Below are 144,179 nucleotides of genomic sequence, written 5' to 3' on the forward strand. Positions count from 1 at the left end.
GCGGATGATCTCACGGTAGAACTTATGTTTAGTTTCAGGTTTTTTGCCCTAGAAGGCAACCCCTCTCTTTGTATGAGGGTATTGTATTTGAGGCTGTGAAATAGATGTGTATTCGGTGAGCGAGAAACAGAGAGGTGAGAGTGTGAGAGAAAACAGAGGATATTACAGCGGACGTGCTGTAAGTTGTGTTTCTTCATTTTGCTGGATAATAGAAAGGAAGGGCTGGCTGTTCGGGGCGGACGTAGCCAAAACTGGGTGAACCACGTATATCTCTATCTCTCTTGTTTTGTGTGTTTTCTGTGTTTATATTTCTGCAATATTTTATGTGTTCCATTGCTTCGTAATATATAATTTTCTAACACGCTACACAATCGATGCAACAAAGGGGGCGCTCCGCCCCCCCTCTAAACCCCGAATTAACTATGTGGGAGTCATGGAAAGAATATAACACAACCCAACAATAAGCAATCAAAAAATGATAGTTTTTTTCTTGAAGCTTGATAAACAACTATAAATATTGAAAATCCACTACAACTAGTGGTCTTGTTCAAAGACCAATAATACCTAGAGAAATCATCTTCCAAATTCTTTTATCTTTCCTTGAAGCTTTTTTCTATCCTCTAAACATAATTCACATTCAATATTTTAGGTTTATGAAGCTTCCCAAAGGCCTTTCCAAATGAAACATTGAATTCCATTGATTCTCATAAAATGTTTCTTGTACTGAAAAATAAAAGTTTGACCTTGTGATATACAATTCAAGAAAGTAAAAAATTGTGTACAATTTTTCTTAGAAGACTTCATGTTAAAAGGAAAATTTTCATATTTAGGATAGAAGAAATAACTTAATAGAGATGGTGAATATTACAAATAAATAGACTAGATATAAAACTATAGGTAGAACTAACAAAATCTTAATTGTAATACAGTCGATTGATTATTTTAGGTGAACCCAACTAGATACATACAAGTTTTCATTTTCAGCTTTTTTTTCACATATTGGAGGTGGAAGCTAATTTGCATGCATCTAGCAAAGTTATTTTATGGAGAGTACATGTTGCATTCTCATATTCCACACTTTCGTTTCCATGAATAATCGGAGGAGGTATTGGAGGAATTAGTTTCTTCATGAGCTAAGTTGTCAACTTTCACCTTCTCGTTACTCGAGGTACTCACCCTTCCACTTCTTCTTGGTTACCAATCTCATCTTACTCTTGTAGTCAACATAGGAATAATTTTGGTTTAGGAAGAATAAAGGTATTGATATGATGTCTCCAAATTTCAAATGATGCATTTTTTTATTTAACTACTAGTAAAAAAGTGATAATAAAACCTTAAATATAACTAGACCTTTTCTTATAAGAGGTTTCTGTTAAGAGGTTTGTTGCAGATGCCCATGCTAGCACAAAATAATTGAAAATAAATGGTCAACAATAATTAAAGATTTCCCCCAGCATGAAAATTTGGTTAGTCTTCATAAAGAAACAAACCATTTCAAACTACAAGACATAAACAAAAAGAACACCATTAATATATAAGAAATAAGTGAATTTTCTAGGTAGTAGCTCAAAACCTTGTAGTGGGAAGATGCCCTCAAACTTGAGTAATATATACATGCCAAGGAATGAGTTGTGACACATGTTTCTTTCTAAAATTTGTAGATAACACATCAGATTCCAACAATCCCTATCCCTAAGAATTAAGCACAAATTTATGTAAATCACAATCAACATTTACAAAATTAAGTTTACCTTTAGAAAATATTCTAGTCTTCAAGATCCCAACAATACCTTTCCATTTAACATTGGACAAAAAAAAATGTTGAATGGCTATCAACATTGCCATTGAGTTTGGGAATATTAATGTTGAAGATTATTGCTTAATTGGGAACTTTGCTAAAAATAAAAGTACAAGTAAATCTAAAAGTGAGTGATAATTTTAGGGACAAAACATTTTTTTTCTTCACATGGAAATAACAAAGGACATGGAAACAAATATCCAACATGACACATTGACCTCAGAAACAGGACATATGGGACATGTTATGTGTGTGTGTGTGTGTGTCTCCGAAAATTATAAATTACAAATTACTTATACACAAAATAAATATGAGCATAAAGATCTAGTTTAAAAGCACATTGAACATTTACGAAATATCGATAAAACTACTTACTGCATTAATGTTATCAAACACACACTAAATTACAATATTCAATGCACATATGTTATAAGATAAAAGTTTGGAAGTTAGAACCGTAATCTAAAATTTCCCATTAGGTCATTTCATCTCATCTCATCAAAATTATGTCATAGATATTTCATATTGAGTCATTCATACTACAGGTCCAAATGCCAATGGAAAATACATAATAGGGTAGACACTAGAACTGTACATGGATGAAACTCATAGCTTATCATTGCAAGAATCATTAAAATCAGCACCACTAGAGTCTAGCACAACTCTCTTCTCCATCCTCCTCTATATCCAATGCAAGATCTGAATTTGGTGCACAACTCTCTTCTCCATCCTCCTCTATATCCAATGCAAGATCTGAATTTGGTGGTGTGTAAGATGACCCATTAAGAGTATCAACTTCATCAAAAGAGACTATTTTAGCACTAGTTCATTAAGAACCAAATTAGCTAAACATTGTTTTCCAAGTCCATATTAGGAAACACATCCTTTTTATGCCTTTATGACTTACAAATCTAAGGCACATGTGGGGAAAATGTTTGGCATGTGACATGTTTTAGGACAAGCATAGGGCCCTGAGTGATGTGTCGTATTATTTAGGTTTTGGGTAGCCCCATTTTGGTTAGACATAATTTTTGTCCTCGATTGTTTGATTTTGCAACAAATTTTGTACTATTAAAATTTAAACATATATTTCTACGCATATATAAAATGAATAAAATATAATGGGAAATTTTCAAAATCATCCCTTCTACTCATGCATTCATAATCTGAAAAAACATGAAAAGAAAGTAAAAGTGCTTTCGAAAAGCTGAGAAGAGAGGAAAGTTGTGAATTGAAACTCGGAAGGAACCCAACCTTGGAGATTTACACTAAGGAAAATATCGTTGATTGTTTAGGAAAAATGACTATTCAGACATCAAAGTTAAAAACCTTCCAAGAAATGAGACTTTCCAATAGGAAAAGAATTTAAGACACTTTGAGCAGTCGACTTCTAAACAAGATGTGCAATCTTGTTAATTTGAAGGTGTAATCATGTTACATTGCACATCTTGTTAATTTGAAGGTGTAATCATGTTACATTTTTACCTGGTGTAGCTCCAACACTCTTATCCATAGTATTATCGTACACTCAGCCAACCGGTACAAGTGCACGTCAGTACAATAGCAATAGAGGTCCATTTATTAGGTCCCTACAACATCAGTACGAAAATAGTTTGTTAAGATCCATGGTTCCTGTGCACAACAAATTGGGAGGGAGGTGCAGTTATGTAGGGATACCTGAATGTCATCCATATGCAAGTGTCAATTTTAGTTTATTTCCAAGTTTAGTTAACTTCAATTAAATTCAATTTCTAGTTGTTCCAAAAATTTTCTCTAGTTCATCATTTAGTGCAATTCAGTTCATAGATTTTAGGATAGTGACAGGTTTTCAGCTTTAAAGTTAACTATGGTTTTTAGAATTAGTGCATAATATTCTTACCATGCTCTCAAAAATAACAAATAGTAATTTCTATTTGACAAGGATGGCCAATTCATTGGCTTATTTGTTACTCAAAAAGACCATAAACACTGACAAATACACTTCTTCTACCACTCCCAAGAAAGTGGTTATGAGAAAAATAGAAACATCATTGGTACAATAGCCATTAACATTTGGATAATTGGCCACCACTAACATTGCCTCTTAAAGTGCCCTTAACTCACAATAAAAAAAAATTTCTATGACATTATGCTAGTGTTGACCTTTGTTTTGGAGCCTAGTTCATACACAATCCTAACACATAATTTCCAAAAAATATTTTATCTAGCAAAGTCCCAGTGTATGAGTGGGAACCTTTGAAAATTCTTGTGCCTTCATTTGCAATAGAGTCTTCTAAAAACTTAGCTACATATACATACCTCATTTCAACTATTCCAAGAAGAAGTGACAAAATGACATGAATATGAGAGACCAACAAAGGCACAAATGCCTAAATCATCTGAGTGCTCTATGTTCAAGTTTCACTAGCACAACACATGATAAGAACACAAGATAAGATCATCACGTGGATATTTTCCCAAAAACCACATATGCAAATATTTGGGCCCACAACAAGCCTAGGGAATGATGGGCGCATGCTGAAATAAAAGCCTTTCCAAATCACAAGTAGTCCAGACACTTCCACTTAGGAGTAGAGTGAGGGAAATTTATTAAGGTGTTATTAAAATGATCCAGTTTCCTCTACAAATCCTTAGCATCACATGTAAGGAAAAGAGTTCAACATCATATTTGTCATAAGCTATTGAATATTTCAAGAATATATATAAGTGATTTACTCGAGTTTTCAAAGAGATACTTTATAAGAAAAAACTTCAGGTATTAAACCCAATACAAATGGAATGCAGTAACATGCCACCTAGCATCCCTAAATACAATCACATAGGGAAAATCAACAAAAGTGATTTACACCACATCTTCAATTAAATTATGAGTTTTCAAGTTGGAAGCCCAAAAATGGCCAACAAGTCCCCTCTTAACCAAATTTTCATTTATCTCTTGCGTTCTTGAATGTAGAAAAATTCATAAGCAAGACTCACACTCCCAAAGGAAGCTCCAAATTGTATAAAGAAATGCACCTAAAACCCTAATTTTAAATAATACTTATCCATCAACCACTATTGGATCTCAGGACCTGTGTTAGGAATTCATCAAAAAGAAGTTGAATATCCTACAAAAAGAAAAACAATGGACCTTTGGGCTTGGTTCAAGTTGTTTCTAACCAATCATGTTCAACAGGACATCAGCCAGAAAATTGCAATTCTAGATACCCAAAAGTAGTTTTTCTCTACAAAAGACTTCCAACTAACTTCAGTAAACTAAAACTAAAAGAGATGTTATGAATTACCATGTAAACTCAATCCTATCTCCATCTTCCTGCAGATCATAGGTCCACAATGAGAGATTATTCCTCAATAGTTGCATGATTAAAGTGCTATGTTTATATGACTCTTAACTCAAGGTGTCAAGTTCTGCAATAAATTCATAAAAATCATTCTCAGCCATACTACAAGCCCTACAACACACATAATAATATGAAAAAATGTCATGCCAAATTTTGTATATAATCACTTCTCAAATTTTCTAAATGCACTAGGTTACTTAAGAATACTTTGTATATAGTGCAAATGGGAAACATGCATACCTTTTAGGTGAATTCATTATTTCATAGTAGATAATAGAAACTTTCAAGGCCAATCCAAATTGATTGGATGAGTTGATGATAAATATAACTGTGCAGTACTTGAAGTTGTTTGCAGTAACACATTGTAAATTGAATAAATGACTATTCTAGCCAAACTCTTTAGACCCAAGTACTTTAATTAAAAGGACCATCAATATTATAGCAAGGCAACAGTAAAGGCTTAGTAGGAAGAAAAATCACACTAGCTTTCACCCAACAAAGTCATTGACACACATACCAGAAACAAACACAGTAAAGTAGATAAATTGTAAATAAACTAATAAGGTAAGTTGAAATTTGAAACCTGAAATAGGAAAAATATAAATTTTCTATGAAGGGCTTATGCCAGCTAAAAATGCCAACAATAGTATATCAAGGCCACAAAATAATTTTTAGGAAGGACAACAAGATTTTCTTTCATTGAGTCTATAGTATATCTTATAATTTCTATGTAAACACCTTCAGGGAAACCTATAAGAGTGACTTTATGTTTTACTTCATTTAAACCTCATGGAATAGTGAAAAGGGAAATTCAAAAATCAGAAAGCCAGAAATACACTACAACACCACCATCTAGGTCAGATTAGTCAACCCTAGAAATCATTGGAAGAAAATAATAGAGAGCCAACACATTAACCTTCAGATTTACCTAGGTATAATATAATCTTCAAGAAGAGCCATTGTGTTAGTTTCACTCTTCAAATATCTAACAAAGGTATCATCAAAACACATGGAAAACATTGCATTCAAACCACCAACATTCATAGAGGACTCATACAACTTCAAGAAAACTAAAATACGATTTTGACACACTTCTTACCCAGATATCAATTATCTTTAGAAGGCAACAAAATCCCATTTTACCATTTGTACAAATTTCTATAGCTAGGCCTGTGACCTAATATAATTGTTGAGTGCTCTAAGCAAACCCTTTAGCCATTTTCATTATAAATTAAGGAAAAGTGACCTAGTTTCCCTCATATAAATACAGGGAAGTCACTTTCCTTTGGATCATCACGAGAGACACTCATTTCTCTTTTCTTGAGAGAGTGTACATTAATCTTTTATTGTTCTCTTGGATACAATGGCCAAGTAGAGTATGAATCATCTTGGGGAGGATATTTATTGCATGGAGAGACTACCTTGTGGATTGATGAAGTGATTCTTTCTTGAATGGTGTAAGTTTAATGCTATTTTTTTCCATTTTTCATGTAATATCTAACCTTTTCCATGTTAGTTTAATGATGGTGTTTTACATTTTTCATGTAATTTTTCTATTGTTTTAAACTTTGCATGTCATGTCCCAATGATCCCTCATGACACATTAGTTTGGATACATGAGATACATATATACTTATTGCAACCCCAGGTCTACAAAACATTTCCTGCCACATAAACCTTAGACCTTGTATGTGCCCATGCTTTCAATGTTTATCAAATCTACTAAGAAATTATTATTTTTCTTTTGAAATGTTTCTATTGCTTTCCTTCTCTATTCATCTTCTCCAATGCTTCTTCTCTCTGGGAAAATATTTTGATAATAAGAGGAAAAGAAAAATATACATTATAGTACCTCTCTATTTCTTGAACTTTTAAATCACATTTCTCAAAATTCTTTGTGGGTCATGCATTCTAGTTTTCTGCCAATGACTTTTGACATATACAATCAAATCCATCTAGCACAAATGTATTTTCCTTCCACATTCTTCTTGCCTACTAACAAGAGCTTGTTACTCTTTCAAGTTTTTTGCATGCTTGCAATTTGATAGAATCTACAAATGTACAAATATTTCACTACTCCAACCCAATTTGATTTTATTTTATAGGATAGTTGGATCCAACAAAATCATTTCTCCTTCATGGATTTTTGTATTCAATATCATTGTCACCATAATACTGAAATCTCTATTGGGTCTACCCCTATCATCTATCTATGGTTCACATTTGGTAGGCAAGGTATTCAATTCTTTCAAGGATTTTAATCTTTTTATTTTTTTTATTATTGGTTTTTCCTCATGTTAAAAAAAATTGTGCCTTTCATAATTGTATAACCTACATTTTAAAATAAAACACTTGGACTTCAAATTTTCTTTAATATTTCCTTGTGGCTTTGTATGTTGCCTTCTTTCTCATGACACAAGATTTTTGTTTCATAGCCTTGCATGATTTTTAGTATTTTACTCTCCTTTATGGTCCTTAACCTCCAACTTGAATCTTGATCTCAATCCTAGCCTTCAATTCTGATCCAACACAATTTCTAACATCATAGACTCTAGACCCTTATTTCCCCTGAGACCATGATAAGCAAATAAATTAAGTAAAATAAAATATTGTGCATAATGAGACAATTATTATAATTTTTGACGGGAGAACCCACAGTAAACACACAGATCTCTGAAATCCAATTATTATAATAATCACTTTGTGCACCTTTGATCTATAGGAAGATGGAGGTAAGATTGAGTTTGTCGCCCAAGGGTTTCATGATTAAAGTGTTATCTTTGTATGACTCCACTCAAGTTATCAAGTTCTGCAATAGCTTCATCAAAATATTGCTTGGCTTGATGACAAGCCCTACAACACACATAATATATATGAAATCATGTCATTGAAAATTTGGTATACACTCACCTCTAAAAATTTCTAAATGCATTAGGCTATTTAAGAATACTTTGTATATCACTGAAAAAATGGAAACATGCATACCTTTTAGGTGAATTCATTATTTCATAGTAGATAATATAAAAGTTAAAGGACAATCCAAGAGTGATTGGATGAGTTGGGGATAAATCTGACCCTGCAGTACTTAAACTTGTTTGGAGTAACACATTGTGAATTCTAATAATTGATTGTTCTAGCCAAACTCTTTGGACCCAAGTACTTTAATTAAAAGGACCATCAATATTATAGCAAGGTAACAAAAGACTTCTTAGAAAGGAAAAGTACATTAGTTTTTACCCACTAGACCAATGCACACATATGAGCAACAAACACAGTAAATTATTTAGATAAATTGTAAATAAACTAATAGAGTAAATTGAAATTTGAATCCTCAAATAGGAACAATATAATTTTTCTATAAAGCACTTATACCAGCTAAAAATGGCATCAATAGTATAGCAAGGCAGCAAAAGACATTTCAAGAAGGACACAAATATTGGATTTCATTGAGTCTATAGGCTATATTCTAAGTTCTATGTAAGCACCTTCAAGAAAACCTATGAGAGTGACTTTATTTTCTACTCGATTTAACCCTCAAGGAATAGTGAAAAAGGAAATTGAAATATCAGAAGACCAGAAATACATTGTAGCACCATCTAAGCCAGATTAGTCAACCCCAGAAATCATTGGAAGTAAACAACAGAGAGCCAACACATTAACCATCATATTTACCAAGGTATCTATAATCATCAAGAAGAACCATTGTGTTAGTTTCAGTCTTCAAATATTTAATAAAGGTATAATCAAAACTAATGAAACCCGCTGGATTCAAACCACCACCATTCATAGATAATTGATAGAGCTTCATGAAAATTAAAATACCATTTTCGCACAGTTCTTACCTAGATATCAGTTAGCTTTAGAAGGTATAAAAATCCCATTTTACCATTTGTAAACCTATCTTTAGGTCGGATTGCGACCTAATATACTTGTTGAGTGATCTGAGCAAACCTTTTGGGGATTTTCATTATAAATTAAGGAGAAGTGACTTGGTTTCCCTGATATAAATATAGGGAAGTCACTTTCCTTTGGGTTATCACCAGACACACTTATTTCTGTTGGGTCTCTGTTTTGTCTTATCTTTTACCTGAAATATCTCATGTTGTTATTTGGTTAAATGATTATCGTCACAATTATTTGTTACTTCCTTGTTTTAGAAAGACTAAAACATCATTAATAGAGGTTTGTAGGTTGTAGATTTAAAATTGATTTGATCATGCTTTTATATAGGCCTTGGATCTACGTTTACCTTCCTGGACTATGCAGCGATTCCTGTACCATGCAACAGATTCTTGCACCATTTTATGATGGCTTCCTACACTTTGAAGAATTCTTGCACCATTGCCACAATCTACTTCCAAAGATAATGATCCTCTTTTCCCCAAAAACATTACAAAAGTACCATGGATTCTACTCTTCTGAATTATTTGAAATCGATTTATGCATAGTGAAGACCGGAGGTGAGGTAAAAGTGATGATTGTAGGAGGAAAGGAAAAAGGACCCACAATACTTCACAATGCCAAGAGGCATTCAGATTCTCTTCTGGTTTACGGCAGCCCAAGCCACCATTACTGCACAAATTGTAATCTCTATGGTCAGATGGAAAGTCTGAGGGTAAATCAGAGGATTCAACGGCAACAGCAGTAGTGGTGGAGTATTGTATTCAAAATTCACAATACGTGTGTGTTGTAGTGTGAAAGAAGATCCACGTCCACCTTAGTTCTTGCAAATGTTTTGCGCTTCAGTTCTCAGTGTGAAGTTGTTACGATGAGGCAGTGAGAAGATAGTTGTAATATCTCCTAGTGCATTGATTTTTTTAGAGAAATAAGATTCTTATGTTGGATTTAGAGACGTCTAATTGCAATAATTAAGTTGGACATATAGTGCATCATGATTATAATGTCAATTACTGTCAATAAGATTACATTCATATGCCAAATAATGTGATTAATTAAGTCATGGCATTAAACGTATTTAAAAATAAGGATTTGGATTCAAATACATGTAGATTAATGTTAATCAATTATGATTGTTAATGTACCGATTATAGTTGATTAAAATAAATAGCAATATTAAATTTGAGCTGAATAAGGAAATCAAAATCTGATTGATTGATTGATTGATTTCAATCAATCTGAAATTTCAGACTGACTTGTTTCAGCTAAATTTTAGGCTGCCCTAGGATTGGGGTTTTGCAGTGCTATAAAAGGGCTGAGTCTCCAAGGCTTGCAATCAACTCATAAAGATTGTCTGCTCCGATACCAATTGTTAGATTTAACTTGAGAGTTTTCCTAATTACTTTAAACTCTTAACCAAGATCTACTCCTTTGTAAGAAATTAAAAAAAAAATAATGCACAGCGGAACTTACTTTCCATGTTCAAATGCTCCTGGTCTTTGCTTGAGTTGTTGGCTCTTGAATCCTTCCAAGAGCTTGCAATCCTTCCAGTCTTCAATGGAGCCAAGTTGTAAATGAACCTCAAGAAAATCTAGAGCCTGTGCCAATTAGGAGATCTACTAGAGAGAAAAGATCTACACAATCAAAGGATTATGCATATCTTCAAGAACATGAGTTTGACATTGGCATGTTTGAAAATGATCCTGTTAATATCAAACAAGCTGTGGAAAGCTCTAACTCTCAAATGTGGATTAATGCCATGAATTAAGAGATGAAATCTATGTATGACAATGACGTTTGGGATATCGTTCCGTTGCCTAAAGACAAGAAACCCGTTGGTTGCAAATGGATATTTAAGACTAAGCGGGATTCTAAAGGCAATGTTGAAAAATACAAGGCACGTCTTGTTGCGAAAGGTTTCACACAGAAAGAAGGCATTGATTATAAAGAGACTTTCTCTCCAGTTTCATCGAAAGACTCTTTAAGGATTATATTGGCGCTTGTAGCACACTATGATTTAGAACTTCATCAGATGGATGTAAAGACGGCGTTTCTCAATGGTGATATTGATGAAACGATCTATATGAAGCAGCCAGAAAACTTTGTATCAGGTGATGCAGGGTCTATGGTTTGCAGACTTAAGAAATCTATCTATGGGCTAAAACAAGCATCTCGACAATGGTATTATAAATTTCACCAAGTTATTAGCTCATTTGGTTTTGAGTCTAACATAGTAGATGAATGTATATACCTTAAGTTCTGTGGGAGTAAATTTATTTTCTTGGTTTTATATGTAGATGACATATTGCTTGCCAGTAACGATAAAGACATGTTGCATCAAACTAAGAATTTTTTATTTAAGAACTTTGAAATGAAAGATCTTGGTGATGCATCATTTGTTCTAGGGATTGAAATACTTAGAGATAGATCTCAAGGTATTCTGAGGTTATCCCAGAGGAACTATATCGATAAGATTCTAACAAGATTTGGCATGCAAAACAGCAAACCAGGAGATACCCCTATATCAAAAGGAGATAAGTTTAGTCTGAAACAATGTCCCCAAACTGACTTAGATAAAAACCTCATGAAAGATATTCCCTATGCCTCAGCCGTGGGTAGCATCATGTATGCACAAGTATGCACGCGTCCGGATATTGCGTTCATTACCGGAATGCTAGGGAGATATTTGAGTAACCCAGGTATGGAACACTCGAAGGCAGCCAAGCGAGTGTTGAGATACCTAAAGAGAACAAGGGACTATATGCTCACGTATCGGAGATCGGAACAGCTCGAGGTCATTGGATACACCGATTCTGATTTTGGAGGATGTGTCGACAGCATGAAATCAACATCAGGATACATCTTCATGATGGCAGGTGGTGCTGTGTCATGGAAGAGCGCTAAACAGTCATTGGTAGCCTCCTCCACTATGGCAGCTGAATTTGTTGCATGTTTTGAAGCATCTAATCATGGCGTATGGCTGAAGAACTTCGTCACAAGTCTGAAAATTGTGGATTCTATTCAGAAACCACTCAAATTATTATGTGACAACAATTCAGCAGTGTTATACGCATCCAACAACCGAAGTTCGTCAAAGTCGAAGTACATTGACATTAAGTTTTTGGTTGTAAAAGAGAGAGTGCAGAATAATGAATTATGTATAAAACACATAGGTACAGACTCCATGATTGCGGATCCTCTTACTAAAGGATTACCACCCAAGAAATTTCACCAACATGTTGCTTGTATGGGTGTAATATCTGTTTAGGATAATTAGAAAAATGTGGGAGTCTGAATATGTTTTAAGTTCTGTTTTTGATGTTCTATGTAATGCAATTGTAAACAATTTTGATGATATATACAAGTTGCATTCAGTTTCAGTTTCATTATTTCTTTCTTTAAAGTTTAAGTTTTTGGCCTCATACAGTAAAGTAAAGGTGACTCAATTAGAAATAGGCACGTCTAATCACACTTGCGTGTAATTTCTAAACTATATGTCCAAATCAGATTCATGTCATTCAGTTATGTTGGCAGCGTGATTTATGTCAGTTTAGTTGCGAATAAATGTAACAAATGCCGCTTAAGTCCTTTGTTAGCATAATTGATGGACGGAATTGTTTAAGAAATACGATAAGTAAAGACAGAAAAGTTGCATGCAATAAAGTTAAGGACATATAATCAAAAGGTTGCACTTGTCCATGTGGGAGATTGTTGGATTTAGAGACGTCTAATTGCAATAATTAAGTTGGACATATAGTGCATCATGATTATAATGTCAATTACTGTCAATAAGATTACATTCATATGCCAAATAATGTGATTAATTAAGTCATGGCATTAAACGTATTTAAAAATAAGGATTTGGATTCAAATACATGTAGATTAATGTTAATCAATTATGATTGTTAATGGACCGATTATAGTTGATTAAAATAAATAGCAATATTAAATTTGAGCTGAATAAGGAAATCAAAATCTGATTGATTGATTGATTGATTTCAATCAATCTGAAATTTCAGACTGACTTGTTTCAGCTAAATTTTAGGCTGCCCTAGGATTGGGGTTTTGCAGTGCTATAAAAGGGCTGAGTCTCCAAGGCTTGCAATCAACTCATAAAGATTGTCTACTCCATTGAAGACTGGAAGGATTGCAAGCTCTTGGAAGGATTCAAGAGCCAACAACTCAAGCAAAGACCAGGAGCATTTGAACATGGAAAGTAAGTTCCGCTGTGCATTATTTTTTTTTTTAATTTCTTACAAAGGAGTAGATCTTGGTTAAGAGTTTAAAGTAATTAGGAAAACTCTCAAGTTAAATCTAACATCTTACACTGTGTTTCAAGTTCTTACACCATACTTACGTGCCTGAGATGGAGTGAATTTATGTTATGTGAACTATTTGATTGACCCAAGCATGTATAGAATGAGTGAACTTGATGAAGATGGAGATGGTTTCTTGCAACTAAATGAAATGGAAGCCTACATAAGATGACTCATTCCAAATTTGGCACAGCTTGACGACATACCTTCAGCATTGTTGCAAATGTATTACAGTTTTGAAACCCACAAGTTATTTTTCTTTTGTGATACCTATCGACGAGGGAAGTTGTGCATAAAGAAGGTTTTGTTGAGTAATTGTCTTGCAGAACTAATGGAGCTACACCAAAAAAATGCGAAGTTGCTTATAGTGAGCAGAGTGAGGACTGGTTGTCTCGTACAACAGTGCATAGGATCTGTGACATGTTTCTTGGATTGGATAGAAACATGAATGGGACATTGAGAAAGCAAGAGCTTCTAGAGTATGCTAATGGAACCCTTACAGATATTTTTATCGAATGAGTCTTTGATGAGAATATTCGTTGAGATGCGGATGATCTAGACAACATGTGTGTTTCCATACGGGAAAATTGTGTCATTCACGATTCAACTGGTGCTGAAAAGTGTTGGGTATTTTTAAATGGAGAAATACCAAAACCATCAAAATAAAATTCACCACAGAGACAATGCTCTGTTTACTCTGTCCAGGATCTTTTGACAGGGATCCTTTTAAAAAACAAAATGACTCATAAGACAGCATTACACAGTCACAAAGAACATTTCCATTAAAACAAATTTTCTGTTACATATTTCTTCCTCTGTGCAAAGAGGGAATCAAAAACAAAACTCTGCTGCTCTCACAGATTTTCCACTGCTGTGGAGATTACTTAAACAGTCCTCTGGTCTTCAATAGCTGAAACAAAGCATTACATTCTAATTTTTTATATAGCACTGCTGTGCATTTACAAAAGATAAAAATCGCACTGTCGTGCGTAGCCACACCACTCACAACAAAAAACAAAAAAAAACACAACCCACGGGCACGATACAATGTTTTATATAAAACATACATACAAAAAAAATTACTCTAAACTACCACACGTAGTCTATTTACTACATCATAAAAAATATATAATATGCCCATGACTATATTAAAGGCATTTGACGTATGCCCATAACATATTAAAAGCCTTACCAAAAAAAACTACGAACAAACATTAAATTCATTAACTCCACTATGGCGGTCAACGGAAAAGTCATTCACTCCACGTAAAAATTGATTTGACGCGGGCAGTGCACCTTCGGGAAGTCAACGGCTATGATTGAGCGCCCAGATGATCCGACGTGGTTCGCACACCCTCCTCCGGCAAACCAAACGACTTTTACCGTCCGGGGAAAGTGGTTTTGGGCATTCGTACATGGGACGCGTGGCAGAGTGTGAATGTGTTCGGAGCCTCCTCCTGCTCGTACAGTCTTTGCCAAGAGCGGTGCGGGGAGACCGGGATGGTTTTCAAAAACCACCGTGCGGCGTAAAATTACAATTTTAACACTCCCCTTTAATTTTAACAGCCGCACGTTCGGTCATTCCCAAACACTTCCTCAAAAATTCGAAACTCTTCTGAACTAGTGGCTTTGTCAAGATGTCTGCAATCTGTTCCTGGGTCCTGCAATGTTCTAGGACAATTTCTCCATTGTTCACTAATTCTCTAATGTAGTGAAACCTTGTATCAATGTGTTTCGTTCTCTTATGAAACACTGAATTCTTTGACAAAGCAATAGCAGAGCTATTGTCACAAAAGACCACTGTTGCTTTTGCCTGCTCTTGGCCTAAGCTTCTCAACATTCTTCTCATCCATACTGCCTGACATGCTGCTGCTGTAGCTGCCACATATTCTGCCTCTGCTGTAGATAATGCTACAATGGACTGCTTCTTAGAAGCCCATGAAATGGCTCCTGAACCCATGTTAAAAACATAACCGGAAGTGCTCTTCCGATCATCTACACTTCCAGCCCAATCGCTATCTGTGTACCCAAACAAATCTGAATGTTCTGAGGCATGATATAAAATTCCAAACATTTTGGTACCTTTGACATACCTCAAAATTCTCTTTGCTGCCTGCCAATGTGCCTCCTTTGGCCTCTCCATGAATCTGGAAATTAAACTAACAGCATACATTAAATCAGGCCTACTTGCTGTTAAATACATAAGGCTACCCACAATGCTTTTATACAAGCTAGGATCAAAATCCTTGCTGTTGTCCTCTCTGCTGAGCTTTAATCCCATCACTGTGGGAGTGATGGCTGCCTTGCACTCTTGCATGTTAAATCTGCCCAAAACTTGATTTACATATCTTGCTTGAGATATAAAAATTCCTTTTTCATTTTGATCTACTTCTATGCCTAAGAAGTATCTCAACAAACCCATGTCAGTCATTTCAAATTCATTCTTCATGACTGATTTAAAATTCTCAATAAAATAAATATCATTTCCAGTGAAAATAACATCATCTACATACAAGACAACAATTAAAATTTTACCATCCTTTTCCTTGATGTAGACTGTGGGTTCTACTTCACATTTGTCAAATTCATTATCCAATAGATATGAATCTATCCTGCTGTACCATGCTCTTGGCGCTTGCTTCAGCCCATAAAGTGCTTTCTTCAATTTGCACACTTTGTGCTCTTCTCCTTTCTTCTCATAGCCGAGAGGCTGTTCCACATAAACCTCTTCCATTAACACTCCATTTAGGAATGCTGATTTCACATCCATTTGGTAGACTTTCCATTTGTTTTGTGCTGCTATGGACAGCACTGCTCTCACGGTTTCCATTCTTGCAACCAGGGCGAAAGTCTCCTCATAATCTCTCCCATACTGCTGCTTGTAGCCTTTGACAACCAGCCTTGCTTTATGCCTTTCAATCTTGCCTTCAGCATTGCTCTTGGTCTTGTAGACCCATTTCACACCAATGACTTCTTTTCCTTTTGGTAATTCAACCAAATCCCATGTTTTGTTTCTTTCTATGGCATTCATCTCCTCATCCATAGCTTCTATCCATTTTCTATCTTTAATAGCTTCTTCAAAATGAATAGGATCATCAACATGACAAAACAAGGCAAATAAAGCATTCATTCCTTCTTCATAAATCTCACTTAGATTTCTAAACTTCTTACCTCTTTCACTTGGTGTGCAAGTGCTTGAAGATGCACTTGAATTTCCTCCTTGTGGTGTGCTTGGAGAAGCACTTTCATTGATCCTCAATGGTGTACCTTGCTGTTCTTGTGTTGGCGCTGCTGTTTGGGGATTCATTTCAGCCACTTCCTCTTCATCTTCATCATGAGGCAAACAACTTTTAATGTTCACTGTTTTATCTATGCTTCCATCCCAAGCTTCCTCCTCAATGAATTGAACATCCCTGCTGACAAAGAACTTCTTGGTAGATGGAATGTACAGCCTGTAGGCTTTGGATTCCTCACTGTATCCAATGAAGATGCATTTCTCCCCTTTGTTGTCCAACTTCCTCCTTAGCTGATCTGGAATGTGTGCATAGGCCACACACCCAAAAACTCTCATGTGGGTGACTACTTGCTTTCTCCCACTCCATGCCTCTTCTGGCACTTTGTTCATGACTGCTTTTGTAGGACACATGTTCAGTATATAAACTGCACAATGTACAGCTTCAGCCCAATACTCATTTGGCAAATGCTTTGCCTTCAACATGCTCCTTGCCATCTCCATGATGGTTCTGTTCTTCCTTTCAGCAACTCCATTTTGCTGCGGAGTGTACCGAGTTGTGAACTGTTTATGTATTCCATTTTCTCTACAAAACTTTAGGAATTCATTTGAGATATACTCACCTCCTCTATCAGTTCTCAATACTTTTATGTGCAGCCCGCTTTGGTTCTCCACAAGTGCTTTGAAATTTTGGAATTTCTCAAAGACTTCACTTTTGTTCTTGAGGAAATATATCCAAGTCTTTCTTGTAAAATCATCAATGAATGTCAAGAAATATAGGCTGCCAGCTAATGATGGAGCTTGCATTGGTCCACACAAATCTGAGTGGATAATCTCTAAGGGTGTCTTTGCCCTTATGCTTTTCCCTGATGGAAAACACTCTCTATGTTGTTTGCCCAATATACAACCTTCACAAAGGCTGTCCGGCTTCTCTATCAATGGTAATCCCTTTACCATTCCTTTTCTGCTCAATAAGTTTAGACCTCCAAAGTTTAGATGCCCGAATCTCAAGTGCCATAACCAGTTCTCATCCTTTGGCACGCTTTGGAAGGCCTCTTGGGTGACTGCTGCCATTTCCTTCTTGTTCTTCAAGTCTGCCCGGATCCGGAGAGGGAACATCCTGTTCCTTGTCATCTTCACTTCAGCAATGCATCTTTTGCTGGGTGGTATGTCCATGATGGTGCACACATCATTTACAAAATAAACATTGTAACCCTTTTGGATAAGCTGTCCAACACTCAATAGGTTACATCTCATTCCGGGGACATAGTAGACATCTGCTATGGTTTTCCTTTCTCCTTGCTTTGTAAATATTTTTACCTCCCATTTTCCCATAACAGACACTTTACTATCAGTTCCGAGTGTGACCTCTGATTTCAAATTCTGATTTAAGGCTGAAAAGAGAGCTATATTCCCTGTCATATGGTTGCTGCAACCTGAGTCTAAAAACCATATGTCCTCACTATGTGTTTCAGCCATGTTACAAGCTAACAGGACATTTTCTTGACTGTTGTTTTCTCTTGTAACATTTGCATTTTGTCTGCTGTTCATATCATGCTGTTTCTTTCTACAATCACTAGCATAATGTCCATACTTTTTGCAATAATAGCATTGAACATTAGATTTATCATACCTTTGTCCTTGAGCATGATACTGTTCTCTTTGTTGGCTGCTGCCTTGACCTTGGTTCTGATTTGGATTGCTGCCTCTTCCTTGTGCATTTGATGGGTTGTTCCTTCCACCTCTGTTCTGGCTTCTGCCTCTTCCTCTTTTGTTTCCTTTGCCTTGACCTCTTCCTCTTCCAAAAGACATCTGGGTCTTGAAGGCTTGCTCAAGGGATGAGTTTTCATTCCTACTCAACCTCTGCTCATGAGTCATCAGTGATGCATGTAGCTCATCAACTGAACAGCTTGAGAGATCCTTTGTCTCTTCAATGGTGGTGACTATGGCATCGAACCTTGAGGGTAAGACCCTCAATATTTTCTCCACTATTCTTCTATCTTCAATGGTTTCTCCATGAGTTCTCATTTGTGTGATTACACCAATCACATGAGTGAAGAATGATTCAATGTTGTTTGACTCCTTCATCTTCAAGTTTTCAAATTCCTTTCTCAGCATTTGCAATTTTGCTGTCTTCACTCTCTCCATGCCTTGATAGGCTGTCTTAAGGGTTTCCCATGCATTGTGTGATGTTTTAGCTGCTGCTATCCTTGGAAATATACTCTGGTCTACTGCTAGATGCAACAATAAAATGGCCTTTGCATCCTTCTTCCTATTGCTCTTTAGGAGATCTTTCTCTCCCTGAGTTAATGCATTGAACTCAGTTTCATCTGCTGGTTCTTCAAAACCATCTTCAACTATTTCCCATAAATCTTGAGAGGCAAACAGGGCTCTCATAGTTATTGACCAGTAGTCATAGTTCTTCCCATTAAATTGTGGGAGCTGGGTGTTGAACATACCCATGCTTGTGCTAGCCATTCCTTGACTGTGTATTTAAAACAACTGACTGCTTCAACAGTAACAAACAAGAAAGCTTTGAAGAATACCTGAATCCTTCGTTGTCTGAGTCTTCTGTCTGCCTGAGAGGTTTTGCTGCAGCAACAACCTTCTCCCTTTAGCTTCTTTGTCTCCTACAAAGAGCCTAAGCCTTGCTCTGATACCACTGTTGGGTATTTTTAAATGGAGAAATACCAAAACCAGCAAAATAAAATTCACCACAGAGACAATGCTCTGTTTACTCTGTCCAGGATCTTTTGACAGGGATCCTTTTAAAAAACAAAATGACTCATAAGACAGCATTACACAGTCACAAAGAACATTTCCATTAAAACAAATTTTCTGTTACATATTTCTTCCTCTGTGCAAAGAGGGAATCAAAAACAAAACTCTGCTGCTCTCACAGATTTTCCACTGCTGTGGAGATTACTTAAACAGTCCTCTGTTCTTCAATAGCTGAAACAAGGCATTACATTCTAATTTTTTATATAGCACTGCTATGCATTTACAAAAGATAAAAATCGCACTGTCGTGCGTAGCCACACCACTCACAACAAAAAACAAAAAAAAACACAACCCACGGGCACGATACAATGTTTTATATAAAACATACATACAAAAAAAATTACTCTAAACTACCACACGTAGTCTATTTACTACATCATAAAAAATATATAATATGCCCATGACTATATTAAAGGCATTTGACGTATGCCCATAACATATTAAAAGCCTTACCAAAAAAAACTACGAACAAACATTAAATTCATTAACTCCACTACGGCGGTCAACGGAAAAGTCATTCACTCCACGTAAAAATTGATTTGACGCGGGCAGTGCACCTTCGGGAAGTCAACGGCTGTGATTGAGCGCCCAGATGATCCGACGTGGTTCGCACACCCTCCTCCGGCAAACCAAACGACTTTTACCGTCTGGGGAAAGTGGTTTTGGGCGTTCGTACATGGGACGCGTGGCGGAGTGTGAATGTGTTCGGAGCCTCCTCCTGCTCGTACAGTCTTTGCCAAGAGCGGTGCGGGGAGACCGGGATGGTTTTCAAAAACCACCGTGCGGCGTAAAATTACAATTTTAACAAAAAGATGAAATATTAATATTTTTTCTGAATAACATATATTTGTGCAGAGAAAATTGGTCCGAAATGCAAACGGTTTTTCTGTCCATCAAACTTTATGGAGTGCGTAGACTTATCAAATCCAGACATCACTCAGCCGACAATCGACTAGAAATTTGAGGAAGAAATTGATTAGTCAAATGGCACTCTCTACCAATAGCATCATCCCAGGAAAAGAGGAACAATTTACCAGAATTAGTCCCTATTCGACATTTAGTTGGAAAACCAATTTTATTCCTGGAAAATTGTTAAGATTGATAATCCTCCCTCCTGTATTTTAATTGACTGTTAAAAGCCCCAAATTGTATTTCGATGCCTATAGAAGTTTAGAGATTTAGTAGATCAAAATTAATTAATACATTGATGGATAAATATACACACATAGACACGCGCAGGCACAAAAGGAGTAATTAGAAGGGAGGAGGAGACCGTCCCAATGTAGCATCAATCAGTTATGGCCTCATGATCACTCCCCCTATTTGCTGGAGCTAAGTGTTTGTCTGCACAATGTAAAGACTACTAATTGGAACATTTCTTTCCATGCTCTATTTATTTATTTCATGCATCTCATGGCTTTAATTCTTGTGTGAACCAGGTTTATCATAGAGTGTTCGAGCTGGTTGAGTTGGCTGCTAGTTGAACTAAACACTGCTCTCCATCTTTTAGATTAAATTTTATTTAAATTATTATTTTTTGTGTGTGAAATTCATATCATAGGATTTAATTATTTCCAGTGTCTTTCCATCTTCAAATTGATGTTATTTAATCAGTTGCGATGTTTCGATTTCAACATCAAAATTGATTTGATTTGCTGCATTAAGAATTATTTTTGCACTCGAAATATTTATTTATGTCGAATGAGATTGAGTCCCTCCAGATTATCTAAATTTACAGGATCAACTTACGCATTGATAGTCTTCCTTTAAGAGTTGTAATGTGCAACTTGAATCGTTTGAAGCAGTCTAGATCAATTTAATTTATATTCCAGAGTATGAGATCAATTTAAGTGTTTATGGTTCTAAGGGCTTAAGGTATTCATTCACTCATGTTACAGAACCCGTGCAACACTCAGGAAGAAGCAATCACATATAATTTTATGTTATCTAAAGCAATGATTTTTATACAGCAGAGCTGATATCGATAAAAAGGAAATTTCACTATGTTTGAAAACGATGATGCCTATTTCCGATTGTATTTGCCTTTAAACATGTGGACAATTTTACAAGATTTATCTTTAGAGACAAGGAAGGGGAGAGAATCTATATTAAATCAATTTATTTCATAAGTTTATTCACACAGTAAATTTACTTGTTATGTTTGTTAATGCTTTTAGTTTGATTTTGTTACACAGAGGTAGATGCAACAGAATTAGTGCAAACTTAGAATGGTTTTTGAATTTCTTTTGAATTTAGTACAGCATTTACAGTCTTTTTTGATGTTTTTCCAGCATCGCTTGGTTTCCATTTCGGATTTACCTTTTGTTTGCCCATAATGAAGATTTATTTGGGATTACCTTTTGTTTGCCCATAATTAAGATTTATTTTCAGTGTAGGATTGCTTTTATTTCTAGCATTATTTAAATTGTGAGGATTGGTGTTTTCTCAAATTCCTTTTTAAGTGCAAGATTTCATTTATTTGTAAGAATAACTTCAGCATAAATCACATGTAGACAGACTTTTGTCAACTCCTTTCAAACCAACCAGTGTGGCTCATACAAGTTAAAGACACAGATCCAGCTTTGCATGTTAAATAGTTTGAGCAGAGCCTCCAACTGCTCTCTTGACCAACTGCTAAGTCAAGATTAGCAGTTGGTCAAGATAGGGGTTGGAGGCTCTGCTTAGACTATTTAACATGCAAAGCTAGAGTGTCTTTAACTTGTCGTGATGATGAACCAACTTGTTGGTTCAAAATGGTTAGACAAAAGTCTGTGGAAGTTATTCTTACAACTATTATGGAAGCCTCAATTCAACATTTCATTTATTGTTGAGATTAATGTGCAAGATAGACTAGAATTTATTTTCTCTCTATCATTTCAAGTGCTGCACCTCGAAGTTCATCTAGATTGACAATTAAATGTTGGTACATTTATATGCCCTATACTGCACCCATCAATTTCTATTTTCTTGAGAGAGTGTGCATTAGTGTTTTGCTTGTTCTCTTGGATACAATGGTGTCGTGGCGGAAAAAGTCGTTTGTGCGGACACAACTGACCTCCCTAGGAGTCTAAACTCTCTAGCGACAAACAAGACAAAATGGAGCGATCCTTCTCTAAATACACATTTTAAAACATGAAAACTACAAGTGTTTAGGCTTACCTTATTCCAAAACGCTGTTGTTGTAGTCCGTCCTTGCCGATCCGGATGAGCTCCTCCTTCACATCAATTCCTGCAACCACAAACAATCAAACAATTACCAAGCACTTGTATCTCATATAATAAAACATATATTCAACATGCAGACCAAGGAACACATGAAATAACTCATTAACACAAGCTATTGAGAAAAATGAACCAGTTTGTATTAATAACGAAACAAAGAAACTCTTACAACCTGGCCTTGGTGTTGTGCAAGTTCCTCCCAGGGTCCATCAAGGGTTTTCCTCTACTTTGACAAAGCTCACCCACTTCCAAGTAGAATCAAGCAAAGACAATCTCTCCTCACAAGGTTCTAAATGGGAGTCCTAATTCCTGCAGCATTTACCCAAAGAAAATGTATAGCTCCAACCTCTCCTCCCTCTGGCTCAATGTCTTTATTTATAGTGCTGTAAAGAGGTTATTCAGGTCCACCATCAATGGGATAATCCCCCTCTTTGGGTGGGATAGCTCCCTTATTGATGGGATAAGTTCCCCCTTAATAGAGATACATGAACCAACTGGAGGCGCATCCATTTCATCAAACCGACCTCTAGAAGGTTCTAGAAGTAACCACAAGTAACTTTTTTAAGATGAAACTCGCGCATTTTGCCTTTTACAGAAGGACGCACCTGTCCCTTAACATACAGAGCGTCCATGGACGCAACTTTTGTGAACATGGTGAGCGTCCCCGCAGGTAAGGCTAGAGAGAACCTGCGACCCCAGAGATAAACATATTTTTTACAAGACTTTCTCTCTTCTTTGAGTTTGAGATGGATAGCAGAGGCATAAGACTTGCCTAAGAGGGTAGCATGACTGTTGATTTGAGCCATACTGACTGTAAGTAGTCATGGTGACATTTTTTAGTGTAACAGATTGCCCCCTAAAGTGCGAAGCCTGGAATAGATTAGGGTTTTGTAATTCTAGGAAGGGTGAAGCGCTTTATCATTTCAAGGATTGTCTTGTGGATGACCTGGTTGGAACCTGCAATTTTCGACACAAAATACATGTATAAGATTATATCATCACTGAGGTAGGCATTCCCATACTCAGATTCAAAACTTTAACTAATGGACTAACTATTCTGATACAGGAATGATCTTGCAGTACATCATTTTTTATAGACTTTTGTAGACACAGTATGGACGCAGCCATCTGTTTATGATTAGTCTACATAGATAATGAATACAAAACTCCTCGCAGCCTGGATGATAGAAACTAGATCCAGGGTCTTCACTTCTACTTCCCGAATTGGTACGATTCTAACCATGTGATTAAATGATTTGATGTCGAACATGTTAGAAACCACTTGATTACCAGTCGATGATGTAAACTGTTAACAAGTGTGAGAGAGACCACCAGTAATGTCAATGGTTCTCAAAGTACCAAGCACAACCCGTGAAATGTGAATAGATGTTTTGATGTCGAACACTTCACGGAATCCTTTGATCGAAAGTCAATGATGTAAACTGACGTCAAAGGCGAGAAACCTGCCATTGATGCATGCAGACTTCAAGGTACTATCGATTCCTAAGTCATCTTTCTAGATAATGTGTCGATGTCGATAGAAAGCGACTCGTTGCAGGCAAGCCTGCAACACGAAATCATTGTTCAAGTTGAAGAAATGTTGCTGTAAGGACTGACTCAGGGATGGTCAAATGGATGACAAGTATTTTGCAGATGAAAGTTTTGCTCGCAGACCTCTTGAACACATAACGACACGACAGATGGCTTGGTGACGAATAACTTAAAGTTAATTCCCGGAACCTGGTTAAAGACTTTCAAAGTGGTTTGGTCAACTGTGAGGTAAAAGATTTCCCAACCCAGGTGAATGAAAAAGTGTCATGTTCAAGAGTGGTAATAAAGTTTCTTTTGAGACAAAAGGTAACAAACAGGTTCATTCTTCTCTCTTTTCCCCCACCATTTCTGGCAAGTACCTCTTTATTTTTAACAAGCTTGAGGAGGATAACATATGCTTGATTATAAGCTCATCCTTCGGACGAGTCCAACCTAGTTTAAATTCGAACCCTAGGAAGGAGTGGTTCGTTCCTGTTTGTAATTGAACAGGTCCTCTACTATAAAAGTTTAACGAGCCCAGTATAGGAGAAACTCGGCGTTTTTCAATTTTAGAGAGTCTGAAAAAACTAAAGGAGACTCCACGTTGAACTTTTTCGTACATTTGTGTCCCTCAAGCCCGTAAAAGTATAAAATAATACCTGGGGGAGCCGCTTGATCTTGCGACCAAGGAGTACTTTCATAATAGTGTCGTTGACCTGAAAAGTAAAAAGCAATCAAGGACACATCGTTTTATTTCCTTATCGAGTTTGAAACGACAAAAACCCGGCAATCTTTTCCTGTTTTTACGGTCAGAAAAGAGCTATAAGGGGACCGTCTTTTAGTTCCGTTTTAACGAGTGTAAAAGAAACGCTCGGCAATCTTTTCATATTTTAGGAGTCTGAAAAGGGCTTAAAAGAGAACTCCAAGGTTTCACTTTTTCGTAAATTTTAACGAGTTCGAAAAAATGATAAAAATGTACTCATGGTTTTCACTTTTTCGTAAGTTTTAATGAGTTTGAAAAAATGATAAAAATATACTCATATGGCCGACTTTCAATTTAATTTACGAGCAGGAAAAGACGGAAAGAACTCGGCGTTTTCATTTGTTTTACGAGAATGAAAAATAGCAAAATAATCTCGAGATTTTCATGAGTTTAACGAGTCTTGAAAATAACTGAAATTGACTCGAGCTAGGTTTCATTTTTACAAAAGCTTGAAAAAGAGTAAAACTATGCTTCATAGTAGTTTCATTTTTACACAAGCTTGAAACAGAAAGAAAACTGTGCTTGATGCCCCCTAAGCGTAACTGCTAGAGCGCATGACCCCCAGCTTCATTTCATTCAACTAAGTACAAGCAGGATGGAATGAAGGTTCATGAACGAGATCATTTGAAAGACTTGACCTAAAACTGTAAGAAAATTATGCAAAAAACTGAAATAACTAACCTAAATACTTAATATCTATAAGATCTAGTCAATCTCTCGACTCAAGTAGAGGAGGATTTGTTTCATTTTTTAATGAGCTTGACACAGGAAAAGAACTATGCTCGGATTCGGTTTCATGTTTACACAAGCTTGAAACGAAAAACTATGCTTGTTATAAGTTCACATGCCCCCAGCATAATGATGCAAAACTAGGTACATGCCCCCCAAGCTCCATTGCATTCAATGAGGTGGATGGAATGAAGCTTTACTTTCAAGATCGTGGAAAGACTTGTGGGAGCTGTTTCATTTTGTAGTGAGGTTGACACAGGAAAAGAACTATCCTCAAACCCTTGTTTCATTTTTTAAACGAGCTTGACACAAGATAAGGAACTATGCTCATAACTACTCTACAAACTACCTAACAAAAACTCTACTCTAAAAACCTTGATTCATTTTTTAACGAGCTTGACACAAGACAAGGAACTATGCTCTAAAAACCTTGATTCATTTTTTAACGAGCTTGACACAAGACAAGGAACTATGCTCATGACTACTCTCTACAATCTACCTACTTAACCTACCCTTGTTTCATTTTTTAACGAGCTTGACGCAAGACAAGGAACTATGCTCAAAAAGTTCGCATGCCCCCAGCATAATGATGCAAAGCGAGGTACATGCCCCCCAGGCTTCATTGCATTCAACCGGCTGGATGAAATGAAGGTTTACTTTCAATATTTAACTTGAAAATGGAGTTGTTTCATTTTTAAGGAGGTTGACACAAGAAAAGAACTATCCTCATACCTGATTCATTTTTTAACGAGGTTGACTCAGTAACAGGAACTATCCTCATACCTGATTCATTTTTTAACGAGGTTGACTCAGTAACAGGAACTATCCTCAAAATCCTACTTTCTACATCTATCTACGTATCCTAAAATCTAGCTGATTCATTTTTTAATGAGGTTGACTCAGTAAAAGAACTATCCTCATACTAGCCTGTTTCATTTTTTAACGAGGTTGGCATAGGAAAAGGAACTGTCCTCGAACAGACTGATTCATTTTTTAACGAGGTTGACACAGTAAAAGGAACTTTCCTCGCAACATTGATCATGGCTTCCAACTGGAGGAAAGACATGTCAATGGACACACCTTGATCATGGCTTCCAAGAGGTCTTCATCCGAAGGAAGAATACTTCTTGGGAAGGAACACATGTCAAGGGACTCAAAGGGGATAAGAACATCGTGTTCAAGTAATCCCATAGAGTTTTCCATGTCAATTACCAGATCTAAATCAAGAGGCTCACTTACATCAGTAACTGAAAACATGGGATCAGTTGCCACATAATTAACCCATGGCAGGGTAGATACCACTTTAGAATCAGGAACATTTAGGGGTGTCATATTACTGGTAGTTGAAACAAGACTAGGGAACGAAAGCTGGTCTACAGTCACAATACTGCCATTGTGAGGGAAAGACATCACGCGAAAGAGTGTCGATACGACAGCTTTCATTGCATAAACATAGTCTCGCCCAAGGAGTAAATTGAAATCCAAGGGACCTCGAACCACCATAAGATCAATACAGACAGTTTTACCTTCCAAGGTAATAGAAAACTTAGGAAGGATCCCTAAAGGTTCACTAATGGTTCTGTTAAAAGCTTTCAGATTCTGCGTAATAGGCGCAAGCTGAGGGGAACCCAAAGCTTTCCAAACAGTTGAGGATAAAATATTAACAGAAGCACCTTCATCTACCTGAGTACGATGTATGTCCCTACCACCAGCCTTGACAATGATTTGGAAAGGGATGGAGGAAGGAAGACGAGGTTCTGTCAGTCTATTCCAATCAAAGGAAAAGACCTCAGTGCTTGGAGGGGGTTCTGTAGAAACAGGTGAAATGCCCCCCGGCATAGAAGAATCTGATGTAACAAGAAGAACATCAGCGGTATGAAATTTACTCTCGAAAAGGAGAGTGTGATCGACCGAATGTGAAATTGAATCGACCACTTGATCAACTAATGGATCATCAACCTGAGTGACATGAGTTTCACTCTCCAATGGGAGAGTGTGACTGACTGTATTTGAATTTGAATCAATCACTCCGTCAGTTGACGGTAGGTTGGGAGAAAGTTTACGGTAACCAGTTGGAAATTCTTGCTATGGAACAATAAGGTTTTCCAATAATGTTGAGGCTTCATCCATGTGAGGGCAAATGTGAGTTTGATGACTCCCTTTGCATAACTTACAAGGAAACCTAACTTTACCTTTTTTCCTAGGAACCTGACTATCACTGGTTGATGGATCAACGGAAAGTTGATGGGATTTTTCTGACCATACTTCCAAGACCTTTGGAATACCAGGACAATTGACAAGGAAGTGGTCACCCTTACAAAGCCTGCAAGGGTATTTGGGTTTACGATGCATGTCGGAATTTTCCTCAACACAACTAACACTTACAGCCATGGTTGGTTGGTTGACTTCTTTCTTATCTTGCTTCTTCTTCTTCTTCTTCTTCTTCCCTTTCTTCTTCTTCTTAGCCTCCTGGTTACTAGCATCAAGGCTTTTACCAGGCGAAGAGGAAGAAATGGAGGAAGAAAAATTAGGCGAAGAAGGTAAAGGGTCAACAGAAGGTTGGTGATGTTGAGATGGTGAACTCTGTTGAGGTGAAGCATCCGGTTGAGATGGAACAATTGGAGTATTTTGGGCCAACGAAGTTGAAAATAACCATATCGGTAAACCTATTGTAAATCCAGGTAATGACAAAGTAGCCATATAAGGAGGACCAACATTTCCAAAGTAAGGAAAAGTACTAGGATTCTCATTAGGAGGGGTTCCTAGGTTGATAAATTCCGGAACATTTGCCATTATATTCAACTTCAGTGAATTTTATTAACAATTTAAAACTAAAATTAACAATTCCCAATTCACACTTAACAACTAAAATTCACAATTCACACCTATGGTCTCTAAAAGTAAAAACAAACAAATTAACACGCGCTATCAAATCTAGGAGTCAAACCACACACAAACAGTAAGCTCTCCGGACCGAAAACACTAGTTGGTGATGAAGCCCAACCTCGCAGAATTCAGTACAGAAATGGCGGGTGGAACAGTTACCCCGGCAACCTGCTTAATGAATAGACCGGCACAAGTTCCTCCACTTTAACCGTCTCGAAGTGAAGCGAACCCCCCGGAAAATCCAAGTGAGTATAACCGACGTCTGCTCCAGGTACAGTGGGATCTTCCCTCCACCGTCACCTTGGGTAGAATCCTAAAGATTATGGTCACTAAGGTTACCAACGGCCACAAGTACCCCTGGGGGAACAGTCTAAACTCTGACAGCACGCAAGGGCAGAGTAGCAAGCTCAATCCCCTTACCGGCTCCTTGACAGTAATCCAAGGTTTACCGATAAGCGACCCCTGGCTCCTCGACAATGGTTAATCCGAGGTTTACCGTTTGTAATACGTACTGTCTGGCATCGTTCCCAACGAGGGGGGAATGATCCCCTCACTGGTTCGGACACGAGCTTGTGCTTCTCCTTTAAGAGGAGCTTTCCTAGAGTGCAATTGAAACAATTGGATTTATTCTACTCAAGATAAACTATCTGTTTGGTTTTGTAGTCTTGGAGAGTTAAGTACTCACCTACTCCAAGACCCTAGCCTAAGCTATGTTGGTGTTTCAGAGCCCTAGAAATGTAAAATTTACTAGATGAATTTTAATTAAGCGCTGTGTTATTAAGGCTGTTATTACTCAAATGGGTAAATGGAGATGAAACCAATGGTGTTATGACCCGACTCAAATGAATGCAATCGAATATGATAATGCAATCCTTTCAATTCGATGAATCCTAACTAGAGTAAGGAGAGAGTTTCCATTCACTTCCAACAAAGCAAAAAATTGATCATTAAGAGAAAATTTAACAAATTCTCTAATGCACTAATTTCATCAAGAAAAACTAATGCAAATCAATTCCAAACCATTTTTTTTATTTTTATTTTTGTGTAAATTCAAATCAAAGAAAACTGATCTAAATCTACGATTGATTTTTCAGAATGTAAACTATGCAATTGTAATCTAAGCACAATTCACTTGAAAAGTATGCAAAGGTAATCTATGCACATTTTTCATTCATATTCCGAAAATGAGAATTCTAATTATGCAAATGTGATCTATGCAAGAGAATTCTCAAACACAAGACGATTCTAATGTGATCTAAGAACCAATCAAGTGCAAGTCGAGAAAATTGGGTGAGAGTTCCAAAGATCAAAACATAAAAACACTCAAAGGCGATTAACACTCATACACAAAAGCAAAAAGATGCAAAATTGTGAAAAGACTGAGAGAAACCTCCAAGTAATGACCAAAGGAAATCAAATTAAGAATTTCTCAAAAAAGAGACTCAAAACACCCAATTGATGAAAGCTAAAAGCAGGAATGCTAATGAAACAAGTTCAGGTGAAAATTTTTGACAGGGTACTAAAGGATCTGGGCAGAAAACACTAAGAAAAAACAAAATCTAAAAGCAATTAAAGCAAAAATGGAGTTTTCCTAAATTTTTACAGGAAGACGCAGGCAACCCGTTAGAACAGGCGCGGGCCCGCTCTGTGCAAACGGCAACAGCGCGTCCAAAGACGCACTGTGCAGTACTCAGAGGGTGCGTCCTTATGGAAAAGTTAAGAAAAACCAAATCTAACTAAATCTAAAGCTAAGCCACCCAAATACTAATTCTCACAGTCAAAAACTAGAAAATAAAAATGATTTTCTCAGAGCAAAGTTCAGACAAAGGAAAAGACTTTCACATTAATGGATTCCCCAGCGGAGTCGCCAATTTGTCGTGGCGGAAAAAGTCGTTTGTGCGGACACAACTGACCTCCCTAGGAGTCTAAACTCTCTAGCGACAAACAAGACAAAATGGAGCGATCTTTCTCTAAATACACATTTTAAAACATGAAAACTACAAGTGTTTAGGCTTACCTTATTCCAAAACGCTGTTGTTGTAGTCCGTCCTTGCCGATCCGGATGAGCTCCTCCTTGACATCAATTCCTGCAACCACAAACAATCAAACAATTACCAAGCACTTGCATCTCATATAATAAAACATATATTCAACATGCAGACCAAGGAACACATGAAATAACTCATTAACACAAGCTATTGAGAAAAATGAACCAGTTTGTATTAATAACGAAACAAAGAAACTCTTACAACCTGGCCTTGGTGTTGTGCAAGTTCCTCCTAGGGTCCATCAAGGGTTTTCCTCTACTTTGACAAAGCTCACCCACTTCCAAGTAGAATCAAGCAAAGACAATCTCTCCTCACAAGGTTCTAAATGGGAGTCCTAATTCCTGCAGCATTTACCCAAAGAAAATGTATAGCTCCAACCTCTCCTCCCTCTGGCTCAATGTCTTTATTTATAGTGCTGTAAAGAGGTTATTCAGGTCCACCATCAATGGGATAATCCCCCTCTTTGGGTGGGATAGCTCCCTTATTGATGGGATAAGTTCCCCCTTAATAGAGATACATGAACCAACTGGAGGCGCATCCATTTCATCAAACCGACCTCTAGAAGGTTCTAGAAGTAACCACAAGTAACTTTTTTAAGATGAAACTCGCGCATTTTGCCTTTTACAGAAGGACGCACCTGTCCCTTAACATACAGAGCGTCCATGGACGCAACTTTTGTGAACATGGTGAGCGTCCCCGCAGGTAAGGCTAGAGAGAACCTGCGACCCCAGAGATAAACATATTTTTTACAAGACTTTCTCTCTTCTTTGAGTTTGAGATGGATAGCAGAGGCATAAGACTTGCCTAAGAGGGTAGCATGACTGTTGATTTGAGCCATACTGACTGTAAGTAGTCATGGTGACATTTTTTAGTGTAACAAATGGCCAGCTAGAGTTTGAATTGTCTTGTGGAGGATATTTATTGCTTGGAGAGGCTATATTATGGATTGATGAAGTGATTATTTCTTGAATTGTGTAAGTTTAATGCCATTGTTTTCCATTTTTCATGTAATATCTAAATTTTTCCATATTAAATTAATGTTGGTGTTTCCATTTTGCATGTAATTTTGCTATTATTTTAAAATTTGCATGTCATGTGCCGATCTTGCCACATGACATAATGGTTTGGATACATGAGATACATATATGCTTGGTGCAACCTGAGGTCTACAAGACATTTCCTTCCACATAAACCTTGAACCTTGTATGTGCCCATGCTTTGAATGTTTATCAAATCTTCTAATAAATTATCATTTTTTCTTACAGAATGTTTTTGTTGCTTTCGTGATCTAGGCATCTTCTGCACTATTTCTTCTCTCTGGGAAAAGTTTTTCTAACAAGTGGAAAAGAAATATCTACATTATAGTACCTATCTATTGCTTGAACTTTTAAATAACATTTATCAAACTTCTTTATGGGTCATGCATTTTAGTTTATGCCAATGACTTTCTACATATACAATCGAATCCATCTATCACAAATGGATTTCATTCCACCTTCTTGCCTACTAACAAGAGCTTGTTACTCTTTCATGTTTGTTTCCTACTCGCAATTTGATCGCATCTACAAATGTACAAATGCAAATTGATTTTATTTTACAGGGCTCCAAGAAAATCATTTCTACTTCATGGATTCTTGTATTCAATATCATTATCACCATAATACGCAAATATCTATCGGGTCTACCCCTACCATTTATATAAGGTTCATATTTGGTAGGAAAGGTCTTTAATTCATTGAGGGAGTTTAATCTTTATAGCTTTTATTATAATTTGTTATTAATTTTTCCTCATGTTCAAAACTTTTGTGCCTTTCATAATTGTATAACTTGCATTTTAAATAAAACACTTGGAAACTTTTGTGCCTTTCATAGTTGTATAACTTGCATTTTAAATAAAACACTTGGACTTCAACTTTCCGTTAACAATTCCTTGTTCCTTTGTATGTTGCCTTCTTTCTCTTAACAAAATATTTTTGTTTCATAGCTTTGCATGATTTTTAGTATTTTACTCTCATCTAGGGTCCTTAGTCTCAAAAGTGAATCTTTATCTCAATCATAGTCTTCAATTTTTATCCAACATGGCTGCTAACATAATAGAATCTAGACCACTATTTCCTGTGAGACCATGATAAGAAAGGATATGAGGTAAGATTGATTTTATCCCACAAGATTTGCATGATTAAAGTGTTACCTTTGTATCACTCCACTCAAGGTGTCAAGTTCTACAATAGTTTCATAAAGCAATCCCTACAACACACATAATATATATGAGAAAATGTCATGGAAAATTTGGTATATACTCACTTCTAAAACTTTCTAAATGCACTAGTCTACTTAAGAATACTTTGTATATGAATGTAAAAAGGGAAACATGCATACCTTTTAGGTGAATTCATTATGTCAAGTAGCTAATATAAAAGTTCAAGGCCAATCCAAGACTGATTAGATGAGTTGGTGATAAATCTAACTCTGGAGTTGTTACATAGTATTTTGTCACACCTCGTGCATTTCCTTGTGACATGCCCCGAGGTTCCCAAAACATGGCTATCATGTCGTGTACTAATTTAGATATGAAGCTTAGATCCTTGGTGGGCTCCAGTATTGTAGCAATAATGCTACAACTCCTAGAACTCCCTTCTTTAAGTTTATCACCTTGTAGTTCGTAACAAACTTGGAAGCAACGGTGCTGTATGCACAAGTACTAGCTCTTGCCGCAGCTGTCACTTGGTCAGCTGGCACAAGTCCACTACGAGCTTAAGCCAACTTCTATGAGCTCTTAGAAGAAGCTTTTTAATTGATGGATGAAAGGTAACTCGAAGGAAGCTAATCTAATTGCAAAAAGAAACTGAAAGCCAAAAAGAAACGCAAACCCTAGCAAACCCTAATTCTACCAGCTAGTCCTACTGACGCAAAGGAGAGCATGCAAACTACTGAAAGAGATGCCATTACTTCCATGAAGGTAAAATGCAAATTTCTAAGCTATCACTATCTGAAGAAAACATCTTTTTGTATTTTTGATTAAGTTGTTGGAATTATCATGCATGTGCTTCTAACTATTTTTTTACTGTGCAGAGGTGGATCAAGGAGGAGAAATTCTTGGGAAAGGTTGGGAAGGTTCGGAGAGGGTCTAAGGGGTCCCTAACACCCTTCCAGAGAGTCTCACAAAGTTTGGTTGCCAAGAAACCGTGTTTATGAGCTTCTACAAGAAGTCTGCATGGGTTTCTATAGGAAGTTCTGTAATTCTTCTACAGGATGTTTCGTGATTGGGTTTTTGACTTATAGGTGAGTGGGAGAGAATGCACGAATGGGTAGGGAGGTAGGGTAGGGGCCTCGAATGACCCAATGACTGAGGGATGAGGTGATGAGAGGGTGTGGAAGTCTAGCTTGCATCAAAGAAGGTTTAGGCAATGGAAAGGCAAGAAGGTAGGGTTACGTGGCAAAAGAGCAGATGGGAGATGAGGAAACAGACTTGGTGATGGAGGAGCTGATTTGGACGAGGCTCAGATGAATGAGGAGGTGATGAAGGTGCCCCGCATAGTGTTTACCTGATCAAACCAACTACGTCTTGCATACAATCAAAATATTAGATGATCTATCTAACAGTTTAACGAGATCAGTGAACAGCAACCTTATTCATGACAAGAATCACGTACAGCATGTGAACAAAACATTTTCAAAGAGATATAAACGCATGACTAACTCCTACCAATCCATCCTAAACATAAAAAGCTACTTCAACCATCAAAAGCAACCTAAGTAACAAAGCACGAATTAAATCTAAAGAGGAGACTTTATTTTAAGAATGCAGCGAACACACATAAAGATAAACAAGGGAGGTACTCGGTGCTTGAGATGGGCCCAACCCCAAGAGCTACAGCCTCCCAAGAGAGATTTAGAGCTGGTGCAAAGCTGGATTCATCTTTATTAATCAAGAATGAAGAGTTACATCAAAACTGTCCACAAGGAGAGCTTGAGAATGAGCTGAAAGCAAAGCTAATCTATTGCCTACAAATCGAATTACAAAATGACTACAACAAGGCTATGAAATGACTAACTACTAGCTACTATCTACTGGCTAACTAGCTAACATCCACTGGCTAACCCCAAAATGAGGCCCTAAGCCCTCTTATTTATACAAATTGAGGACCCAACAGTCCTCCTAAATTTTAGGGACTCATCTGCCCAAAACTTGGAGTTAACAGCAGTCCTACTTGACTTGCTTGGCTGCCCTTGTGTTGATTGATTCGGTGGCCCTTGAACTCCGAGCTGACGGTGGAGAATTCGAGGTAAGGGCCCATAAATGAAGGGGACACCTTCCTACAAATCCTCTCCCTTGTCTTCCTACGAATTTGGCTGCCAAGTGCTCATTAAGACCTTCAATTTTGTTTCCAAATTGACCAAAAAGGCTACACAAAGCACCCATTAGACTTGTTGGCATAATGACTAACCAAATTCACTCTATTAACATAAATATAATAAAAAACATGCAATAAACTAATGAGAATGGCGGATTAAGTCAAATTAGGAGGTTGAATGAGCCCAAATAATTGTCCATTTTTGGGGCTCATCAATCCTCCCTAAAACCCTTATTGGAAAATGCTTTGAGCTTCCCTTGAAGGAAATGGATATAAAACCCTAATTTTAGAATCATCTCTTGTATGATACTAAAAATCGTGATGGTTGCTAGTTGCACTATACTAGCCCCGTGATGCCATCGCTCTATTTACTTGAGTACTCGTGATGATCCCTAAAAGAAAATTTTCCCAAATAGGATGAGAAGCTTCATGATCTAGAAGATCTGAGAACGGCGATGTGGAGGTTGTTCGATGTGGATGAGGTTGAGTTCTCTCAACTTGGCCTTTTGGTCTTATCCCTATGAGTTACCTCCTTGATATTAGGGCCTTCTCCTATATTTTCAGAGATCCTAACTCGCTTTCCCTGGCTATATATTAATATTTGTCCATTCTCAAATGGTTGGTCGTTGGCTATTTTCACCCATACGCTGAGATTGTGCCTACTTGCTACTCATTTGGCTTGGAGAAGGAGTGCTTGGAGACCTTAAGCTTTGACTTGGACATTCATTCAAGGAGAGCATATTGACATCAAGGCTTGGTTGTATTTTTCCTCCTTTATTCTATTAGTATACAATTGTTGGTTCATTTTCCATAAATGTGTATGTTTATATATTATTTATCTTAACGCTCCTTGATTTGTTAAGTAGGTTACTTTTGATTGTGTTATTTTTATTTGCATGCATTTTTTTGTGTTGATCTCTTGTTTAGGTGTTTAAATGTTGTGGGCAGTAGGACCGAGCACATGACACAAGTTGTTAAAGGTCTTCAACAAAGGAGGACGTGATAACATCAGAACGAGGTGGGTCATTGTCTTCGTCTCTTATTTCAATTGTAACTTAGAAAAGTGTCGAGTAGATTGTCACGTAGGTTGCTAGTCACACTCATTGCGCTAAAGGGATCATCTCTATCCGCAGAGAGGATTTCTGAGAAAAAAATTGTTGACTCCACTAGGGAAGCTATAACCCTTTCCATCCAATCCTTCTCCCTGATTTTTTGATGAGTTTGTCCAATTGTCGGTTTTATGGCTTGTTTGCTTCTCTATAACTATTTTCGCTTGTTGGTGATTGCTCAAGGACACTCAATTTTTATTTTCCCTCATTTTTCTCACCCATCGTGGGATTACCCTTGACAATCATGATGCCATTGTTGATGTTTTAATTACACTCATGATTATTACTCCTTCATCGATGTTTTTCCTATAACAGGTGCGATGATCCAAGAGGATAAGAGAAATTAGGGTTTTTCCTCTCATTCTCAATCCTTTTTCCCTCTGTCAGTGATTTTCCTGTGTGCATATGGTGTATTTGTCGTGATTGTCATGCTTGAATCACTGCAATTGTCTCTTCATTTGGTTTATGTGTGTCTGAAGCTTGTTTTCTAATTTGTAGGGTTTCTATGTCACTTTCCACTGTTGATTGGTCTACTTCTTAGACATTGATTACTCTTGTTCAAGAGTCTTCTGCATCAGGACATCTTTTACAAGTTACTTTTGGTTCTTCAATGTGAAGTTGTTTTCATTAGCGTCAAATCATGTTGATGCTTTGAAGATCACTTTAGTTCCATTGTGAAGCATAGATCACAAATTGTTTTCTTTTGTTGAACTGAAAGAACGTTCTTGTTTTCATTCTTATGTTTTGGAAAGTGAAAGTGTGTCTCATTTCAGTATTTTCGAGACATTTTTTGCATTCAAAATCATAAAGTGAAATAGATTTTCATGTTGAGTGAGTTGTTTGCATTTCCCTTTACTTTTTTAATTCATTTTCTTTGATTGAATCAAAGTGAAAGGAAAATCATTATTGCATCTTAGTGAAAGGAAAGTGATTTTCATTTCTATAATATTGCATTTTGTTGTTGCATTTGTTAGTGGAATGAAATACATTTAATTTTTACATATTGCATTGGAAAGAATTGTATTGATGCATTTTGTTTGTTTGATGCATTGCCTGATTTTTTATCTTCCTTTGTTAGCTTAGCTTTCATCGAATGAAAAGATTTTAATTTCATCGTTTAGTTTCATTTTAGGAACAGGCGACATCGTTGAGCCATCGAAATTGAAACTTAATTCAAGATTAACTTAAAATTTACCTCAATTAACCTAAGGAGAATTTGTCACTTAACGCAAATATCTAGAGGTCTAGGCTAGAGACGTGTTCTGACGTCTTTAAACATATAAGTTGTCATTAAATGCCTGCAGTGTATCCCAGGGGTGAAATCCCATCCCAATATGGAATTATATAGAAGGTTCTCGAGTACTTTCATGTATATCATAGGCACTTTAGTATGAAAAGTATATAGGGACACTCTCATCGAATGGTTCTGCATTAGACAATTATAACATTGACTTGTGCTCCCTGTACCATCATGTATATATTGGGAGACCCCATTAGGTTGCTATCCTTTAGCCACAGGTCACTGAGTTAGCCACCTTGTAAACGTGATACACCAAACACAGCATTCAGGGAGATTGGCCATTGTACGTTAAGTCCTTGGCTTCAGCTTGGGTGTATATTGCAGTTCACAGATACTTGGTAAACCCTCTTTACTAGTTTTTACCCATTTTGATTTATTTCTTGTTTTGTGTCAATAAAATTAACTGCCAAATGATAACATGTCAAACCCGTGCAGTTGCTTCTTGGCCTAATATTGAGTAAATCCTTATAAATAGTCAATTTTAATCAACCCTCAACGAATAATCTCTCCTTCCTCTACTCTTGAGAGAAATTCATCATGGTTGAACCATTGAGTTCACCCCAAAGTTCCCCTTTGTTGTCTCATACTAAAGGGTCTTCACAAGGAGGTCATACGAAACTTCCTCGGTCACTTGAAGCTCAATGCTTTGAACTTGGCATTGTCCCAAGCATCCAACCACTTTTTTATCATCCACCACCTTTGAATTCCTTGTCACCTCAATAATCTGATCTAGAAACCCCTCAGAGTCCGCAAATGTTTGTCTTATATTCACTGAATCTACTATTTGATCCCACTATGATATCTCCTCAGCGTCCTTACAGTCGTTACGATTGACCTGGTGTTTGATGAGCACCTACTTTTGGACTGTTGGTCCCACTATCAGTCCATCATTCCATCATTCCATCTTACCTCGTAATTATCTCCCACTCATATCCTTCATAATTTAACCATTTTTGGCTTTATTCCCTTTTCCTTTTGATTTGACTTTTGCCACGTGTGGAGTGGTCCAACTCTTTTCTTCTCATTGATAGGTCAAAGTTGGCCAAGTTAACTCACCACCTTTACTTATAAAACCAACTATCACATATTCCTACAGTTTGATCATATCGTACTAATGAGAGAGCATGAGTAAGATGACATACCTATGGGTAAGGTGCCTCGTTGATGATGCATGCTAGAGAGTGGTGCATCTTTGTTGTGCTCTTCAATCTGCATATTTCTCTATGTATTTTCATCTTTTGATGCTTGTTCCTTTTGATGTGCAGGTGCTGGACCTTGTTGTTGGTGATCTTCTTGATGTTGTTGGGCTCTAGAGGAGCTTCTTCATCCTTGTAGTCATAGTTCTGAAGATGGATGCAATCTCTGTGGTTTCCTTTGTGGGATAGGCTAGTACAAGATTTCCTACAGGATACCTACAGGATGTCCTATAGCCTTCTGTCAATTAAACTTTCATATTTATTCCCAACTCTGAAGCATAATGGATGTTGAAATGAGTGGAGAAGGGTGGTAGGGAATGGTAGGTGAGAGATGTTGCCTCTGGGTATGGTTCCTCTTTCCCTCTTCTCTCTCTCTTTTATTTTTTTATCCTCCTTCTTTCCTTTTTGTAATCTATATTTTTTATTCTTTTTGAATTGATTTCTTTAATAGATTCAGTGGTGACATGGTGATAAAAGGAATGTGTAGTGAAGTAAAATTATAAGTGCATACATGAACGAATTCCTCTACCCCGATGGTGGGTCTAGCAACAATAGATACATCCTATGAAATATTTCCTTATGTTAGAATCAATCAAGAGGTCCTACCTCTTGGTCTCGTATCCTACTTGATGATGTCCTCGCTTTCTCATTCCAACAATCTCTTGCTTCCTTCTTCAAGCTCCTTAAACAAGTAAACAACAACAGCACACAAACATAATAATAGACAAATTGCAATTCAAACTACTTAATAATTCAAGAAGCATTAAGACACGAATATGTAATATTAAAAAACATGTAGGAAATCAATCGATAGTTGCATATATTAATATTCAAAGAGAGATTACAACCATTCGTCTTGACGTCTCAATCTTACTCTGACAAGACTATGTTCCCACACACTTCTGCTAGCACTTCATGATGGCTTCAAACAAAAATAGTTTAAAGACTCTTCCCTTTAGGCTTCACTCCAAACCAAACACACTTCTCCCTCACACAAATAGATGGATACAACTAGTAATAGCTTGCTTGTATAAAATAGTATATTCACACTGAGCCAAAACTCACTTTGAAACAGTGATTTTCACCCTAGTCTGTGCTTGGGAAGAAGGGACGTTTATATTGGAAAGATGGATTGGAGATGGATCCTCTTATCATCGGAGAAGGAATTATCCCTAGAGGTAGTTCCATCATTATAAGGGAAAGGAGCCCAAACTGTCGTCCTTGACCCCATCCAGTAAACCATTTACTAGACTTCCGTTACAGAGCTTCTAGAGATGGAAGCTTTGACTCTAATTTATAAAACTTTCCATAAGAGGACCAACGCAACTGGAACACAGCTCACTCGCACCAATCGGCGCAGGAAATAGTGCTAATATTTTCACATTGGTGTGGCGGAGACAAAAGTCATTACCGTCGGTCTTGTAAATTGGGGAAAGTAGAAGTTTCAGGGGAAATGATGCAAAAGGGAAATGATCTGCTCATGAAGAGGGACATAATAGGAGTTTCTCCATGAAGGAAAAGCATGTAGGGTTCATTGTAAAGGTACTCCAGGATCAAAGAATGGGGAGTACAGGGACAGTGACAAAATGTTTTGTAACAGATTCCCCCTAAAGAGTGAAGGTCGAGTGAAATGAGGGATGAAATACTTTATAAATCAGTGTGGGGAACCGATCTACCGTCAGAAAACTTGAAAGAAAGTAAAGATACATATACATAAATTGAGATCTCTGTCAAATGATATATGAGTCGTGGCATGGACGTAGCCATCTAGAGAATGATCATGTAAATGGATCTATTCATGGGTGCAACCATCCATCAAAGAGGATCATAATGAAACCAAGGCATGATTGTAGCCATCCAATAATGAGAAAGATCACATATGATAATTCGTGGTTTGGGCGAAGCGAGCCACCTGAAAGAGACATGCATATCATCATAAACCATGTCACACCACTTCGCAACCTAAACTTTTGTGATATGAGTCCACGGTCTTGCGCTCCAACACAACCTGATCGAAGTACATATTCTAACATGCGAATAGATGTGTTGGTGTCAAGCATGATAGAAGGTTGCTTGATTAGCAGTCCATGATGTAAATTGTTAACAAGGGCAAGAGAAACCACCAATAATGACAATGGCCCTCAAGGTACTATCAGTACAATCCATGGGATGTGAATATAGGAATTGAAGTCAAACATCTGTGAAATCACTCTATCAAATGCCAATGATGTGAACTTCTTGTCGAGTGCAAAGAACTTGCCATTAGGGCATGCAAGCTCTAAGGTAATAGAAGGGAGTCTCTTGGTTAACTTCTCGGATAATAAGTTGAAGTCGACAGAAAGCGACCGTGTCAAGGAGGGCCATAATGAATCCCACATCATCAACATGAGATGAGAGGATGCAAAATGATTTTGGATGATACAGAGAATCAAAGGTAAGTGTAACTACAAAAGGGAAACTCTTGAACATATTGGCAACACAAATTGGAAGTTTGGCAGCTTTTGGATCCATAGGATCGGTGGTCATGATGATGTGGCAGAGATCAAATGGAAGGAAAAAATGAATGGCCCAAACCCAGGAAGGTCAATGATACAAAGGAGGATATCCCAACCTGACACGAAGCAAAGAGTGTCATATTCAAGAGTGAGCTCCTGACACAACTGATAGATTTCCAAATTTTCCCCCACCATTTCTGATGAGTACCCCAATTATTTTTTAATTGCAAGCTTGAAGGGGATAACATATTATTGCACTGTAAGTTCATCCTTTGGGTGATCCTAGTAAGTTTAACAAGCCCTAGGAAGGAGAAGCTCTTGTTTGTCATGATGATGAATCTGATGTCGTTTAATAGTTTAACGAGTTTGACAAAGGTGTAACTTGGTATCTTTTTCAAGTTTAGAGAGTTTTAAAAAGACACGTAAAATGAAACTTCACATGGTCCCTTTTTGTACATTTGCATCTCTCGAGTCCGAAAAGGTAGAAAAAAATACTTAATAGAACCGCTTGACCATTTTAGTTAAGTAGTACCTTTATCGTAAATAGTGCCTCCTAGCTCGAAAAGGGGTAAACTTCTATTGGGCGTATGACGTTTCGCATCCATTAATGAGTTCGAAATGACAAGGGCTTGACCATATTTTTGTTTTTAAAGGGTCGGAAAAGAGCTAAAAGTAGACCCCCCCATTTTTATTCTCTTTAGCGAGTCAAAAAGGGAAAAATACTCGGCAATCTTTTCATATGAGTTTAATGAGTCGAGAAAAGAGTAGAAATATGACTCATCGCCATCGTCGAACATCCATAACCTGTCATTGCACAAGTAAGGAAAAGTGTATTATCGAGTCCTTGAGGAAAAATAGGTCAGAAATATTTACAAAACCTGATATTTTCATGAAAAATGAATAAAAAGGGAAAAAATAAATATATTTTTACCATTTACAATTTTACCTTTGCAATGAAGAATTTTTACACACTTTTTCCCTAGTTTTTCTAAAGCAGATTGCAGGAGATACGGGAGGTCAATCGATGAATCGTAAGTTCCAGGTAACAGCCGAAGCCCCGAGCTCCATTTTCAAGCTATTCATTTATGTTTTTAGCCATTTCTTCAGATTTTTAGGGAGGTTTTTGAGAAAACAAATTGTCATGGGCCGGTGCGATATTCGGGCACGAGACCTCATCGGCTGAGGGTGATTTGCACACCTGGCCACGATGACCAGTGCGACTGTTTCTAAAATAGGCACATCGGCACCGTGAAAGGGGAAAAATCAATTTTCCTCAAGAACGGACCTTTGAAATTTGGATTTTATGTGCCAAAATTGATCACTAGCTTAAATAAATGGCTTTTGTAGGAGAGAAATTATCAAAAATGGTGGATAATACGAAGATGTGGGCACCCAGGAAATGAATGAACCAAATTTCCTGGAGGCTTTAAGAGCTTGCAGGCTCCTCAAATTCTTCCTTACACCAGGTATGTGGGCCCGACCAGAATTGCTTTGATACTTGATAAGATTTTGGGACATCAATCATGATATTTTTGTCATTAGGGACCAAGAGCTGGAGTTTACAACTCTAGACATCTACTTCATCATTGGGCTATCCCACAGTGGTGAGAAAATGAACTTATATGGGTCACGTCTGATCGAGGAAAGCATATATTCCTTGCTTGTCGAGCATTGTCCTAATACCCTAAAATCTAAAAGTGGGAAGATCAATATTTCTAGTGTGCGGGATTTAACACTGAGTGTTCTTCTGTTGACCATCAACAAAGTGGTGGGGTCCCAAGCAGAACATGAGACTAACAAGTCGAATTTCCTTTATGCTATTGACTACACAACTCCTATGATCTTCAACTGGGCGAAGGCCATGAAGATGAACATCAAGTGCCAGTTGTCCAAGGCCAAGGTGGGAAATCTGAAGCAATTTGGCTTCGGTTTAGTACTCGTGACCTTTTTCCTGGAACGAGTGCCATTGTTCCAGTATCAGTTGACTGATGTTGATCCTCCCATGCCACGGGATCTGCGGATGGCCCGTTGGAGTCGTTTTATGCCCAGGATCACTGGGGTCGGTAGTTGTCCTACCGACCAACATTCTTTTCATGGCTACAACGTCAAAAAATCTTCGTGGAGGACTAGTCGTACAACGGCTCTAATTTCCGTACAGCGGCTGTAATTGGTTTTGACGATGAAGGTAAAAACCAATTTTTTGATTTTTATGTTTTTAAATCTTTTATATATATATATATATATATATATATATATATATATATATATATATATATATATATGCATTATATAACATTTCACTTATGTATGCAGATGTTGGACCAGAGCAGCCAGCCGGGATGTCCCCGATAGCCAGGCACTACCCCCATCCTATTGATGTTGTCGCCCCTTATCAGGCAATCTCCTACTCATTATCAGGAAGGGAGCGATAATGAGTAGGAGATTGCGAGGAACCTGGAGGGGTTGACTCATGGTATCCCAGAGTATGCTCGGATAGGAGACATGCCTCGGTGGTACCAGAGGCATAGAGTGGGAGTCTCAGGTCGAATCGATCGATTGCTGAGTCATTTCATATGAGTTGTCTTGTGTTATCATGACCACCATGCTCAGTAGTTCCTAGGTCCAGCACTTACATATTTTTTTAGGCTTGCATGCCACGGACGTTCGAGGCCTACGAGCCGTCAATGTTATTATAGACATACATATTATTTTTTGGGGTTTTGATGTATCAAACATTCTCATACATATATCTATATATATATGTGTGTGTGTGTGTGTGTGTGTGTGTTGTATTTTCCTATTTCTTATGGTACAAATGGTTTGTCTTATCTTTTATACATTTGGCAAATGTATTTCCAACAGATGGATATGAAGATGCATTCATAAAATTTGAGGGTTCTTGATGGAATATTTCCCGTTGAGTTGAAGGAAAACAAGCTGTGAATCCAGGTTGAAAACCAATTCTCTGATACCCAGAGTGATGGCTTCTGATAATAGTTCGATGACCACACTGTACTCAGTAATGTTTTTGGTTGTACAACCTAGGTAGATGCCTTGAAGGTCAATCAACTCACTGTTATGGTTATAGATAGCCCATGTCATGGATGATAGGTTTCGGGTACCACGACAAGCACCATTAGTGAAACCAACGTAAGGAGACGCAGACATCTACAAAGCAAGAAAAGCATAGTAAACAGGAGGGTAGTTTGAAAACTTATCACACAAAACCATGCTATATAGAAATGAATTAGACACTAATGTACATAACTAATCATGAAAGATGACCTAAACATAATGCTTTTTGAGGTAAAGCCCGTTGCAGGGCTTATAGAGAGGATTTCCTTCATAATCAATAAGTTCATAGGCTCCTTTTTGCAAAACGTGTTTTACAATATAGGGCTTGTGCCACATAGGTTCAAACTTGCCTGCCCCCAGCTTATCATTAGCATGGTCATATAGCAAGACCAAATCACCCTCGAAGAAGGTGCGAGCAGAGACCGACTAGTCAAAATGGGTTTTGACCCATTTCTTTTCCACTTCAATGACCGTGGCACCGAGATGGCGAGTCTCGTCTAGTCATTCGAAACATAAGAGGTGTTCCTCTTCAGGTGATGTTTTAGGGAGGAGTTCAACAACTAACTTGAGTGAAGGAATCTCACATTCGATTGGTAATCTTGCTTTCAGACTATAGACTAGCTGGAATGGTGTGAAACCAATGGTGTCTTTGGTTGAAGTTCGGTAGGCCCACAAAGCTAAAAAAAGCATGAGATGCCAATTTGACTTGTGCATCTGAATAGTACACTGAAGCATAGTGACCAAAACTTTGTTCACGGCTTCAACTTGGCCGTTGGCTTGAGGGTCATATGGGGTCGAGCCATCATGGCGCAAGCCCAATGTAGATGTTAGTTCTACCATCATGCAATCTCTGAAATGGGAGACGTGATCTATGACAATGGCTTGGGGTACACCGAACTTGGAAATAACATGGTTAAAAATGAATTGAGCTATGTTAGACTTTAAGCTTCTGTGGTATTTTTTTGAAAATTTTGGTGTTATTGATATTAATATTGAAACAATAGAAGACAGTGTTGATGCCATAATAAACGACAACACTCATAATAATACAACACAATTTGATAAGGCAAATATTGTTGGTAATTACGTTGGAAATGTTGATGCTATCGGTGATCACGTTGGGATTAATGATGATAAGAGATGCGGGGGTGAAAGGATTGCTGCAGGTAACAACACTGTTGGAAAACAAATTGAAATAGCAACAGTGAACACAATAACAGATCTGGTTAATAACGAGATCCTAGTGGACGTGGTGAGCAAATCAGGCTCTTGCGTTGTTTCCAACACCCTCAGGAATGAAAATTTCAGTGTTATTAATATTGAAACAGTAAAAGACAGCATTGATGCCATAATAAATGACAGTGCTGAGAACATTACAACGCAATTTGACAATAATAATGGGGAAAATATTTCAACAGAATTTGACAATAAGGATAAGGATAGCAGAAGTGTAGAAGGTGAGAACCGCAAGTTGGACATTAATATAGGATGTAGAATTAATTCCCTAGGCATTCAAAGTGACAACGCTGAGTGGAAATGCATAGATAATCAATTTAGGGAAAAACATAATAATTGCGGTAATGATAGTTCTGTTATTAAGAATCCCAATGTTCAGAGTAAACCTGATAAGGGAGTTGTTAATCTCTCATCCCTAATGCTCACTCCTGAAGAAATTAATACCCTCGGCAAAGGCTTAGGGTTTGCGGTCTCTCGCAGGAACATTCCATTTGAAAGCATCATCTGTAACATTGAGAATGGGACTCAAGGCCATTCATTGGATGACAAAGAGGTATTAAGACACGAATGTTCCCTAGTTATGCCGAAATCTAACCAGCCAAAGAGTAATTTAAATAAAGAGGGAGAAGATGCTCTTAGATCTCTTCGTAATAATGATAAAATAGTTGTACTTAAAGTGGATAAAGGAGGGGAAACTATTGTGTTAGACAAAGATGATTACATTCATAAGATGAATGAGCATTTAAATTGTGGGAGTTATAGAAGAATCAACTCCAACCCCATTCCTAGGGTTATGAAACAGGTCAAGAAAGCCATCATGGGAACAAACCTTGAAGATAAAATGAAAAAGAGGTTGATCCCATCCTGTGAGGTTATACCTCGAATCTATGGATTACCAAAAATCCATAAGGAGGGGGTCCCTCTTAGACCAATAGTTAACACCATTGGCTCCCCTACCTATGAATTAGCTAAGTATGTGGCTAAGATTCTGAAACCTCTAGTTGGTAACACTCACTCTTTTATAAAAGACTCAAATGATTTTATAAAACTTATTAAGAATGAAAAGGTGGATAAGGATGATATTCTAGTAACTTTTGACGTGGTTTATTTGTTTAAAAAGATTCCTCTAGATGAAGTTGTTCATGTTATAAAGATAGCCACCGATCCTGAAACAACAAAACTTGCAGAAATTTGTTTACGATCCATCCTTTTCAACATTCAAGACCATTATTATGAACAAATATCAAGAGTAGCCATGGGTTCCCCACTCTCACATATTTTCGCCAACTTATACATGGAGTAATTTGAAAGAAAAGCCCTTGGCTCATACCCTTTGAAACCAACTTGGTGGAAAAGAATTGTTGATGACACTAACTTAAAATGGACTCATGGCAAGGCTGAACTGGAGAAGTGAAGGAAATAGACACTTAGTTTACAAAATGTGGAACAATCAGGAAAATGATGAGGTCAATCAAGGATAACATAGATCATCAACAACTCAAGGGTGTGTACAAGATTGATTGCTCATGTGGCAAGAGTTATATTAGGGAAACACGACGATCTCTGAAAATAAGACTCAAAGAGCACAGAGTTGATATTAATAATGGGAGATCCTGTACATCAGCCCTTGCAGAACACTCATCCAAGACCAAACATCATGTATGTTTAGAGGACACCAGAATCATTGCAAGAGAGGAGCATTATCAAAAGATAAAAATTAGAGAGGCTATTGACATTATGAAATTTCCTTAGAACCTCAACAGGGTCAATGGGAGTGAGTTAGTGGAAATTGGCTCCCCTTGATTAGAGAGATAAATCCCTCCAAACCTTTAGAAGCATAGTTTAACCCCCCAAAATTAATTATAAATTTTAAATTAATCAATTAATTAATATTAAAATTAATTAATTAATAATAACCAAGATAACCAAATTAAAAATTTATTCGAGTTTATCGTAACAAATTAAATAAAATTAATTAATTGATTAATCAAATAAATTAAATAATTTACTTATTAGATACTTAGGGTCAAATAAAATTAACATAAAATAGAAATAAGAAATTATTAAGCAAAAATTATAAATTAATTAAATTAAATTATTTGAATTAACTAAATTAAATTAATTAATTATTAAATAAAATTATATTAATTAATTAATTAAATCAATTAAATAATTAAACAATACTTCTATATTAATTAATTAGATACTTAGGATTTAATTAACTAATTTTTTATTTATTAAATTAACAACTTAAGAAAAAGATAGATTATTGAATTATTAAAACAAAGAATTATAAATTAATTAGATTAACTAATTAATTAAATTAATTTACTAATTAATTATATTAATTAAAAATTAATTAAATTTACTTCTTCGATAATTAGGTTAAAAAGAAATAATAAAATTAATTAAAAACAATAAAAGTAATGTATAATCAATGGGATAAAACACATTAGAACATTACATAAACTTATCTCGTTGTTTTAATTAGTTATTAAGCATTATTAATTAATTAATTTAACATATAATTAAATTAAATAATTGAGCCCCAAGAGTTAGTTTAATCGGTCAAATCAAGTGCCTCGCCAATGGGAGGTCAAAGGGTCGAATCCCGAAAGCTCTTGGGGTTAGGTCAGTAAATAGGCCGAGGGGTGTTGATTCCCTTCGGGTGGCGTCCACTCAGTGTTTAAAACCCTGGACGTAGCGGCTACCCACTGACCCGGGTATCCGTGAACCAGTAAGTGAAAAAAAATTAAATTAAATAATTAGAATAAATATTAAAATAATTAAAATAATTAAAATTAGAATTAAAAATTTATATATGTAAGGGTTGTCTTCTATATAAAAATTTATCATTTTCTAGGTTTTTGGTATATATACTCTGGTCGGAAGATTCTTCTCTCAAAAAAATATCATTCATATTCTATCAATTTTTGGTCCTGATGATGGACCCCCTTTGGGGTTCAAAATGTTGACATAAGGAACTTAATACAGTGGATAATCCAGAGCATGCTACTCTAAGGAATTGAGCTGACATCTTAAGCAAACTGAACAAGAGATCTTATCACCAGCAATTCCAGTGAAGGGTGAACAAGAGGATCAAGCAATAGGATCCTTAGGCAAATCTAAAAAACCGTCTCAATGGCCATTTCAAGCGCCTTCTATCACCGTTTACACTTGACTTGGGCTCATTTTATCATAATGGCTTATCAATATAGAATGAATATAAATATAGATTTCTTCAGTCTCTATCTACAGAGTTTACCTGACTGCAACCTACCTTACCTGAGGTTGCCCAAGATATCTTGTGCTTCACCTTTCTCTCATCTCACCAGCAAAGTCAACCACACCACCTCTTATGCTCTCCAGCCTATTGGATGGGATGACATCTGCAGAATATGTAGGCATCTCTTCAGTCCATTTGGTGAAGTAATCCACAACAACGATAATGTAGCCATGCCCCCAGGCCGAACGAGAGTTACATGTCATATAATCGATGCCCCATTTGGCAAGGGACTAATGGTAATGATGGGGTGTAGGTGAGCGGGCGGGGTGTGCATCTTGCATTGGTAGATTTTGCATTCATGACGCTTGTGGACAGCAAGAATGCAATATTTGAAGATGTACAGCTAGAAATAACCAACGCGAAGGATTTTCTGTGTTGTAGCATAACTAGACATATGACCACCACATGCCCCGGAGTGGCAATCATTGAGAGCTCTTTTAGCTTCTAGATGAAGCCATTGGTGAACAAGTTTCGCATTCGGATATGTTGGTATTTCATGCACCACAATTTTGGAATTAATTCCAGGCATTTCTTCGTAAGACCATGCAAACACATCACATAATTCCCCTATATGAACGAGTATATGTCTTGATCTCATCTGGACAACAAGATACCCTGATATGAATGTGTTCAACGACACCCGATTTGATAGAAATGTCAATCGGCATCGTTTGGGTAATACTAAACAAATTTCCTTCTAACCATACTTCATCAGTAACAGTTGGTTGTGGAAATGGCGAAGAGGACTCTTTGAAAGAGGTAGACACAACCGTTGGGCAAGGCAAGAATGAGGAGCGTTGATGGGTATCGATCCATGGTGGTTCCTCGAGAGACATTATTTCCATGATACCTTCATCAGTGAGGAAGGTCTCGGCTAAGGAATCAGATGATTCCAAAGTGCCAAGCGAGGGGGATTGAGAATAAATATCGAGAGAGGTCTTCGAGAAATGAGAATCAAAGGATGCATAGTTCACAGCCGAAACAATTTCCACGTAATTGACTTCGGTAGGACTAAGCAGCATGATTTCATCCCAAGCATCAACTAGATCTAGCGCAGGTATTACCCAAGGATCAGATCAAGTAGAGATCATGTTGACAGAGGCAACATGAGGAGGTGGGAGTGGAAAAATCCCCATTAAGGCAAAATATTTGAAGAGACCTGCCCTCACACTCTCAAAGGGAGCACGAGAGTGCTTGACATATGTAACATTGCCATCAAATGAGGAAGAGGCAAAGAAAGATCGTTGATCAACGGTGACAATCCTCCCTTGATGGGGAAAATGGATCGCACGAAACAAATAGGAGGCCATGGCATGCATGGCATGAGTCCATATTCGGCCGATTAGAAGATTATAATTGATATTGGTGTCAATAATCACTACTTCAACTTACACTATCTTGCCTTCCAAGGTGATGGCAAGGTTGGGTAAGACACTGAAGGGTCACAAATTGCACCCATCGAAAGCTTCCAATGTAGAGACTGGTTCACTATAGAACCAAGAGCCTTCCATCACGGAGTTCACATGATGGAGGTAGAAGCACCTTCATCGATGATAGTGCGGGGGATGGTCTTTTCATTAATAATTAGTTGAATAAGAAAGGCAATCTGATGAGGGAGTCTCTGAACATGGTTCCCTAGATCGAAATAGATCAAATTAGAATCAGTGGGATCAATGCCCATGATAGCTAATAGCAAAATTTTCTACTGTGATGGGCAACTTTGGAGTACCTCGAGAGCCAACATAATGGATGGCACCTGAGCTAAATCTTAAAAAATATTGTAATGCTAAGTGGCTCGGGCGTTGGGATTATATGAGGATTACCATAGCACACCTCGAGAGGGTGGTCGTGTAGCGGAATAAGGGTTAGGGTGCTTGATTTACAGAGGGCCAGAACTCGGGGTAGAAGGAGAAGGTGGAGCTTCTTTTTCTTTCCCTTCTGTGGGAGCTAGAGTTTGATAATCCTTTGATCGGGTAGCCACATTAATGGGCATGCTCATTATGAACACTTGAGATCCAGAGGAAGCGGATTAGGGTTGGTCTACCATCTAAGCCTGCTGAGACGGAAAAGGATTTTTGATGACATTAGGTGTCCCTTTGAGAAAACGACTAACTTCCGATCATCGTGGACAATCCTTAATATAGTGATCCTCCTCACAGATGAGACAGGGATACTTGGGTTTCCATTGCGAGGATTTACCAGCAAATGATTTTGGAAGACCCTATTTTGGGGCATCGGCTTTAGCTTTAGCTTTGCCTTTCTTTTTTCCTTTTGAGGATTTATCGCTACAATGGACTAGACAGCGTGGACCTCCAAGATTTTACCAGGGCTTGGAGTGTTTTGAATGAACTTTTGGGAGCAGTATTCGAGACTGACTTCTGTTTGGAAGAAATTTTGGCAGGGGCCTGGGATACTGAACCAATAACTCCATTAACAAGAGGAACAACGAGTGACTTCGATGTCGCAGGATCGGATGATGGCCACGAAGAATTGGATAATAATTCGTATAAGGTGCCATACTGATAGTAGACTAGGTCCAAGTACTTGGCATGAGAAATGGCTTGCTCTTTAGTGATGCATCCACCCATGGCTATATTGCGAGAAATTGGGGTTACGAATGATTTGGTAAACCATTCGGCGAGCAACTAATCAGATATCTTGAACTTGATCAGTCGATGTCTACGTCCCATTCATGGATATGATCATAGATGTGCATCGCAGTGTCTTGCTTAAGTGATGTGAGTAGATAGGTTCCCGTTTCATAATGAACCAATGGCTAAAAATGTGTGAGAAAGGCCATGGCTAAATAATTCATGTCATGAAAGGTACTTTGAGGTAGCTCGATGTACCATTTTTCTACAGCACCAGTGAGGGTCCATTAGAAAAGATGAAAATGAATTGAGTCATCTATGTATGAGTTCGATGAGCACCAAAGGTGATATGTCATCACGTGGGCATGAGGATCTTCTTTATCTTTTCCATCGAACTTTGGGCAATATGATGGTATCTTGGATGGCACCAGAGGCCAATATGGTGAATGGAGGATCGGGTCATTTCTAATACATGATACATCTGGCTACTCAAGTGTATCCAAGAAAGGTAACTATGTGTTAAAAGTCATGGGCAGTCGATAAGCGGGCCCATAAGGAGGAGCCCATCCTTGTTTGTAAGTATTTTGGCCCCACAGTGGGGGATTTGAGCCATATAGGATTTCAGGGTACCCCTATTGTAGATTAGCTTGACCAAAGGGAGGGTCCGGATCTTGAACACCTTTAAATTGTCCAAGCACAAGCCGCTAGTAGGAAACATATGGGTTAAAAGGCTGCTAAGCCTATTGGCCCTAAACGTACTAATATGAGACCTGTTGTCTTAGAACATAAGGTTGTTGAGCTTGTTTCCCTAAACAAGAGGGTTCTGGACCTGCAATCCTTGGGCATAATGTTGATATGCTTGTTGCCCTTGGACATAGGAATTTTGTACTTGGTGCCCTTGGCTAGCAGGATTCTGAACCTGTTGGCCTTGGACAAGAGGATTCTACACCTGCTGCTGCAGAACTTGACCTTGAACCTGTCCCTGCAAGGGTTTCCCTTATCGATAGGTATACAAGGGTTGCTTCTACCTAGGTTGGTTTTGGTGACCTTGCGGTTGCAAAATTTGTCTCGGGGTTTGCATAGGTTGGCCCTACGAGGGTATGGGTTGAGAGGTATGCAGAACATATTGCATTTTCTGTTGCACAACCTACTACAACTGTTGTAAGGATTGACCTTGTGGTTGTTGCAGATGACCTTGCTACGAGATAATCTGCCTTTGATGTTGCACGGAAAGCCCTTGTTGCAACAAGGGTTTCCCTTGCGGTAACAAAGGCTACCCAGGTTGTTGTAAAGGTTGTCCTTGTTGTTGCAAGGGTATTTGAACGGTGCCTGGGAAATTACTCAACTAAATCTAGCCGTAGCAAGGTTGGATGTACTGCCCAGATGGGATGGTGTAACATTGATTAACCAATCCTTGAGAACTGTATGGAACATAAGGATTGTGGTATTGGACCTAAGCCCCATAGGGCTACTGATACTGGATGTTGCTTGATCCAGACAGACCACCAGGATTTTGAACTTGTTGGTACTAGACGTTGCTTGATCCAGTAGGGTTAGCTGGGTTATAGAAAATACCAGAAGAGGGCTGGTTTATACCAAGTGTGTGAGCTTGTGAATTGCTCACAGTAGTGGCACCCGACACCATGGAAACGTTCTGGTTCCACCCCCGAGTGGTGGTACTATCTGACAACTAAATAATGGGACAGAGGGACTGATGGAAACAATCTTTGAAACCACCAGTTGTGACTGATGTGTAACTAGGATTGATGATACAAGAGTATTTGGGACGGTGGGTTGCACCAAGACTGAAATAACAGCTGGTTGGGAGGTCATGTTTGTGAAAAACAAACATAATGTGGGCTTGATGCCTGACGCCAAAATAGGATTATGGTAGAGGGATGAGGCACTAGGTGTGCCTAAAACTAAGTGCCCTAAAGACACATAGCCAAGTGGTAAGCTGGTGGAAATACCTTCTAAATAATGGAAACCCTCGGGAGAGAACTACAACTGCAATTCTCCCCCCTCAACAGTGTGTGGAGTTGAGACTTTGGACTCATCACGAGACGTGACTGGAGCATTACCTTTGGGTTCCATGTCTGAAAACAAACAGCGATGAGTAGTTGAACGTGTTGGATACCTATACCAATAGGTTTCATATTTCATGATTGGCAAGAGAAAGGCCAAATATGCTCTGCTTTGAGTTCACAAAGATCCCATATTTCCTAGAGAACAAGAGGTGTGTAATCTCTTTCAAATATTGAAGACCTTTATTTCAATTTTGTGGATGATTCAACAGTCTAATCTGGATCATGCCATGTGTTCAATTTTGAGTTATAGAATAGAGAAAGAAGTCTGTCCAAACTGTTTAATCTTGGCAGACAAGTAGTTTAGGTAGAGAAGCAAAGGTTCCCAACAGCTTAAACTGGGACCTTGGAAGAGATAAGGGTAGAAGTAGATAGAAAAGAAAGAAGAAAAAGCCAAAGAAAAGAAAAGGCAAGTAAGGGTTTGCAAGCCTAAATGCACCCTCCAATGGAGAAACAAAAAATGCTAGGAAAATAGCTGGGTAGGCAGTTGTGGTTGCAGAAAGGATATTTTCACCACTACTCATATGTCAAGAGGTGTTTTGCCAAGGCAAAAATCTGTCGGTGGACAAAATGGTTAATTCCATCAAATTACAGCAAGGAGCATAACTAACCTCCCTCTTCCCCTCTATTCCATTACTAACACTCCCTTTCTTTAGCTGAGATTTATGAAGAGAGATCATGGTTTTATGGTGGTTCTAGTTCATTCAGAATCCACATTTCTTGTCTAAGATCTTTTCATTTTGATCTACTCTCAAAACCAAGTCAATTTCAGATAAACTCAGTAAAATCCCCTGCATTTGCTCCCTTCATTCATATTAACCTCTAATTCTACTATATAGCTCCCCTATTCTACCCCTTCCCCTAATAATACTAACACTATGGTGTATAAAGCCCCAAATCTTATAAATACTCCCTCCCCTTGGCATTATAGCCATATATTCTTCAAAAGGGACCAAAATGACATCTGGTCACTTTGGTGAACCTGTTCCATCCCATTCCCCCTTGCTGCAAGTCAAATTGCTCCTTAAACCATCATTTGCATTGGAAAACCCTTATAAAACCCTCTTCCGCCTTTAAATCCTTTGCAAAAGTTACCAAAGCCAAAAAACCCGCCTCTGGCGCATTTCCAAAGGTTAGCGCATTGTTTGTTTTAAATACAAAAACATTGAAAACCCAATGAAAAACCAATAAAAAACCCTCTACCCAAAGTTTTCCGCCTGCATATAACCCGAGCATCTTCGCACTCCGCCCACCGTCGGATCAAGTCTCTGAGATCCGACGACCCACAGCAATATCGGAGCGGCCCCCACTGCTGTCCTTTACCGCCCGAGAAGGTGACGTTGCGTCACGTCAGGGCCTCTCCACGCGTCAAGCGCTAAGGTATCTCGGAGCCGGGCCTGACAACTTCGGCGCCGTACCCAAACCGCCCCGAGAAACCGTAGCGGTTAGCCTTAACCGTAACCGCTACGGTCCTAACCGCCACCTGTTTTCCGCCAACGCATCGCCACGTCACGCCCGCCTGTACTCGCCCCGCTATTCGTCCACCTGGCCGCTGACATGGCCGCCACCTCATCGCCCCTTGGACCAATAATCTACCGCCACGTCACCCGATGACGTCAGCTGACGTCACCTCACCTTGACCCACCAATGACATCATGCTGACGTCATCACTAAAAAGCGCCAAAATGGTAAAAAAGTCTATATTTACCCAAAAAACCGTGTTTTTCCCACTTTTCTCTCCTGTCGCTATTGTTCTTTCTGCATGACCGTTTACGTTCGAATTTCCGCCAACCTGCTGAGTTAACCCGGGCGACCTCCTCAGCATCAACCGTGCACACCTGCGCAACCTCTGTTCATCAATTAACAGGTATTTACCATTGTTCTGCCCTCCATACGACTGTTATTGAAATTTAAGTTGCTCAGAAGGCTTAAGACACCTTGAAACTACATTTACACCGCCCATTTCCCTCTGCACGTCCACCATTGTAACTGTGAAGTCCAAAAAGCACCGGCCGAGCCTTAATACTTGTAATTTCGCTCAAAACCACTGTCCCTCTGCATTTCCCGGCAGATTTCTTGATAAATACAATTCACCCGCTGGAAGGGGACAGTTAGACCTTAGAGAAGCTCTGCTCCTAAAAACAAACAGTATTTCAATTGCTGTTGAGTAAATTCCCCTCCGGTATCCAAAATACAAACTGTTTTCACAGAGAATCACCTCTATTCTGTGTTGCTTCCATTTTGACTATTCACCTACAATTGTTGCACTTTGAAGAACTATGGAGACTCCTATTGCTCTAAATATCAAGCCCCTCAATGCTCCTCACCAGGAATTAGCATGGAAAGCCCTGGGAGACATGGATTACCAAATGCTGGACTGGTTCCCTATGGGAACCAAATACAATATCCAGATGATGAATGAGTTAAAAGCCCAACACCTGAGTGGGGCAGACATCTTGGGAATTTGGGACTCAAATTTGCCCATCTACAACCTTCCCCAAGTAAATCCTATGCCAGAACTGATCTACAGCTGCCAGGAATGTTATGACCCAAACCAAAGAGCTGTCATCAGCCCCACAGGCTCAATCCTGTTCCAGATTACCCCAGAGAGTATAAATGGAATGCTGCACTTCCAATATGCCAAGCAATTGACCCCCCTCTTTATGCAGAATTTGATAAACAAAGGGACCAAGCTGTCAAATGACCAAATCATTAAAATCAATCAGTTGTTTGTAAGACCAGGCTCTGAATCAGTCAGAACCCCTCCTATTGGGTATCACTATTTGAATGAATTGGGCAGGATGTTAGTGGATTTAACCAGTTATGTCCTAGGATTCAGGGGGATGGAGGATGTGGATGATAGCCTAATGGCAATGCTGTCTATATTCTCTCCTGGTAAACCCCCAGCTGTACATTATGACTATGCAACCTACATTGCAGATAAAATCCATGAGCAGTTTATGAACTTGAAGAGGGAAAGACTATTCAGGTATACTTCATATATATACCATCTATTCTTGTTCTATCAGCCAGCCACCTTCTCTTTTCCTTTGAAGCAACTCAATGCCCAGGGAAATCCAAGATCAGTTGTGTTCTGGACTTCTGTTTTTCATCATACCTCTGTATCACCTTACACATACACTGAGTTCATTGACTTATTCATCTATCCAGTCATGACAGTATTGCATGGTACTCCTCCTCCTAGACTAACTGATGACATGAGGAGAATTCTCCATTTGAATAAGTCCTACAGCATTGGTAATTGGTACTTCTACCAAAACCACACAGTCATCAGGATATATGGCTGTGAGTTGAACCCATTTAGGTTGCCAAGGTATGTCCCCATGAGGCTTTTTGCCTTGGAATATTTCAGACAGTTTGGGAACTCAGACTATCTTCATTTTCAGAGCAACAACAAGAAGTCACAGTTGAAGGTAAGGAACCAGCTGGGTCCTTTCCTATATAACAGAAAAGAAGAGGGATGGAAAGAGGCAAACACTATCCTGGAAGGCCTCAGACTGCAAACCAGCTTTGAATGGATACCCTATGACCCCAATCATGCTATCTCCCTCAGGAGGATTAGATACAAATTGGGTAGCTATGCACACAAGAGACAACCCGAGATTGAACAGTATGCCAACGCATCAAATTGGGAAGAGGGTACCCTAGAGGAGGAAATTACTAATGAAGAGTTACTTGAGAGAGAGGCTAGAAATATGCAAAAGGAAGCTGACTTGGAAACTTGTGCACAGGTGCCCCTCTCCTACAAAAAGCAACTTGGAGCAGCTGCTACATCATCAACAGTACAACAGCAAACTGCCGAGAAAGCATCACAGACAGCAAGCAAGGATAAAGGGAAGCAGGTGGAACAGCCACCTCCATTGACAGAAGAACAAGTGGACACACTGCTACAGCAGCAAGAAGAGATGGAGCAGCAGGAACTTGGGCAGCAACAAGAAGAAGAACAGTTTAGTGAACAACAGCCCTTGCAGCAAGAAAAAGTGATGAATGCTCCAAGCTCCACGGAGCAACAGGCTCAGTCAGTAGTGCCTCCTAGGGCAGAAACTACTGTTGATACCTCAGTCCTCCAAACCCCACAAAAGGAGGACTTGACCAGGAAAAGGGATAGAGAGACTCCCCTGACCTCGTCTTTTAATCGGGGAGAGAAAAGACAAAGACTAAATGACTCTCAAGAGGATGACATAGCAGTGAGGCAAGCAATGGGCATGGGCCCACCCAGTGGAGAAGTTTCAGCCAGTTCATTTCAGCATGAACATGATAGAGCCGTGGGAGGAGAGGTCAGCTCCTCCAGCCAGCATAGAGAAGGACAGTCAAGCATCAAACAGCAATTTATTGACATTAAGAGGAGGAGTGATCCTATTAAAGTACAGCTGTACAATCATTTGCTGAACCTGGCTCCTACCAATCAGCAAAGACTCATGTCTGCCTTTGATGTAAGTGAAGGCAAGATGATCATGAGTCACTTCATGCCCACAACGCTGCATCCTCAAACTACCTCGGATTACCTAAGAATCAACATGGAGGTTCTGGCCAAAGACATACACCCTATGGATAAGATTGAATTACATAAACAAACTGGTGAAATGGTGTATGCCTCCTTGGCAGATGAAACGTTGGAGAACTACAAATTGAAGAGCAGCCTTGATAATACAGCCTCTCAGCTGGAATTGGAGAGAGCATCATCACAAGCCAAGGACAACAGGATCAAGTCCTTGGAAGAGGTAATTATAGAAATAGGACATGATCCTAAAGATGTCAAAGGTATCCAAGAACTCCTGAAGCTAAGGGATGCAGACATGGCGGCCTTAAGAAAGAAAATCAAGCTTCCAGCTACCATCCATCCGCAAACAGACGAGGTTGCCCAGCAAAGGCAGGAAAAGGATGCTACAGACCTACTGATATCCCTGTACAAGGAGCTGGTTCGAACTCAAGACCAGCTAGGACAATCAGAAGCTGCAAAGGCAGCACTACAAAAAGCAATGAAGCAAAGAGAAGAGGGCCAACCCTCCCAGCCTCCTCCTGTGATAATTAATCTTGAGGAAGTCCCTCCAACAACTACTCCTCCTCCTCAGCAAACGGGAACTACAGCACCATCTACAGCAACAACTACACCAACACCAGGACAGACTCCCAGTCTGGATATGCAGAAGCTGCAAGCTGAGATCCAAGTTCTTGAATCTCAAATGAAAGAGCTTGATGAAGTCAAGAAATCTTTGGCCAAGGTAAATGAAAAATTTGACAAAAGCAAGCAGAATGAAGCAGCAAAGGAGAAAGAGATAAAAGCTCTAAAAAAGAGAATAGCTGAACTAGAAAAAGAGCTTGCACTAGAAAAAGTAACAGCAGAATTGAAAGCAGTCCTCTGGGGCAACATTGGGCGGTCCATCACCAATCAATGGCAGTATATTGAGACTATGGATGAGCAAATAGTACTCATCACCAAGGCAAACAAGGAAATACACAGAGCCAGAGCAAGCCTTGGCCACATGCCAGATGCTGCCAGCAGAATGATCAATGTTTTAAATAACAAAACTAGCTCTCAACTAGCTACCATGGGAATTACTAACAGGACTGAAACAATCTCAGTAGTTAAAAGAGTCCTGACACTAAGAAGTCTAGTTGGAACGCTGGAGAGGAGGACACAGGATATGCAGACCGAGATCAACAAGTTCCTGGACAGATTTGTGGCATTACAGAACAGAGGCCTCCCCAGCATTTTAAGCAGTGTAGGAAGACTGCTCACCCTAGAAAATTACAACAAAAGGATTGATGCCCATGCAGTAGCACAGATTGCAAAACAGCCCAGTACCTCAACAGACACAGGGCCAGCATCAGGGCAGAATCTGTATGATAGGGTGGATAATCTGTTTTTTATTATGAATGAAATTGATCATCTGTTTGATACACCACCAAATTTCTTTAAGTATACTGAGGCAGATGAGACTATGGGGGCAATCATAAATCATCAATTGCCCACACAGGAAGTATGGAGGAATTTGACACAGATAATTTTATCAGGCCAGAACCTGTAGCGGTAGTTTTCTCCAGTACATAAGCAGTCATGCGCAGGCACAATTTTGATGAATAAAATCTACAAGGAAGAGGCAGATGCTGAGCCAACTCAGCAGAGCTATTTACTCACCACAGCAGCAGTCACAATCACAGGTGACAACCCAAAATACAGCGTACAAGCCATAAAGTCGGGTTCTCCAGCATTTAATCAAAGTATCTCAACCGACTCAGCAGATCCCAAAGGCCAAAATATCTTCTGACAGAACATTAAGGCGCCTTTATTTTGTATTCAATGCTGTAATAAATTTCTGATAATAATATCTCAAAGTTGGTGAGAATATTAAGTCTGAGATAACTCAGGACTCAGATATTTTTGTAAAAATCGCAAGTATATATTCACCCCTGGCAGAAGCTCAGGGGGTTGTTGTTATTTTCCTTTTAGAAGTCTCACTTGCTGTAAGATTCTGAGAGAAGTAATACAAAGGGAGAATGGAATTTCCAAAAGCTTGGTGTATGTGATGCGTTATGATGAATGGTGAATGTTGCAGGATTCCAGAGTGTTTCATAAAACAATAAGTTTTCTTAAATCTCTGTATTACATGTTTTCGAGTCTTTTGTTCTCTTTTGTTGTTTAACTGTTTTACACTTAATAGCCAAGTAGAAGAATAGTTACAGGATTTAATCACTGATTACCCTGAACTCAATCTGAGCTATTATCCATGTTTTCTTCAGATACAGTGAATGAAGTGTAATTCTTAATTGCTGCACTTTAAAAACTATATCTTTTACAGTGATAGACATCCCCAGGGATTCAAGTTTTGCTCCTGAGGCATCTATCTGTTTCTCATACCTAGTTTGGTGGAAATACTCGAATACTTTAGTGAAAATTCTTAATTGCTTTCACTGGTTTTTTTTCACCTGTTTGTGTTATAAATCAAAAGTTTGTTCTATGAAGTATCCAAATGGCCCTGTAAGTTTCACCAGTTCACCTCAAGGTTTCTAGACACCTATACAGCCATAGACTCCATTGCCCAATGATATTTGACTCTTTGAAAATTACATCATAAGACCTAAAAGAAACTCTTCAACCAAAGCATAAACAAAACCAGTGCATAATAGCTAGCCTAAAACCCTATCATAAACAGTTACAAATCATAAAGAGAGAGCCCTCTCTGATCACAATTTGGCTAGAAACAGTGATCCAAAGATTGGTTAGTGGTTACCCCGGCCGTATTCCCTTGGGAGTCATAGGGAACAACCTGGGTGTTAACATAATTGGCGACTCCACTGGGGAATTCTTAAAGATTTTTCAATTACTATCTATCTTCCAAAGCTACCATCAAGCCTGAACTAGCCAAGAGGCCTTAGGACTGTTTCTGTGCCACAGGAACAGCTTTAGGGAAGAGCTGATTAGGGAATCTTCATCCTAGCTTTGAAACATATATAGCCATTCCAAAATTTTCATCCAGTCCTTGCATATATAAACTTCTTGTACAAATTCAAAAGAATATTTAGAAGCTGGCTCCCAAGAGAAATCCAAGGCACACTAGGGCAAACCCTGACCCTAATCAACCTATCATTGTTGATAATCCAAATATCATTCCAAAGAACATTAGGAGACAGCAAAAGCAGGAGAAGCCTGCCGATTCAGATATAATTTCAGAACAGCCTATCTGCATTCCCACACCCTGCAAAGTTCTGTTCCGGTCCACCCCTAATTCCCCTAGTTCATCATCAACCCCTCAAAGTCCTCCTCTTCCATCTTCACCATCTGCACATACTCTTTCAACCAGTTCCCCGCTTGTTACCCATACCATTAACCCTGTCACACCTATAATCCCTGTTGTCCCATTTATTCCGGTCAACCCCATAAATCCCATAAACATGGCCAACAGGTATGCACCTCTGCAGATACCAGCTAATGCTCCAGCTCTACCCCAAGATTACCAAACCAAAATCTCATTTTTTGACTCCCATGGCCCTTTGACAGCTGTCCAGCATGCTAAGAAGATGCAAGACCACTTTGAGACCTATGAAATAGATGATGACAGTGTCAGGATGAGAATTTTTGTTCAAAGCTTAACTGGGGATGTCAGAACTTGGTTTAGATCCCTGAATGCAAATTCCATTGCAACCCCTGAGGTCCTGTACCAAGAATTTACCAACAGATGGGAGAAGAAGAAAGATCCTCTACACATACTCGGTGAATATAACACTATTAAAAGAGGTCCCCAAGAAACAGTTTTGGAATATTGTGCTAGGTTTAACAATGCATATAATGCTATCCCCCAAAACTTAAGACCCCCTCCTGATTTGGCCCTGTATAACTTCCCTGACGGTTTTGACTCTGATATGGCCTATCAGCTGAAAGAAAGAGATCCCCCAACCCTTGCAGAAGCTCAAAGAGTTGCAGTCACTGTAGAGGCCAACCTAATTGCCAAGAGAAACAGGGCAAAGCTGGAAAAGAAGGCTGGCTTCAGAGAAGAGCCCTCAGTTTTTGATCAAAAGTTGGATGCAATACTAAACAGCATGAAGAGACTGGGTGAAAGGGTGGAATCAGTTGAAAGAAAATCATCATGGGAGACATCACAAAGCAACCCTCCTAGAAACCCAAATTTTAGGAGAAATCAGAACCCAAACATAGGAAAAACAAGTGCTGACCAAGATATCAGACCCCCTTTTCAAGAAAACTATGCAGAAACTTCCTCAGCCAATCAGCTCAATGAAGATCCCGAAATTAACTTAATGGGTCTGGATGGTAAAAGCCATGTATTCTTAACACAAGAAGACCATGAGGAGGATGAAAGCAAAACATTCCAAACTAAATCAGGAGAATCCTTTGACTTTAAACAAGGATATGACACTGCTGTCTATGAAGTCCATAAACAATATAAACTAAGGAGTAGGACTGTAAATGTAAATCAGCCTGAAAAGGTAAAGGAGAAACAACAGTCCAAAGAAACCATGGTCACTGAACCTAATGACAACACAAACGTGCCTACAAAAGAAGTAGTGGTTGAGGAGGTTACTGAACTACTGTCCCCACTACAACAGCCCATGGCAACCTCGTCCTCCCACCCAAATCCGAACATTACCCCTCAAGACATGAGTATGAGGGGCAGGTTTCAAAATCAAGATGAAATCCAACAAGAAGATTTAGTGAACAAAGAAAAGACTGCTATCCGTGACTCTAAAATCCAAGTTGACAAACCTTTTGACCTAGGTACAGAGATTGGCAAGTTAAAGATAGCCATCCCCCTCTCAGAGCTAGCCAAGCATGACATATATAAGCAACAGATAAAGAAATCCCTACAGCTCACCAATAGCAAAGATGATGTAAATGTGCTAGATGACACTCCAGAATTACTGTTTGGCCCAGAGGTAGATGGAAAATCAGAAGTCACAGGGGTTTTACCGTTTTATGTCAGCCTGCATGTTCATGATAAAATACTGCATAATGCTATGTTTGACTCAGGCGCCTCTCACAACCTTATGCCAAAAGCAGTCATGGAAAGATTGAACTTGGATATAACAAGACCATACAAAGACCTGTTTTCTTTTGATTCCAGCCAAGTCAAATGTTTAGGCCTAATAAAAGATTTATGTGTGTCTCTGGTTCAATATCCCAACAAGACTATTCTAATGGATGTTGTAGTTGCTGATATCCCACCCAAATATGGGATGCTGTTATCAAGATCATGGGGAGCCAAGCTCCAAGGATCCCTGCAATTAGACATGTCATATGCAACTATCTCTGTCTTTGGGCAACCAAAAAGACTATACAGGGAAACACTCATGAAGTATATGGTCAGCAGTGAAGAAAAGCCTCAAAGTTTTCCAATATATGCTGTCCATTCGGACATAGACTCCTTCATCCTTTTCAATGATAGCGCAGACCTTTCAAACAATGAGATTAGGACCGAAACACTCATACAAGAACAAAACATTGATCAGACAAGTAGCACCTGCCAAACATCAATCAGCCCAACAATACACATTAACCCTCCTCTAGTTGTTAAAGATTGTCAAACAAGTGATAAAGCTGTCCTAGAAAACAAATGGGGGAAGAAACCCCAACTCCTGCTCACATTGCCATCTCATGAACAGAACTTTAAATCTTCTGTTCAACAAGATATCCTGTGGATCCTAGAATTTGATGGGTCAGTCAACAAGTTAGGGGCAGGAGCTGGAGTGTGGATATATAACAAAGAGAAAGGCTATGCAGAAGGCAGGGCTTACAGATTGAATTTTAGGTGCACTAACAACATGGCAGAATATGAAGCCCTCTTGCTGGGCCTAAAGCTAGCAAAATCACTACAAGCTCCTAAACTCTCCATTATGGGAGACTCTGATCTAGTAATTCAGCAAGTGAAAGGACATTTTGTCACCAATGACAAAAGATTGAGGTCCTACAGATCTGCTGTAATTGAAATATTAGAAACCTTCTCTGAGTTTGTTATCACAAAAATTCCAAGGGGCCACAATCTCCATGCACACAGCTTGGCAACATTTGCCAGCACCTTCAAATTCCCATTAGAACCCAATAATTGTTTCACAGCCGAGGTCAAATACAGACCCTCTATTCCAAACAATGTTAAAGAATGGCAAGTATTTGAGGATGACATGCAAATAAACAATTTCTTGACCTTGCAACAAGAGTTCATAGGATTAAGTATTGATCTTGATGGAGCATGTCAATCACAAATATTTGATGGAGCATGTCAATCACAAATATTTGATGGAGCATGTTCATCACAAATACAGTTTCAACAGTCTGCTCACCCAATGTCACCTAGGACAGCAAAACAACTACTCAGTCCAACCATTTTCAACAATGAAAACATTCAGCAAATCAACCAAATTGACTGCGAAGAGGTGAGCAACGCTGAAGATGAAATCATACAACTCAAAGACAATTTCCTTCCAGCAGGCCTTACCCCACTAGAGGACATTTTTGACTCAAATGATGTCCCCAGGAAACCAAAGATGCAGCCATTAGATGCAGCAATTGAAGAATGCAACATTGGTACCACTGACAAGCCTAAAATAATAAAGCTATCTGCTGCTTTGCCCCCTGATCAAAAACCCAAATATATTGATCTCTTTAAAGAGTTTCAAGATGTCTTTGCTTGGGGTTATCAGGATCTAAAGTCATATGATACCTCTGTTATCCAGCATACCATTCCCCTCAAGCCTAATCAAAAACCATTCAAACAAAAATTGAGAAGAATCAATCCTGTGCTCCTTCCTTCCATTGAAAAAGAATTACAGAAAATGTTCAAAGCTGGTATCATAGCACCAATCAGATTCTCTGAATGGATTTCAAATTTGGTCCCTACAAGAAAGAAAACTGGTGAGATTAGACTTTGTGTAGACTTAAGGAATTTGAATCAAGTATCACTCAAAGATAACTACCCTCTACCCAAAATGGATCACATTCTTCAAAGAGTAGTAGGGGCTTCAAGGATATCATTGCTTGATGGATTCTCAGGCTTTAACCAAATCCTAGTACACCCTGATGATCAAGACAAAACTGCATTTACAACCCCATGGGGAACTTTCAAGTATGTGAAAATGCCCTTTGGATTGAAAAACGCAGGGGCAACATTTCAGAGAGCAATGGATATTGCTTTCGCTAAGGAAATTCATGATTTCCTTGTCATTTATTTGGATGACCTTACACCCTTTTCAAAATCTGACCAAGAACACTTGAAACATTTGAGACAGATTTTCATAACATGCAGGAAATATGGCATTTCCTTAAACCCCAAGAAGTCATTATTTGGCTTGGAAGAAGGGAAACTTCTAGGACATATTATTTCAAAAGATGGCATAAGAATTGATCCAGATAGGATACAAGCTATCCTACAAATGCCTCATCCAAGGAATGTCAAGGAATTGCAAGGATTCTTAGGGAAAATCAACTTTTTAAGAAGGTTTATCCCGAATTTAGCAGAATTAATCAGATTACTAAACAATATGCTAAAGAAAGATTCAAAGGTCAAATGGACTGTTGAAGCAAAACAAGCTTTTGAAAGCATAAAATTGGCCTTGACTCAAACCCCAGTGTTAACTAATCCACAGTTTGACAGAGACTTTATCATTTTCTCCTTTGCCTCCCAACATACTATTGCTGCTGTTTTATTACAGAAAGATGACCACGGGAGTGAGAAACCTATTGCCTTCTTCAGCAGAGCTCTTAGAGATGCCCCCCTAAAGTATCAAATAATGGAAAAACAAGCCTATGCTTTGATCAAAGCTATTAAAGACTTTAGGATTTACATCCTTTACTCCCATGTTGTGGCCTATGTACCAAGTCCTATTGTCAAAGACATTCTCACCCAAGAAAACTTAGAAGGCAGGAGAGGAAAATGGATTGCCAATATACTAGAATTTGACATTGAAATAAAACCCACAAAGCTAATAAAAGGGCAAGGTTTGGCCAAATTAATGACAGAAGCAAATTTCCAAGCCTTAGATATCAACCAACTGGACAGTGGAACAGAGCTGGCGACTCCAAAGATCAATGTAGCCTTTGAACAATCTCCTTGGTACTCTGATATCTGTTATGTGTTACAAAACCTGTGTGCTCCCCCAAGACTGTCCAGAACTAAGTGTAGGTTCCTAAAAATGAAAACATCTAGATTTTGTGTGATGGATGGAAACTTACTTTGGAAAAACCATGAAGGTATATTACTGCACTGTCTAATAGAGAATGAAACTAACAATATCATGCAAGACTTCCATGCTGGAGATTGTGGTGGACATTTGTACTGGAAGTCCACTGTAGACAAAATATTGAGGGCTGGTTATTACTGGCCCACTATGTTCTCTGATGTTAAGAAATTTACAGCCTCATGCCACAAATGCCAACTGTTTGAAGGCAAAAGACAGTTGCTGCCACTCCCTTTGAAGCCCATTGCAACAGAGAGACCTTTTCAACAATGGGGCTTGGATTTCATTGGGGAAATTCATCCCTCATCTTCAGGGCAACACAGATGGATTCTGACAGCAACAGATTACTTCACCAAGTGGATTGAAGCCGCCCCATGCAGACAAGCAAATGATTCAGTAATTATTCAGTTTTTGGAAAACAATATACTGGCTAGATTTGGCTGTCCAGACAAGATAATAACAGACAACGCTGCTGCCTTCAGATCCAAGAAAATGGTGAACTTCTGCCATAAATTTCACATTACTTTGGGCCATTCTACAGCTTACTACCCTCAAGGAAATGGCCTTGCTGAATCATCAAACAAAAGTTTGATAAATATCGTAAAGAAAGTGCTGGAAGAAAACAAAAAGAACTGGCATAAGAAACTAGTAAATGCTTTATGGGCAGACAGACTAACAACTAAAAGATCAATTGGGACCAGCCCATATGAGTTAGTCTATGGATTAGAGGCCAGATTCCCGTCATCACTAGGAGTGCCGGTTATGAAACTTCTGCAAGAAAGCCAAGCAGAGCCAAATGACATGCAAAGAAGGATTAATCAGATAATCTGTTTACAGCAAACTAGAGAGCAAGTTTTCAGCAGAGTGCAGATACTACAAGAGAAACTGAAAAAGGCCTTTGATAGAAGAACCAAAGCAGAAGATTTCAATGTAGGGGACAAAGTCTTAAAGTGGGATGCAAGAAGAGAAGAGAAAGGAAAACATGGAAAGTTTGATTCTTTATGGAAAGGACCATTTGCTGTCCAAGCAGTACAAGGTAACAACACTTACTTCCTTAAAAGTCTGACTGAAACTGACTTGGATGAAGGTCCTGTCAATGGCAGGATGCTGAAGCACTACTTTGACTGTTCACCATGAATGGAAACTAAGGATTCATTGTATATATGCAGATGTACATATTGTTTTCTGTTTTAGATTGTAAAATACAGTTTTCCAAGTGATTCACCAACCAGCAAGAGGCAAGTAGAATCAGAAGTCTTCCAAGAAAAAAGCACACAAGTTTGACACATTTATGCAGCAGATTTCAAAGATTGAGATGGGCAATCAAAGAACAAGGCAATCTGACCTGCTGTTCTTGGTCTTTCAGAAGAAAAACCATCCCCATGTGGAGCCACTGTTGGATACCTATACCAATAGGTTTCATATTTCATGATTGGCAAGAGAAAGGCCAAATATGCTCTGCTTTGAGTTCACAAAGATCCCATATTTCCTAGAGAACAAGAGGTGTGTAATCTCTTTCAAATATTGAAGACCTTTATTTCAATTTTGTGGATGATTCAACAGTCTAATCTGGATCATGCCATGTGTTCAATTTTGAGTTATAGAATAGAGAAAGAAGTCTGTCCAAACTGTTTAATCTTGGCAGACAAGTAGTTTAGGTAGAGAAGCAAAGGTTCCCAACAGCTTAAACTGGGACCTTGGAAGAGATAAGGGTAGAAGTAGATAGAAAAGAAAGAAGAAAAAGCCAAAGAAAAGAAAAGGCAAGTAAGGGTTTGCAAGCCTAAATGCACCCTCCAATGGAGAAACAAAAAATGCTAGGAAAATAGCTGGGTAGGCAGTTGTGGTTGCAGAAAGGATATTTTCACCACTACTCATATGTCAAGAGGTGTTTTGCCAAGGCAAAAAATCTGTCGGTGGACAAAATGGTTAATTCCATCAAATTACAGCAAGGAGCATAACTAACCTCCCTCTTCCCCTCTATTCCATTACTAACACTCCCTTTCTTTAGCTGAGATTTATGAAGAGAGATCATGGTTTTATGGTGGTTCTAGTTCATTCAGAATCCACATTTCTTGTCTAAGATCTTTTCATTTTGATCTACTCTCAAAACCAAGTCAATTTCAGATAAACTCAGTAAAATCCCCTTCATTTGCTCCCTTCATTCATATTAACCTCTAATTCTACTATATAGCTCCCCTATTCTACCCCTTCCCCTAATAATACTAACACTATGGTGTATAAAGCCCCAAATCTTATAAATACTCCCTCCCCTTGGCATTATAGCCATATATTCTTCAAAAGGGACCAAAATGACATCTGGTCACTTTGGTGAACCTGTTCCATCCCATTCCCCCTTGCTGCAAGTCAAATTGCTCCTTAAACCATCATTTGCATTGGAAAACCCTTATAAAACCCTCTTCCGCCTTTAAATCCTTTGCAAAAGTTACCAAAGCCAAAAAACCCGCCTCTGGCGCATTTCCAAAGGTTAGCGCATTGTTTGTTTTAAATACAAAAACATTGAAAAACCAATGAAAAACCAATAAAAAACCCTCTACCCAAAGTTTTCCGCCTGCATATAACCCGAGCATCTTCGCACTCCGCCCACCGTCGGATCAAGTCTCTGAGATCCGACGACCCACAGCAATATCGGAGCGGCCCCCACTGCTGTCCTTTACCGCCCGAGAAGGTGACGTTGCGTCACGTCAGGGCCTCTCCACGCGTCAAGCGCTAAGGTATCTCGGAGCCGGGCCTGACAACTTCGGCGCCGTACCCAAACCGCCCCGAGAAACCGTAGCGGTTAGCCTTAACCGTAACCGCTACGGTCCTAACCGCCACCTGTTTTCCGCCAACGCATCGCCACGTCACGCCCGCCTGTACTCGCCCCGCTATTCGTCCACCTGGCCGCTGACATGGCCGCCACCTCATCGCCCCTTGGACCAATAATCTACCGCCACGTCACCCGATGACGTCAGCTGACGTCACCTCACCTTGACCCACCAATGACATCATGCTGACGTCATCACTAAAAAGCGCCAAAATGGTAAAAAAGTCTATATTTACCCAAAAAACCGTGTTTTTCCCACTTTTCTCTCCTGTCGCTATTGTTCTTTCTGCATGACCGTTTACGTTCGAATTTCCGCCAACCTGCTGAGTTAACCCGGGCGACCTCCTCAGCATCAACCGTGCACACCTGCGCAACCTCTGTTCGTCAATTAACAGGTATTTACCATTGTTCTGCCCTCCATACGACTGTTATTGAAATTTAAGTTGCTCAGAAGGCTTAAGACACCTTGAAACTACATTTACACCGCCCATTTCCCTCTGCACGTCCACCATTGTAACTGTGAAGTCCAAAAAGCACCGGCCGAGCCTTAATACTTGTAATTTTGCTCAAAACCACTGTCCCTCTGCATTTCCCGACAGATTTCTTGATAAATACAATTCACCCGCTGGAAGGGGACAGTTAGACCTTAGAGAAGCTCTGCTCCTAAAAACAAACAGTATTTCAATTGCTGTTGAGTAAATTCCCCTCCGGTATCCAAAATACAAACTGTTTTCACAGAGAATCACCTCTATTCTGTGTTGCTTCCATTTTGACTATTCTCCTACAATTGTTGCACTTTGAAGAACTATGGAGACTCCTATTGCTCTAAATATCAAGCCCCTCAATGCTCCTCACCAGGAATTAGCATGGAAAGCCCTGGGAGACATGGATTACCAAATGCTGGACTGGTTCCCTACGGGAACCAAATACAATATCCAGATGATGAATGAGTTAAAAGCCCAGCACCTGAGTGGGGCAGACATCTTGGGAATTTGGGACTCAAATTTGCCCATCTACAACCTTCCCCAAGTAAATCCTATGCCAGAACTGATCTATAGCTGCCAGGAATGTTATGACCCAAACCAAAGAGCTGTCATCAGCCCCACAGGCTCAATCCTGTTCCAGATTACCCCAGAGAGTATAAATGGAATGCTGCACTTCCAATATGCCAAGCAATTGACCCCCCTCTTTATGCAGAATTTGATAAACAAAGGGACCAAGCTGTCAAATGACCAAATCATTAAAATCAATCAGTTGTTTGTAAGACCAGGCTCTGAATCAGTCAGAACCCCTCCTATTGGGTATCACTATTTGAATGAATTGGGCAGGATGTTAGTGGATTTAACCAGTTATGTCCTAGGATTCAGGGGGATGGAGGATGTGGATGATAGCCTAATGGCAATGCTGTCTATATTCTCTCCTGGTAAACCCCCAGCTGTACATTATGACTATGCAACCTACATTGCAGATAAAATCCATGAGCAGTTTATGAACTTGAAGAGGGAAAGACTATTCAGGTATACTTCATATATATACCATCTATTCTTGTTCTATCAGCCAACCACCTTCTCTTTTCCTTTGAAGCAACTCAATGCCCAGGGAAATCCAAGATCAGTTGTGTTCTGGACTTCTGTTTTTCATCATACCTCTGTATCACCTTACACATACACTGAGTTCATTGACTTATTCATCTATCCAGTCATGACAGTATTGCATGGTACTCCTCCTCCTAGACTAACTGATGACATGAGGAGAATTCTCCATTTGAATAAGTCCTACAGCATTGGTAATTGGTACTTCTACCAAAACCACACAGTCATCAGGATATATGGCTGTGAGTTGAACCCATTTAGGTTGCCAAGGTATGTCCCCATGAGGCTTTTTGCCTTGGAATATTTCAGACAGTTTGGGAACTCAGACTATCTTCATTTTCAGAGCAACAACAAGAAGTCACAGTTGAAGGTAAGGAACCAGCTGGGTCCTTTCCTATATAACAGAAAAGAAGAGGGATGGAAAGAGGCAAACACTATCCTGGAAGGCCTCAGACTGCAAACCAGCTTTGAATGGATACCCTATGACCCCAATCATGCTATCTCCCTCAGGAGGATTAGATACAAATTGGGTAGCTATGCACACAAGAGACAACCCGAGATTGAACAGTATGCCAACGCATCAAATTGGGAAGAGGGTACCCTAGAGGAGGAAATTACTAATGAAGAGTTACTTGAGAGAGAGGCTAGAAATATGCAAAAGGAAGCTGACTTGGAAACTTGTGCACAGGTGCCCCTCTCCTACAAAAAGCAACTTGGAGCAGCTGCTACATCATCAACAGTACAACAGCAAACTGCCGAGAAAGCATCACAGACAGCAAGCAAGGATAAAGGGAAGCAGGTGGAACAACCACCTCCATTGACAGAAGAACAAGTGGACACACTGCTACAGCAGCAAGAAGAGATGGAGCAGCAGGAACTTGGGCAGCAACAAGAAGAAGAACAGTTTAGTGAACAGCAGCCCTTGCAGCAAGAAAAAGTGATGAATGCTCCAAGCTCCACGGAGCAACAGGCTCAGTCAGTAGTGCCTCCTAGGGCAGAAACTACTGTTGATACCTCAGTCCTCCAAACCCCACAAAAGGAGGACTTGACCAGGAAAAGGGATAGAGAGACTCCCCTGACCTCGTCTTTTAATCGGGGAGAGAAAAGACAAAGACTAAATGACTCTCAAGAGGATGACATAGCAGTGAGGCAAGCAATGGGCATGGGCCCACCCAGTGGAGAAGTTTCAGCCAGTTCATTTCAGCATGAACATGATAGAGCCGTGGGAGGAGAGGTCAGCTCCTCCAGCCAGCATAGAGAAGGACAGTCAAGCATCAAACAGCAATTTATTGACATTAAGAGGAGGAGTGATCCTATTAAAGTACAGCTGTACAATCATTTGCTGAACCTGGCTCCTACCAATCAGCAAAGACTCATGTCTGCCTTTGATGTAAGTGAAGGCAAGATGATCATGAGTCACTTCATGCCCACAACGCTGCATCCTCAAACTACCTCGGATTACCTAAGAATCAACATGGAGGTTCTGGCCAAAGACATACACCCTATGGATAAGATTGAATTAGATAAACAAACTGGTGAAATGGTGTATGCCTCCTTGGCAGATGAAACGTTGGAGAACTACAAATTGAAGAGCAGCCTTGATAATACAGCCTCTCAGCTGGAATTGGAGAGAGCATCATCACAAGCCAAGGACAACAGGATCAAGTCCTTGGAAGAGGTAATTATAGAAATAGGACATGATCCTAAAGATGTCAAAGGTATCCAAGAACTCCTGAAGCTAAGGGATGCAGACATGGCGGCCTTAAGAAAGAAAATCAAGCTTCCAGCTACCATCCATCCGCAAACAGACGAGGTTTCCCAGCAAAGGCAGGAAAAGGATGCTACAGACCTACTGATATCCCTGTACAAGGAGCTGGTTCGAACTCAAGACCAGCTAGGACAATCAGAAGCTGCAAAGGCAGCACTACAAACAGCAATGAAGCAAAGAGAAGAGGGCCAACCCTCCCAGCCTCCTCCTGTGATAATTAATCTTGAGGAAGTCCCTCCAACAACTACTCCTCCTCCTCAGCAAACGGGAACTACAGCACCATCTACAGCAACAACTACACCAACACCAGGACAGACTCCCAGTCTGGATATGCAGAAGCTGCAAGCTGAGATCCAAGTTCTTGAATCTCAAATGAAAGAGCTTGATGAAGTCAAGAAATCTTTGGCCAAGGTAAATGAAAAATTTGACAAAAGCAAGCAGAATGAAGCAGCAAAGGAGAAAGAGATAAAAGCTCTAAAAAAGAGAATAGCTGAACTAGAAAAAGAGCTTGCACTAGAAAAAGTAACAGCAGAATTGAAAGCAGTCCTCTGGGGCAACATTGGGCGGTCCATCACCAATCAATGGCAGTATATTGAGACTATGGATGAGCAAATAGTACTCATCACCAAGGCAAACAAGGAAATACACAGAGCCAGAGCAAGCCTTGGCCACATGCCAGATGCTGCCAGCAGAATGATCAATGTTTTAAATAACAAAACTAGCTCTCAACTAGCTACCATGGGAATTACTAACAGGACTGAAACAATCTCAGTAGTTAAAAGAGTCCTGACACTAAGAAGTCTAGTTGGAACGCTGGAGAGGAGGACACAGGATATGCAGACCGAGATCAACAAGTTCCTGGACAGATTTGTGGCATTACAGAACAGAGGCCTCCCCAGCATTTTAAGCAGTGTAGGAAGACTGCTCACCCTAGAAAATTACAACAAAAGGATTGATGCCCATGCAGTAGCACAGATTGCAAAACAGCCCAGTACCTCAACAGACACAGGGCCAGCATCAGGGCAGAATCTGTATGATAGGGTGGATAATCTGTTTTTTATTATGAATGAAATTGATCATCTGTTTGATACACCACCAAATTTCTTTAAGTATACTGAGGCAGATGAGACTATGGGGGCAATCATAAATCATCAATTGCCCACACAGGAAGTATGGAGGAATTTGACACAGATAATTTTATCAGGCCAGAACCTGTAGCGGTAGTTTTCTCCAGTACATAAGCAGTCATGCGCAGGCACAATTTTGATGAATAAAATCTACAAGGAAGAGGCAGATGCTGAGCCAACTCAGCAGAGCTATTTACTCACCACAGCAGCAGTCACAATCACAGGTGACAACCCAAAATACAGCGTACAAGCCATAAAGTCGGGTTCTCCAGCATTTAATCAAAGTATCTCAACCGACTCAGCAGATCCCAAAGGCCAAAATATCTTCTGACAGAACATTAAGGCGCCTTTATTTTGTATTCAATGCTGTAATAAATTTCTGATAATAATATCTCAAAGTTGGTGAGAATATTAAGTCTGAGATAACTCAGGACTCAGATATTTTTGTAAAAATCGCAAGTATATATTCACCCCTGGCAGAAGCTCAGGGGGTTGTTGTTATTTTCCTTTTAGAAGTCTCACTTGCTGTAAGATTCTGAGAGAAGTAATACAAAGGGAGAATGGAATTTCCAAAAGCTTGGTGTATGTGATGCGTTATGATGAATGGTGAATGTTGCAGGATTCCAGAGTGTTTCATAAAACAATAAGTTTTCTTAAATCTCTGTATTACATGTTTTCGAGTCTTTTGTTCTCTTTTGTTGTTTAACTGTTTTACACTTAATAGCCAAGTAGAAGAATAGTTACAGGATTTAATCACTGATTACCCTGAACTCAATCTGAGCTATTATCCATGTTTTCTTCAGATACAGTGAATGAAGTGTAATTCTTAATTGCTGCACTTTAAAAACTATATCTTTTACAGTGATAGACATCCCCAGGGATTCAAGTTTTGCTCCTGAGGCATCTATCTGTTTCTCATACCTAGTTTGGTGGAAATACTCGAATACTTTAGTGAAAATTCTTAATTGCTTTCACTGGTTTTTTTTCACCTGTTTGTGTTATAAATCAAAAGTTTGTTCTATGAAGTATCCAAATGGCCCTGTAAGTTTCACCAGTTCACCTCAAGGTTTCTAGACACCTATACAGCCATAGACTCCATTGCCCAATGATATTTGACTCTTTGAAAATTACATCATAAGACCTAAAAGAAACTCTTCAACCAAAGCATAAACAAAACCAGTGCATAATAGCTAGCCTAAAACCCTATCATAAACAGTTACAAATCATAAAGAGAGAGCCCTCTCTGATCACAGTTTGGCTAGAAACAGTGATCCAAAGATTGGTTAGTGGTTACCCCGGCCGTATTCCCTTGGGAGTCATAGGGAACAACCTGGGTGTTAACAGAACGTGTATTGGGGGATAGTTCCAAAGGAACACCCGGTTGATCGTACATACTATAAGGGCATTGTGGTGATATCTCAACAGCATCAAACAAAGGGTTCGGAGGATAGATAACCAGTCCGAGCATACTGTCAGTGATTGGCAAGTTCTCTGGAGTTCGAACGGGATTATCCAAAGATTTTGGGTCAAGATTAGCAGATGACCGTGAATCGAAAGTAGGAAGAGGACAAAATGATAATTGTTGAACACTCAAAATAATCACAAGTTCAACATTTTGGTCCTCAAATGGCTCGGATAACTGAGGAAGCAGCTCCTCAGACAATCTTTCAGACGAAGAAGAGGATGAGGAAATGGGTGGACCAGATGGTTCAGCCAGGATGACCTTGTCTTAGTCGACAGTAAAATAACTTCAAGGCTTTAAAATTTCCATTTAAGGGAACTCACGATTTGGTAAAAAATCTAACAAGATGTTTTGGATCGTGGGAAACCAATTATTTAAGACACATAAATGACTGGTGTTCTTTCATTTTTTAAGAGTCAAGAAAGAAGCAAAGATGACTTTGTCACTTTCGATTGGAAACAAAGTTCGAAAGGACAAGCACTCAGATGATCTTTTATGTTTAATGAGTCAAAAAGATCAAATGACTACTCTGGATGATCTAGGTAAGCAAGATTACCATGCAACCGTGAACTGCAGAATACCTCATGGCGAACCAAGAAGTACGACCAAGCAATCTACCTAGATGTTGTGTTCAGTGTATCACATTCGCAAGGCGGCTGACTTGGCTTCCTAAGGATAAAATGATTGCAACCTAGTGGGGTTTCCCATTATATACATGATGGTACGGGGAGCACTAGACCATCTAGATGTGATCGTTAATGTCAAATGCACCTTAGGTTAATTGAATTCATTTTAGAGCTGATCTTGAGTTAAGTTTCAGTTTTCAGTTCTTAGCGATGCTACTCGAAAAACCTAAAAATTCAATTAAATGAGACAAGACCCTTTCAATTCGATGAAATTCTTACACTAGAGAGAGTAGAAACCACTCAATCAAAATGAAAACAATCAAGAAACTAAAAATGAAATGATTTTTCACTACTTTACTTTTCAGATAATAAACTAACAAAAAATGCATTCTAATTCCTAATTTCCTAACAAGAACTTATCTATTAGTCCTTTCGAAATAACAGATTTATTTCTTTTTCTTTTTCAAATGTTGATGCAATTCTAGTTTTTTAAGAGATGTGAATCATACTGATGCAACAAACTACAATTTCACACTTTCTCATGAAACAACAAAACAAAATTTTCACATACAATCCTTTAATGAAATTTTTTCTGAGACTATGAGCTCTTCAAAAAGATGAAAACATAAAAAGAGAAGTTCATTCAGATCAATGAAACACTGACTTTATCAAGCACAAGACCGACAATGTAATCTATGTTGGAAAAAGACGTTCAACTTAGCAAACGAAAATTTTTCAAAAAAATTGTGAAAAAGAGGTCAAAATTGTAGAGAGGACCAAAAACAAATACAAGGAGCAGACATACCTATAGTCGGACTCAATGAGTCGACAAGACGGTGAATGGACGACTAACTAGATGTCCTAGTGTTGATGGCCACTCAATGGCTTGATCAATCAAATACAAAGATGAAAAACCTACAAGCAAGAAAAAACCAAATGAAAAGTAGCTTTCTAGTTAGGGGAAAAACAATCAAAAGGCTCACAGTGTCAAAAACACAAGAGCAAAGCACACTGGCCAAGATTGAGGTCTAGCCCTAATCTTCACTTATAGGGATCAACCCGACTGCCTAATTGACAACAAGCACCATAGGCGGGTTGGCACGATTTTTCCTCCGCAATTCGCACTGATCGATGCGACCGTCAGACGATTAAATGTGTTGTGCGAGGGAACTAAGGAAAAATAAAAAAAAAATCAAACAGGGACCAAAACTGCTACTATGGATTTTAGGCTTAGGCCAGTAAGCAGGAGAAAAGCAACAGAACAAAAGGGAAAACATGAAAGTAGAAAAATTCTCACGAAATCATGAAATCCAAAACAAACAAAAGGATGGGATCTCCCCAGTGGAGTCGCCAATTTTTGGTGAAGCAAAATTATAAGTGCGAACATGAACAAATTCCTCTATCCTCATAATGGATCTAGCCACAACAGATACATCCTATGGAATATTTTCTTATGTTAGAATCAATCAAGAGGACCTACTTCTTGGTCACTTATCCTGGTTGATGATGTCCTCGCTTGCTTGTTCCAGCAATCTCTCACTTCCTTCTTCAAGCTCCTGAAACAAGTAAACAACAACGGCACACAAACATAATAATAGACAAATTGCAATTCAACCTACTTAATAAGTCAAGAAGCATTAAGACAAGAATATTTAATATTACAAAACATGTAGGAAATCAATTGATAGTTTCATATATTAATATTCAAAGGGAGATTACAACCATTCTTCTTGACATCGCAGTATTCCTCTGACAAGACCAGGTTCCCACACACTTCTGCTAACAATTCATAACAACTTCAAACAATAATAGTTTAAAGACTCTTCCCTTTAGGCTTCACTCGAAACAAAACAAACTTCTCCTTCACACAACTAGATGGCTACAACTAGTAATATCTTGCTTGTCTAAAATAGTATATTCACACTCAGCCAGAACTCTAACTTTGAAACTGTGATTTTCACCCTAGTCTGTGCTTGCAAAGAAGGGAGGTTTATATAGGAAAGATGGATGGTAGATGGATCATCTTCTCATGGAAGAAGGACTTGTCCCTAGAGGTAGTTCCATCATTATAGGGGAAAGGAGCCCAAACTGTCATCCTCGACACCATCCCACCAAACCATTTAGTAGATTTCCTTTACGGAGCCTCTATAGATGGAAGCTTCAGATCTAATTTTAAAAAATTTCCATAATAGGACCAGCGTGACTGGAACACAACTCAGTTGCACTGATCAGCGAGAGAAATAGTACTAATCTCTGCACATTGGCATGGGGGAGACAAAGGTTATTAGCATCGGTCTTGTAAATTGGGAAAAATAGAAGTTTTAGGGGAAATTGTGCAAAAGTGAAATGATATGCTCATGAAGAGGGACATAATGGGAGTTTCTCCATGAAGGCAAAGCATGCAGGGTTCATTGTAGAGGTCCTTCGGGATCAAGGAACGGGGAGTACAGGGACAGTGAAAAATTGTTTTGTAACAGAATGGCTATGGTGTGGTGAGTAAATGGTATTTCATCGAGACACAGGATTGTGTCATCACCTTTCTCTCGGACTATCCTTCCTGTGGTTTTCAAGGTCACTTTCATTCCTCTAGGAAACTCTTGTAGAAAACATAGAGTTTGAGTGAGATGAGTTGAAGGGGTTTATAAATGGAAGACTAGGTGAATAGTGGAAGATATGAGATGGGTGGATTAAAACATGGCTCTTGTAGGTCCTGCTACCCCTTCTCATGTTGCAATTATCCTCCTCTTTCTGACGTGCAAAACAGAATTTCCATCTTTTGTATCTTTTCTATTTTTTATCTTTTTTCTATTTATTTATTTTTTATTTTTTTTGTAAAACAACGAGCCTATCTCCAAGGAGGTTTCATCCTAGTTTCCTGCCCTAGGTGCCTCAAAATATTTTCAACCCAACAGTGGGACTCAGGTGCCTCATGGTGGTTTTCACCTGAGTCACTTTATTTTTTCTCTTTTTCTTTCTTTTTTTCTTCTTTACGAACTTATTGGGGTGGAATTTGAGACTTGCTCCACCACCATCACTGTCTTGCTGATGTTATTGATGAATTGTTGCTTTGACAATGGCTTATTGTAGATGTTTAGTCTATACCCATTGACAAAAAAATGGATTGCCTCTTCATCAGTGGTTATTATCTGCACAACACCATTATCATGACACTTTTCCATTACATAAGGCCCTAACCATCTAGTTCTTAACTTGTCTCTAAAATCCTTGTGTCGGGAATCATACAACAAAGCCCAATCACCTTCTTGAAATTGTTTGTCTTTTATATTCTTGTGATGCCAAATTTTCCTTTGAGCTTGAGTAAACTCTTTGTGTAGGAGGGCCCGCATCCTAAATTCATCTAACCCATTCAGCTAGAGCAACCTTTCTTGTTGTGCCTTGGTGATATCCAGATCGAGTTGTGTTGCCATCCTTAAGGTGTTGTATTCAAATTCAGTGGACAGTAAGGATTTCTTACATAGACCAACTCATAATGGGTGAGGCCAATGGTGGCCTTCTAGGTGGTATTGTAGGCCCATGTGGCCTCAACTAATCTGTATGCACAATCATTTCTGTTATTGCTAATCACCTTGGTCAGAATGCCTTCCAGTGCTCTGTTGGTTACCTCCACTTGCCCATTAGCCTACGGGTGGTAAGGAGTGGATTTTTTGTGCTTGATCTTGTGTTGGCTTAACATATTTTCAATCATGTGAGATGTAAATTGACTACCTTGATTAGTGACCAATTCTCTAGGGTACCCAAACTTATAAAACACATTTTCCCTTAAGAATTCAGCCACCTTTTCTTCTGTTTCTACTTTGATGGCTTTGCCTTTAGCCCACTTGGTTAAGTAGTCAGTGCACACAATGATGTACTTATTATGTTTGGATGGAGGGTCAATGGGCCCAATGAAATCCATGCCCCACTTATCAAATGGATCGAAAGTCACTTGAGGTTGCAGGGGCATCTCATCCCTTGGGGTAGGTTTCCCCATCCTTTGGCACCAATCACACCAACTGGTATACCCCCTCACATAGTGGTGAAGAGTAGGCCAGTAATAACAAACTTTTAATACCTTGAATGCTATTCTTTTGGCTGAAAAGTGACCTCCACAAGGCCCATCATGACAAGCCAGAAGGATGTTGAATACTTCCTCCTCCCTGACACATTTTCTTAGATTAGATATCATTTTTGGGATTCAACTGCGTTAAGTAAGTCATTCAAACGTATGACCATTTCCATGAGAGGTAGTCGTAACTGACTAATTTCTCATGATTTTTGAATAGTTCACTTAGCAGTCATTGCATCCAGAAGGATGTTGAATACTTCCTCCTCCCTGACACATTTTCTTAGATTAGATATCATTTTTGGGATTCAACTGCGTTAAGTAAGTCATTCAAACGTATGACCATTTCCATGAGAGGTAGTCGTAACTGACTAATTTCTCATGATTTTTGAATAGTTCACTTAGCAGTCATTGCATCGGGTGATGCTCACAGGGGTGAAGAAGTGGGATTGAAACTAGTGAAATGTGGAGAACGAATCACATAGCATCAATCATCACTTCCGGGGCTTGCACCCGGTAACCAGGACTTCCCAGGAGGTCACCCATCCCAGAACTCCTCTAGCTCAAGCGCGCTTAACTGTGGAGTTTTCCCCACAATCAAGCCCACTTAGCTTGCTACCCCATTTGCAAAACCTTAGCAAGTATTGTGCCTCATGAACCATTCAAGTAGAGATCCCTTGACTCTTTTAGAATTTGATCCGAACCTAGCTTAAAGAGATTGCCGCCAATCCAAGTGAATGGGGCACTCTTTCTAATCATCCTTCTCCTCTCCTTGAAGGAAAAGTTTGGTGGAAACTGTGCAGACACCAAGTAGTTTGCTATGTCAGCAAACCATGGAGACAAAAATGAAATGTTGAATAAATGTTCATATGGTAATTGATCATCAACCATTCCTTCCTCCCCTACAGGAAAAGTCAATCTGGATAAAAAAAATCGGCAACAACATTCTTGTTTCCAAGATTATCAATAATATTTAAAACAAACTATTGCAATAAAAGTAACCATTTAATAATTAAGGCATTTACATCAGGTTTATTCATAAAGTATTTAATTGCAGCGTGGTCACTATGTACAAATGTTTTGTAACCGGTAATCTAATGCCTAAATTCATTTAATGAATGCACAATAGCTAAGTGCTCTTTTTTAGTCACTGTGTAGTTCAGCTCGGCTTTCGACAGGTTCTTACTGATGAAGTAAATGGCATAAGGTAGCTTGTTAGCTATCTAGCCTAGAGCTACTCCTATGGCTTTGTGAGAGGCATCAACATGTATCTGAAAAAGAAGATCCCAATTTGGGTCTCAGAGAATAGGTGCAGTAGCAAACTTATCCTCTAAGGTGCCCAAGGCTTCTTGACAGATTTTTGACCATAAAAATTCGGAGTCTTTAGCGAATAACCCAAATAAACGAGAAGCTAACTTGCTGAAATCTTTAATAATTCTCCTATAGTATCTGGCTAAACCTAAAAAAAAATGACATCCCTCTTTTTTTGTGGATTCCGGACCCTTTTTATGATGCCTATCTTATTTGGTTCTACCTGTAGTCCTTTCTGGGATATTGAGTAACCCAGAGTAGTCCCTGCAGTCATCAACAGCACACATTTTTCAGGACTAAGGGAGAAGTTCATTTAAATGTATTTGTTCAGCAACTTACCCAGGTTAAAGAGAGCCTCTTGGAAATCACACCCACAAGGTTTAAAGTCATCCATATAAATTTGTACTGCATCATGGACTAGCTCTGCAAAGATATTAAGGAATGCCCTCTAGAAAGTGGCAGGGGTATTGAATATACCAAAAAGAAGGACCCTATAAGAGAAAGTACCCCAACAACAGGTGAAGGTCATTTTATCCTGGTCCTCTGGGCTAATCTAGATTTGATTGTACCTGTTGAACCCATCTAAGAAAGTGAAATACTTTTTCCCTGCCAGGCCATCTAACACTTGGTCAATAAAAGGTAGAGTGAAATAGTCCTTCGTTGTTGCTTTATTTAACTCTCTGCAATCAACACAAATCCTCCACTTTCCATTTTTCTTTGGAACTAGAACCAAAGGAGACACCCACTCACTATCCGAGATAGGGTAGATGAATCCTGCATCCAGCAGGTTTTGCAGCTCTTCTTTGACTATATCCTTGAGAGTGGAATTTATTATCCTTTGGGTTTGTCGGACTAGTTTGCAACCTTCTTTGATATAAATCTAGTGTACTGGGTGAACTCCCTTCATTTCTTTATAATTCCAAGCAAAGGCATCCGAACTCTCTCTTAGCATATTACATAACTCTTCTTCTTGGTGTACAGAAAGAGAGGGGTTGATTTTTAGTGTTCTTTCAAGGCTGAATTCTATTGTCTAGACACGAGTAGGGTTTGAATCAGCTAAGCATAGATCAATCTGATGGTTTTTCTTGGTTTCCTTCACTACTTCCTCCAGAGACAAGGTGTTGGGAGTTGGATGTTGGATGATGTGTTCAATCAAATCATCTTCATCAGGTTGTCCTCTTCGCATGGAAGTTTCTAGGGTATAGACTTGGGCAGAGTAGATTTCATCTTCTTCCTCCTCTTCTAGCCATAAAGGGTATGTCATGTTATCAAGATGGATAAACAGGAGGGTATAGGAACAATTGCTTGGATAGATACCCATTTTTGATAGTCATGTTTCAATCTCTACATCTGATGTAGGCATTAGTAGTGGCTAACCAAGGCCTCCCAGGTATGACAGGATAACCATTAAATTTCATCTTAGGATGGAGAACTAACAAGTCTGCAGGGTACTTCCAAGAGTCAATGGAGACCATCACATCCTCATCAATCCCCTCAGGGGCTACTATGGATCGGTCTGCAAGATACAAGACTCTCGTGGTCTTTCTTAATGAACCCTAGAGATTTCGCTTGAGCATGGTGTCCTTATTAATTACATTAATGGTAGCCCTAAGATCAATCAAGGTATGTGGGACAATGGTGCCATTGATGTGTACATATGCTACATGGTTTCTAGGGTCTAAATACTTTGGGAAAATTACCTATCCCAACATTAAGTCAGACAACTGTCTAACGACATTAATGGTAGGGGTGTCTCTTTTTCATCTCCCTAGATGTTTGAAACACTTCTCTTTAATTAGTTTGTTGCAAATAGGTACATCCTTGATAGCTTGGAGAAGTGGGATTTTGACATAGATTTTTCAATTCAACCAAAAGTTCATTCTCTTATGGGGTAGGATTGACTAGATGAGTTAATATTTGAAGAAAGGGTGGTGGATTCACTCTAGGCGTACTTTCCTCTCTTTCCTCCTCACTTTCCCTACGTGGAGATGGAGGTTGATTATTCAGAAGAAATATCCCAGATCTAAGGTTGATTTCCTGAATTTCCACACCATAAGAAAGGTAGGATGTCTCTCCATTGTAGACCTATTGTGTCTATCTATTTTTCAGGTTCAAGTTTGGGTGGGTAGGCATCTAAGGTTTTTAAGGTGGAGCAGGATGTAAAAACTGTGGTTTTGTAGGAGGTGAAGGAAATAAAGCTGGAGCATTGTTGTATAGGGGCCTCCACCCCTAGGGTGGTGCATTCCACTGAGGTTATGGAGGAGTATATGGTTGAAATGGTGGGTTTCTCGGTCGCAGATGGTACTGAGGTGCAAAAGACTAGGGAGAAGGTGTAGACTAGGAGGGGTGACCATGGGGGGCCATGAGGGAATGGATTTGTTTTGGTTAGTGTTGTAATGTGCATAGGATGACCCTTGCATGCCCTGATGGTATGGTCGAGGTCCATGAGGACTCCTTTGATTTATGTAGAAAAGTTATTCAGTCACCCCTTCAGTTCCCTGATACACAATTTTTAGTCTAGGAAGAGAAGGGCATTTGTCTGTGGAGTGGTTTTGTTCATAGATCGAGAAGATTTATATCAATTTTATTTGAAATTCATTCATAGGGTTCCTCCTTGTGCATCTAGGGAAAAATATGGATAATTCTCTCTTTGCTTCCTCTTGATTTTCATAGTGTCCATCTGTAGGGCAAGGGTTTGCATCATTTCGCCCTTAAAATCTTCCAACATGTTTCCAATTTCACTTTTTATAGATGTGTTAAAAGAGGATGAGTTGGCCACAGTCTGACTAACCCTACCCTTTTTCCTAGCTGCCCTATAATGGTTCTTAAAAATGATCTTGATATCTTCATAGGGTAGTTGGTAGATGTCCCCTCCTGATAGCAGGTTTATGGTATCTAGGAGATCTTCCCTGATCCCCCAAAGTAGGATAGCTTAAGTGACTCAAGATCAAGTATGCACGTAGCCCTTTTATAGCTGAGGTGGAAAATTTCCACATAATCCTCCAAGGACTCATCATTCCCCAATTTCATTCTAAAAAATTACTCTTTGTCGTCTTTTGACGTGCAGTAGTCCCTATACTTGTTGTTTAAAGCTTGTTTCATCTGAGCCCTGGTGGTGATACTATCCAAAGGTAAACCCATGAACCAACGCAGTGTTGCATCCTTGAGAGTGGATGGGAATAATTTCAACTTCTGATCATTAGTGGTGTAATCATAAGTTCTTAATATGACATCAAATTCAAACAAGAAAGTATTTGCATCTTCTGAGGTCAGGCCATGGAAGTGAGGAATAGAGGAGGGGCTTGTGTTTTTCATCTTGGCATCCCCATTAGTTTCTCTGATGGGAAAAGCACCCTCAATCCTTTATATATCTCCACTTTCATTTCTATTTTAATCCATTATGTCAGTTGGAAAGCGTTCTTCTTCTTCCCCTATAGGGTCTTCAAAAATCTCAGGTTGTTCGCCTAAGGGGTCCTCTAATTCACAGCCACTGAAGAAGGGGGAAGGTTGGTTGTTTGAACTGGTGAGGGTATTTGGTAGAAATTTTCCTAAGTTATCCCTATTCCTAAGAGACATGAAAGAAGTGTTTTTTTTGTGTTTTTTCAAAATTTAAGACCATTTGCAGAATAGCGAAGAGAAATTGAATTGAAACTAACTGCTGAATGAAATCACTTGCAAAATGGAAAGGAAAGAAAACCAACTTACAGTTATCTTGCAAAAATGAAACTGGTAGTAGAATTGAATATATCAGAAATGGAAGAAAGAAAGCATAAATCACACCTACTCAGACACTTCCCTGGCAATGACACCAAAAAGTGATGAGCACCAGTATTATAGCAAGAATGTTGCAACTCCTAGGGCTACCAACTTTACTTCATCAACCCAGGGTTCGTACAAACTTGGAGTCGGTAGTGCTTTATACACAAATATATGCAATGGGTCCACTCTTTTGTCAATGTTGATCTGGGCAATCGACCACTATCATTTCTCAAACTAAACTTCTATTGATCTATAAGAAGTTTGACTACCAAATGAGAAAGGAGAATTTTATCCTAACTGACAGAATTGAAATGCTACCTATTGCAATAAAGAAAGACTGAAATAGATGCTTAAAACACACAACTTATCTAGCTATTTTTTAAGATAACTTGCTTCACAAGAATTCTAAGCTAACAAATGTGAAATCCTAACTAACCTAAGCATGCAATCTAATCTAATCAAACACTTAACTACTATGCACATGAATAAGCATAACATTTTTTTATTTTTTTTTTGTGAAAGATGAATGCTAATCCTTCTTGATTGTATGGAAAGTGGGTTAGGTGTGGAGAGAGATGGTTTTGATGGGTCACATGGCTTTGGAGGTAGGCATGGATCTTCTCCAAGCTTTCGTGATGCACTTCTCACAAATCTGGCTCAAAATAGGACACTATAGGTCATCCTACAGGATATCTACAGGATGTCCTAATTCACCTATAGGATCCACTATCTTCCCACAGGAATAGGCTGGAAGAATAAGGAGTGATTTGGACAGTGCTATGGGGCTTAGGAAAGGTGAGGGATGGAAGGAATAAGGCAAAGAATTGGTTAGGACTCCCTCAGAACTCAAACCAATGTTGTATGATGGTTGGATTTGCTCAACATGCATGGGTTGTTGTCCTTGTGAAATGATAACCTAGATTATGAACTTAGTGGCTTTTGGCGATCATGGATGGGTAAGGTTAGGCTGAGTCTATTGATATGAGGTCTTCTTGAACGATTGAAACTCCTATGATATACACATCATTGTTGGCAATTACCCATAGATCATGTTAAAACAAGAAAGGTTTACATCAACATAGGAAAACATAATTCCATCATGTATTCACCTAGATCATGCATGAAAATGTTTGAAGCCTATTATGAGAACACCATGAAATCTAATACAAATCTTAAGATATCAGAAATCACAACTGAAACCTACCTTTGAAAACTAAAAGATGCTAACCTAATTAGCAGAAAAGCCATAAGTTTCATAAGAAACCAAAATTCTGCCTTTTTGGGCTGAATGAGGGCTTTTCCTCAAACCATGGTCCATGAAGGGAGAAATGAGGCAAGGTCCACATGTTGTCAACCTTTTTTATATTTATTTATCTCTATAAAGCTATTGTTAAAGCTATGCACAAATGGAAGCAAACCATTCAAATTCACCAATATTTGCAATGTAATAATGCCAAAATCAATTTAACAAGGAATCTATGAAGTAACCTAAGCATACAAGTACAGTAAGAGGAAAATTTGCTACTAGGATTGGGCCCTAACCCTCCCTCTGAGTCAACTCAGTGCTAGATCAAGGGAATGCTCATTTTCATTAACACATCAAAAAATGCATAACATTGTTTTGTCACAATCCTTTAACTTGAAAGTGCTTAGTTATCTTGCATAAAAAAATCCAAATCCTAATGAGGCTCTAGATCTCCTTATTTATAAAACAAAAGTTGACAAGAACTTCCTTAAATATAGGGAGTCTTGGCTCCCAATCTCAATATAAACTGGATCTTTAACTATCACTGCCTCGACTACCAATGATCCACAAGACTCGCCTACCTGAAACTCCGAGCTGGTGTGATTTGATTGAGGGAGCTTCGAATGAGTGATGACTTAATGAGGAATTTCAATCTCCTATAATGTTTCCTTCTTGTCTCATTCGAGTTCCCTACACCTTAATTAACCATAATTTTCTCCCAACTTGCAATCAATGCATATTAGACCACTACACATAACATCTTACTTTTACTCATCCCATTAAGAAAAATATAATTAAAACATGTAAGGAATTATGAGAAGAGTTGATTTTAGTAAGCTTGGAGGTGTATTAAGGTCCATATATTTTAACCAATGATGAGCCTCATCAGTGTTCCTTTGGAGTTATCTCCTCATACATCTAAGATTCCTCCTCGTTAATTGTTTCCACCCATGGATTCAGAAGGTGATATCCCATTGTCACCTCAATGTCATCCAGATTTTTTTGCTACTCACACTCCTCATCTTAATAAAGAGAATTAATATGAATTTCCTCCAGAAGGATTTCCTTTTACGAGAAGAGTCTCATCTCACACACTTCCAGAAACCAATGGACCTATGCTTCCACATGGTTATACAACCTTAGATCAATTAGTTTCAGGAACTCCTAGTGCTTCGTATTTGTATAAAAATCCTATTTGGTCATCAAATGCCATCCCCACTACTGGTTCATTTATCCCAAACACGAACTCTCATATTCATGTACAAATTATTGTCACTTTAGTTCCTATTCAACCGATGATTCCATCGCAACCTATACCATCATTTCAACCTTCCATTCTGGCACAACCGACTGTTTTAGGTCATGCCTCCGTAAGTTCCTTCGCTCCTCCGTCAAGTGGCTAGAATGTATCTCTGCCTTATTAACGACTTGGGGAGAAAAATTGAAACACTCCTCTTGTGTCAGTTGGAACCCATGTGAGTGGATCACAACCACACATGATTGGAGTCTATCAACCTTATTCTAGTGGTATTCCTAATCCCATTGGTCCATCCAAGGTGGGTAATATCTAGTATCAACAACCTTACATGTCTCAGATACCACTCCAATAGGATTATGTCCCATATGGTTCAAAATCATTGCATAATCCACCTTATATTCAACAAGAAGGACCCTATGTGTAGCCTGGTAAATCTTTTATTCCTGGTACATATGGTCAAATCCCATATGGAACTTACCAGTACCCATAGGGTATGTGTCAAGGAACTGATTGACAACCGTTACAGTGACAAGGGAAACCTTTGCAAATGGAGGGATAACATTTGCAGCAGTATCAATAGCCTTTGCAAGAGAAAAAATCCCACTCAACGCTGGTATCTACAAGGCCAAACTTTGCAACATTAAGGTCCACCTTTGTAGCAGCAAGGTCAACCTTTGTAATAGCAAGGTTAACATCTACAAAAATCTCAATTTGTATGTCACCAAGGTCAAACCTTGCGGACATAAGGTTAACCCCTGCAGCAGCAGGGCCAATCTTTTCATATCCAAGGTGAACAATTGCAGCAACCTTACAATCCATATGTTGCATATAATTCTTATTAACGGCCTATGGTAGGTCAATATCAACCTTACCATGGAAAAAATGCACCTTATGGTCAATATACCCCTTAGTGGGGGAAAAATCAAGTCCCCTATGGTTAAAATCGTCCACTTTGGGGGAAAAATCCTTACCAGCAAGGTTAGAACCTACAGGTTGGGCCTCCTCAAAGGCCTTACATGCCCATTAATATGAAATTTCCATTTCTAGCCACATTCGAACTGCCTAATGTGTCGAGGCTCACCAATGATCCCATTCTTCATTCGCCTTAATGACCTCTAGCTCCTACTAAAATTCTGAGTGATTTCCTTAAGTTCAAAGGAAAACCTAAAAGGACCCTCAAGCGCATTTTATGACATATCACTTATGGTGTTCTTCAAATTCTTATGTTGAAGATTATGTTCGTTTTCGCCTCTTTCAGAGAAACTTGACAGGTTTTGCCGCAAAATGGTATGTCGAGTTACCTTGAGGTACCTATGCCGACTTTAACTCTTTATCTATGGCTTTCCTCACCAAATTCCAATTGCCAGTTCATTATGAAACTGGTACTCATTTGCTAACATCTCTAAAGCAAGATATTGTGACACATATTTCCAATCATACCAGTGAATGGAGATGTCGGTGTAACCTCATCAAATTCAAGATTCCTGATGAGTTGTTAACTAAATGGTTCACATAATCATTCGTAAACTAAATTGATAAAGATGTAGAAATGGGTGGTTGTGTTATTGCGGACCAAACTATTGCTCGTGCCCAGTATTTAGACTTATTCTGTTCCCAATCTGGCACATTGTATGAAATTTTACCTGATGCTTCAAGACCATCTTTGGATCTGACATCTTCAAAGTATCCTGATGTACCACCTGTTGATGGTATAATTGGATCAATGTCTCAGACATCCACTAAGAGTTCTTCGAAGCAAAAATATGTTTCAGATACTTGTTCGAATCATCCTTCAAAAAATCAGTCAAATCTTGGTAGAACCCCCAAAGTCCATGCCATCCAATCTACCACAGCAGATAAAGCCTCGAAAGATAAGAAAAAGGGTAAAGGTAAAACCAAACCTGATACCCAAAAACAGGATCCTCCCAAGTCATCTACTAATGACACTTCCAAATGAAAGCCAAAATATCCTCACCTCATTTGTGAGGAAGACCATTATAACAAGGATTGTCCCCCATGTGTTGAAGTTAGCCATTTATTGAAAAGGACCCTGATTGTTTTGAAAGAACCATTTCCATCTCAACAAACTCAGTGGGTAGACCAACCAAAATCCTATGCCTCCTCTAGTTCTAAAGTTTTCATGATGAAAGCCTAATTTCCTTCAGGATGAAAGCTTCATTTCCTATCTATGTCGCTACATGATCGAATGACTATCAAACCCTTCAAAAGAGGATAGTGGAGAAAGAAGTCGTTGATATACCTTCTACTTCCACTCCACCCAATTCTAGTCCACTCCATATTGAGCGACCTAATAATGAATTTGTGTTCCGACCACCTCCCTAAGGTGTGCTTCAAAAGTCATCCTATAATCTGAATGCTAGAGCTACACAACATTATAATATAGTCGAAGATATAGATAAAGCACCTTCGGCAATGTATGCTTTGGAATTTCTCCAAACATGTCCAACACAGCGACAATCATTATTATCTACTATAGGAGCCATTGATCCTACTAATTCTAGTTTAATTACTTTCGATCTTGAAAACCATGTTCCTCATCTTCCTCAACATATTCTTTTTCTGATTCAAGTTATTATAAAAGAAAAGATGATCCATCAAACTATTATTGATGAAGGTGCTTCCACCTGCATCATGTCTCTTTCATGTTGGAAGGTCATTGGATTTCCTCCCCTTAACCTAACTCAAACACTTTGGAGGCCTTTGATGGTAGAGGCTCCCATTCATATGGTATTCTCACAAATTTTCCTATCATGTTGGAAGGCAATACTGTTGAGCTAGAAGTGGAAGATGTATTTCTGAATCTCGATTACAACCTTATTCTTGGGTGAAGTTGGACCCATGCTATTATTTGTGTGGTTTCTTATTTGTTCTGGGTGTTTCATTTTCCTCATGAAGGAAAAATTGTCACCATCAACCAATTGTAGTTTTTCTCTTCCGACACCTCGAACAATAATGTCCCATATGTGGGAAATACCAAAATTTCATATGAGAGAATGGGAGTAGGTCTTTTTAAAGATTCTTCTTTAATGGGTACTTTTTCTCTCCGGCCTTTGAATATCACTTCGATCAATGTGTTCTCTATTTCTACATATCCTTGGATTATTCCTTCTTCGTATCAGATTGGTTAATTTGGTGATTCTATGTTGTTAAGTCCATTGGAACAAGATTATCAAGAAACTATCTCGGCTTCAACGGCTACTTCAGATAGTCATGTTGCTTTCAGTATGAACCTGGATACTTATGTGCAATCTTCTTAGCTTGGTTCTTGGGAATCCACGTACCCTTCAAATGAGACATTCCCCACCGACGAGAGTATTTTTGAGGTTATGTCTCTTGACGAAACTCCTTGGAATGATATTCATCATCATTCTTCGTTTCTTCCAAACCTAAGTGAGATTATTTCATGTCTTGAAGCTTTGATTTCTCATAACTTGGGGCATTTGCTTCAAATGCCTACTTTTGTGCATGGATTCTTGTCTAAAGGTAATATGGGTAATATTACTTCAACCTTGCCTGTTGACATTTCAGTTCAGTCTGACATTGTCAAAATCTTTCAACTAGGGGCACCTTTTCCTCGTTGTGAGATTATGTTTTTCTTGCCTCTTTTCATGAGATTGTTTAATTGAGTCTCTACCATTTTTGCATTATCACAATGGGGTTTTCATCTTATGACTCGTAACCCTCACTCGCGTGGGGGGCATGGGGGCATAGCCTTTTATGAGTTTTACTCTATTATTTGGCCTAGTTGGTGTTCACACGTCATGCCAATGGTGAAACTTTTGTTTTATTCTCTATTGATCGATTACCCGAGTCTGAAAATGGACTCCATCTAAACTTTTTATGTGTGGTAATCTGTGTAAAGTTATTTTTTACATTAGCGTGTGAATTCATAGTGTGTGATTTTTTATTTTTGGTGTGTTTTTTTTCTTTGCATACATGTGTTTTATGATTACCTTGTGTTCCAATCAGTTTGCGGATATCATCAAATAATTATGTTGGTTTTGCTGATGGTGCTTGTCATAGCACACATAACTTGTCTTCCGTAGCTTCGGCACTCTTTGCCCCTGATGGCGAGTTGGTTGATTTACAAGGTGTTTTCCTGGGTCAAACAACTAACAATATTGTTTAATACAGTGAAATTATTGAACTATTGTCATAAGAAGTTTTTATTCGCATTAGAGATTTAGTCATTAAGTTAGATTCAAAACTCATTGTGTTACAATTGAATAATCATTACTCAGTAATAAATCCACAAATTTTGCGTATGTATCTATGTGTTCGATTACTAGAAAGAAATTTTGATTTTACCACATATCAACATATTCCACACAATATGAATACATTAATAGATGCATTAGAGAATTATGTTCTTGATATACATTTGGATAATTTATAAAATTCATGATACATGAACTCATAAGTAGAAAATAAAACATGCATATGTATATATATCGCATCTCTCAGAGTGTTTAACATCGAAAACTCAAAAAATAAAGTGCTTTGAGACACATGGCTTTTATTAGCACCTGGATTGAACCTCAGCCTGAAGGAAGGCAATGCTAGGGTAACCACAAACCACGCTTGGCCAAGTAGCTAGCCCTACTAGGCCAATAGAGGGCTCTCTCCATAAGGATATCAGCCAAATTGACTGGATCTAGAAATTGATATTAGGCTAGGTATAGTAGCACAAGGTTTGATTTTATTTTGAAGGGTTTTGCTAGATTGGAAGGAGGAAAACATTTAGGGCAAGGAAATTAGGTCAAAACTACAAGGTGTTCAATGGGGTGAGGTAGGCATAAGGCTCAACACTCTAGGGTTTGATGGGTGAGGTGATTAAAGATGGGTGACGAGCTAGAAATAGCATGTAAGCGACATGGATTCTTCCTAAATTGAAGAAAACATACACTGTGAATATTTCCCCAAAACAGAGCGTAAAGTTATGGGTTTTTCCTATCAACTTGAAAACATCCACTTAAAAGCAATGAAATAATTGATGAAGTACAAAAAACATTCTAACATATGATCAAAAAAGAGAAAACTGAACTGAACATCATACCACATGGATCCCAAAGAAATAGTTGCAACTTTTCATTAATCTCCTGTTGAAACTGATATAAAATGATGTCTACCCAAAGCATAAGCATCCAACTAAGTGCATCCATTACAATGACTAAGGAAAAGCATCATATAGACCCCAAACAAATCATCCTAAGCTCAGGGAGTCGAATCCATGAGAGTAGGAGTTGTTTCCAACAAAATCTAAACTACTAGCAAGAAAATAGGGTGGTCAATGTCACTCATCCCTAATCCAAACAAACTGATACATTACACCTCATGAACTTGATTTTCCATCTATATTTACCCTGGTAAGTACTAGAAACATGATATTTACATTCACCTCATCATTTACAAGGATAAAATCATGACTTGCCAAGGTGAAAGTGAAAACTGGGACGAAACAGTGAAAGTCTGGACAAACTGTCAAATGCATAGCACCAGTGCTAGGCACGCAACATCAATGACAAGCATGCCCTTGAACTTCAGCTGCACTTTTTGAGGCCTTCCCGATGTCCAAATTGGGCCCACAATAGCTTGTTGGAATTCCCCGCTTGTCTAATTTCTAGAACATCTTGAATGTTTTCATTTGGAGTTCATTTTCCCTATCAAAAGTCAATTCTCCCAACACTTCTCAGCGTGTAGCGCCCAGGGCAAAAAGATCATTTTTGAGGGTTTTTGGCCCTTTTGGTCAACCAGTTCTGTTCCAAAACCTTAGAAAATGCACAAGGTACATGTACTCATCACTGTGAATTTAGAAATGCTAATGATTTCCTCATTGGATGCCCAAAAAAGGAGCGCAGCGCCCATGGAGTTGCGCGTTTACCTTCCATGATTGTGTTAAAAATGGACTGAAAAACACAACAACTTCCTTCAAACTCAAAAATGGTCCATCATTCCCAAAATGTGTTTTTGTGACTCATCAAAGATTAGAGGAATGTAGGGATGCCTCAACAAGCATGTCAAGTCTCCTCCTCTCCTCTTGCTTGGTCAATTTGTCAATTTTCTCATGAGCTCTTTTGAGCTTGCTTCTTGGCACTTGATTTCTCCTTGCATAATACTTGTCCATCTTCCTTTGTAACTCAACATCTCTATTTTCTTTGTCCAAGAGGGTCTCCAAGTGTGTGCTCACTTTCTCAAGCCATGACTCTCTATTTTCATTGACCAATTGACCAATTGCTCAATTGACCAATTGCTCATCTAGAATGAGTTGCTCCTCCAATTCTGCATCTTTTTGTCTTTCAAGCTCTCAGGCCTTTTTCAATCCTCTTGTTCTTGGCCTTTTTCTTTGTCCATGTTCATCATCTCGCTCTCCATAATCTCCATAAGCCTCATCAAGCTAAAATTTGGCTTTCTCAGCTCCCCTCTTTGCCTTGATGTACTTGATTTGCATCAACTCCTGCTTAACTTCTAGTCACTTGTTCTCTTGCTCATAAAAGGAGATAACATATTGGGCTCTTTATATATTGACCTCAAGCTCCCTGATTTTGACATCCTCTTCTCTCAAGGCAACTTGAGAATATTTATTTCCCTCCTCATCACTAGTGTCCACAAGGAGAAACTTCTTTTCAATGTCATGTTCTTCATGATGCTGTTTGACCTCTGCTTCCTCTACCATTTTCTCCTATCCTTTAACCTGTAATGCTGATGATGAAGGCAAGGCCCCTCCCAATGTTTGTGGGGTAAACACCTGCCCCTTTCCCCTCTGATAGGTGAAAGAAAATGGCTGCAAATTGTTCCTCTATGGTATACTACTCTGACCATGCTCAGTGTGTACATCATGTCCCTCACTATCATCATCTCTATTGGCTGAATTAATGGCTACATAAAATGGTGATGTAGATTGTGTGGAGGTGTCTAGTGAAGAATCACCTATTCAGGATGAGTGATAAGTAGGTTGTGGTGGATGAGAAGAAGTAGATGGATGAGTGGAGGATTATGGAGGAATGTGGGGAGCTAGCTGAGTAGGTGGTTCATTGAATATTTCATTAGCTATGAAGTTCTCCCAAGTAATGAAAAGTTGATCTAAGTGATGGAGGACTATGATGCAGGAGCATCATGGTTCCGAAAATGTGTACATTTAGTAGAATCTAGGTGGCCTTGTGTTTTCAAAAGAGTGGGTTTCCTGAGTATTTAATTCATCTAATTTTAGATATTTTGAGTGATTTAGGTGAGACACTTAGAATAGGAGTTAATTAAATATTGTGACGATATTTGTAAATGTTCTCGAATGTAGGGGAACATGAGAGAATCAGGATAGTTGAGAGGTTTGAGAATAAATTGTAAATCTTAGATTAGGAGTAGTTCATGATTTATGGAGGATATTTAGGATTAGTTGGAATTTGAGATCCTTAAGGGATACAAAAGATATTTTAGGAACTAATCGAGGACTTAGAGGATTCTTAGGATTTAGTTGAGAAGATCGAGGAAATGAACTAGAATTGGAAATAGAGTCCTTTTGTACAAATGTAAGCCAAAAAGGCAGAGAAAGAGTTAGTCAAGTAGAGTTAGTTAGAGAGAGTAGATAGATAGGAAGGTTGGATTGTGAGCCTACGGGCATTGAAATGAGAAAGGGCCATTGATACAGACCGTGTAAAGGTAGATCAGGAAAAGCTAGATTGTAAAGAGATTTTTATTTGTATTTGTACATTTGCTTAATGAATGAGGAAATTGAATTCATTGTGACTGTGTGTGTCATTCGTTTTATGTGTTGAGCGATCCATAATTGTGAATTTATGGTTTCTGTGTGATAAAACATGATGAATCAATTCAAGTTGAATTTTTGAAAGCCTTTCTGAGTGACAAATGACTTACCGTCTAGGTAGAATCCATGTGATTCGAGTTGGACTTAATAGATATGTGTGCAGGTCAAGTAAAGAACGAATTATGAATTTGGAAGAAGAGAAATAATGTAGAGAGTGTTACGTAGTCCAGTTCGGAATGGCGTTAAAGAAACAGAGGTATAGTTGCAAGGTCGAGTGTAGTAACATTCAACAATCCATGTCAAATGTAATCTGAGTGCCAAATTAAAGTGTGTAGCTACAGAGCTTAGGAGTCTATTGGTGTCTTGATCGGGGTTGAAGTGTTGCATTCATTCCTAGCCATTGTTTTCAATTTCAATCGCTGACGTCACAATCAACTATGGGGTTTTAAGTTTTTTGGTAACCATGTGTCAGTCAAAGGGCCACAGACTATTGGATCATTGCTAATATTGACCGTTGGATTGATATCACAACGCATCATTCATGAGTCAATGAATCGTGGCTTAAGAAATTGTGATATGCGATGTGCAACGATCGGGGTGGTTAAGTGTCGCGCAACTTTCTCATACCATATCACTATTGACCATTAGATCAATCATTCCTTGATCAAACAGTGGAGGATCAGTGATTAGTTTCATTGATTGGGTGTGTTAGTTCTAGTCTTCGCAGCCTGTCACTAGGGATCAAAATGGGCTCTTACTATGTCTGGTTTTTAGATATGTTTTGCACATGGTTTTTAGTGCAAATCATATCCTAAGTATTTCCATCAGAAAAAGATTAGAAAATATTTCCAACGGTATATCACACTCCGGTAAATGGTTTTTGGATTAGAAGATATGATCAAAATGAATGAGCGATTCTTGGTTATGCATGTTTTGAGGCTAGTTTCTGCATACAACGACAAGTTTACTACAAAATCAGTTTGGACAAGAATTTTACAAAAGTGTAAGAGGATTTTTTCCATCACATACCAAATAACAAAAAGCTCCTTCAGTTTATGCACAGGTATTACTATGTGGGAGATATGAAGTGATATTTGAAGCCTACATTAAAACAAAACAAATTTTGTAGTTATTTTACTGTTTTAGTCATTTTAGTATGGTGCCATTTTACAACAGACGGAAAGTAATTTTGAGAAACCCAAAGAGTTTTTTGTTACCCAAGAGCCATATAACAAAAACCTCTTTCAGTTTATTCACAAGTGTCGTGAATTTGGATATGTGACTAGATCTTTACAGCTCATTTTCACAGATTTAAATTTTTAATGATTTGCTATTTTAGAGATGATTTTGTGGCACAGATTGCGAGCAAATGGAAATGAATTTCCAAAATTTGAGAGATTTTTTTCTCCAAAATGACCTTATCTACAAAAATCTCTTTTAGTTTTGTAACAAATGCTACAGTTTAGGAGATATGAGTTCATCTTCAACACTTATTTTCAGAAATTCGGTCCAAGTTTAATGTAACTGATTATATTTTGAAGACGATGGTTGAGCTCAATTCCCTTAGGATAGGGATGAGAAAATGTATATATTTTATGAATTTCATAGTGTATAGATTTTATTTTGGCAGCAGAGAGGCTGCTTGGCATTATGTAAAATTTTCCTAAATATCATTTTAATAAAGCAGTTTTCTGCCCTTTGGACCTGGGATCCATCATGGTATTATTGTTTAGTATGTTTTTCAAGTAATTCACTTACACATTATGTTTTTTCTCCTTTGTTTCATCATTATCTAAATGATATGTTAGGAATTCATCCATAATGATGCTCCTTTCTTAATGATTTTGATGTTAGTTGTAATGGTTGTCTTAGCAGAATTCATCCTTTACTAGATGCTCTGTTGAGAAACCTCGTTATTCTCTTTCATCTAAAGTTGCTGCTGCAGATCCATCCTTTGTTTGATGCCTATAGGGTAGTGGGATTTCTCCCATATGCTACTCACATTCATAATCTTTATCTGGCTGAACATGGTACTTAATTTGCCGCAATTTTGCTGGCAGAAACTGGCATCGACTCCATAGTCCAAAATCATCCTTTCTCTTGCTATTTCGACCCAAAACTTTCAAACAAACCCCCGCACTCCATAGATAGCCTAAGATTTTATTTATTGCAGCCACATTTTGTTGGCAAGGAGAGAGACCTCTCTTGACATGGTAGGGCTAGCTACCAGGTTAAGCTTGGTACGTGGTTAACTCGGAATTGCCTTTCTCAGCCTTAGGGTTAATTTTGAGTGCTAACATAGTGGCGAACATATTAGGGAAGAGGTGACAGATCTTCTCTAGGAAAGGTCATTTAGGTTGCAGATCTAATTGCTGATGGTGGACAACAGAGACACATATGAAGGCTGAAATCATCTACTTGATGACTCCAATGTTCAAGATCCAGAGCTTCGACTGTGCTGCCAAAGAATCCAGTTTTCAGAAATGTTGATGGTAATCACTAATGACAGGGTATGTGGCAAATCCGTTATCTAGTGAAATGTTATTGATTTTAAGGGATGATTTAGCAAAATTTCAAATTGATCAGAGTTTTTTAACATCATTGCTTCTTAGCTTGAAATCCAGCCGACTCACACCTGAGAATAAATATTGTTTTCTTGGCCTAGTTGTTGAAATATTGGAAAATGAAATTGAACTATTGGATGTTCAAATTGAGTCACATGAATTCCAAGACCCTAAACAGTTCTTGGAAACTCTCCCTCCTCCCAAAGAAGAAAAGATAAGGCTGCCCTTAGATGGTTGGATGGAAGGATGTTATGATTTACAGCGAGGATGTGATAATTTCCAGCCAAGAGCATATGTTAATGAGCTGGGGCAGCAGATAAAATCTGGTTTCTGTGATCCTATAGCAGCATATATGGAATATATTTTTAAGTTGAAAGAAAAATCAAGTTGCCTTTTACAGAGCCAGAGATACTATGGGTATATATTGCTAGTGGGACTTCAAACAATGTTCTGGTTAAAACACTATCAAACAACAACATCATTGTCACAATTGATTGATTGGTTGGTAATTCATTATAACATTACTTGATATATTGATTTTGCATCAGAGTAGGGTATATTTGTAAATAAATAAGCTGCCCAAGGCAGCATTTCAGTTTTTGGTATTTGTTTATGTACAGGTTGCAGTATGTATATGTTTTTGGATTGGTATGAGTTGTTTTGGGTTTGCAGTTGTTTGACTATATTTCCCAATGGATGACACACTTGGTCTATGGTGTTCTTGAAACCTCCAAGGAGTTTCCATCCCCAATAAGGCCGATGTTAGTTCTAGTCTTCGCAGCCTGTCACCAGGGATCAAAATGGGCTCTTACTATGTCTGGTTTACAGAGATGTTTTGCACATGATCTTCAGTGCAAATCATATCCTCAGTATTTCCATCAGAAGAATCTCAGAAAAATATTTCCAACGGTATATCACACTCCCATAACCAGTTTCTAGATCAAAAGATATGATTGAAATGAACGAGTGATTCTTGATTATGCATGTTTTCAGGTCAGTTGCTGCATACAACGACAAGTTTACTACAAAATCAGTTTCGATAGGAATTTTACAAAAGTGGAAGAGGCTTTTTTCCACCACATACCAAATAAAAAAAACCTCCTTTATTTTATGCACAGGTATTACTATGTGAGATATATGAAGTGATATTTGAAGCCTACATTAAAACAAAACAAATTTTGCAGTTATTTACCGTTTTAGTAATTTTAGTATGGTGCCATTTTACAACAGATGGAAAGTAATTTTGAGAAACCCAAAGAGTTTTTTGTTAACCACGAGACCTATAAAAAAAGATTCTTTCGGTGTATTCACAAATTTCGTGAATTTGGATATGTGACTAGAGCTTTACAGCTCAGTTTCACAGATTTAAATTTTTAATGATTTTATGTTTTAGACATGATTTGTGGCACAGATTGCGAGCAACTGGAAACGAATTTCCAAAATTTGAGAGAGGTTTTTCTCCAACATGATCTTATCTACCAAAAAATATTTCATTTTTGTAACAGGTACTATGGTTTAGGAGATACGAGTTCATCTTCAACACCTATTTTCAGAAATTTGGTCCAAGTTTAAAGTAACTGATTCTATTTTGAAGAAGATGGTTGAGCTCAATTCCCTTAGTACAGGGATGAGAAAATGTATATATTTTATGAATTTCATAGTGTATACGTTTGATTTTGGTAGTAGAGAGGCTGCTTGGCATTATGTAAAATTTTCCTGAATATCATTTTAATAAAGCAGTTTTCTGCCCTTTGGACCTGGGATCCATCACGGTATTATTGTTCAGTATGTTTTTCATGTAATTCACTTAAAAATTATGTGTTTTCTACTTTGATTTAGCATTATCTAAACGATATGTTAGGAATTCATCCATAATGATGCTCCTTTCATGATGATTTTGATGTTAGTTGTAATGGTTGTCTTAGCAGAATTCATCCTTTACTAAATGCTTTGTTGGGCAACCTCATTATTCTCTTTCATCTAAAGTTGCTACTGCAGATCCATCGTTCATTTGATGCTTGCAGGGCAGCGGGATTTCTCCCTTATGCTACTCACATTAATAATCTTTATCTGGCTAAACATGGTACTTAATTTGCCCCAAGTTTTCCGGCAGAAATTGACATCGACTCCATAGTCCAAAATCATCCTTTCTCTTACTGTTTCGACCCAAAACTTTTGAAACAAATCCTCGCACTCCATAGCTAGCCTAAGATTTTATTTATTGCAGCCACATTTTTTTGGCAAGGAGAGAGCCCTCTCCCAACCTGGTAGGGCTAGCTACCAGGTTAAGCTTGGTCTGTGGTTACCTCGGAATTGCCTTTCTCAGCCTTAGGGTTAATTCTGAGTGCTAACAAGGTGAAACATCAATCGTCCGATTAATGAGGAGATAAATGGTGGAGAATTAATCCGATAAGATTTGTGTAGAAAAGTAAAGTCAACGTGGAAACTCAATGTGGGAGGATTGTTGTTCAATTGATGTTCAACTGCTGTTAAATTGCTGTTCAATTGTTGTTAAATTGCTATTCAATTGTTGTTCAATTGTTGTTCAATTGCTATTCAATTGTTGTTCAATTGCTGTTCAATTGCTATTCAGTTGCTATTCAATTTATGGACGCAAATTTAATTTATTTGGAGTCCGGCTTTGTGCATTCAGGTGGGACCGACGTTAGTTGAAAAATTATGTCTTATTCCCCTGTACGATGATTGGTTGGGTTTTGTTAAAACTGACAATGTAATGCTTCTGATTTGTATAGGTGGGTCATAACCCATAGATTCATGGTAACGTGATTATGAAAACTAGGGAAATTGCCTTTAGGAGGTTTTTCCTGTGTCATTTTGGTATCAGAGGAAGGAAAAGGTTTACTATGAGTAGAAAGAATACTTTGCGTGCAAAAGGAATAGGTAAATGTTTTTGAAGAACTCAGGGTAAGAACAAAACAGTGAAAGAAAATTCGGTGAAGGAGTAAAAGAGAATTTGAAAATTCTGAACAGTGAATGACAGGTTAAGAAAATGACTTGTGAAAATTTGCAACAGAGTATTTCTGACGGTTGGTGATTTGGACCAAGATAAAGCTCGGAGATTGGTAAGAGGAATACTAATCTTGTAATTTCTGCATTTTGATAGAATGTTTAGATTTGGTGAAAAGTAGCAGTAAGTGATTTATGGAAAATGAATCTGTATAATAGAAATTGTGAGAAGTTTGAAATTGAAATTGAAGAAGAACAGTTAAGTTCTTAGAGGAAGGTGAGTAAGAATGAATAAGAGATTGGAGAATCATAAAAGGACCCACAATGATGTTTGTGGATAATGGAGATTCAGTCGAATGTGAAGAGTGGATGGATATTGCTTGTGAAATCATGTAGGTATTGTTTTATTTAACTCTAATTTCTGTTTTTCTAGATAAGAAATAGATTGAAGATTGATAGTTGCAACTAATCAAGTATCTCAACAAAAGAAGATCAAGCCTTAAGAAGAAGTAATGAAGGAAGCTGGTAGGAGTTTCTAAGTGAACAAAGAGGTGGTCAGAACCTGAATGTTCCAGTTAAAGATTGGAAGAAAAGGACAGTTTTGTTCTTAAAGTGCAAATGAGTTGAGGCCTAGAAGGAGGAGAGAGAAATGCTCAAGGAAGTTCCAGAGACACAGAACCAAGTACTTGCCAAAAGACCAAGTCTAGAGGAGAGCTTGGTGAGGTAAGGGGTAGTAGGAGAGATGTGTTGTTGCAGAGAGTTGCGCAACTCATAGTAAAGTGATTGAGGAACTGATAGATATGGAAAGGATGATGACTAGTGATGGTCATAGCAAAGGTTCTGAAAGCGATCAACACAGAGGACAAAAGAGGAAAAATGTCAAGGAAAATGGCATGAGAATGAGTGATGAAAAATATGATAGAGAAATGGCTGAGATGGTAGTTTAGCTTGAAGTATTAATGGAAATGTTGTAAAGAAATGAGATGGACCAAAAATATGGTTATGTCGTGAGGAAGAAAGGGAAGTCACAGAGGCTAAAAGAGAAGAGAGAACAACAGGTGAATATGCAGTTAATAAAGGAGCCTAGGGAACTTGGATAGATTATAGATGTCAAATTGGGGACAAAGAAGCTCAAAAGAGTTGAGCTACAGGAAAAGAAAAATGTTGGAGAAGGTGTTGAGGTTTTGGTATGTGAAATAGAACTTGGACCATTACTTTTTGAAAGCAATGAAGAGACAGAGGAGTTGAATCATATGAATGATTCAAACCAGCCAAAAGACTTGATGACTGAAGCATTAAATGAGACCGTAAGGTCCTATGTTTTTAAAACTAGTAATTTGTGTATGGTTGCAGGTTTGGAAGAAGATATGTAGTCTTTTAAAATTGTCAAAAATATAGAAGAATACCTTCCAGAAGATGAAAGTTTTAAAGCATCATATGACAATGAGACTAGAGAAGAAATAGTTCACTACACTGAACAAGTGCAGAGAGGCATCATTAAAACAGATGGTGTGGAAAAGGGACTTGTCGATAGTCTCAAGGGTTTTTTGAGTTTGAATCAGCATACTAGTATGCTGATAGAGGAGTTAAAGGGAAGATTAGAACAATGTACTGCAAGGTTTCTAAAAGAAGTAGAGGTACAAAAGCCTTATATTTTTCATTTTGATAATTGTCTTATGATTGCAAATTTTGTTGCAGAAACTAGAACATATTCGGCACAAGTGGGTAGCCAAATGAATAAAGAAGAGAAAGAGCATCTACTGAAAGATGTTATGGAAGATTTAGAAGAGGAAGAATGACCATCTAATGACTGGTCAACAACAAATGAAAGCATTGAAGATTGTGTAAAATTTCAAAATTTTATCGAGTCCAAGTAAAATCATTGAGTTATATAGAAAGCTAGATCTTCAAAGAAGAAAATTGGAAAAGCGGAGGATAAATGTTCAGAGTAAATTTCTAATGAAGGATGACAAAGAAATTGTCATAAATGACAGTCAAGAAGAAGTTGACAGGTACAGTAAACAGAAGCAGAAAATTATCTTGAAGGATAATGTGGCAATAGCTGAAAAGGTGCAAGACAATAATGGACAAGAGGGTAAGGATGTAAGCGTGGCAACTAGAATGAGAGTTCAGCAATTATGAGTTGAAGGCATTCAACAGATAGAGGATATACTAGACAGAGAGATTGAATTGATAAGAATGTTAATGATGAAAGTGTCGCAGAAGAAGACAACCACAAGAAAGGAAAGAAGCAACAACAAGAGGAAGACAGCAGAAGAATGTGAGAGCATAGCAAGTGGAGCACTGCAGAATAAGGTAGCAAGACCTGGAGAATAGCTGAAAGGAAAAGAAATAGGAAAAAGATAAATTACATAACAAAGTATGGCATCCAGGAGGACAAAGATTAGAAGCATGTGATCTGCAGATCGAGATTATTTTCTACTTGGGGAGTCTGATGCAGGAGCATCATGGTTCCGAACATGTGTACATTTAATAGAATCTAGGTGGTGTTATTTTTTTAAAAGAGTGGGTTTCCTAAGTATTTAATTCATGTAATTTTAGATATTTTGAGTGATTTAGGTGAGACATTTAGGAGGATCTTTAGGATTAGTTGGAAGTTGAGATCCTTATGGGATACGAAAGATATTTTAGGAACTAATTGAGGACTTAGAGGATTCTTAGGATTTAGCTGAGAAGATCGAGGATCTCAACCAGAATTGGAAATAGAGTCCTTTTGTATAAATGTAAGCCAAAAATTCAGAGAAAGAGTTAGTCAAGTCGAGTTAGTCAAGTAGAGTTAGTTAGAGAGAGTAGATACATAGGAAGGTTGGATTGTGAGGCTACGGTCATTGAAATGAGAAAGGGCGATTGATACAGACCGTGTAAAGGTAGATGAGGCAAAGCTAGACTGTGAACAGGTTTTTATTTGTACCTGTACATTTTTTTAATGAATGAGGAAATTTAATTCATTGTGACTGTGTCTGTCATTCGTTTTATGTGCTGAGTGATCCGTAATTGTGAATTTATGGTTTCTGTGTGATAAACCATGATGAATTAATTCAAGTTGAATTTCTGAAAGTCTTTGTGAGTGAAAAATGACTTACTGTCTGGGTAGAATCCACGTGATTCCAGTCAAATTTAATAGATATGTGTGCAGGTCAAGTAAAGAACGAATTACCAATCTGGAAGAAGACAAATAATGTAGACAGTGTTATGTAATCCAGTTCGGAATGGTGTTGAAGAAACAAAGGTATAGTTGCAAGCTGGAGTGTAGTAACATTCAATGATCCACGTTGAATGTAATCTAAGTGCCAAAGTAAAGTGCATAGCTATGGAGGTTAGGAGACTATGGGTGTCATGATCGCATTTGAAGCATCGCATTCATTCCTAGCCATTGATTTCAATTTCAACTGTTGATGTCAAAGTAAACTACGAGTGTTTAAGTTGTTTGGTAACCATGTGCCAATTGAAGGGATGCAGACCACTGGATCATTGCTAATATTGATCGTTGGATTGATATCGCATCGCATCATTCATGAGTGAATGAATCGTGGCTTAAGGAATTGCGATATGTGATGTGTGATGATCGGGGTGGTTAAGTGTCGCATAAGTTCTCGTGCGATATCTTTATTGACCATTAGATCAAGCGTGCCTTGATCAAATGGTGGAGGATCAGTGATTAGTTTCATTGATAGGGTGAAACACCAACCGTAAAATTAATGAGGAGATCAACAGTGGAGAATTAATCCGATAAGATTTGTGTAGAAAGGGAAAGTCAATGTGGAAAGTCAACATGGGAGGATTGTTGTTCAATTGTTGAGCAGACCCAAGGAGTTGAAGGATGGAAATTTAATCTATTTGGAGTTTGGTTTTGTGCATTCAGGTGGGACCAATGTTAGTTGGCAAGTTGTGTGTTATTCCCCCGTACGGTGATTGGTCGAGTTTTGTTAAAATCAATCATGTAACGCTTCCAATTTGTATAGGTGGGCCATAACCCACAGATTCATGGTAAGGTGATTATGAAAACCAGGGAAATTTCCTTTAGGTGGTTTTTCCTGCATCAGACTATCATTTTGATAAGAGAATGATGGAAAATACTATGCATTTGATGAGCTAGATCCCTTTTCTGAGCAATGTATGTCATCTTGTCAATACTCCTGAAAAGGTAATATGGAAAACTGAGAATTCTTACCCTAGTAAAGTGCATGAGCAACCTGATATGGTATGAGTATAGTCTGGAAAATCTACCCTCACATGTGAAATACCTCATGATGATCCTCATCAATGGCACATACTTGTCCAAAAGATAAGAGAAAGGGAAAATTCTTTTCTTATCATTTTTTAACCTTGCTTTAAGATATGTCTCATAAAAACTGTGATGTAGATTTTTCTGCTTGAACCATTTCTCTCCTACATTTGGAATTCCAGTGGCTTGTGATATGATGGCAGGAGATATAGGGAATGTGACCCCAGCTAAAGTGACCTAGTTGTTTTGCAAATTGAGGATGAACTGCTTGGTTAACTGCTCATGAAAATTCACCATTTCAACGCTTTGGCAAAACTCAACCCATGTGCCTGAAACATGATACTCCAAATGGTGATGCCATAAGTTCTGTTGTATCAGTGGGTTCAAATCTGATAATTATCCCTCCTTTCTTAGTTGGCTTACTGGGCTATCTTTCCCCTTCTTCTAAACTAGTGTATTCTGCCATGCTTTATAGGTGAAAACTTGAGGGACTAATATATATGTCAAGATGAGTGAAATAGTGAGTAGGTCGAGTGAAATACAGTCAGGATGATTGGAAGGTGACAAAGTCTAAGAAGTACTGTAACGCTAATCAAACAGGTGATTTTGGAAGCATGCAAGGGAGCTTTTCTAGGGTTTCAAAATTTAGGGTGCCAATTTTATTAATTGATGGAGAAAAAGAGATAACAGGCCACTTGCTTGTTTTATGTAGGTAGCTGAAGCTTTTGTGGCTTGAGAAAACAAAGGAAGTGGTGTTTTGGTGCTCCTAGGGTTTGCCAGGCTCCTCTGGCCAAACACGTAGCACCAAGTGCCAGCACGTAGCATCCTCAACAAACACTCCCTTCACCACACAGGCGCGCAGCACCGTTGAATTTTACTTTGGATCGGACTGGAAAATGCGCCCCTCACTACATAGGTGCGTAGCAGCTCCACCCAGCATGCAGCGCCCTCAGCAAAAACACCCTCAAAAAATGTGCCCTTCTGATTTTTTTAACTTTTAGTCAATCTCCTATTTGCCAAGGAGAGCTTAGGGTGCAATAGAACTAGTGATGTTTGAAATATGCTTTTGAAATTTTATATAGACGATGATTCCTATTTTTCTTTAGAAAAAACCCACTTTATAATGTTTGTTTGGACACTTTATTTTGTTTTCAAATCTCTGTCTAATGCTTCTCTTTCTTTGTCTCTTTTCATATGGATGATGCTTTGATTGAGCTGATTTCTTCAATGGTTCATTTCTTGCAGTGAGGAGAAATTCTTGGGAAGCTTATGGGAACAATTATTACATAAAATGACTTGAATTACATCAAAAAATATAAACAAACTAAAATACTCTATTTTTATCTCAAAAACATGTTTTTGAGATGAAAATTACATCAGTGAAATAATAACTTTATACAATAACCATGACTTGCTACCAATCATTATTTCTTTATTGTTCTTCCTCCTACTTTTGCTGCCCCTTTTTACACTGAAACTATGCTTTTGACCTTGGAAATGAACCCTAAGACCTAATGGAAACATAACTACCTTGACTCTAAAAATAACACAACTGAAACCATAAATGAATACAACATGGAGATGGGTCAACAAATGTACCTCATGAGGGAAAATTTGATTTTCTGAGAAGAATACAACCATTAGTGGATCATTTTGGCATGACTTAGTGGAATGATCAAAATTCAATATGAGACACCTAAAATGAAAATGCAAAGAGCAGATTTGATCCCTGATGGAAGTATGCATATACTAACACTAACAACTTTCAAACCCTACAACATGTGCAACAACAACTAGAAAATCTATGTGCCTTCATGATGCTCACTATAACACGAGACTGCCCTAATCACTCGGCCTAATAGTCGACGTTGTCTCACAAATACCCCTATTGTGTGCCTCTGGTATCGCAATGGAAAATCGTCTATGGTTGCGTATTCTGGAATCCCTCGAGTGATCACATATATATTATTTTCCATCTCTACTATGGGGTCTTCTCCTCGATCATCGAGAGAATTTGCTACTTGTTGGGCTACTCATCATGCTATTGGCGACATGCTAGGTGACCTTTCTCTTCCAACATCTGCACATTTATCACAAGTTAAATCTTAGATACACTTTCACAAAATATTCATAAAAAGTTGAAAAATCCAAAAACACATTTTACCTGCATCAGTCCATTGTTTACCTGGTGGAATACGTAGATCTCGATAACATTTAAAATATGTGATTGCTTAGGCATAGTCATCCACAATGATCAATTGGCAATGCAACCAAATAAAAAGTTGCGAAGGAAATGCATCTGCTGACCCCCTCCTCCTCGAGGCATCAGTTCACTCCATCTGACCAGCTTCAGATCTTATGGAGCAGTGTCTGGTACCTTTGTCCACTAATACCAAAATAGGGGCACATGCTCCAGAAAGAAAGTAATTGGAATCGAACCGAAGCCAAACTATTTCAAGTTTCCCCACTTACCTTTGGTCAATTGCCTCTTCATATTGGCGAGTAACCCTAAACACCAGATGAATATTGTTGGATTAAGACATTCTACTGCATATTGGAATGGGTATTTTGAAGTCTCATGTAAAGCCTGCATCCAAGCTACCTGAGCTATGGTGTATAGAATCATTCTCAAGGGAGTATTTTCGACTGTCACTATCTTCACCTTCCCACCCATTTTCATCTTGACACTTGGGCAATGTCTCCTTATTAGATTACTAGTGCTCTCACTTGTAGGATGAGATCCAAAGAGTTGAACTCTTTCTCCTCTTTTAGACAATCCAATAATGAAGTAAAGGTCTATCTCTTCCAGTTCCAACTCCTAGTCCCCAATAATGAATAATTTCCAATCAATATCCCATAGACTGATTAAGTAGTGCAGCATCTTGTTTTGGGCTCTAAGGCCTGTAGTCTTGATGAACTTCAGCAACCCACAGTTCCTCAAATCATTCACACATTCTAGATCTTGGGTTTCCTGATGGTCTTCTACCTCATGGTCTCTTTCCTTCCATTCAAGAATCATGTTGCAAAAAATCTCCTGCAAAACATCATCAAACATCAACTACATGCTTTTCCACGGATTGAAATTCAAATATTTTTCCCTAAAAGGAAGATTTTTCCCAAAAAATTCCGCCTCTAGGTCATCACACATATTTTTATTAAACACGCGATGCCATAGTGAGGGCCTTTCGGCTCAGAAGTGACCATTATGGATCTGATGAGTAAACCCGCGATGATCACCCACGTTGTTAAAAATTAAAATCCCTCCTTTTGGCAACGAAAATATGATGAAAATGCATAAAAATGTAATGAAATGAAAGAGAAAAGGTAGAGCTCTTACTTGTAACTAGCAGTTCAAGAAATGATACCCTGGATCTCCCACACTATAGCTTGAAAATTCAAGAAAATGGGGTAAAAATGCACTCTCAAACTTACTCGAGTGAAATGGTGAAAATGTTTTTACTTGTAGTATATTTATAGGTTTTAATTTCATGTTGCCAATATTTTATTATTTTTTCTCGATATCATTGATCGGTGGTTATCTTTTTGTAGTTATAGGTACTTTTTGGTGGATATAGTGATTATTGTTGACTGATTCAATGAGTTTTTGTTTTATCTCTTTTTCAGACTCGTTAAAAACAAACGAAAAATGAACCCCCCCTGGAATCATCTTTAAGCTTTTCTCTTACTCTTGAAACATGAAAATATCACTGAGTACTTGTATTTTCGAACTCGTTAAATTAAATGAATGACATTGTCTCAGAATATGTTTACCGCTTTTTCCGGCTTAGATTGACTATTGATGAAAAAGGTACACCTTGATCGATATGGTCAAGATGTTCTCTCGAATATTGTTTTCTACCTTTTCTAGTTCGAGGGAAAAACTACAAAAAGGGACATGATGGAGTTTTCTTTTTCGTCTGTTTTTCAAACTCTCTAAATATGAGAAAGATATCGAGTTATTCTTCTATCAAGCTTGTTAAAAATTTTACGATGAAAGACTCGTCACCATGACGAGACTTAGTTTCTCCTTCTGAGGGCTCGTAAAACTTACTAGGGTGGATTCATTCGAAGAATGAACTTATATGACAAGCATATGCTATCCCCTTCAAGCTTGTGATAAAAATAATTGGGGTACTCACTAGAAATAGTGAGAAAAATGAAAATGAAACATCCTTTATATAAGCAGCATGTCGCTCTTGAACTTGATACTCTTCAGCGTCTCATATCGATTTTGGGATATCCTCACTCAGTGACTCGTCCTATCGGGTTTGGATGATCCATTTTTTTCTCTCATGTGACTATTCCACTTTGGCATCATGACCTTTAGTCCTATGTTGAGTCAAATGTTTCCACACTTTGGAGTCATGTCACCAATGTTCAATAGAAGTCCTATCTGTAGTCTATTATCTATACATTGTCTAACCCTTTGCTACAGTATTGGATATTATTCATTTCATTCCACTTTATTCCCCATTTCGTGTCTATGATGAGGGAATCATCATGGCCCTCCTTCAATGGGTCACTTCTTGTCGACTTCAACTCATTATCTAGGATTATGACTTAGAGACTCACTTTCAGTACCTTAAAACTTTCATGCCTTAATGGTAGGTTCTTCACATCCGATGGTAGGTTTTCATCATTGGCCTTCGATCAGGTGATTCTACAAATTTTTTAGTCCACCTTCTTTTTTCACATTCAATGATTGTACTATGGCACCTTGAGATCCATTGTCATTATTGGTGGTTTCTCTCATGCCTGTTAACAGTCCACATCATTGGTCGGTAATTATGTGGTTTCCTAGAATGTTCATCTTCAACACATTTATTCACATGTTAGAATTCATACTTTGATTGGGTTGGGATTGAGCGCAAGACCCTATGTCTTGTCTGATATGACTAAGGTTGCTTTGAGTTATGTATTATTCATGATTTCACACATGTTTTTGCTATACAGATGGTTGTGACCATACCATGTGTCATTACATTTATGATGATCCTTTTATATCGGGTGGTTGTGTCCATACCTTGGATCTTATATTTACAGATGATCCTTCTCATTCGGATGGTTGTGCCCATATCACATATCTTTTTTATAGTCCTTTATCTGATGGTTGTGTTCATACCATGGATTCATGTTTGATATCATATATGTATATGTATATGCATCCTTGATTTTCAGGTCTCCTAACAGTGTTTGCTCTCGTCCTTGCAAAAGCTCGTAAAGCATCTCAGCCGTCACTTCCTGTTCTGCCTTAATGCTTTATAGGACATTTGTTACATAGTATTTTGTCACACTTCCTTATGACATACGCCGAAGTGTATGAAACATGACTATCATGTAGTGTACTCATTCAGATATGTAGCTCAAATCCTCCCTAAAGCACTGGTTGGAAAATGCCTTAAGCTTTCCCTGGAGGAAATGGCTGTAAAACCCTAATTTTAGAATCATCGCTCATATGATATTGAAAACCACAATGGTTGCTAGTTGTACTATACTAACCTTGTGATGCCATCACTCTACTTACTTGATTACCCATGATGATCCCTAAAAGGAAATTTTCCCAAAGAGGATGAGAAACTTAGTGATCTAGAAGCTTCTAGAGCGACAAGCTAGAGATTTTTCGACATGGATGAGGTCGAGTTCTCTCAACTTTGCCTTCTGGTCTTATCCCTATGAGCTACCTCCTTGAGATGAGGGCCTTCTCCTATCTTTGGAGAGATCCTAACTACATTTCCTTCCCAATATATTCATCTTTTCCCATTCCCAAATGGTTGGTCTTTGGCTATTTTCACCCTTATGCTAAGATTGTGCCTACATGTTACTCATTTGTCTTGGAGATGGAGTGCTTGGAGAGATTAAGCTTGGACTTGGACATTCATTCAAAGATAGCCTATTGGTATCAAGGCTTGGTTGTATGTTTCCTCATTTATTTTGTTAATATACAACTGTTGGTTCATTTTCGATAAATGTGTACGCTTATGTCTCATTTATCTTAATGCTCCTTGATGTGTTAAGTATGTTACTTTTGGTGATTCTATTTGTATTTGCATGCCTTGTTTTGTCTTCATCTCTTGTGTAGGTGTTTCAACACTATGAGTAGCAGGACCGAGCCTGTGACATAAGTGGTTCAAGGTATTCAACAAAGGAAGACGAGATAACATCAAAATGAGGTAGGCCATCTTCTTCATCTCTTATTTCAATTGTAACATAGGAAAGTGTCCAGTAGATTGTCACGTAGGTTGCTAGTCCCACTCACTAGGCTAGAGGGATCATCTCTGTACACAGAGAGGATTGCCTAGACAAAAATAGTACTTGAATTTGTTAGCAATAACACATTATAAATTGTAATAGATGATTGTTTGGCCAAACGCTTTGGACCCAAGTACTTTAATTAAAAGGACCATCAATATTATAGCAAAGCAACAAAAGACTTATAAGCAATGAAAACTACACTACTTTTCAACCAATATATTGATACACAATTGAAATTGGAAACCTGAAATAGGAACAATATAAATTTTTTATGAAGCACGTATACCAGCTGAAAATGTCATTAGTAGTATAGCAAGGCCACAAAAGAATTTTTATAAAGGAAAAATAGATTGGATTTCATTGAATATATAGGTTATCGTCTAAGTTATATGTAAGCACCTTCACGGCCACTTGTGAGAGTGACTTTATTTTCTACTTCATTTAACCCTCGAGGAATAGTGAAAATGGAAATTAAAAAATTAGAAAACTAGAAATGCATTGCAACACCATCTAAGTTAGATTACTCAACCTGAGAAATCATTGGAAGAAAATAACAGAGATCCAACACATTAACCATTAGATTTACCTGGGTATAATATAATCTTCAAGAAGAACCATTATGTTAGATTCACTCTTCAAATATCTAACAAAGGTATAATCAAAACCAATGAAAAACATTGTATTCAAACCACCATCATTCACAGAGAATTGAAAGAGCTTCAAGAAAATTAAAATACCATTTTCACACACTTCTTACCCAGATATCAATTAGCAATAGAATTCAACGAAATCCCATTTTACAATTTGTATATCTATATTTAGGTTGGCTTGCGACCTCATACACTCTTCTATTGTTGTAAGAAAACCTTTTAGGAATTTTCATTATAAATTAAGGAAAAGTGACTTGGATTCCCTCATATAAATATAGGGAAGTCACTTTCCTATGCATCATCACTAGACACACTCATTTTTGTTTTTTTGAGAGAGTGTGCATTAGTGTTTTCTGTGTTCTCTTCGATACAATGGCTAGGTAGAGTGTGAATTGTCTCAGGGATGACATTTATTGCATGGATAGAATATCTTGTAGATTGATGAAGTGATTCTTTCTTAAATGGTATAAGTTTAATGCTATTATTTTCCATTTTTCATGTAATATCTAAAATTTTCCATGTTAGATTAATGCTGACGCTTTCCATTTTTCATGTAATTTTTCTATTGTTTTAAATTTGCATTTCACGTCCCATTCTTCCTACATGACACACTGGTTTAGGCTACATGAGATACATATATGATTGTTGCAACCACAAGTCTGCAAGACATTTCCTGCCACATGAAACTTGGACCTTGTATGTGCCCATGCTTTGAATGTTTATCAAATCTGCTAAGAAATTGTTGTTTTTCTTCTAGAGTGTTTATGTTACTTTCCTACCCTACGCATCTTTTGCAATGTTTCCTTTCTCTCAGAAAAATTTTTGATACTAAGAGGAAAATAAAAGTCTACATTATAGTACATGTCTATTTCTTCAACTTTTATGGCACATTTCTCCAACTTCTTTATGGTTCATGCATTGTAGTTTTCTGCCAATGAATTTCTACACATACAATCAAATCCTTCTAGCACAAATGGATTTTCCTTCCAGCTTCTACTTGCCTACTACCAAGAGCTTGTTACTATTTTAATTTTGTTTCCTGCTTGAAATTTGATTACATCTACAAATGTAGAAATATTTCACTGCTCCCATGCAATTTAAATTTATTTTACAGGATAGTCTACTCCAAGAAAATCATTTCTACTCCATAGGTTTTTGTAGTCAATATCATTGTCACCATAATACAAAAATATCTATCTGTTCTACCCCTTTCATCTCTGTATGGTTCACATTTAGTAGGAAAGGTCTTCAATTCATTGAGGGAGTTTAATCTTTTTATGTTTTCTTATAATTTATTATCGATTTTTATTCATGTTAAAAACTTTTGTGCCTTTCATAATTGTATAACCTAAATTTTAAAATAAAACACTCGGACTTTAACTTTCCATTAATGTTTCCTTGTTTCTTTATATGTTCATTTATTTGTCACGACACAAGATTTTGGTTTCATATCCTTGCATGACTTCTATTATTTTACTCTCGTCTAGGGTCCTTAGACTCCAACTTCAATCTTGATCTCAATCATAGTCTTCAATTCTGATCCAATACAGTCTATGACATCACAAACTCTAGACCCATAGTTCCTCGGAGATGATGATAAGAAAAGAAATTAAGAAAAAGAAAATCTTGTTCATAATGAGACAATTATAATAATAGTCACTTTGTGGACCTCTAATCTACAGGAAGATGGAGATAAGATTCATTTTATCCCTCAAGAGTCGCATGATTAAAGTGTTATCTTTATGAATCCACTCAAGGTGTCAGGTTTTGTAATAACTTCATCAAAAGCTTGCTCGGCTAGATAACAAACCCTACAACGCACATAATGTAATGAAAAAAGAGTATTCTCGCATGCTTCTTAACCCATCTATCAACTTGTTTTAAAAGGGAAACAAAATCCCACTTATAAATATTCACACGTTTCATAGAAATTCCTGAGGATCTAGTCGATAAAGTCTCTAATAGTCAAAATAATAAATCTAAGAAAAGAAATTGCTAGGACCTAAATCATGCCTCTTGGTGGAGAAACATACAATTCCTTGCATCTACGATTTCATTCCAAATTCTGAGAAAGGGACCATAATAATCAACTTCACAAGAAGATGTACCCTTTGGAAAATGAAATCCTTTTTGTTAAGTAGATCACTAATAAATTTAAAAATTTCCTTATCTTTTAGTTACACTATTAAACCCTTCAATAGTTAAAAATTATAATACATCAAATTTCAAGCTAAGATTTCTATCTGGTAAGCTTTTGAGGACTGATCAACACCTTGTTTTCTCTGATTTCCTATTTTGAATTCAACTATATAATAGTAGTAGTCTACTTTTTTTTGTATCAATAAAAACCCAACATCCATAACCCCAAAAATAAGAAAACCCAAAAGCTTAATATCCATGTTGCACAAAGATTTCACAGGTCAATATAAGAAAAATTACATTTTATAGTAAAAAACAGTGGATTCGCCAATACTGGAGGAAGGAATGAGGTGTTCATCAATGATGGTCATAATATCATGGAAAATCTTAGAAATCTCTACTTCAACTTTTTGTGTATACTCTTTGATACATTTCACGTTATGATCATTTCCCTTTCATTCCTCCTTCTAATCAATAGAAGACATTATTATCATCGATGCTAACCAAGCCCTAATCAAATTTTTGTACCCAATAGAGAGAATATTCCTTTCTTCTATAGTTAACTCCATGTCCATCTTCACCACCCTCTTCATAGCTTTGACCATTTCTAAAACAAAGCCAACAATATGCACATACATAACATCAGAGATCTATCGTGATGTTGCAACTTCATTTTCCCTCTAATAGGGATTTTTACAAGGGACACCTAGAATTGAATAGAAAACACAGTGAGTAGCCAAAAAAATAAGGTGATTTTGACCATTGCAAATATATTACCAGAAATAATTTTTTGTTAATTATTACATCTTTGCAATTTTTGGGGAAAGGTTTTGATGTTCAAAGCTACTAATTTTTTTTCCCAAATAATATGAAGTTTTTTTATCACTATTAAAAAATTTCATTCCGAGAGGTCAATCCTAACTCCAAGGACCCACTTAATCAAGGTGACTAGGGATGTTTCCCCAATTATGTTTTTACCTTTGGCAAATCACCAGGGTCCATTAGTTAACTCCTTCTTGACATTAAGATAAGACAAGCCCATAACTTGAAGCTAGACCATTCACTTATCTAAGGAAATAAACCCATCCATACCCATGTGGGTATGGCTCTTAGAATTATGCTTAAAACTTCATTAGTATCATAAATATAGAAAGACACCCCATCACAGACTAATAGAAGCAAATAATCTTCATCATTATGGATCTATTTAGATTACTTTTCATAACCAACTTCGTGAAGATCAAATTTGAAAATGGAGGGTAGAAAAAGTCACAATAATACGAATATGCATAGAAATATCAGACTTGATTGTCTACTCTACATGTATTTTGGACCAGAAAAATATTGAACAATTTGATTCGACAAAAAGAAATCATTCTGAATTACTACTCATTGAATAATGACTCACTTGTCCATGGTTATTCATGGGCAATGACCTCTCTGACTGCTAATTGTCTCCAACAACATCCCTCGCTCCCTTCCAACAGAGGATATTGAGTGAACTGAGGTTTTGTCCATGCTATAAATAAAACCATTCCCCTCTTCAACACCTTGAGTTTTCCAAATTGCTCCACTTCACAACCTTGCGCCACTAAAATGAAAAAACATGCCTATGATTACAAACTTATTTCAGAAAGGAAATTGTCCATATATGATGTATTTTTAAATACCCATCTTCATAGAATAAAGTAATCCTTATGATGGATCAATCTTTGAAATTCCCTTCACCATTACATAAAACTCTCTCGAACCTCACCCAGAATTTATTAAAACAACACAGAGTGACACTAAATGCAGATCTCAACTACTTTCAAAATAAAGACCCAAAAATGGAAATCTAGGAAATGTAGAGCATTTGGATAAGCTTTACCTTAGGGTGGGGCAGGAAAAATTCTAGATAGCTATTTTTTTGTGAGGCAGGACAACAGCAACGGTGTGGAACAAAATTTGAAACTCTGGAATGTTAAAATCCCACCAAATTGATAAATTATTGGAGGTAAATATAAAAGGAAAATTAAAGAAAACTCCTAACCACTAAGATACAAACATATGAACTTTTTTAGACAATATTAGTTCGTAGAATGTTGAAGCCAAACTGCAAAGTTAGGCTATCAAAATAATAGTTGAAAAATAAATCACAATGTTGTCTATCTAATAGACAATATGCACATATTTTTATCCAATTTTATTAGGAAAAATAAATTTTAAGACTTTTATTAATCTAACATTGTTCATGTTTTTCTAAGGTTTTAAATCTAATCAAAGATCTCTAAGCACTTTTGAACATGTTAGGGCCACAAGAAAAACTATGATCCAAATGTAACGATAATCCATCATTAAATTCCATTCTAAATCATGGCTATAAATTGTTACATTTTATGTGTTATTTAACCTATTTCATAAATGGCTAGAGTTCAAACTTTGATAGATATCAAGTAATCAATACTTTTTTAAAGCATCGCTTTGCTTTGATCTTTAAGAAGGTAAGAATAATAATCTACATTCATACAATATAAAAACCCACTTTAACATTGATGGGAGAGGTTTCTCATGTTATGGTAATTTGGTAGAAACTTGGAAAGCTTATTATAATGATTTCCCAAGTTCAAACGAAAACTTGAAAAATTGTGCTCCTGTGCTGACATATTCAACGCTAGGTGGAAGTCCTAAAATAAATTGAAGATGCATGGATATGGTGAATTTTTTTATCATGGCTTAGTTGCAATGGCCATTTTAGTGAGGATAAAACATGAGAAGGGGAGATAAATTTGAACCTTGTACCTCTCACTTGTAAGAGTAATGACTTTGGAAGCACCCACTTAATATGGGTTCGAGGGAAAGATTTTTTGAGTCGTGATGTATAGGTAATTTGGATTTCTTATCATAACAATGACCTAGGTTCAAGTCTCAATCCCAAAGTGCATGCTCTTGTATGATTGTATTAAAGGTTGGCTGGAAGTCTTAGCTAAAATAAATTAATGGCCCATAGATGAGGCCATAATATTTCTAATACCAGATAATTATTTTCTAACCGTACTAATCATTTCAATGTCAAAAAAATATGTGGGGGAGATTTGAACCTTACATATCACGCATGCAAGAATAATGACATTACCAATTGTTCATATTATAATCCTCCCTAATTTTTTTGGTCCTTAAAAATGACATAGATATGATTTAATCCAAATTTCTATGTGCAATGAATGTTATATGTGCCTCACACACTATTAGGGTACCCATGGCTATCATAAGGCATTGAGTAAATATGTCATTTGGTAGACGTTGAGGAGATCGTAATGACACGAAGAATTTTAAGTTGTATAATGTTATTTTGGTGTAGTATGTAGAGGTAGGAGTTGGGTGAATAAGAGGGGACAAAGTGGACTTAATGACATTACAAGTTACTTATGTCTCTAATTAGAACATAGACATGGATATACAATGTATGAGCTTAAAGTAATGGAACTCTAATTGTGTATATGAAACTAGGAGGGTTCATTGTAAAGGTGTTAAGTGTCAACATAATACTCATAAATTTAAAGGAGGAATATGATTAATATTATAATTACATCATGAAGAGATATGTCAAGATGAAGAGAAATTGTTGTTAAACTGTATTTATGCTAGTGGGAAAAAAATTAGTGTGCAAATGAGGTACATTCACTTATAAGTTTAGATTGTTGAAGTGGCACAATTAAAATGATTACATAAACAACTAATTCATATTATTGTAGTACTTGTTAGGTAGTCATATTTTTGTTCCTAGACTAAATTAGTCATTCACATTAGTCATTTTTAGTTGTATTACTTATTTACTAGTCATACATTTTATCCCGAGACTAAATTAGTCATTTTTAGTTTGGTAACTTAGGATCATGGAAAATTTTAGAGGCGAATGTTCACCCTTAGGAAAAATTAAGGGGTTTTAAATTTTTAGTGGGCGAATATTTTGTATCATAGTACATTTTTACAAATCGCCTCAAATAGCCACCTTATTTTAAGGGAGAGCGTAAAAGAGGTAAATTTAGCCCTTGAAATTAGGAGTTACAACCTTCCATTCGCCCTAATTTTCAAGAATAGGTTTTATTTAAGTGAATCCTATGGGCCAAATACCATATTTATAAAATAGGTATGGTAAATTAATAAAAAATATAAATAAATGAGAGGTATGGGAAATAAATAAAACATTTTTTATATTTACTCCATAAGTCACCTTATATACATGCAAGGGTGTAAACAAATAAAAATATAAATAAAGTGGAGGTATGGTAAATAAATAAAACATTTTTTTAACTTACTCAAAAGGTATGGTAAATAAATAAAAATATAAATAAACTAGACGTATGGTAAATAAATAAAACCTCTTTTTATATTTAGTCCATAACCCTCTTTCTATTTATGAAGGCTCAAAAAAGAGGTTTTATTTAAGTGAATCCTATGGGCCAAATAGCATATTTGTAAAAGAGGTATAGTAAATTAATAAAAATATAAATAAATGAGAGGTATGGTAAACAAATAAAACATTTATTTATATTTACTCCATAGTCACCTTATATTTACGAACACTCAAAAAATGCGTTGTATTTAGGTGAAACCTATGGGAAAAATACTATGGGCCAAATACCATGGTCTAGATTATTATTAATACCATGCAAAAAAACGTTATTAACCCTAATATTAGTATTAATAAAAATAAAAATGGCACATGGTATTGACCCATGGTATTCACGTGGAATGTAGCCTATTTAAATGGGGGAATTAAACCAGCATAGATCCATCTCTACTCTGGATCTACTAAGCTCCAAGAGGGATCAAATATCGTGATATGCAAACTAGCATAGAGTGAAAAAATATTTGATCCCTCTCGGGGCTTGGTGGATAAAGAGTAAAAATGGATGTTGTAATTTAATGTATGTTAAACATTTTAACTTGGTTAAAATAAAAAATAAAATAGCAATCAATTATTAATTTTATTAATTTTTATAAATTACTAATAGTAATTTTTAAGCTCAAGGTTTATGATAACCCATGGTATTGACCCATGGTAATACCATGGTATTCATGTGAGCATAGAGTATTTAAAGGGGAAATTTTATCATCTTAGATCCATCTTAATTCTGGGTCTACCAAGTGCTCAGAGGGATAAATAGATTTCATCCCCCTAAGAGTGGTATATGTGGAGTTAAGATGGATATAGGTTGGTTTTTATGATAATGAAGATATTAATAGACTTAGGAAATTATATTGTAAAAACACCTTAACGTGAATGGTTAAAGCTATATTTAGTCACTTCACAAAATTTAGTAAAAAATACCAATATCTCCATTAATATTGGTTTTTAACTTTTTCTTATTTAACAAAAAAAGTTCAAAACAATGAAACCTTATCACTCTTTCCACATCACCCTCGCAGAAGATTTCTCACCATTTTTCAAACATTCTCAATATGATATCGTCATGAAAAAGTTTAGGTACTGATGTTGGATTAGTTGTTTGAAAAATAAGCTGGTTTGCACAACCTTTCATCTTCTGTGCTATTCTTAGTTTGTCCTAATGATCTATAGGGGTTGGAGCCACTGCACCATATTTTCCTAAAAGGTGGAGATTGTTCACCAAAAAGGAAATTAATCTACATGTTACAACGCTGTTAAAAAATGCGAGACCTGTGAGGGTAGTGAATTATGCTAATAAACAATTTAGATTGGGAGAGATGTAGTTAAATTTTATTATTTAATTGAATATTTCCAATTAAATTAATAATAAATCTACATTTATATATTCATATATTGATTGGAAGGATTCTCACAATGGTCACTTATTTTAATTACATCCCCTTCAAGCCTTTGGGATACCTAATACTTTCTTATATAATATAGTTGGGGCTTGCTACTTGTTGGCGTGTTGGGGTAAAAAAACTTGATGTGTTTTTTTATCTTGCAGTTGAAGTCTATGGAATAAGAAAGAAATTTGATAACTTGAAAAAAGTGGTAGCTTGACAAAAGTTGTAGAGAAAAGATTAATATCTCCTACCTTGACAGAACTCGTTGTCAATATCAACACCTACAAGAACCTTGTTGTGGAATACTATCAAAACTAATAGAAGGATATTAAAGAGTGTAATGTAAGAACCTTGACAAACACGGCCACTGAAACTTGGAACATTGTTTGTAGGAAGAGAAAATTATGTTTCTTTTTTCTAAACATGTATGTTAGTATATTACAGTTTAATGAATATGTTTTCTGATTATCATATATGGTTTCATAATTTAACAAAACATTCGCCAAGACTTCACAATGTTTTATTATTCAATAAAAGATTTGCCAAGATCTTACAAGATTTTATAATTCAGTGAAAGATTCTCCATCATTGTACAAGATAATATAATCTGGTGAGAGATTCACCAAAAAAATTATATATACATATTATATTATTGATAAAATCGCCTCCCATTTTTCCTATGTATCATGGGGATTAGCCCATTTATTATACATATAAATTTAGGATGGTTCTTAAAATTTTCCCTGCTTAGGATTGCTCATTTTTTGTAGTATTTCATTTGGAAAGGTTGTGACAACTAACATTTGTAGTCACTTAATCACTAATTTCTCAGTTTCTACAAGTGTATCATTTTCCTTCAATTTCATCCTCACATGAAACTTGTAACCTTTCACCTTCCTTTTCTTCTAATTTCCTTTATTTTCATAAATAAATGTGCCAAAAATGTCATTTTTCCTTTTCAAAGCCTTATTCATTTCCTTTCCCAATTTCCTTAGCCACAAACAACCAAATGAACACCCACTAGGATGTTCTTCCCACCATTCAGCTTGGAATACATGTCCCATTAACCATGGTCTTATATATTTTTACATGGAATTTTTACCAGGATTGTTACATAGCTCTTTTGCCTATCCTATTTTTCCTTTAGATTCTTCTTGATCACCTATATTTCCTATTCCATGTCTGTCAACATGTCTGTTCCAATCAACACACTATTAGTTGGATCACTCCAACTGACATGAGTATTGCAATTATGCCAATATAATTCCTCAAACGGACACATCCTCAAAGATTCTTGATACGCATTTTTGTAAGCTAACTCTACTAGTGGAAGATACTCTTCCCACTTTCACTGCTGATGTGTCACATACATCTTCAATAGGTCCTCCAATATCTTGTTTACCCTCTTTATCTATCCATCTATCTGCGAATGATAAGTTATACTCATGGCTAACTTTGTCCCAAAACCTACAAATAATGCCTTCCAAAGCTTGGAAGTGAACTTTACATCCCTGTCTGACACAATGTTCTTTGGACCACCATGTAATTTCACCACATCTCTGATGACTAACTGTGCTACATCGCTAGCTAAGAACGTAGACTTCTCTGGAATGAAATGTGCAACCTTTGTTAACATGTACTCAATAACCATGATGGACTATTGATGTCTCACTGTCCTCCGAAAGCCTATCATTTCCATTCTGGAATCACAATCGGAAGTAGTAATCCACCTCGATTCTTACACTCTTCCTTCACATGCTAACATTCAAAACACCTAGCCACAAATGTTGCTATATTCCTCTTCAGGTTTGGTAAGTAATAAAATGTATTCGCTGCAATCAATGTCTTCTGATAACCTGGGTGACCCGAATACGATTTCACATGAAACTCCCTCAATATTACCTTCTTGAGCTCACTATTTTCTAGCACATACATCATGTCTCTAGTCCTAACCAATTCATCTATTGTAAGGAAATAGTCCACATCTTGTGCACCTGCACCTGACTTATACCTATACTTGTACTATCAGCTATACCGGTACTTGTACTACCAATTGTACCTATACCTGTACTCCCACCTGTACATGTACTAGTACTCTCCTACAACCTATGCATAATATCCATATATCTAACATCCTACAGACCTGCCTTGATCGTAATCTAGATTAGGGGCAAAATTTTGCTCAAAATCAAACTACTTAGAATCGCTGAAAACCTGAACGACCGCATGTCTCGGTGATATGATGCCAACACAACTCATTTCACTCAAAACGAAGTTAATATGAGAAGGATAGAGACTTATGTCCACTTTTCCAAACAGAAGAATTTTGCAAAAAAAAAAGTACAATCACTGTCGAGTTAGCAATCCACACTGCTGATGTCGTAGATGGTTGTGCAGGTCAAAATTTTGGTCAATATCTAATGGGATCAAGCCAAGTGGTGCTTTTTCATTGGTCTACATTTGATGATTTGGAATTTTTTTTTTGGATGGGGAAGGACCAATGAGAAGAGGACATGTGGCAAGCCCATAGGCCACCACATGTCCCTCCCCAAGGGCCTATCAGAATCGGCGTGGAGTGACAAAAGTTAATTTGGCAAGTCGGTGGAGTCAAACCTATGACCTCACCCACACAAACCCAAAGCCTTACCACTATGTCACGCCAATGATTCTTAACAATATATGGGCATGATATGTATTTCATGTGATAACACATGGTGGTTGGGGGAGGAGAGGGCCAGTCCCCTCCGCATATGACCAACACCTCAAGACCAGGAGTTGATGCTTATTGGTAACCGCGTGCTTAACGCGCTAAGTGGAGTTTTATGCTAATTGAAGGATGCTTATCCCATTAATTAAGCATGGATTAAATTATTGATATTTTGGCAGGTCCGACAAATTTGGCATTTCTCCATTTATGGTGGGGTTAACTAAAGTTTCTCCAAATTTGCTGGAGTTTTCCTAGGGAAAATTGAAGAGACCATAACTTATTCATTATTCGACCAATTTTGGCTCAGAAAGAGTCATTCATAGGTGATTTGGATGCTCTGAACACAATGGAATAAGTTGCAGAAGCAGAAAGGCACTTTTGTATGTGATTTTTCTACGTTGAAGTTTAAGGAAGCCTAATGCCACCAAGAGAGGAGGTGAAGCCTAGATCAACTGAAGTCCAATTACAGAGCTTGGAGAGTCATTTTTGGGGTTTTTGGGTCTTTTGAATCCAATGCCACATGTTTCAAATCCATTGGAGCATTGCAAGTTCATGTAGTAAGAGAATTGACCATTAATCCAAAGAGGACATAGCCATTGAAGTAGGTCCAAGGAGATGTAGCTCAGGAGGGGTGAAATCCTTTATCAGCTTTGTGTTCTGAGTTGTTGTGTTTTACTTCTCTTCAATTTACTTTCTGCATATGTGTTTTAAATAGCTAATTAACCTCACAAATTTTTCATATAAGACATTTAACACTTGACACATAATTACTCACATTTTTGTTTATATGAGACAATCCTAAGCACATTTTTATTTAATACTAACGAGGGAGCTTGCATAGCATTAAATTTTTTTCCCAACATTCAAATCAACTTGGTAATAGAGCATTGTTACATCATGTTAACCTTGAGATGGTTTGCCAAGGTTAGATATAAAATTAGCTATTGGTTTTGTGTTTGTGCAAGGAGAATTTAATTGTGTGCAAGTTTATGTGTGTAAGCTGAAGAAGGGAGATTTTCTGTGATGATTCTTTGTTGAGTGTTGGGCATGGGATCCCCCCAAGGCAATTTTTGGGGCCTGAAGCCCAAGTTTTGACTAAGTCTTATGTAAAGAATCCATGATTTGTGGGCGCAGAGCACGAAGTTGTAATTGAGTCATAGGGTTGTTTGCCCTTACTTTTATAATGTAATGTCGGTTTGAGAGATCTACCCATGGTTTGTGGACCACGGGATTGGATAAATAGAGTGACGCTCTCAGTGTAAAAGGAAGAAATCAATCCAGGAAAGATCTAATAAGGAAGCATTGAAACGAAGTGTAGATTCGTGTCTTTGGGTCGTATAGTAGGAGAAGGCTCTGCAACTGAGTGCGCAGAGGCCTAGTAGTCCACAGTTGAGTGCGCGGACCCCATCAGCTTAGTGTGCAAGGGAGGTTGAGTATGTAACCAATTAAAGCATTAATAGAGAGAATTTTTACAACATTTTTGAGTATATTTTCATGTTTTATGCATTGAAGTATATTGGATATGAATTACAAGTTTAATTTTTATTTGTTGCAGGAACTTATATGAATGTGCTAAATAACTGAATATAATATAAGGTATCTTTTTACATGAAGATAACTAACTGGTATAAGAAGATAAGTAAGATCCACGGTGTGACTTGGGGAAATAGCGTAGATTGATGCTCTAGCAGTGCGAAAGCCCCACAGCCCCTGGTTAGGGTTGTGCAAAGGTGAATATAATAAGGGCGCAGAGTAACCTGCATGAAGGTATTCACAGTTGGACTAAATCAACCCCTCAGACATCTCAAGGGTGTGTAAACTTGGTTCCAACATCCCCCCCCATACTGCTTCGGGTGAAACCTTAGTCCACACTCCGCGGAATGTTGTTGAAAGGGCCATTAGTATAGGGATTTGATTGGCTAATTAACTCAGAACCTGGGTCAGGCCCCATCAAGCCAGAAAATGGTTTCGTTGCCAGGACCGGAATCTGCATAGAGATGTCTCATGTTGTATCATTGGAATCCAACTAAGAAATAAATTTAAGATTGGTTGGAGAGGAGAATTCATGAGTTCGCGGCGTAGGAGAACGAGAATCTGCGGCTATCAAAGGTAAAGTGGTTAGATTGCTACCTGTACACAGAGATCCATGAAATTTTCTTTGCATCTTTCCCTACTGAGTTATATGAGTGGATCACGAAGGTAGCAGATATCCAAGGAAGGTGGAAAATCGACAATCCTATTGTGTGGACCCCAAAGTTCGTATGCAAATTGGAAGAATCTGAGGATAAGATCACGTGCACTATTGATCATTGGCTCAATTGGATTATTGGAGGATTCATTACTAAGTTTGCATTAGTTACTTCAGTCAGCTATAGCAAGGCAGAGCGACGCTTTCTCAAAGGACTGCGAGGTAGGTATGTAAAGTCTCTTAATACTTGGATTAAAATGTTATTGTGTGAAAAAGGGTCATGCAATCACCTTGATGTCCGGAGCTACTCGAACTAGAAAAACCTACAGAAACGAAGGAAGTAAGGGACTCGAGAATAGCCCTTTGATTTCACCTCCACGAAGGTATGAGGAAGAGCTCATGAAGGTCTCACCGAGAAGTGCGATCAATTTGATAATACAGAGAATTCCACGCATACCACCCCCACCCACACCACCACTAGCTTCACTGCCTTCACCCCCATCTTCACTTGTACCACCTCCGCCACCACTGCAATTCAATATGGCAAGTGCAATAAAGTTTCCAGTGTTCAAGGGAGTAGAAAATGAAGATTCATACTATTTTTGGTTTGTGATAAAATTTGTATGGGAAGCGAGTTACAGAGGATAATATAAAGAAGGCAGTGTTGGTCAGCACTCTAAATGATCATGCACTGACCTGGTATATTAAGCATTCTAATGAGAATCTGAATGCGAGGATCACAGATATCCCAATTTTGCTGAATAGAGAACTTAGAAGGTCGAAGTTAGTGGCACAGTCGATCATTGGATTCAAAGAAATCATAATGCTACCAGGCAAAACTCCTTGGGAGTTTGTTGGGTCCCTATAATACTAGTGATTACCCCATTACTATTGTAATTGTACCCTTATTAATATTTTTGTGCCCCTATTATCCCCATATTGTTATTATTGTGCCCCATAGAATCCCTCTATTGTTATTTTTGTGGCTTTATATTATTATTGTTAGGTCGGCTGGGTTATATTGTGACTCCTTAGACTCCTATATATAGAAATGAGGTTTTTTCATTTGTATCATCCAAGAATTGCTCATTTATTTAATGTAAAGGAGGTTTCCCCCTTGAAGAGGCTGAATTCTAAGGCGTGGATCTCTCTTTTCTATCTTTTTGTAAGCTGGTTCCATAACATTTGGTATCAGAGCTTTGGATTCTAGGGTTTCGCTGCTCCAAACAGGCATCGCGTCATTTTCGCCGTAACGTTTTTTCTATGATGTTTCAAAAGTTACAAAAAAACCCCATTTGCGAAGAAATCGCGCTGAACCTCGGGTCCAAATTTCAGATATTTTCGCGGTATATTTGCGGAGATATGATCTGAGGAAGTTGGTCTTTTTGCAGACTCTTGAATTACATTCCAAACAGGTGACTTGGGAAAAATTGTCATAACTTTCTCTCTGGGGATCGGATTGAAATTTCGTAAGAAGGTACAGAAAGAGGATGGAACGTAGTTTTTTGTATGCATTTTTCAGATCCAAAGGTCGAAACAGTGACTCGTGGCATGTCATATAAGTTCGCTCTACTGAACTAGTCTATAATCAAGTCACTGTGGGCGATTTCACATAACTCTTACTTGGAGAATCCAATTTGGGTCAGACTTGTGGCATTAGAAATAGGACACAAAGGGCTACGGCAGGTCACAATTTCAGAACTATAGGATTTGAATGTACAGAGATACATCAGAGGCAATATCGAGCTCCTGCAAAGTGAAAAAAGGTGTGTAGATTCTTTTAATTTTTTGCTTAAGATTGGTTTGAAATTTATTTTGAAGGAATTCAAAGGGCAGAGTAGAGAATTATTATCCCCGAGGAAAGAAAATGCAAACACCTAGTAAGGAATCTGAAAGCTCTAGCATGACTCATGAAGAAGAGGAAGAAATGCAACATAATATATCAAAATTACAAGACCAAGTGCAACAACTGTCCCTTGCACAAAAAGGAACAGAATCTAAGATGGATGGTTTAAAGAAAGATGTATAAGCTAAGATGGATGGTTTAAAGAAAGGTGTAGAAGCTAAGATGGACTATTTAAAGAAAGGCATAGAAGCTAAGATGATTGATGTGGAAGCTAAGATTGATGATTTGAAGATAGATTTGAAGACAAACACGGAAGATTTGAAGACAAGCATGGAATATTTGAAGACAGATTTAACAAAGTTTCTACAAGAAATGCTTACTAATGGTGAAAGGGTTGTGAAGGAAACTCATGATGAGAACAAAAGAAATGTTAACCATTATTTCATAGACTCTAATGTTGGATCGAAGACCCACCATATCCCAAAAATTGATATGAGGAAGTTTGATGGCGAGGATCCCGCAACATGGATATTACAGATGGAGAAATTTTTCGATCTCAATAATGCGCAAAACACACAACAGGTATGTACTGCAACTTTATATTTGGAATCAAATCAGTTTGTATGGTATCAATGGCTTTGCTCTCGTAAACAATTTATCACTTGGGCAATTTTTATGGAAGAATTGATAGCACATTATGAGGATACAAAAAGCAACACTTTCTTTAGCCAATTGATAAGTCTCAAACAAAAGGGTTCAATAATGGAGCACATTGAGGAGTTCCAAAAATTGAACATAAGGGTAAAACATATTCCAGAGGAGAATAGGATTGATGTGTTTATAGGGTCTTTAAAGGATAATATCCAACATGATGTTCGCCTTTGGGAACCTGATTCATTAGAGAAGGCATTCAGGTTAGTAAGAAAAATGGAAAGAAAAATTATGGCAACCAGGAAGCATACCACTCACAACTATAAAGACGGAAGTGTTGTTGCCCCTAGTCTTCCACAACCTATAAGGTTGACACCATAGAAATTGGAAGAAAAAAGAGCAAAAGGGCTTTGTTACAGTTGTGATATCAAATACACTAAAGGTCATAAGTGTGTTGAGAAGAAATTATTCTACATAGATTGTGAAGAGGAAGAAGAAAAGGAGCAAGAAGGGTCAAAAGAAGAGGATATACTCCAAGAATAAATCCTAGATAAAGAAGAAATGAATCCGACCATATCTTGTAATGCATTGGCAGGAATTACCACTCCTCAAACCATCAAGATTGAAGGACAAATCAAGAAGAAAAAGGTAATAGTGTTGATTGATTCAGGAAGTACCCACAATTTTATTCATTGTAAGGTAGCAAAAGAATTGAATTGCTTCTTATATCCAGCACCAGAGTGTCAAGTGATGGTTTCAAATGGAGGAACAATAAATTTCTCTGGAAAGTGCCATAATATCAAGCTATCCATGGGAGAATATGTATTGACTAACCCAATGCTTTCCATTCAAATGGGAGGTGCTGATGTTGTGCTAGGAGTCCAATGGCTACAATCCTTGGGTACAGTAGTTTTTAATTTTCAAGAACTTTTCATCAAATTTTCTATGGAAGGAAAGGAAGTTGAATTAAGGGGTATTGCAGGGAAACCAGGAAAGATAATCAGCTCTAATGGTATGACAAATCTTCTAAAAAAGGAACAAAGAGGTGTAATTGCACAATTATGTTCGCTAGATGTTTCCACATCGGAATCATCTAGTTCTCTAGATCTCAAAAAAGTCCTAGACAATCATTCCAAGGTATTTGAGACTCCCAAAGGTCTCCCACCTATGCGTGATCATGATCATGCTATTCATCTGATTCCAGGAAGTGTTCCTCCAAACATCAGGCCATACAGATATCCCTATGACCAAAAAAGTGAAATTGAACGTATGGTTGCAGAAATGCTAGAGGCTGGTATAATTCAACCGAGTCAAAGTTCTTTCTCTGCTCCAGTAGTATTGGTGCACAAGAAGGATGGATCATGGCGCATGTGTCCGGATTATAGGGAGCTCAACAAGCTCACTATTAAAGATAAGTTTCCCATTCCTGTCATTGATGAATTACAGGATGAATTGCATGGATCAATTTACTTCACCAAGTTGGATCTTCATTCAAGATATCATCAAATCAGAATGAAGATTGAAGACATTCCAAAAACAACATTTATAACTCATGAGGGTCATTATGAATTTTTGGTCATGCCTTTTGGCCTTACCAATGCACCTTCAACATTTCAAGGTTTGACCAATTCAATTTTCAAACCGTTCCTTAGAAAATTTGTGTTAGTATTTTTTGAGGATATACTAATCTATAGCAAGTCTTGGAATGATCATGTTGAACATGTTGACAGGGTGCTACAACTATTGGAGGAAAAACAATTATATGCAAAAAGATCCAAATGTTTCTTTGGAGTCCAAGAGGTGGAGTATCTAGGTCATATTGTATCTTATGAAGGGGTTAAGGTAGACCCTAGCAAAATTAAAGCCATTAAGGAATGGAAAATCCCCACATCTATAAAGCATCTGCGAGGATTTCTCGGGTTGACAGGGTATTATCGCAAGTTTGTTAAGAATTATGGGAGAATAGCAGCACCTCTAACAACATTATTGAAGAAAGATGCATTTTCATGGACTCCGGAAGCAACAAAGGCCTTCGAACATCTTAAAGAGGCATGTGCCAAGCACCGGTCTTAGCTACACCGGAATTCACAAAAACCTTTATTGTGGAATGTGATGCTTCAGGAAATGGAATTGGTGTTGTTCTAATGCAAGATGAAAGACCCATTTCTTTTGAAAGTCGTCCAATCAAGGGAAAGTTTTTACACAAAGCTATTTATGAGAAGGAAATGTAGGCAATAGTCCATGCAGTTAAGAAATGGCGAGCCTACCTAATGGGAAGACACTTCAAGGTAAAAAGGGATCATGATAGCCTTAAATACTTTTTAGAACAAAGATTATCCTCTGAAAAGAAACAAAAGTGGGTCACAAAGATGTTGGGTTATGAATTTGAAATCATCTACAAAAAAGGGAAGAAAAATGTGGTGGCAGATGCACTCTTAGGAAAGGATGAGGATGTGGAAGCATTGTTGTGTGCCATTTCTATTATCCAACCAGATTGGATAAACGAAGCAAGGGAGGAATGGAAGAATGACGAAGAAGTGTGGGCACTTATTCGAAAGTTAGAACAAGATTCCAATATGTCTGATACATTTAGCTGGCAAAATGATTCGTTATGGTATAAAGATCGCTTATACCTCTGAAAGAATTCCCAGCTAAAACAAAAGATTCTTATGGAATTGCACACTTCTCCCTTAGGAGGGCACTCAGGATTTTAAAAACTTACCACAGGGTTAAGAAGGAATTTTTTTGGGATGGCCTTAAATCAGATATTCAAAAGTTTGTGGCGGAATGTTTGGTTTGCCAAAAAAAATAAAGTTGAAACAATTAAGACACCGGGTCTATTACAACCTTTATCCATTCCAAGCCAACGTTGGGAGGAGGTTTCAATGGATTTTATCACAGGTTTACCCAAGTCTGAGGGAAAGAGTGTCATCATGGTGGTAGTTGACAGACTTACCAAGTTGCACACTTTTGTGCATTATCACATCCATTTAAAGCCAGTACAATTTCTACTGCATTTATAGAAACAATTGAAAAGCTACATGGAAACCCAAAGATTATTGTAAGTGACAGAGATCCCATTTTAACTAGAAATTTTTGGACATAATTATTTTCTTGTCTTGGTACTCAGTTAGCTCATAGCTCATCTTATCATCCTCAATCTAATGGGCAAACTGAGATAGTAAACAAATGTTTGGAAGGATATCTTCGTTGCTTTATATCTGATAAACAGACACAATGGGTCAAATGGTTGCCTCTGGCTGGATGGTGGTATAACACTTCCTTCCATACAACAACAAAAATGACCCCATTTATGGCACTTTATGGGTATCAGCCACCATCCATCACATCATATTTAAGAGAAAATTCTAAGGTTCAGGCAGTGGAACATCACATCGAACATCAACAACAAGTCCTCCAACTCTTAAAGGATAACCTCGTGTTGGCACAAAATAGAATGAAACAACAGGCAGATCAACATAGCAATGAAATAAGTTTTGATGTAGGTGATTGGGTATTCCTACAACTACAACCATATAAGCAAATGTCCCTCAAGCAAGCTAAGAAGGATAATAAATTATTACCAAAGTATTATGGTCCATACAAGGTGTTGCAAAAGATTGGTACTATGGCATACAAATTGGAGCTTCCTGCAGCTTCTCGATTGCACCCAGTTTTCCAAGTTTCATGTTTAAATAAGGTTACAGGCGACAAGCTCCCAGTTCAAACAATATTTCCAGAACTTGATGAGGAAGGAAAAATTATATTGGAACCGGAAGCGGTCATAGAAACAAGAACTTGACAGCTATGAAATTGATCAATTTCAGAGTATCTTATCAAGTGGAAGAACTTATTTGCTGAAGATTCCACATGGGAGGATGAGAATTTTATACAGAAGTATCCAAAACTACTCAAGCGTTGAGGACAACACTTTTTTGAAGGAGAGGGGCATGTTGGGTCCCTCTAATACTAGTGATTACCCCATTACTATTGTAATTGTACCCCTTATTAATATTGTTGTGCCCCTATTATCCCCATATTGTTATTACTGTGCCCCATAGAATCCCTCTATTGTTATTTTTGTGGCTTTATATTATTATTGTTAGGTCGGCTAGGTTATATTGTGACTCCTTAGACTCCTATATATAGAAAGGAGGTTTTGTCATTTGTATCATCCAAGAATTGCTCATTTATGTAATGTAAAGGAGGTTTCCCCCTCGAAGAGGCTGAATTCTAAGGCGTGGATCTCTGTTTTCTATATTTTGTAAGCTGGTTTCATAACAGAGTTGGATTAGAGACTAAAGTGCACAACTCGCAAAGCTAATATGACTTTGACGGATGGATATCACTATGAATGGTTTGTAGCATCACTAACACCACATTTAAGGAACACGATGTCACAACAGAGGTTAACGACTCAGGCAGAGGCCTTGGAGATTACGATGAGGCTGCATGAGACCCCAATATAGGATCCTAACCTAGGAGTTCAGCAGATCCATGAGCAGTTGAGAAACTTATGCCTTCAAATTCAGAGTCTCAAACAGGATTGGATAGCTCGCCTAGAAGTGCACGAAGAAGTATGGTGCTTAAAATGCAAGGGTCAGGGACATGACAAGGACCACTGCCCAGTGTTCACGAATTACCTCATGGGAGGAGGGACAATTTCATTAATATTGGAGGCATAAGAAAGACCTAGCATGGCATCTGCTTTGTGGTGCATGATTTGTCAAATAGGAGGAAAGCATGTTAGGGACAATTGTCATCTGTTGCAGAAGTACATGCAGAATTCGCAATAGTTGTTCTGTAATTTCTATAGATCAGTGGGACATGATGAGAGTACCTATAGAAGCTATGAGCTGATGATGGATAGGACTCCCACCTACAGATTTCATGCCAAAACGTGGCCCCTTGACCAGAATGCAAGTGTGGTGCGAACCAAATTTCAGGGGCGTGGACGAGGCCGAGGTGGAGGAGGACTTGGAAGAGGTCGCAGATAGCTGACATGTTACAATTGCGGGGGCCCAGGATATTATGCTTGTGATTGTATGAATCCAACACGTCCATAATGTCTGTATTATACCTTATTTGATTATGAATCGAAGGATTGTCCCATGTAGATATCTAGGTTGTGCGACAAGGGAGAGCTCCAACCTCCCTAACTCAGAACTTGTAAATGATGAGGTCTAAGCCACACGAGAAAGACCCAAATGTGAACATTGTGCTTCAAAGTGCAATTACGACATGAGATGATAAAGGAAAACAATCTGAAGATAGTACCTGGGCTCACAAGGCTCTGACAAAAGAACTAGAGTTTGATTTGGAGCACGCTAAGGAAACCTTCATGGAAGCTAGGAAGAGCATCACTAATGCCTCCACTTCAGGAAGCAAAGATAGATAGGAGCCATAAATGGACCCATCGATTCTCACGATGTTCCTAGAAACATGCATGAAGCTACTGCACGACAGTAAGGTTGTAAAGGGATTGCAGGAACTCATTAATAGATGTAATGGGGCCGTGCCAGGAGAACCACGTGTAGTCCAGAAGACTGGAAATCATACAATGAGGACAGGAAGAAAAATGAGGTTGACCACACAGATTAGAGAATATGAGATGGACCAAGTGATTCTAGACCTAGGATCAGAGGTGAACATTCTACTGAAGAAGACATGGGAGTGCATGGGAAGGCCTATGCTGCAATGGTCTCTATGCGTAGTCGTAGCTTTGGACCCACTGAGGGATCACACTACACTAAGCCAGTGTGTGACTATGAAAGCAACGATGACTTAGACTGCATCTACAAGATAATGTGCGAGAGCAAGACTGGGTAAATCCCACCGCGAATGGACGGATCTCATGGGAGCGTGAAAGCTCCTATACATCGGATTTTGACGAGGAGATAGAGCAATGGTAGAACTGGTTACACGAGGTAACCATGCTAAACTGTAACATGATGACAAGATCGTTGCATTGTGTATCGATGGAAGTGAGGGATCTGCTTACTTATGATGGGTTAAGTGAGGTAGATGCTTTCTTGAACATATTTGAAAGGGAGGTGTCGGACCAACAATGTTTCGAGGCTTTGAAATGGGTACTACGAGCTACACTCGCGAGGTGGTGGGCTACACACCAAGGAAGATTTGAGGACTAGCATGAATGCGGGAGAATGATGCGCATGCATTTTGGGAAGTCTCAGCTATGGCTAACAGATAAATACAATGTATGGGATGGTCCGTGCGCGCACCTGTCCAGGTGGGTACAGGCATATGTTAAACAACCTGCGCAGATGCACACGGACTTCGTGTTGGGGAACACGGTCAATAAGCATGTGTGGGCAAGGAAATTTCGTGAATTATCCTCCAGTTGGCATGATGGAGTGTGGAAAGAATGAGTGTGTAGAAGGTTACCCACGCAGAATCCTTTAACAAAGTGTGCAAAGCACTGAACAGGGTATATAATGTCCGGTGAAGTGATTGGGACCTATGCATACCAGTAGTTTTGTGGGTTTATAGGACAACGTACAATAAATTGATAGGATAGATGCCTTCTAGGCTGGCCTATGGAGCAAACGTTGTAGTCCCAATAGGGTATGTTATGCCTAGTCCGGGCATAGCAGCGCCGGTGGATATGATGATTCGCGGAGCCTTGGAAGCAAGGATCATGTAGCTGAAAGAAGAAGAATGTTTGGGACCTAAGGAAGAAATTTGATAGGGTGATCTTAGGGTCCAAGGACTCATGAAAGAAAGAGTGCGGTTAAGGGAGAAAAGCGCTCTAGTGGAAGAAGAATTCAAGAAGCTTGAGGAAGAAATAAAGAAGGATTTTTTCGATAAGAAAATTGTGGTGATAAAATAGGGTGCACACGATTACATTGAAAAACTTTGGGACTACCACCAAGATTTGATCAGCTTGATGCCTTGGATTGGACCATATATTACTAGAGGGATCACCCATGGTAGTGTGATGCAAATGGTGAAGTGCGCGATGCAAACAGTAAAAATAAAAGGTAGATTTTTTCCAGGAAAATTGATGGATAACCGGTTGAAACCCTAGACAAGTGGCGCGGCCACCTAACAAGCCATGGGAAGTATAGTCTTAGCGCTCTAGTTAGTTGAAAGGAGGTGCAGAACTATAAACTAATCTTCCCGAGATCTATGCGATGACGGGGCTGCACGTAGGAGCAAAGTGTGACAAGGTCTGCGACCGTGCAAGGGTGGTTGCGCTACCATGCGGGTTGGATGGAAAGTGACCGTTCTAGTCACTATTCACGATGTGATGCTTTAATTGAGACCAAATGGAGTGGGCAGAAGGAATTTAAGATGAGCTTTATGGGCAAGTTTTGGGAAAATATGCTGCTAAGAGAGCATTAATGGACCGGATTTGGGGGGAACGGTTGAATTAAAATTCAAAAGCCACTATAAATTGCAAAGGGTTGCCTAGTAAACAACACTTGGTTGTTTGTGAATTGAGTGGTCGTGTGCCACAAGTATTCTGAACTGAGACCTATTTGTCCTGTGGGGAGAATTGTTTGAGCTCCTAATTAAACAGTTGAGATATTTCTGGATGAACAAGATGGCAGCGTCTGAAGAAGCCAAGGAAATCACATAAATGACCTCTGAAGAAGCTGCGCAAGCCATGACCATAGAAGATGCCCCTAAGAGCATTGGGATTGTTGCGGAAATCCCTAAATCACCACGCACGCTAAGACCGAAGAAAGATAAGCAGCCCATGATTCTGGTGCACATGTCCCCTCGAAACCCGCTGAGAACTAAATTGACCATGGAGGAAAAAGGGAAAGCGGTTAATTTGGAAATCGATGAGGAGGAGGAAGATCTTGAGGACATCCTGATCGAAGAGGATGAGGATGAAGACATGGAGGAAGAAACCGAGGCTACACTCCCTCCAACCAGGATACCTGCATATGTTCCTCTGTAGAAGGGGAAGGCAAAGGTTCCTAAGGACCTCGATGAGAGCACGAGCTCTCTGCAGACTCCACTCCTCCTGGACGATATCATTTTTGATGGAACGCACCTGGGATGAGTGCTGAGTTTGAAGTTCGAAGATTGGGATCTCACCGACCACGGGAAATTCCGTCACTTGGAAACCGTGTAGCTCATAAAGCCAAAGCAAAACACTACAGTGGGAGTCATAGAGTTGGAGTCGTGCAAGTGGTTACGCGGAGTTGAAAAGGCAGGGTTGTTGAACCTGCTCAGGGTGCCGCATTACCATCGTACCCCATTGACTATCTTCGCCATCAGGCAGCTACTCTGTCTGGTGTATGGTGGGTGTTTGTGGTTGGAGGAGCCCATCCCCATCACAGACAACCTAATCCATAGAATTACCTAACTCCCTTGTAAAGGGGAAGACCAAGCAGATATTTCAGAGGGTAAAAGCAGTGATTTGGCCATCGCAGAGGCCATGAAAAAGAAATGCAAGCTGGAGAAGAAAACGAGGGGTTGCGTGATCTCCAATATGAATAACAAGGAATTTAGAGTTGCACCTCAGATACTGGTGGGTAAGGTCATGTGGAAGTTCCACATAGATTAGGTTCCCATGCAGGTGGTTGCACTTGCCGAACAGTGCGCAGAGGGCATCTAGTTTAACTCATACGAATTTTTGTGAAAGGATTTCCTGGGGAATTTCTGCAAGGCAAAGGAACAAGGGAAAACCTTCCACTATGCATGGCTTCTATTTTCCATAGTTCTGGTGGCCGGGGAATTTTTTGAGGACAGCCAGTTCCCCAAAATTGCAAGGGATCTCTCGGAGGCTGCGAGGTACGCTTCGCTACGGGCCACTAGAGACATGCACTCGATCTGAGACAGTAAAATATTCTAGGTGTTCATGGAGATGAACATCAGAATGGGGATTAACCACAAGTTGTGGTTATCACCCACTGTCTACAACATCCTACAGAGTTTAAAGTAGAATTTCATCACATCTAACTCAGGGCATGCAAGGACCCTGCGAAGAAGTGGAACAAACTACCATATATGGCCACAGATGATGTGATCATCAATGTACTTGAGACGTGGCCATCGGAATAGTGTGCCCAAAACATCTCCACGGTGGAAGCGTCTATTGCGCAAAAAAGGAGGAAGAAAAATTATGAATGGTACAGTTGGCGGAAAAGAGAAGGAAAGAAGTAGTAGTAGCAAAGTTGCAGGAGGAGAGAGATGCAACACAGATAGTAGAAAAATAGTAGAAAGCCACAGCAGAAACATAGAAGGCAGTAGAAACAGAATGCGAGGGTCGCAAGTCACCTTCGCCTAAGCATGAGCAAGAGATGGAAATAGAGATAGAGGAGGGCGGCACGAACCCACAAACAACATCAACACTATTGAAGCGCCAGTGCTCGAGAGAGCAGATGGGGTTGCGCAAGAAGGTAAAAGCGTCTAAGATGTTTGTCGACCCAATCACCCTTACCGAGGGAAATCTACGTGATATAGGAGAGAAAAGATGTGATGTCACCACAGAGGCCCTCCAGAACTTTGCAGAGGAGAATTAGATTGTGTTGGGGGCCCTCCGAGCACAGAATTAGGAGCGGCAGGTGCACACTCCTCAGGCTAGAACTCTCTCGACTAGCCTCAGTTTAAGAACAGTCGCAGATAAGGAAATGTTGCGCGCTCATATGACCAACACAATAGTGCTGCCAGAGGGGGCACTGGTTACAACAAATGAGGTCGACGGGCCTACAATTAGTATGTTCAAAGGAATAGGGATTAACATGGTTGCGCTCCCTTAGGAGAAGCTCTATGTTCTGCAGGATGGGATTACTGCAGAACTGTAGGCTAGGGAGAGTCGTGCACTGTAGGTGTTGAGTGAACAAAGGATTGACATGAAGTAGTTGAGCTTGCAACGTGATGAGGTCATGTCTGAGAACAAGTAGATGGTATAGGTAATGAAATAAGCCTGCCAGATGGTCCGTGGGCTGGCCATCCCAGCAAAAGCACTAGCAAAGTCACACATCCATATATTAGCAGTAGGGGTGCGTGAGGCACTAGAAGAAATGGCCAAGGTTCAGCTGGAGCTGAATCTTCAGATAGTAGAGCTATGGTTTAAGTCACAACCTTCAACGCCTTGAGAGGTAAGGGAATAGCACGCCAGTGCCATGAAATTGGGGATGGAGGAGATTAGCAGTGCAGTGAGGGACTGCACCAAAATGTTGGAAGAATCATTCGAGGTCCTCACCAATCTATGGGAGGACTTGGACATACCATGTTTAAAAACAGAGGCACATGAGCTAGGGTAGTAGTATGACAACATCAAATTGACCTTGCAGATGGTGGCCCTCACATAGAGGCTCGCATGAATGCAATAGGACAAAGCGCTTAAGGAGCAAGTAGACGTAGCGCGACATAGAGAAGTGGTTTCGAAGGTGCATGTTCAGCCTTGGATTGAGGAGGCCTTCGTAATCACTACAACAATTGAAGGAAAAGTTGCGTAGATGTAGGGGACACAGGAATAGATACAGGGGAGAAGTTAAACATCGTGGTCTCAGAACAACACATACAGGAGATACAACAGGCAGTTGCTTAGTGCATTGCCGACCTTACACCAGTTCGAGTAGAGTTGGGAGGTCTCCACATGAAGATCTCCACACCAGCAGAGTGACTCAAAGGCAAGTCACAATGTTTATGCTGGGGGCCTGTTGGGCGTGGCATCCCCCCATGGAAAGTCTTGGGGCTTGAAGCCCAAGCTTTAACTAAGTCCGATGTAAAGACTCCACGATTTGTGGGCGTGGAGCACAAAGTTGTAATTGAGTCATAGGGTTGTCCGCCCTTACCTTTCTAATGTAATGTCAGTTTGAGAGATCTACCCATGGTACACGGACCATGGGATTGCATAAATAGAGTGAGGCTCTGAGTCTAAAAGGAAGAAATCAGTCTAGGAAGGTTCTAATAAGGAAGCATTTAGTTGAAGTGTAGAGTCATGGTACACGGACCATGGGATTGCATAAATAGAGTGAGGCTCTGAGTCTAAAAGGAAGAAATCAGTCTAGGAAGGTTCTAATAAGGAAGCATTGAGTTGAAGTGTAGAGTCGTGTCTTTGGGTCATAGAGTAGGAGAAGGCTCTGTAGCTAAGTGTGCAGAGGCCTAGTAGTCCACAGCTGAGTGCGCAGGGCAGGTTGACTCTGTAACCAATTGAAGCATTAATAAAGAGAAGTTTTACAATATTTCTGTGTATCTTTTCCTGTTTTATGCATTGAAATATATTGGGTATGAATTGCAAGTTTACTATTTATTTGTTGTGCGAAATTATATGAATGTGCTGAATAAGTGAATATAATATAAGGTATCTATTTACACGAAGATAACTAATTGTTATAAGAAGATAAGTAAGATTCGCGGTGTGACTTGGGGAAATAGTGTAGATCGCTACTATAGTGGCGCGAAAGCCCCACATCCCCTGGTTAGGGCTACATGAAGGTGAATATAACAAGGGCGCGAAGTAACCTCCACAAAGGTATTCATAGTTGGACTAAAATGACCCCTCAGACATCTCAAGGGCGCGGAAACCTGGTTCCAGCATCCCCCCATACTTCTTCGGGTGAGACCTCAGTCCGCGCTCCGCAAACTATTATCGAAAGGGCCAGTAGTATAGGGATTTTTTTGGCTAATTAACTCCGAACTTGGGTTAGGCCCCATCAAGACAACATTGAGAAACGTTTTTAAGATTTTTGATGCATTGCAAGTGTGATGGCAGCTTCAACAAGTAATGTTTCTAATTCATCTTCCTTAGCAAGACTCTTTGATTTAGAGATGTTGCAAGAGCTTATCATCATGAGAGATATGGTGCAAGAGATGAATGAAGATAGGAAGGAGAGAACTATACTTCAATAGGATTTGATGGCCATGGAGGAGGAGAAGCAAGAGCTTCTTAAAAAGATGCATGAGATGGATATTCAACTCCATGATTCCAAGGAAACCCTAGCCAATTATGTGCATGAAAATGAGGCATGAAATTCACGTTTTTCTTCAATTTCCTCTCAAAATGACTATTTTCATGCTTTTGAAAGACACACTAGAGGAATAGGGTCCAAATTATTCATGAATATGGGTTATGAAGGTAAAGGGTTAGGCAAACATGCACAAGGCATAGTTGAGCCAATTGTTGTTGATGAAAGGCCTAGGTATTTGGGTCTTGGTTATGGAAAACATGATGGAGAATGCTACAAAGCCAAGGAGGCACATGAAGGTGTAACAAGAATGACTTTCATTATATTTTCATTACCTCAAGCTTGTAAATTTTGTGTTCATAAGGATTGAAAAAATTTTATACCCACTTTGCAGGAAGATGCTCATAGGCATGCAACTAGTGGCAATGGAAAATAAGAGGATGTTGAAATCTCTAAGGTCATTGAAACCATTGTTGGTATTCTGAAGATTGCCACTACCTCATTGAATTCACCTTTTCAAGAAGGCAAAAAAGTTGACTGTGCAAAGGTATAACTCTTCCTTTAATAGAGTTTCCTTTGATTATGCTAAACATGGTAAATCTTCACATAAGATTTGGAGAAAATTTACATGGTCATTTTTTGGTTTGAATAGCCATATTGTTTCAAGGTGTTGGAAAAGTATATCATACATAGGAAACTTTCAAAACAAAAGAGACAGAAAGAAAAATGTCCATTGGATAATGGAAACCATGTTTAAAAAAAGATGCAATTATTTTTCACTCATTTCGATAAGCAGGGTCATCTTGTAGACAAGTGTTGGACTTTGCATCCAACAAGTCATCCATGACATTTGATGAAGGTGGAGGGAGATTTTGGTAGGAATGGAAAAGAGGATTCCATAATTTATGTGGGTTAGGATGATACACATGATGAAGTGCAACTAAAAGAAGCGCCATTGAAATGGTTTGGAAAGAGATGGTTAGATTTCTTAACCAATTAAGGCCTTGCATTTATTTTGATAATTGATGCAAATCTTGCCTCATTGATGCATTTCCTTGTTATTTGGATGCATTTATTTTCTCCTGAAAGTATGTTTCATATTTCATGAAGCAAGATGTTCAAAAGTAGAGTTATGCTAACTCACTTAGATGCAGGAAAGCTAGCAATTTGCAACTACAAATTTGCATGCATGTTTCATTCTTGAACTTGCATGTTTACACCAGGATGTTGCTCAAAAGTGGAGTATGTTGACTTACTTTATTGCAACACATTTTGTCATTTCATCTCTTTAAGTACGTACATACCAATGGGATTCTTGTACTTGTGATTGTACTTGTGAGAGAGTTGAGAATTGTTAGACATGCATGAGAGTTTGTGTGTGAACATTGAAATTTTTAATAGTTTCATTGTGCTTGAACATGCATGAGTGATTGACTTGTGTTGGTTGATTTCCTTTTTAACATGTATGTTGTCAACTTGAGAATGTTGATCATTTCCACATGCATGAGTGTCGACTTGTGTGGTCAATCAATTGTTACATGTATGTTATATCGACATGGAAGAGTTGATTTTGTCTCCAAACATGAAGGGGAGATGTGATGAATTGTTTCATGAGAATGTGTAATTCTTGTTGTAAATCGTGAATTTGTTGTACATGCTTTTTCTTGACTTGAAAGTTAGCTATTTCAATAATCATGTTTTGTCGAATTCTATTTAGTCGATGGTTTATACACCAATATGTAAGAGTACATGGCGGTGTTCACATGATGTGACATTTGTTTGTTTGAAGAAGCAAAAGGAAGCGGTCGTCAAGTTATATTCTTGCATGAGTTTTTTTCGAGGTTAATGGTCTTCTTGTGAGAAGATGTATTAGGATTTTGGAAGGTCCATACTTGAGAAAGAGGGTCATGATTAGCCTTCATTCTCAAATCATGACATGAGAAACATGTCAATACTTGAGGATGATCGAAACAAGAAGAAAAAGTGAACAAAATTTCCAAAAATATTTGCAACCATTGTAGACCATTTGTTGTGTTGATGCCAAGAAGTGAAAGAGATCGCTAATGCATTCTTCCAGATGTCAAATTTGGAACTATGGAGGTAAAAGCATGGTCATTTATTTTCTTTTTATTACTCATATTAGAACTCGTTGTTTTAGTTCACTCAAATGGGCTTAATTTTGAAAATTGGTTTCCAAGGAGAATCTTGCATCGAATGCATGTGTTGCAAAGGAGGAAAATGATTCTTAGTGTGAAGGCCATCAGTCAGCTTTCCAAGCACCAAGGCATCACTTTGGTACATTATGGTGTTTAATTAACAAGCAGTGAGCAAGTGTTGGATTGGGTCAGCAACACCAGGAGAACATTTGTTGAAGTGCCAAGCCATTTGCAAGGCATGGCATGTCAATGAACCCAATTGGTTGTCATGGAGATTTTGCCAAGTAGAAGCAATTAATAGAACTTGGGAAGGAGAAGAGTATTCATCTCTCATCAGATAACCAGATTTTGTGGGTCCAAAATCCTATCAGTGGGGAGTGATTAGAATCTAGATTAGGGGAAAAAATTTCTCAAAACTCAAAGTGCTCATAATCACTCAAAAGTTAAACAACCACGTCCGCCTCGACAAAACGATCCCAACGCAACTCATTCCACTCAATACGGAGTTCATATGAGAAAGATAGGGACTTATTTCCACTTTGCCAAACAAAATAATTTTTCAAAAACAAGTACAATAATTGCCCAATCAGTAGTTTGTATTACTAACGTGGTAGATGCTTGTGCAGGTCAAACGTTTGCTCAATATCCACTGGGGTCATGGCATGTCGTCCTTTTTTATTGGTCTATGGTTTGATTAGTTGTCATTTTTTTATTGGACAGGGAAGGACCAATGAGAAGAGGACATGTGGCAAGCCCAGAGGTGACCATGTGTCCCTCCCCAAGAGCCTATCAGAATCGGTGCTTAGTGACCAAAGTTTATTTGGCAGGTCGATGGAGTCGAACCCACGACCTCACCCACACAAACCCAAACCCTTACCAATATGTCACACCAATGTTTGTTAACAATCTATGGGCACGATATGTATTTCATGTGATAGCATGAGGCGGTTGGGGGAGGAGAGGACTAGCCTAGGGGGCCAGTCCCCTCTGCATGTGACCAACACCTCAAAACCAGGAGTTGGTGTATATTGTTAACCACACTCTTAACACACTAAGTGGAGTTTTATGATAATTAAACCATGTTTATCCCATTAATTAAGCACATATTAACTTTGTTTCATTTTGGTGGGTTGGAAAAATCCGGCATTGCTCCATTTTTTGTGGGGTTAATTGTAGTTTCTCTAGATTTGGTGGAGTTTTCCTAGGGAAAACTGAAGAGACCATAACTTCTTCATTATTCAACCAATTTTGGCTCATAAAGTGTAATTCCCAGATGATTTGGATGCTACTAACATAATGGAACAAGTCGTAGAGGTAGAAAGGCACTTCTATATGTTATTTTACTACATTGAAGTTTAAGGAAACCTAGGGCCACTAAGAGAGGATGTCAATCCTAGATCAGCTGAAGTCCAATTGCAGAGCTTGGAGAGTCATTTTCAGGGTTTTGGGCCTTATGAATCCAATGGAGCAGGTTGCAAAGCCATTGGATCACTTCAAGTGCATTTAATTAGAGAATTGACCATCAATCCAAAGAGATCTAATCATTGAAGTAGGTCCAAGGACATGTAGCCCACGAGGGGTGAACTCCTTTATCAACTTTATGTTATGAGTTGTTGTGTTTTACTTACATACAATTTAATTTTTGCATATGTGCTTTAAACAGCTAATTATCCTAATAAATTACTCATAAAAGACACTCAACACTTAACACATAATTCCTCACATTTCAGTTAATATGAGACGGTCTTAAACACATTTTTATTTAATACTGGTGAGGATTCTTTCATATCATTAACAAGTTTTCCCAACATTCATATCATGCTTGCAAGATCCTATCCTATAAGTTTGTCCCATAGGAGCTCATAGTTGATAAGTCCTTTACCTATACACGCCTGCTACGAGAATCTACCACCCTATTCTCCTTACCTTCTATATATATGATCTCAAAATCGAACTCATTGATCATCGCCAACCACCCAAATTTCCTACTAATCAGATTCGATTAATACCACAAACCACTGTGATCACTCATCAATGTAAACCTCCTATATAGAAGATAGTGTCTCCACATCTTCAATGTATATATTATCGCTACCAACTCAAGATCATATGTGGGGTGTTTATGCTCATGCTAATTAAGGTTTCACGACTCATAACATACCACCTGTCCATCCTACATAAGGACTCTTCCAAGTCCTTTCTTGCAAGAATTTGTTCAATTTAAAAACTATATGCCTAGATTTGCAACCTTTAACGCTAGTGCATGTGTCAACAACTGCTTAAGCTGCGAAAACTACCCTCGCACTTCTCTGTCCATTTGAACTTCTTACCTTTCCTATGCAATGATGTGATAGGATAAGTGATCTATGAGAAATTCCTAATGAACCTCCTATAATAGCTTGCCAACCCTATGAAATATATCACCACATCTACATTCTTAGGAGCTAACCACTCCATGATGGCCCTTATCTTTTATAAATCTACTACAATGCCCTCCTTAGAGACAACATGCCCCAAGTAATGTACCTCAATATGAAAGAAACTACACTTGTTGAGCTTACCATGCAATTGATGCTCTCTCAAAAACCTTAACATTGTTGTTATATAATCGGCATGCTCTTCCTCATTCTTAGAATATACCAATATGTCATCAACGAACACAATGACAAATGTATCCAAATACAGATGCAACACACTATTCATCAAGCACATAAATTTATCTTGAGCATTAGTCAAACTTAATGGAACTACAATAAACTCTTAATGCCCATACCTGGTCCGGAAAGTCATTTTGTAAATGTCCTCCTCTTTTATATGTACTTGATGATATCTAGATCTCAAATCAATATTCAAGAACATTGTTTCTCCCTTCAACTGATTGAACAAGTCATCAATCCTCAGAAATGGATACTTGTTCTTAATAATCACATTGTTCAACTACCTGTAGTCAATGCATAATATAAGAGTTTCATATTTCTTCTTCACAAACAAGATTGATGTGCCCCTTCATGATACACTTGGTCTAATGTATCCTTTGTCCAACATCTCCTTCAACTTTATCTTCAACTCTACCAACCCATGTGTGCTCATCCTATAAGGTTCCTTTGATGTCGGAGTTGCCACTAGCACCAACTCAATAGAAAAGTCTACTTCCGTGTGAGGTGCCAACTCTGTAATGTGATTAAGAAATATATCTTAAAACTGTTGTAGATCTGGCTACCTGCTCAAAAAATATACATCCTCAACTTCCTTACCCTTTTCACTAGAGATGTGAACTACAAATAACACACATCTTTTTCTGTGACTATGTTTTTCTTGCATAGTTGTTACCATCCTAACTGATGTGGGCTTAT

The 144,179-nt window shown here is 38.2% G+C and overlaps 1 pseudogene; it reads right to left on the reverse strand.

Moving 5' to 3' along the window:
* Positions 1-7,913: 7,913 nt before the first annotated feature.
* LOC149157228 (14-3-3-like protein D) lies at positions 7,914-114,214 on the reverse strand (annotated as a pseudogene).
* Positions 114,215-144,179: the final 29,965 nt, after the last annotated feature.

The sequence above is a fragment of the Pinus tabuliformis genome, chromosome 5_2 (genome assembly GCF_031772625.1).
Source record: "Pinus tabuliformis cultivar Carrire ecotype Pingquan chromosome 5_2, CPIR1, whole genome shotgun sequence".
Classification (NCBI taxonomy): domain Eukaryota; kingdom Viridiplantae; phylum Streptophyta; class Pinopsida; order Pinales; family Pinaceae; genus Pinus; species Pinus tabuliformis.